The 144,179-nt window shown below is 45.0% G+C and overlaps 4 protein-coding genes across 13 annotated transcripts in view; 2 read left to right on the forward strand and 2 right to left on the reverse strand.

Moving 5' to 3' along the window:
- The first annotated feature begins 11,286 nt into the window (after window positions 1-11,286).
- Window positions 11,287-81,687, forward strand: LOC142661105 (rho guanine nucleotide exchange factor 40-like). 2 transcript variants are annotated; one of them, XM_075838370.1, is made up of 24 exons: window positions 11,287-11,368; window positions 35,253-35,450; window positions 37,398-40,176; window positions 44,813-44,992; window positions 45,080-45,203; window positions 46,223-46,316; window positions 47,687-47,773; window positions 53,442-53,558; window positions 53,746-53,844; window positions 55,915-56,063; window positions 57,156-57,294; window positions 58,351-58,473; window positions 58,559-58,750; window positions 72,035-72,924; window positions 73,447-73,696; window positions 74,677-74,766; window positions 74,880-75,104; window positions 75,192-75,362; window positions 75,504-75,681; window positions 76,329-76,445; window positions 76,813-77,079; window positions 77,162-77,385; window positions 78,043-78,102; window positions 81,322-81,687. In XM_075838370.1, the coding sequence occupies exons 1-23, from the start codon at window positions 11,366-11,368 to the stop codon at window positions 78,082-78,084; spliced, it is 6,738 nt and encodes a 2,245-aa protein (XP_075694485.1). In that variant the 5' UTR covers window positions 11,287-11,365; the 3' UTR covers window positions 78,085-78,102; window positions 81,322-81,687. The 2 variants fall into 2 exon arrangements, with proteins under 2 accessions (XP_075694485.1, XP_075694486.1); XM_075838371.1 differs by lacking the exon at window positions 78,043-78,102.
- Window positions 81,478-107,782, reverse strand: KCTD19 (potassium channel tetramerization domain containing 19). 4 transcript variants are annotated; one of them, XM_075838372.1, is made up of 16 exons: window positions 107,669-107,779; window positions 105,701-105,994; window positions 101,116-101,269; window positions 100,801-100,992; window positions 99,160-99,291; window positions 98,831-99,053; window positions 97,770-97,933; window positions 97,257-97,360; window positions 95,070-95,212; window positions 92,325-92,408; window positions 91,367-91,421; window positions 87,781-88,342; window positions 85,747-85,923; window positions 85,369-85,523; window positions 84,883-84,984; window positions 81,478-83,779 (listed from the first exon to the last, which is right to left on the reverse strand). In XM_075838372.1, exons 1-16 carry the CDS (start codon window positions 107,699-107,701, stop codon window positions 83,672-83,674), a joined length of 2,682 nt encoding a protein of 893 aa, XP_075694487.1. In that variant the 5' UTR covers window positions 107,702-107,779; the 3' UTR covers window positions 81,478-83,671. The 4 variants fall into 4 exon arrangements, 3 of the variants coding, with proteins under 3 accessions (XP_075694487.1, XP_075694488.1, XP_075694489.1); XM_075838373.1 differs by having other exon boundaries at window positions 107,634-107,700; XM_075838374.1 differs by lacking the exon at window positions 105,701-105,994 and having other exon boundaries at window positions 107,669-107,777.
- Window positions 107,764-120,546, forward strand: LRRC36 (leucine rich repeat containing 36). The gene is made up of 14 exons (XM_075838376.1): window positions 107,764-108,087; window positions 109,145-109,272; window positions 110,413-110,605; window positions 111,574-111,673; window positions 113,178-113,251; window positions 114,082-114,158; window positions 114,536-114,584; window positions 115,650-116,036; window positions 116,133-116,431; window positions 117,675-117,828; window positions 117,924-118,021; window positions 118,920-119,043; window positions 119,143-119,257; window positions 120,303-120,546. Exons 1-14 carry the CDS (start codon window positions 108,015-108,017, stop codon window positions 120,508-120,510), a joined length of 2,079 nt encoding a protein of 692 aa, XP_075694491.1. The 5' UTR covers window positions 107,764-108,014; the 3' UTR covers window positions 120,511-120,546.
- A 4,256-nt stretch (window positions 120,547-124,802) lies between these two features.
- The window catches only part of AKTIP (AKT interacting protein), a 23,080-nt gene continuing 3,703 nt past the window's right edge, over window positions 124,803-144,179 (reverse strand). Inside the window, exons 1-11 of one of the 6 annotated variants that reach the window (XM_075838379.1) lie at window positions 143,748-143,951; window positions 142,827-142,915; window positions 134,959-135,052; window positions 133,800-134,008; window positions 132,251-132,315; window positions 130,767-130,867; window positions 129,765-129,853; window positions 129,457-129,555; window positions 129,167-129,274; window positions 128,214-128,274; window positions 125,074-126,595 (exon numbers count right to left, since the gene is read on the reverse strand). In XM_075838379.1, coding sequence (XP_075694494.1) covers window positions 126,488-126,595; window positions 128,214-128,274; window positions 129,167-129,274; window positions 129,457-129,555; window positions 129,765-129,853; window positions 130,767-130,867; window positions 132,251-132,315; window positions 133,800-134,008; window positions 134,959-135,003 — 885 coding nt within the window. In that variant the 5' untranslated portion in view covers window positions 135,004-135,052; window positions 142,827-142,915; window positions 143,748-143,951 and the 3' untranslated portion in view covers window positions 125,074-126,487. Of the gene's footprint in view, window positions 124,980-125,073; window positions 126,596-128,213; window positions 128,275-129,166; window positions 129,275-129,456; window positions 129,556-129,764; window positions 129,854-130,766; window positions 130,868-132,250; window positions 132,316-133,799; window positions 134,009-134,958; window positions 135,053-138,285; window positions 138,309-142,826; window positions 142,916-143,747; window positions 143,952-144,179 lie in introns of those variants that run through there. The other 5 variants (XM_075838383.1, XM_075838382.1, XM_075838378.1 and 2 more) reach the window with 5 other exon arrangements.

The raw sequence follows: 144,179 nt of genomic DNA on the forward strand, positions 1-144,179 counted from the left end.
GTTTCATCCCTGCGGAAAGGCATTTAGGCCTAATTCACACGAGCGTAATTCACGTCCGTGTTACGCGCTTGAAAATAACGCACGTCACACGGACCTATGCAAGTCAATAGGACCATTCAGACATTCAGTGTTTTTCATGCAGCGTGAAACTCACGACATGTCCTATACTTGTGCGTTTTTTGCGCATCACGCACCATTGGGTGCGTGAAAATCACGGACAGCACACGGACGCACATCCGTGCGCTGTGCGTGATTCACGCAAGAGTTGCTAAAGAAATGAGGAGAAAAAGATAAACACCTCCTTCATTTTATTATCCTCCATACACTGATGTCACACGGAACTGCAGCGCAGGAAGAACGCTGCGTTTTTTTACGTACGAAAACGGACACGTTCGTGTGAATAAGGCCTAAGTGTGGAATTGCACTAATGAGCAGATACAATCGTCATACTATATGTAGTGAAATCAGAATATTCTACTTAGAAGATACGTTACTGGTTTATAATATGTAAGTCGGACGACACAATCATCACATTCCGACTTTTACTGTGGGAACTCGCACCCCTACTACAAAACCAAATAAGAAAATATTGACAAACCATAAAGTGTATGGGGGGGGGGGGTTCACATATTTCACACGTCTGTGCCAGAACCTTCTTAATCCGCTCCGTTTAGCTGGAAGCTTCTGTTCTTACATACGACTATTCTGGTGGTTAATCGAGTAGCAGCAGACAGGCAATCCGTCTCTAAAGAACTACTAGTCCCAGCATACCCAGCCAGACACCAACAATAACAGAGATAAGCAATAATTCTCATAAACTCGGCAGACCCTGAGGCCAAGGATCCACCGCATAATGTTGCGTCCGATCAGTGCACATGCGATTTTGCACTGACCTCTAGCATGGGACTTCATTGCAAAATATTGCAAACGATATGTCGCAGAGGAACACCAGCCTGATAGAGATGGAAATATCTGCTAAAGACTATACACCTGTACAGACCATCAATATACATCACCGTTCAAAAGTTTGGGGTCACCCAGACAATTTTGTTTTTTTCCATGAAAACTCGCACTTGTATTTATCAAATGAGTTGCAAAATGACTAGAAAATATAGTCCAGACATTGACAAGGTTAGAAATAATGATTTTCTCCTTCAGACTTTGCTTTCGTCGCTCCATTTGCAGCAATTCCAGCATTGCAGACCTTTGGCATTCGAGCTGTTAATTTGCTGAGGTAATCGGGAGAAATTTCCCCCCATGCTTCCAGAAGCCCCTCCCACAAGTTGGATTGGCTTGATGGGCACTTCTTGCGTACCATACGGTCAAGCTCCTCCCACAACAGCTCTATGGGGTTGAGATCTGGTGACTGCGCTGGCCACTCCATTACAGATAGAATACCGGCTGCCGGCTTCTTCCCTAAATAGTTCTTGCATCATTTGGAGGTGTGCTTTGGGTCATTGTCCTGTTGTAGGATGAAATTGGCTCCAATCAAGCGCTGTCCACAGGGTATGGCATGGCGTTGCGGAGTGATCGCCTTCCTTATTCAAAATCCCTTTTACCTTGTACAAATCTCCCACTTTACCCCAGACCATCACATGACCTCCACCATGCTTGACAGATGGCGTCAGGCACTCTTCCAGCATCTTTTCAGTTGTTCTGCGTCTCACAAATGTTCTTCTGTGTGATCCAAACACCTCAAACTTCCATTCGTCTGTCCATAACACTTTTTTCCAATCTTCCTCTGTCCAATGTCTGAGCTTTTGCCCATATTAATCTTTTCCTTTTATTAGCCAGTATGGCTTTTTCTTTGCCACTCTGCCTGAAGGCCGGCATCCCGGAGTCGCCTCTTCACTGTAGACGTTGACACTGGCGTTTTGCAGGTACTATTTAATGAAGCTGCCAGTTGAGGACCTGTGAGGCGTCTATTTCTCAAACTAGAGACTCTAATGTACTTGTCTTGTTGCTCAGTTGTGCAGCGGGGCCTCCCACTTCTCTTTCTACTCTGGTTAGAGCCTGTGTGTGCTGTCCTCTGAAGGGAGTAGTACACACCGTTGTAGGAAATCTTCAGTTTCTTGGCAATTTCTCGCATGGAATAGCCTTCATTTCTAAGAACAATAATAGACTGTCACGTTTCACATGAAAGCTCTCTTTTTCTAGCCATTTTGAGAGTTTAATCGAACCCACAAATGTAATGCTCCAGATTCTCAACTAGCTCAAAGGAAGGTCAGTTTTATAGCTCCTCTAAACAGCAAAACTGTTTACAGCGGTGCTAACATAATTGCACAAGTGTTTTCTAATCATCCATTAGCCTTCTAACACAGTTAGCGAACACAATGTCCCATTAGAACACTGGAGTGATGGTTGCTGGAAATGGGCCTCTATACACCTATGTAGATATTGCATTAAAAACCAGACGTTTGCAGCTAGAATAGTCATTTACCACATTAACAATGTATAGAGTGTATTTCTGATTCATTTAATGTTATCTTCATTGGAAAAACTGCTTTTCTTGCAAAAATAAGGAAATTTCTAAGTGACCCTAAACTTTTGAATGGTAGTGTATTTACAGACCTTCTTGCAGCTGAGGGTTTGTTACAATTGTATTCAGTCTAGACAACAGTCTGTCATCTAAGGTTCTGTTCACATCTGAGTTGGGGTCTTGTTCTGACGTTCCGTTGGAGCTTTCCGTCAGAACGGGACCCTGAACAGACACTATTGCTTCCGGCAAAATGACGGATCCGGTGCACAACAGAGACAAACGGAAACCTCTGGCTTCCGTTTGTGTCTGTTCAGGGTCCCGTTATGACGGAAAGCTCCGATGGAACGTCAGAACGGGACCCCAACGCAGATGTGAACAGAGCCTAAACATGTCAGCAGCACAAATCTCACTCCGGTCCTGATAGCGTGTTACAATGTATCAGTACTGGTAAAATTAAGCAGCCCGAGTCCAGGCTGCTTAGCTCACTGAGGATTGTCTAGACTGGATACAATACTAACAAACCCCGTCTTTTTAAAATTGCGACCGAAATTGTGGGGCAAACTGTGACAAAAAATATATAAATACATACAATTTTCTGTAAAACTGCGGATCTGCCGCATGTGTATATACCCCGGCTGTGTGTGAGGCTTCATTCACATCTGCGTCGGGACTCCTTTCATGGGTTCTGTCGACCTTTCAGGGGAACCCATGAACGGAAACCATAGCTTTTCGTTTGCATCTCGATTGATTTCAATGGTGACGGATCCGGTGCAAATGGTTTCCGTCTCTCACCGTAGTTTAAGGGTTCCGTTGTTTTGACGGAATGAATAGCGCAGTGGACTCCGTCACAACTATGGAATCCTTACACAATGGAGACAAACGGAAACCATTTTCACCGGATCCGTCACCATTGAAATTAATGGTGATGCAAACGGATTCCAACGCAGATGTGAACGAAGCCTAAGATGCTACTTTTGATACATGTTTACATTATTGTAACATTTCTCGCTTCCATATTAATACCATACCAGGAGTCTGCAGGGGGGGGGTCAGACGGGGGGGGGGGGGGGCTCCTGGATTATAGGATAGAACTTGGCCCCAATGACAGAGAAAAGCAGGGAAAGTGATGAGATCGGAGCACATGGGACATGACTGTTTATTTTATCACAGCTGTGGGCACAGGAAATGTCTGCAAACTTTGCATATTTCCCGCCCACAAGGGGGGCCTGCAGGTTTCTGTGACTTCCAGGAACTTGGTCCTTGAGACGACTGCGAGGCTGCAATCCCCAAACGGTAGAACGAGACGGACTGCTCACTAATAATAAATGAATCTAGCGTAAAATCATCATGTGTTGTTATAAACTATTCTAGAAAAACAACTAAATATAAAATTATAAAAATAAATAGAAATAATATACTGGAATGAATCAAAGCTGCATCACAATGGCTGAAGAATATACAAAATGAGCACAACATTTATAAAGGCATATTATTTAAAGGGGTTCAGAACGCGGTCCTTGAGGCAATCAGATGATCGCTTCAGGCACCCCCGGAAAAAAAACTGATTTTGCCATCGGAAGCCACGGCCAGCCAGGCATTTCCCGTTTCAAACAAAATCTGGTATTACATGGCGGCTATTTATATGAATGACTGTACTTCTATTACAAGGACAGCACGGGTTCGCCAGAACAGGAGCTGCTTGTTCAGAGGGGCCCCCTTCTATTATGTCCATATGCCCTGATAGGGCATATTTATAGGGGGTTGTCTTCATGTGACCGCCCCTTTAATAATAGATATAATCTAAAAGTTGTCACATTACCTATCTTGCACTGATCCTGAGTTACATCCTGTATTATACTCCAGAGCTGCACTCGCTATTGTGCTGGAGGAGTCACTGTGTACATACATGACATTACTTATCCTGTACTGATCCTGAGTTACACCCTGTATTATACTCCAGAGCTGCACTCCCTATTCTGCTGGTGGAGTCACTGTGTACATACATTACATTACTTATCCTGTACTGATCCTGAGTTACATCCTGTATTATACTCCAGAGCTGCACTCGCTATTGTGCTGGAGGAGTCACTGTGTACATACATGACATTACTTATCCTGTACTGATCCTGAGTTACACCCTGTATTATACTCCAGAGCTGCACTCCCTATTCTGCTGGTGGAGTCACTATGTACATACATTACATTACTTATCCTGTACTGATCCTGAGTTATATCCTGTATTATACTCCAGAGCTGCACTCACTATTCTGCTGGTGGAGTCACTGTGTACATACATTACATTACTTATCCTGTACTGATCCTGGGTTACATCCTGTATTATACTCCAGAGCTGCACTCACTATTCTGCTGGTGGAGTCACTGTGTACATACATTACATTACTTATCCTGTACTAATCCTGAGTTACATCCTGTATTATACTCCAGAGCTGCACTCACTATTCTGCTGGTGGAGTCACTGTATACATACATTACATTACTTATCCTGTACTGATCCGGAGTTACATCCTGTATTATACTCCAGAGCTGCACTCACTATTCTGCTTCTTTAGTGTCTGCACAGAGCTTGCTCCGGTGATTTGCAGTATTTTTTTTTTACACCAGGCCCTGTGCATTAATCCAATGTATGTAAAACGAACTATCCTGTATTATAAGGCCGGATTCATACGAGCGTGTGCGGTCCATGATATACAGTCCGCATTTCGGCCGCATTTCCCGGACCGAACACACTGCAGGGAGCCGGGCTCCTAGCATCATGGTTACCTATGACACTGAGTGTCCCTGCCTCTTCAGAACTACTGTCCCGTATTGAAAACATGATTACAGTGTGGGACAGTTTTCTGCAGCGAGGCAGGGACTCCTAGCGTCATACATAACTATAATGCTAGGAGTCCGGCTCCCTGCAGTGTGTTCTGTCTGGGAAATGCGGCCGACATGCGGACCGTATATCACAGACCAAACACGCTCGTATGTGAGGCTCCTAAGAGTTCAGCTAAGATGTTAGGGGGCTGTTTGTCCACAAGCTTGCTGATTGTTTATAATAAGGGTATGTTCACACGCACTGTTTTCAGACGTAATTCGGGCGTTTTCTTGAATTACGCCTGAAAAAACGGCTCCATTACGCCTACAAACATCTGCCCATTGCTTTCAATGGGTTTTACGGCGTTCTGTTCCCACGAGGTGTAATTTTATGCGCCGCTGTCAAAAGACGGCGCGTAAAAAGATGCCCGCGTCAAGTGCATGCCACTTCTTGGGACGTTTTTGGAGCTGTTTTTCATTGACTCCATTGAAAAACAGCTCCAATAACGTCCGTAAAATACGCCGCGAAAAACGCAAGTTGCTACAAAAAAGTCTGAAAATCAGGAGCTGTTTTCGCCTGAAAACAGCTCCGTATTTTCCGACATTTTTGGTCGCTGCGTGTGCCTAACAATCAGCAGAAGTGTGAGTACAGCTCTGGAGTATAATACAGGCTGTAACACAAGATAAGTAATGTATTTACAAAGTGACTCAACTTTTTATTAAAATGTTGAACTCACGATTGCATTCAGATTTGAAGATTTATTTTAGTTGCATGGACTGTCTGACTTTCTGGATTAGAAGGAATTCCGCGTTATCTGTGTGTCTCGAGCAGGTTGCCATCTTACAATCGTGCCAGGCACTGCAGAGGTTAAAAGGAGTTAGACTTAAGATGCCAACTCTGTGGCACAGCAGCCCAGCCTGTGAGATATACTGGGAAACCAAGCCTCTAATCCACCTTTCTACCCGTAGAAGGTAAACAGTCCATTAAGCCGCTGAGATATGAATGGGTTTTTGTTCCTTGTATAAATGTGTTGATTGGGAACTATGGTGAAGATTGTTTATCTGCCCGGGTTAGACCAGGTAACCTCTGCGCCATTATGTAGCTAGAAAATCAAACAAAATATTAAAATAACAATGCCATTAAAGACCAGTGAATAACGACCCAGACTGGGTTATTTCTCGTTATGTGATCAGAAGGTTGGACAGACTATGAGTCACTGTGGCCTCCTGATCTGTTACTTTCATCTATCCCATATTTCAAGGTAGAATCCTACTATGTTCAATTCTTAAAGGGGATTTCTACCTGGCAACGCTTATCTCCTGGGGGAACATGTTCTATTTGTTTTGAAAGTCAGGCTGCCCCCACAGAAATGACTGTCATTCCTCTGTGTATGGCCAGTTTAGAAGTGAAGTCCTGCCACAGGAGCTTACACTCTAAACGATTAAGGAATAAGAACAAGAGGGGGAAGTGAATGCATATAAAGTTGGCCATGTTATGATTTTCTGCGGAGACAAATATAATTCTATAAAGAAACCGATAGCGGAATCAAAGCAATCCAAGGCTTCTCCCCAACATCACATCCTGAGTTATATCCTGTATTATACTCCAGAGCTGCACTCACTATTCTGCTGGTGGAGTCACTGTGTAGATACATTACATTACTTATCCTGTACTGATCCTGAGTTATATCCTGTATTATACTCCAGAGCTGCACTCACTATTCTGCTGGTGGAGTCACTGTGTACATACATTACATTACTTATCCTGTACTGATCCTGAGTTACATCCTGTATTATACTCCAGAGCTGCACTCACTATTCTGCTGGTGGCGTCACTGTGTACATACATTACATATCCTATACTGATCCTGAGTTATATCCTGTATTATACTCCAGAGCTGCACTCACTATTCTGCTGGTGGAGTCACTGTGTACATACATTACATTACTTATCCTGTACTGATCCTGAGTTATATCCTGTATTATACTCCAGAGCTGCACTCACTATTCTGCTGGTGGAGTCACTGTGTACATACATTACATTACTTATCCTGTACTGATCCTGAGTTACATCCTGTATTATACTCCAGAGCTGCACTCACTATTCTGCTGGTGGCGTCACTGTGTACATACATTACATATCCTATACTGATCCTGAGTTATATCCTGTATTATACTCCAGAGCTGCACTCACTATTCTGCTGGTGGAGTCACTGTGTACATACATTACATTACTTATCCTGTACTGATCCTGAGTTATATCCTGTATTATACTCCAGAGCTGCACTCACTATTCTGCTGGTGGAGTCACTGCAGAATTATTTCATGGCATTCTCTGGGCCTCTCATCCATGTGGAAGGCTTTGAAGCAATTAGGTTGTGAATCCATCGTTGCAGATAACGTCCACGTCACATGCTGATTGTCTTCCCTACATGCTGATTGTCTTCCCTGGGGCAGATGGAATCTTCCAGCAAGACAATGCGACATGTCACACGGCTGGAAATGACCATCAATGGTTGGAAGAGCCCGACCAAGACTTCCAAGTACTTCCCTGGCCCCCTAATTCTCCAGACTTGAACCCAATTGAGCATCTGTGGGACCTCAATCGTCTTGTTCGCTCTATCATCCTCCCCACGCACCCTCCAGCAAATGTGAGATGTTCTGCAGTCAGCGCGGCGCCAGATACCGGAGACTACCGACCAGCACCTTATTGATCACTCCCCGCCCGTCTACTGCTGTCTGCGCTGCACACGGCGGTCACTCTGAATATTAGCTGCTGGTCATAATAATGGGACTCCACTGTGTATAACTGGTCTGTCATGAAAGCCATCGGCCTCCTCAGTGATTTATCCGGACAATCTTCTGTGTGTTCTGTTTCCTGCAGACTCCCAGCCTGGGCGCTGTATATTCAGTGATGACATCATCCTTATCACCGCAGGAGCTTTCCTTTCGGGAAATTGTCATTAATACATTGTTGTCTAATTGCCAAGTCACTCGTGGCCGTCCCGTCCATTGTATAGAACTGGCATCTGAGTGTTATACTGTCGGGGGATGATCGGTAACAAATGTCATAATTCCTTAATATTACCAGTTATATCTATTTCTGGCTGATAACTAATTGGACGACCACTACAGCCCCCACATCCAGGACTGTCTCCTTCTTACCAGTCTGTCCACTTATAAAGTAATGCAAACACACAGATGGATCACTATGTAAACAGGAAGATCAGCCACTCCGGAGTCTGGGAAAGTTGGGTGACACCTGTGGGAGATCTCATAGAAGGTATATTGGTTGTCACCCAGATTTCCTGGTATGAGATATAGTTTCAAATGGGTGAATAGATTTTTTAACAACTTGGCAGAAGATTGGGTGTTTTGATCATTCGGAAGCATTGTGTGTAAATCCCAGTTGTTTCTGCTCTTTTCCTGTAGATATTTCCTAGGTTATATTGATTTGCATTACAGCTGAGCAGGAGAAGTTAGCTACTTCCATGTTCCCCGATCCGCAGACATAGATTTAGGCATATCTCTGTACTATGGGAGGGAAGGAGGGTCTGTCACTGTGATCGTCTGCCAGGAGATCCTGTGATAGGGAGGGGGAGGAGCCTATTTTGTGACCAGGTGACAGCGCAGCCGCATGACAGCTAATATGAAAATGGTCGCTGTTATATAGCTACTTCTTGTCTGGAGCACAAACAGCCGAGCTTGTACTAGGAACACCCTGCACACGAGGACTCAGGAGGTTTGTGTTATAATTTCTCAGTATATTACCTGGTGGATTCCCATAATAGAATTTAATTACAGATCTGCAGTTCTAATATAGCAGAGCTAAGGAGCGCCAACACTGAAGAAAATAAAGACAGTTATCAGAGGCGTAACATGAAGCTCCTGGGCCCCAAAGACAAATCTGTAACAGGGCCCCCACCTACCCTGCGCCATTTAGCCATTTATAACACTGGTGTCTTGCTATGTGGCAGAGGGGTCTTTGGGCCCCCTCAGACAACGGGCCCGGGTATGACTGCTACCTCTGCACCATCTATAGCTAAAACCCTGGCGGTAGCGAACCTTTGACTTGATCTCTTCTTGCTGTCAGTGAATGTAAACATTCTTTTTTTTTCCCATCCAGAGGTTGGCCGTCTGATCATGTCCAACCGTCACAGCTACAGGGCTCCTAATAAAAGACAGTTCTGATGCGCTGGATGTGCCGAAACAGGGTTTCAACTTCTGTAAATAAACAGGAATGTTTCCATTCCCAGACAGCAAGCAGTTCCTGTAACTGCATCTGATAACCTGGAAAACTGTGCTGCATGTTATGTTCACATGTGCGTTAGGGGGTCCCGACAACATTTTCTATCATGCTTGACAGCAATAATAGCGCAGCACGCTGCGCTATTCTAACTCTCAAAGTAGCGGAAATCTCGACAGATCCCGTTATAGTCAATGGGGCAAATTTATCGAAACTGCCTACGGCTCTGTTCAAATCTGCGCTGATATTTCCGTAAATCTGTTCCGTCATAGAATTTTTTTTAACGAAAATAACAGAAGAGCCGGCCCCATCAAATAACGGACACCAACGGCACCTGACAGAACCCATTGACTTTAATCCTGTTGCAGGGGGAGGGGGAGGGAGAGGGAGTATGGAGCACGCTCACGCACTGGGCACGCTCCATACGCTGCGGGTGTCGGCTATATTTTACTGCCAACTAACTGCCAGAAACAGTGCTCTTTGCTGTTCCTGGCTCTTTAACCCCTCAAATGCTGCGATCAATCGCTTCCGCAGCACTTGAGGCGTTGAAAAGAGGGGGGTGAACCCCTCCGACAGCTCATCTCCCCCCCGCAACGAGCTCCGGGGGCGCCGATGGTTGTCATGGCAGCCCAGGGGACCAATGAAGGCCTCGAGGACTGCCTTCACTCTGCCTCTGACGCAGCTGAACAGAAGCCTGTAAAAATTACTATACACTGCAATACGTTAGTACCAGCGATCGCTAGTTCAAGTCACTTAGGGGGACTAATAAACTGTAAAAAATTGTTAACGTTTTTAGTTGTGAAAAAAAAAGTTTCAAAAACCCCCCTTTCCCTGTTTGTCCTCAAGTAATGTAAAAAAATAAAAAAAAAGTTAACAAAATGGGTATCGTTGCGTTCGTGAAATTTTGAACTATTACAATATAGCGTTATTTAACACGCATGGTGAAGGCCGTAAAAAAGAAAACATTTAAAACGCCAAAATCGTTGGTTTTTTGGTCAACTTAGTGCTAAAAATTTTTGTAATAAAAAGTGGTATGTACCAAACAATGGTACCGATAAAAACCACAGCTCGCGAAAAATGAGCCCTCACACCGCTCAATGCATGGAAAAAGTAAAAAAAAGTTCTGGCGCTCAGAATGTGACGAAACTATTTTTTTTTTCAGTAGTAAAATATAAAAAAAATCTATACGTTTGGTATCACCATAATCGTATTGGGCCACAGAAAAAAGTTAAATTGTCGTTTTTACCGCACAGTGAAAGCCGTAAAAACTAAACCCAAAAAACAATGGAGGAATCACAGTTTTTTTTCAATTTTGGCCGGAAATAATTTTTTTAGTTTCCTAGTACATTATGTCGTACTTTAAATGCTATCAATAGAAACTACAACTCCTCCCGCAGAAGATCAGCCGTCACACCGCTCTACTGACGGAAAAATAAAAAAAGTTCTGGCTCTTCGAAGGCGGGAAGTGAAAAACGAAAATCAAAAAATGGCTCAGACCTTAAGGGGTTAATACATGGAGGAACCACAGCGGTCTGCGGCTTGTAGTTCTCCAGCTGCTGTATCATGGACACTTTGCATGCTGGGAGTTGTAGTTCCGCACTGACCCCCACATGTTCGCTGTCCCCCTGCAGAGGATATCAGACACTCGCTGGTAATTGTAGTTGTTCCTGTGGTTGTCAGGGGTCATCGCCGTCGGCCCTCGCACTCCCCCTTGTGGTGGGTCTCCTCAGTACACAGGAGGGGGCGGGGCCTGGCTGAGCGCTACTCTGGAGCTCTTACTACTCTGGAACATGGCAGCGAGGTGACCGGAGGAGAGCGGAGACATGGTGAGGAGGACGGCGGGGGATGTGAGGGGGTGACCGAGAGGATGTGAGGAGGACGGCCGAGGGGATGTCAGGGGGCTTCGGAGACTTTGTGAAGAGGACGGCGGGGGGTGTGAGGTGGCGCCGGTGTCTACCTGTCCTGCGGAGGGGAGAGGGGCAGCGATGTGGCGGGATGTGAGGGCAGCCCCGGGTGTTGTGGTGTTCATGCTGCGTCGTGTACAAGTGACTTGTGTGTGACTTTTGTATCACAAGGTTTATTAGTGTCTTGTGTCTGCGTTGTGTGTCCTGTCTGTGACCTGTGTCTGTCCTGCCTTTCGTGTCTGTCACTTACCTATTGTGTTGCACTTGTATGATGACACTTGTGGTGTATTGTGTTGGGCTGGCTGTGACTTGTGTGTACGTTGTGTCACTATTTGTGTGCTGCTTGTGTTATATTGTGTTGGACTGAGTGTGACTGTGTTGTGTGTGTACGTTTTGTCTATGTTGTGTTGTCTATGACGTGTGTGTGTACATTGTGTCTGACGTGCGCGTTGTGTCTGTGTGTTGTGGTGTCCATGACGTGTGTGTACGTTGTGTCTATGACGTGTGTACATTGTTACATTGTTGAGTGTACGTTGTCTGACGTGTGTGTGTGTGTGTGTGTATGTACGTTGTGTCTGTACATTGTGTTGTCTGTGACGTGTGTACGTTGTGTTGTCTTTTTGTTATGTCTGTTTGTTGTGTGTGTTGTCTGTGACGTGTCTTTGTGGTGTTTGTACGTTGTTGTGTTGTGTTGTCTGTACGTTTTATGTCTGTGACGTGTGTGTTGTGTTGTCACTTTGTATACTTCTGCCGGTGTCTCAGTATGTGCAGTGTGTACATGGTAAACATGTGACAACCTCTACAGCTGCTGTAACGGCTCCTCAGGGATGGTCTCCCAGCTTTCCTAGACCCCTGAGCTGCGAATCTGCCAATGTATACAATGATGGAGTGGGGGGTGTATCGTAGAAGTGAAGCTGAGGGACACCCGGGGGAGCAGTGACGTGTTTAAATTAGTTGTCATCGAACTTTGTGACTGGATGTCGTGCGCTGGTGTTGTCGGGCCGGATGTAGTTTGTTGTTTCTGTATTATAATGACCTGTTGCTGCTCGCTGTGTTTGGGGAAGATGATGCTCAGGATGCCACTTATCTCCTCAGCTATAGGAGAACAGGGGCGTCATCCTAGAAAATACCTGAGATGTACCCGAACATTTGCAATTTTCCTGTGTTTTAAAGTTATCCTGGCACACCGCAAGACTGGTCACACGCGGGGCACCTCCAGCATCTGTGCAGACTGGTCACATGCGGGGCACCTCCAGCATCTGTGCAGACTGGTCACACGCGGGGCACCCCCAGCATCTGTGCAGACTGGTCACATGCGGGGCACCTCCAGCATCTGTGCACACTGGTCACATGCGGGGCACCTCCAGCATCTGTGCAGACTGGTCACATGCGGGGCACCTCCAGCATCTGTGCACACTGGTCACATGCGGGGCACCTCCGGCATCTGTGCAGACTGGTCACATGCGGGGCACCTCCAGCATCTGTGCAGACTGGTCACATGCGGGGCACCTCCAGCATCTGTGCAGACTGGTCACATGCGGGGCACCTCCAGCATCTGTGCAGACTGGTCACATGCGGGGCACCTCCAGCATCTGTGCAGACTGGTCACATGCGGGGCACCTCCAGCATCTGTGCAGACTGGTCACATGCGGGGCACCTCCAGCATCTGTGCAGACTGGTCACATGCGGGGCACCTCCAGCATCTGTGCAGACTGGTCACATGCGGGGCACCTCCAGCATCTGTGCAGACTGGTCACATGCGGGGCACCTCCAGCATCTGTGCAGACTGGTCACATGCGGGGCACCTCCAGCATCTGTGCAGACTGGTCACATGCGGGGCACCTCCAGCATCTGTGCAGACTGGTCACATGCGGGGCACCTCCAGCATCTGTGCAGACTGGTCACATGCGGGGCACCTCCAGCATCTGTGCAGACTGGTCACATGCGGGGCACCTCCAGCATCTGTGCAGACTGGTCACATGCGGGGCACCCCCAGCATCTGTGCAGACTGGTCACATGCGGGGCGCCTCCAGCATCTGTGCAGACTGGTCACATGCGGGGCGCCTCCAGCATCTGTGCAGACTGGTCACATGCGGGGCGCCTCCAGCATCTGTGCAGACTGGTCACATGCGGGGCGCCCCCAGCATCTGTGCAGACTGGTCACATGCGGGGCGCCCCCAGCATCTGTGCAGACTGGTCACATGCGGGGCGCCTCCAGCATCTGTGCAGACTGGTCACATGCGGGGCACCTCCAGCATCTGTGCAGACTGGTCACATGCGGGGCGCCTCCAGCATCTGTGCAGACTGGTCACATCCGGGACGCCTCCAGCATCTGTGCAGACTGGTCACATGCGGGGCGCCTCCAGCATCTGTGCACACTGGTCACATGCGGGGCGCCTCCAGCATCTGTGCACACTGGTCACATGCGGGGCGCCCCCAGCATCTGTGCACACTGGTCACATGCGGGGCGCCTCCAGCATCTGTGCACACTGGTCACATGCGGGGCACCTCCAGCATCTGTGCAGACTGGTCAGGTATCACTGGTATTCTGCATATGACTAGATTGCCGGTAGCCCTCGCATCTTGCAAATCCTAACAGCCCAAGGTATCAGCGGTACCTGACTAGCAATATGCAGGGCACCTGTGATAACTTAACAGATTGGAAATTTGCAGGGCACCTGTGACAACCTAACAGACTGGTAATTTGCAGGGCACCTGTGACAACCTAACAGACTGGTAATTTGCAGGGCACCTGTGACAACCTAACAGACTGGTAATTTGCAGGGCACCTGTGACAACCTAACAGACTGGTAATATGCAGGGCACCCCCAGCATCTGTGCACACTGGTCACATGCGGGGCACCTCCAGCATCTGTGCAGACTGGTCACATCCGGGACGCCTCCAGCATCTGTGCAGACTGGTCACATGCGGGGCGCCTCCAGCATCTGTGCAGACTGGTCACATGCGGGGCACCTCCGGCATCTGTGCAGACTGGTCACATGCGGGGCACCTCCGGCATCTGTGCAGACTGGTCACATGCGGGGCACCTCCAGCATCTGTGCAGACTGGTCACATGCGGGGCACCTCCGGCATCTGTACAGACTGGTCACATGCGGGGCACCTCCAGCATCTGTGCAGACTGGTCAGGTATCACTGGTATTCTGCATATGACTAGATTGCCGGTAGCCCTCGCATCTTGCAAATCCTAACAGCCCAAGGTGTCAGCGGTACCTGACTAGCAATATGCAGGGCACCTGTGATAACTTAACAGATTGGAAATTTGCAGGGCACCTGTGACAACCTAACGGACTGGTAATATGCAGGGCACCTCCATCATCTGTGCAGACTTGTGATATACAGGATACCAGCGATACCTGAACACACTGCCCGGTATATCTGGTACCCTGCCAATCGCCAATCTGCACAGTTATCACTATACTAAACTACCGGGGTATTTAGATACTGATTTATGCCCTGTAGACATAGTGGCACCCCACCAGACTGGTAAGATGCAGCCACCTCTAATCAGGACAATCAGGTATTGTGATAAGGGCACCTCTGACATCTCGGCTCTTTGTTTCGGTGTCTCTGGTGCCCTATCACCCAGCCTGTTCAGTTTTTATTGTGCACAGGTATCCTGGCACCTCAGCAGACACATCCATGGTGAGATGGTGCAGAATGCCCCCCAGTGCAGGACGTGACATGAAATCCCTTCAGTGGAGAGGGCACAGGCTTGGAATCCTACCGTGGGATTGTGTTGTGCTGCTAAACCCTGAGAGGAAAGAAACATGTTTAATTTGGGCACATGCCAATTTAGAATAAGCGGAGGCTGGTGACCCGGTGTCTCCAGTGTGCTGTGTGTATTGCTGCACCTTGTGTGACCAGTAAGGGTTACTGGACAGCGGTGCCGCCCAATCTACATACTCAGGTTGGGTTCACATTGTGCGTTATTGTTGCGTTTTTTGCCTGCGGTTTTTGTTTTGGTTGTTGACTCTCATTGAGAGACGTAGGAGTTTGTCTACCAAAAAAAAAAAAGCATGCTAAAAACGCAACGTGTGAACTCAGAGCAACAGAAAAAATAGCAGGTGCCGGTTATTTGCATTCTCAGCCGGATAAGATGACAACTTCCCTGTGCAGATCCATCTGTGCTAAGAATAAAAGAGGAAATTGTTTGCACTTACATCTGGCATTTAGCGGAAATGATAAGATCAATATTTTTGTGATTTAAGTGCACCTGTCCTAAAAACACAGCAGAGGTTGTGTGAGCCCCCCCCTCCCAAAGCTCGCGCCTCATACATATACATATATATATATATATATATATATATATATATATATATACACACACACACATATGTAAGGGTATGTGCACACACACTAATTACGTCCGTAATTGACGGACGTATTTCGGCCGCAAGTAGTGGACCGAACACAGTGCAGGGAGCCGGGCTCCTAGCATCATACTTATGTACGATGCTAGGAGTCCCTGCCTCTCCGTGGAACTACTGTCCCGTACTGAAAACATGATTACAGTACAGGACAGTTGTCCGGCAGAGAGGCAGGGACTCCTAGCATCGTACATAAGTATGATGCTAGGAGCCCGGCTCCCTGCACTGTGTTCGGTCCGGGACTTGCGGCCGAAATACGTCCGTCCATTACGGACGTAATTAGTGTGTGTGCACATACCCTAACAATTAAAGATAATATTCCCTAACTGGGGTGAGGTTGCCTCTATGCTGTGCCATGGCATAGGATGCATGATTCCAATAGAAAGTTAAGTGTCAGTGACTTTCACCATTTATATATAGACTTAGTCTATATACATTGTATTATTTATCCTGTACTGATGCTGAGTTCTATCCTGTATTATACTCCAGAGCTGCACTCACTATTCTGCTGGGGGAGTCACTGTGTACATACATTACATTACTTATCCTGTACTGATCCTGAGTTACATCCTGTATTATACTCCAGAGCTGCACTCACTATTCTGCTGGTGGTGTCACTGTGTACATACATTACATTACTTATCCTGTACTGATCCTGAGTTACATCCTGTATTATACTCCAGAGCTGCACTCACTATTCTGCGGGTGGAGTCACTGTGTACATACATTACATTACTTATCCTGTACTGATCCTGAGTTACATCCTGTATTATACTCCAGAGCTGCACTCACTATTCTGCTGGTGGAGTCACTGTGTACATACATTACATTACTTATCCTGTACTGATCCTGAGTTATATACTGTATTATACTCCAGAGCTGCACTCACTATTCTGCTGGTAGAGTCACTGTGTACATACATTACATTACTTATCCTGTACTGATCCTGAGTTATATACTGTATTATACTCCAGAGCTGCACTCACTATTCTGCTGGTGGAGTCACTGTGTACATACATTATATTACTGATCCTGAGTTACATCCTGTATTATACTCCAGAGCTGCACTCACTATTCTGCTGGTGGAGTCACTGTGTACATACATTACATTACTTATCCTGTACTGATCCTGAGTTATATCTTGTATTATACTCCAGAGCCTGTACTCACTATTCTGCTGGTGGAGTCACTGTGTACATACATTACTGATCCTGAGATACATCCTGTATTATACTCCAGAGCTGCTCTCACTATTCTGCTGGTGGAGTCACTGTGTACATACATTACTGATCCTGAGGTACATCCTGTATTATACTCCAGAGCTGCACTCACTATTCTGCTGATGGAGTCACTGTGTACATACATTACATTACTTATCCTGTACTGATCCTGAGTTATATCCTGTATTATACTCCAGAGCTGTACTCACTATTCTGCTGGTGGAGTCACTGTGTACATACATTACTTATCCTGTACTGATCCTGAGATACATCCTGTATTATACTCCAGAGCTGCACTCACTATTCTGCTGGTGGAGTCACTGTGTACATACATTACTTATCCTGTACTGATCCTGAGATACATCCTGTATTATACTCCAGAGCTGCACTCACTATTATGCTGGTGGAGTCACTGTGTACATACATTACTTATCCTGTACTGATCCTGAGTTATATTCTGTATTATACTCCAGAGCGGCACTCACTATTCTGCTGGTGGAGTCACTGTGTACATACATTACATTACTTATCCTGTACTGATCCTGCGTTATATCCTGTATTGTACTCCAGAGCTGCACTCACTATTCTGCTGGTGGAGTCACTGTGTACATATATTACTGATCCTGAGATACATCCTGTATTATACTCCAGAGCTGCACTCACTATTCTGCTGGTGGGGTCACGGTGTACATACATTACTTATCCTGTACTGATCCTGAGTTACATCCTGTATTATACTCCAGAGCTGCACTCACTATTCTGCTGGTGGAGTCACTGTGTACATACATTACATTACTTATCCTGTACTGATCCTGAGTTACATCCTGTATTATACTCCAGAGCTGCACTCACTATTCTGCTGGTGGAGTCACTGTGTACATACATTACATTACTTATCCTGTACTGATCCTGAGTTATATCCTGTATTATACTCCAGAGCTGCACTCACTATTCTGCTGGTGGAGTCACTGTGTACATACATTACATTACTTATCCTGTACTGATCCTGCGTTATATCCTGTATTGTACTCCAGAGCTGCACTCGCTAGTTTTCTGGTTTCACAGCTGAAATCTCCATGCATATCCTGCTTGTTCAGTGTCTGCACAGAGCTTGTTTACGGCACCTAGTAAACTACCTCATCAACCGTAGACTCATCCAAAATACAGCCGTGTGGGGGTAGAACATTTTTTCATCGCTGTGTTCTCCGTGCAGGTGCAGAGGTGACTAATAGATCAGATATTTACCTTTTGTCTGGAAAGGAATCTCAGACTCTCTCGGCTTAACAAGTTAATTTGGTGGAGGAAATACAAGGGTTAAATGTACTGAGCTCTTCCAGTAAAGTCAAGCGCCCTGGACAAGTCCAAAAACACCAACACATTTGTGTGTGCACAGCGGCGGTGATCCGGGTCACTGGTCATCACATCTATGAGCGGGTATTTTTGGGTGGGCTATATATTCGCTTTTAGCTAGTGTTTCAGGCCTAAATATACATGTGCGGCTATTTTCAAAATAGCTTTCAACCCGAGTGTGAAGATGAAGCTCGTAAACTTGTCCGGGCCTGCAATGCTGGACGACCAGAAGCCATTTACTGCCCAGAACCTCAGCTTCCAGGAAAGTGATGCTGCAGTGAAGTTATACCCCCTCCCCTAAGTAAAGTATGTATAGTAAAAGATCCAGCAAGCTGAGATATGGGAGCTGTTTGCCGGCTGGTGTTTTACATTTCTGTGTAATTAGCCAGGCTTCGTTTTGTCATGGAGAAGTAACCTTGTCAAAAAGCTCTACATAGCTCAGCTTCCTGGACTTCTGTGATTGTGGATTTTGAGGTCACATATTTTGAGGTCACATAAATAGACTTGTATAATTGTTCTACCCTATTTTAGGGGCTAAAATAAATCTGGGGACCCTGTAGCCTGTTGCTATGCCCTTGCCCTTCTGCTCCAGACCTTGCATTGAGTATCTGGATTCTGTCAGAGCCCGGCACTGGTTTTTCTTTTTGTTGTAATTTGCATCCCTGCTCCTACTTTTGCATAGAGAGAAGTCATTGCCATGGATTAACCCCTTCAGGACAGTCATCCCTGACCGAGTATGGAGCAGCAGTATTAAGTAATGGCATTAAGCTATTAAATAGACACAAAAAGTTGAGCGAATCTACAAAAACTTTTATTTATTGTTCTTGTTACGCTGTTTGAGCTATTTGAAATTTTTTCTACATTCAAAGCTGTTTTTAAAATTATGCCGGTTGCCCTTGGAAACAGACAGCAGTTTAGCTCCACCCTGTTGTCAGGGTTTCCTTACATCTCTGCTAATGCATTGTGTATTTTAACTTTGGTTGTCAATGGAGACATCCCCACTGTACAACTCCGAATCAGTACGAGATTAATGAAATGTATTCAACGCTGCGTGGAGAGTACAAAAGTGGAGATTCCCTTGAAGTAATAGAGCATCACTTGTGTCGTCTGCCTCTATTCATTTCTATCCTTGGTGAAATGTCCATTCTGCATGAACTGTGATATTTTTCTTGCTAAGGCCTCATGCACACTGTACGGATGCACATCCTTAGCTGTCCGCAATTGCGGTAGCGCCCATAGACTTCTATGGGGTAGTCCGTGCTGCAATTTCGGACAAGAATAGGACATGTGCTATAATTTGCGATCGTTTCTACGGCCTGGACACACATCCGTAAATATACGGAAGGGTGTCCGTGGCCTATAGAAAATGTGTCCGAAATTTCGTTCGTAATTACGGATAAAAACTACGGTCGTGTGCATGGGGCCTGAATCTTCATGCACACAAACGTGTTTTTGCGGCCGCAATTCACCCGCAAATCTGTGGGTGAATTGCGGTCCCATTCATTTATATGGGCCCGTGCACATGACCGTTTCCACAGTCGCTGCATTGCCCTGGAGCCCGGACCGCAAAAAGATAGAACATGTCTTATTACCGCCGCATTTTGCGGTCCAGGCTCATTGAAATGAATGTGCACGGCCTGTGATTTGTGAATGACACTCCGCGGCCGTCCGAGCCACAAATCACGGGGCGTGCACACCACTACAGGCGTGTGCGCGGGGCCTGAGGCTGCAGGAAGGTGACCAACCAGCCCGGCCGCTGCTGACCGTATGATGGGGGGAGGTGGCATTCTATATATGTTAGTATATAAACCTCTAAACCTCGTATTTCATGGCTTGTACAGATCTGCCCTCCCCGAGCCTTTAATATATTAATAAGCTTTAAATCTCATTATCTTCACAAGAACGTTTGTGCGACTTTACCATCCTTTAAGCTGGGCGCGGTCACCGCGAGTTTCCAGGGTAGCGCTCCAGCTGAGGCCTTCAGTTTTTAATAACGTTTTATTCTAAGAACCTCCCGGGTTATTGGAATGACTGAGAAGGAGCAGAACGTTATTATTATGTTGCTGTAATCCATAGCGTAGAACATTCCTGATTTAGAAACTGGGATATTTCCGACAACACCTTTTGATCTGTGCCAGCTACGGTCTTGATTTTAATTAATTGGGCGATCATGAGGGGGAGGGGTTCATAGTTATTTTTGCAAACACAAGTCCTATACCCTGTATTCGGTCCATAGAGTTTAATGAAAGCCTCGCGTCCATACAGTCTACACAGATTCACATATTTCATAATGCAAAGCTTCAACCCTGCAGCCGTGGTCTTAAGTCTGGGCACGCCTTTATTATAGGAGGAATACCCCTTTATAATGATGAGATTGAGCCCCTGTAGAGAATACACTTATCATTGTCCATTAACATATCATGTAGCACACACCAGTGCTGTCCATTGTTTTCACGCACCCGATGACTTCAATGGGCTGCGTGGTGCGCAATAACGCACAAAAATAAAACCTGCAGTCATTTTTAACGCTGGATATGAAGCTTCCCTTGTATAGAGCGGCTTGTATGGACCTCGTGCAAAATAACAACCCCCCTCCCAAATCCCTTTGCACATAATTTGTAACACAAATATTATTAGGAAGTTACAACATAACATTTGCTCCTTTTTTTTATCAATACTGATCTAATATAAGTAATATCAATAATGTAAATAAAAGCCTTATAATCCAGCACCCATAAGGTCCCATAGATACCGGAATAGAGTTCACACGTTGAGGATTTGACGCAGATCTCAGCCTATTGCAAAGAGTAAAATCTGCAATGAAAATCTGCATCATGTGAACTCATCCTTATCCTAAGAAAACCACTGGATAAAAGCGAAAAAATAAATCTGTTGCCGGATTAAAGGGATTTTATTGGAGTACAGAGTATATTATTTGTAGCAAGTAATTAATATATGATCACTAAGCAACTATAAATCCGTGCAGAACTCTATAATGTGCTGTTTGTCTGCAGGGATGTGTTTTGTTGACATCCTGTATACTGTATAATTAACACCGAGGTAATAATCTCTACAGGGAGGCCCGAAGACAACAGTAACGTCACGAGTCTGTTATAATATGAAGCACTGAGGAATAGTAACCAGTCCCTGCTTATCCTGTACTGGTCCTGAGTTACAGCATGTATTATACTCCAGAGCTGCACTCACTATTCTGCTGGTGGAGTATCTGTGTACATACATTACATTACTTATCCTGTACTGATCCTGAGTTATATCCTGTATTATACTCCAGAGCTGCACTCACTATTCTGCTGGTGGAGTCACTGTGTACATACATACATTACTTATCCTGCACTGATCCTGAGTTACATCCTGTATTATACTCCAGAGCTGCACTCACTATTCTGCTGGTGGAGTCACTGTGTACATACATTACATTACTTATCCTGTACTGATCCTGAGTTATATCCTGTATTATACTCCAGAGCTGCACTCACTATTCTGCTGGTGGAGTCACTGTGTACATACATACATTACTTATCCTGCACTGATCCTGAGTTACATCTTGTATTATACTCCAGAGCTGCACTCACTATTCTGCTGGTGGAGTCACTGTGTACATACATTACATTACTTATCCTGTACTGATCCTGAGTTACATCCTGTATTATACTCCAGAGCTGCACTCACTATTCTGCTGGTAGAGTCACTGTGTACATACATTACATTACTTATCCTGTACTGATCCTGAGTTACATCCTGTATTATACTCCAGAGCTGCACTCACTATTCTGCTGGTGGAGTCACTCACTGTGTACATACATTACATTACTTATCCTGCACTGATCCTGAGTTACATCTTGTATTATACTCCAGAGCTGCACTCACTATTCTGCTGGTGGAGTCACTGTGTACATACATTACATTACTTATCCTGTACTGATCCTGAGTTATACCCTGTATTATACTCCAGAGCTGCACTCACTATTCTGCTGGTGGAGTCACTGTGTACATATATTACATTACTTATCCTGTACTGATCCTGAGTTACCGCCTGTATTCTACTCCAGAGCTGTACTCACTATTCTGCTGGTGGAGTCACTGTGTACATATATTACATTACTTATCCTGAGTTACCGCCTGTATTCTACTCCAGAGCTGCACTCACTATTCTGCTGGCTTTTATTGGAAACAAGCTTTTCAACTGATATGTCCCTAATAGCTTAGATCTTTTATAATGCGGGGGGGGGGGGGGGGGGAGTTACTTTTTCCTATATCAGATGAATGTACAGGGTCTGGGCTACAGATGACCGTTTGACTTTAATGGGCGCTCTGTGATTCTACAAATGTTTACACATGAGCACCTGTACCCCCAGTGATCAGCTCATTGTCAGGTGAGCAGGTTGTCATGGTTGGACTCCTCTATCTGAGGGTTATAGCACCATTATCGGGTATATACGTGGAGATTGAGGACAACAGCCCCAGTAGATCAGAGACCGTAGGAAAATCTGTCTTTCATTATAATATTTTTATGTGTTTTGGAGTTGGTAAATGTGAGCACATCCCGGCCAATAGGAGGTAGGTGCGGCCAGCGTGGGCGACGTGGTTGTGGATGAGAGCGCTGAGTTTGCGTTTCATAGTTCGCCTCTCCGTCTGTTCTAACCCACCCTTCAGATTTTGTAACCGAAAAGAGGAAAAAAAAAAATCCCATGTTCTCTGACATCCCATTGTCTGCGCCCGGCTAGTTCTGATGGCTCTGCAGTTTGTTCTGCTCAGTGCTTCCAGATTAACCCCTCATTCCCTGGAAATATCCGTGCAGGATTTACACACTGCAATGAGTAATAGAAAATGTGTTTCTACTATTTTGTATTTGTCACGCTTTATTATAGAAACCAATCACTAAAATAAGGAAGGTCATATAGGCGTGACGCTGATCTCTAATGCTGCTGTCCTTTATAATGTCCCATATCGGCGGAGCGCGTTAATCTCTGTATAAGTAACTTTTTTATTTTATAATTTCATAGGTAATATTGATGCGCATCACAGGGCTAATATATATATCAAATTTAAAGGGTCCGCTGTTATGTAAATAAAATTAAATTACCGTATAATAAAGTTCTGCAACTTCCGAATATACTTTATTTCATTTACTTACTCTGTCCAATACATTTGCTTGCTTTCAGTGAAAGGAAGCATTCTTATTTAATCCAGACCTAAAACTTCTCAAAGCTGAGCGTTTGCTAAAGTTGAATCCAGTCTAGACAATCCTCTGTGAGATAAACCCATCAGCCACACAAATCTATCTCCTCTCCTGATAGTTTGCTACAATGTATTGTTAAATGTATCGGTCTGGAGCCCAGGCTATTTAGCTCAGGATTGTTTAGACTGGATACAATTGTAGTAAACCCTCTATGAGAAATAAGGATGTTTTTATTCACTGATGGCAAGCGGAAATCTTGAAAACGGTAAAGAATTGAAGCACAAAGTATTTGTTGCAAAACTTTGTTATACAGTGATTACGTTTTATTGATGTAAGACGTGAAGGGCCCTTTAAGGCCGAGTTTCTTGGCGCTGATTTTGACGCGGAAATTGTCTTTTAGCCGCACACGAGGAAAAAAAGGACATGCCGCGGTTCCGCCTCAGACCTCCCATTAAAATCAATGGGAGTCAGAAGAACGTTGATCGCTGCGCTCTTTGTACGCGTTCCTCAATGGCCGCGGGCGAAAACCGCGGAAAAAAATTGCAGGCAGGTCAAAATCTTTCAAAAAAAAAACCTGTGTGAACAGGGCCTAAGATTCCTTTAATGCATCTTTTTTTGCACTGCGATTACCAGGCGTCAAAAGGAAGACGCGTTAATTGCTTATATGGGTATGTTCACACGAGGTCATTACATCAGTAATGGACGGACGTATTTCAGCCGCAAGTCCCGGACCGAACACACTGCCGGGAGCCGGGCTCCTAGCATCATAGTTATGTACGATGCTAGGAGTTCCTGCCTCGCTGCGGGACAACTGTCCCGTACTGTAATCATGTTTTCAGTACGGGACAGTTGTCCTGCAGCGAGGCAGGGACTCCTAGCGTCGTACATAAGTATGATGCTAGGAGCCCGGCTCCCTGCACTGTGTTCGGTCCGGGACTTCCGGCCGAAATACGTCCGTCCATTGCGGATGTAATGACCTCGTGTGAACATACCCTAAATCTCCACCTGCAGCACAAGTCCCGCAGTGTCCCCAGGCTCCGCTTCTGGAGTGTTTGGACTTGTAGAGCATGATGGGATCTGTAGTTCCTCCGCAGTAGTTCTGCTGTCTTACCTGAAGAGCAGTAACCCATATGATATTTTCCAAAAGCTTGTACATAACAGCTCAGCAGATACCCACATTGATGGGTCGTGTATAGTTGGAAGCTTCTGATCCCGGGTACATCCTGCCGAGACACAGGCTTCTTTAATACCCGCTGCATGCGGCCGCAGACCATCCCTCAGTTATAGGAATTTGCAGCGCACAGGCAGAGCATTCATTCAGCCAAATTGTGAGTCCTCATTTTTTGCACATTTGCTTTGACATTTCCTCAGCACAATTTGCAGCTGATGTCTGACAATGTATAGGATCCTAAAGATCATCGTCTGTCTTATGGGAAGAAATCTAAGCGCGGTCCCATCATGTTGCGTTCAGTCTGAGTGGTTGTCACCAGCTTCCCACACCCTAGATCAGCATGTTTCTGCAGTTACATTTATTAACCCTTTTCCCCCTGTGCTGTACAGTGTCACAGTAGTTCTGGTATCCTATTCATGAACCAGGATGCTCAGGATGAACAGAGCTCTAGGTCCCATCCAGATAGAGGGAGTGCGGCACTGCTGTTTGTGTGTCTGCAATGTTTGGTGGGACCGCAGAATGACATCCTAGCATGTCAGCCCGGTCTCTGCAGTCCTCAGAGTAGGACTATGTGACTTGAGGCTATGACTAGCATTTAATATATTTTTGGGCATGGCTGATACTGGCTCAGTGAGGTATTTTAGAGGGAGGAGTGGCACAGATGGGAATTTTTTCGCTCTGACCCACAATCGGAGCTTTGTTTACTGCCGGGACCCAGGCCAGTAAGTGGGTGCTGCGGAGACTGGACTTATACTGGGAAAAAGAGATATTTTGCGACCGGTGCCCCTGGTGGGTTTCCTGTGGCATGAGGAAGGATTGATGGAGTCCAGAGAGGTTGGGGGGGGGGGGGGTGTCTTTACAGCTATGTAGAGGGAAGGCCCAGAATTCTGTGATTTGTTCTATTGTCCATTGAAATTGCCATAGGGACATAGATGGGGCAATCCTATATCTTTGTATCAGATCGGACTAAATGTGCAACATCCTAATAACGAAGTCTTGGTTGGATCGCTGGCAATGTCGGCCATGTTGGGAGCCCATGGGCTGCTGTCAGACGTCACTGTTATTCCCCCGAACTTCAGCCCTCACCTGCTTTCTACTCTTTGACTGGCTGCTGTGGTTTATTTTATCTACATCATGTTGTTACATCTGTGTTTTTGGATACCACATTCTGAGAGAGTTTTCAGGCATTCAAATGAACTGCTAGAGGGATGGCGTAATTTGCTGACCAGGATTCAAGGTCAGATAAGCGGCGCCCCCTCGATATGTCCCATCCAGGCTGAGCTGATAGAAAACATTCCAGTTCTTGATAGCAGAATATTATGCAGCAGAAGGAAAATAAAACTGAGTAACGGAAATATTACCGTCCATCAGATCTACACACAGTACAGGCAGCAGTTCTGTTCATGGAGTCAGAAGAGGAACGTTTGAGCACAAAAATCATTGCCTTCCATCTCTATAAGTGGAAAGACTATTGTCCTGACTGACCGTCTGTGAAACGTACAGGCAAATGATACTCTTTAAACAGAATACTGGATATATGTCTGATCTGGTAGTACTTGTCTCCTGGAATTTCCTCCTTGTTCAGTGTCTGTACAGGGCTTGCTCTGGTGACTTGCATTATGGGAAGTGTCGTCTGTACCCCAAGTTTAAAAAAACCCAGACTCCCTGAAATATAGGAGCTCAGCTAAGTTGTTGTGGGATATCTAAAACACTCTTGCTGACTGTTTCCAATAACCAGCAGGATAGTGAATGCAGCTCTTGAGTATAATACAGGATGTTACTCCGGATCAGTACATGATAAGTAATGTATGTGCACAGTGACTCCAGCAGCAGAATAGTGAGTGCAACTCTGAAGTATATAACTCCGGATCAGTAATGTAATGTATGTTCACAGTGACTCCAACACCTGAATAGTGAGTGCTGCTCTGGAGTATAATACAAGATGTTACTCCGGATCAGTAATGTAATGTATGTACAGAGTGACTCCACCAGCAGAATAGTGAGTACAGCTCTGGAGTATAATACAGGATGTAACTCAGGATCAGTACAGGATAAGTAATGTAATGTATGTACACAGTGACTCCACCAGCAGAATAGGGAGTGCAGCTCTGGAGTATAATACAGGATATAACTCAGGATCAGTACAGGATAAGTAATGTAATGTATGTACACAGTGACTCCACCAGCAGAATAGAGAGTGCAGCTCTGGAGTAGAATACAGGATGTAACTCAGGATCAGTACAGGATAAGTAATGTAATGTATGTACACAGTGACTCCACCAGCAGAATAGTGAGTGCAGCTCTGGAGTATAATACAGGATGTAACTCAGGATCAGTACAGGATAAGTAATGTAATGTATGTACACAGTGACTTCACCAGCAGAATAGTGAGTGCAGCTCTGGAGTATAATACAGGATGTAACTCAGGATCGGTACAGGATAAGTAATGTATTTGTGTTCAAAAGTGGATATACCCTTTAAGGAAGGGACATTTGTTTCAGATAATAATGAGGGCTGTCTGGGAGGTGGAGAATTCAGCGGGTTAATTTGCCTGGGAAATATTTTTGCATTCCATATTTCAGAAATCCTCCTCTGCGGTTTTTCTGCTTGTACAAGGTGGGCCCGGCTCCATGCACACACACATCCTTCTCTGCGGCCTCTTCATGTCCCTCTGTAATGTCTGCAGTGTTAGGATATAGATTGATGTTATGGGACTAGGGAGAATCTCTGCTCCGTTTTGTGTCAGGAGGAAGACTTTGACTTTAGGTTTGCGGTGTATTTGTACCATGCGCAGGACATGGCACTGAATGATTTATTATTTGCATGTCTTGAGGTTTATCTGCAGAGTAGAAATTTCCATTGTGCCCTTTAAAGGGCTTCTAAACTTATGTATAAAGCTTTTTTTTTTTCTTTGTAAATTCTTTATTTAAGGATTTTCAAACAAAGAGAGGAGGGATACAGAAAATAAAGAAGGGAGGGGGTAACAAATCATCCTCAGTGCCAAATGTCAGTTGATATAATAATGCGTCTCAAACAATATAATCAGGTATAATAATGTGTGTCGAAAAATCGATACTATGTTGATCTTATAAGGGGTGGTATTAAATCTCTTGAACCTGTATGCGGAGGATTTTGTGGATAGATGTCTTGTCTGAGGGTTTATATGAGAGATCAAACTGCGGTATTAGGTAAGAATGAGGATAAATCTACAGATTTTTAAAATTGTATCCAATTTTCCCAAATTTGTTGGAATTTGTCTAGGTCTCGGTTAAGTAGCCATTTAGTTTTTTCGTAAGATTGTATCATATCAATTTCTCTTAACCAGTCAATGATTGTAGGGGGTTCATCTACTTTCCAGTGTCTGGCTATGCTGCGCTTATAAGGTGTGGTAAAAGAGAATTGCGGTTGATATATAGAGGAGACATCTAGATTGACTAAGGTTAATTCTGGAGTAAGGGTAATGTTTTTGCCCAGAAATTTTCTTAAGATTGCTTTGATATCTTGCCAAAATGGGTGTATTAATCATGAAACATAACCCTTATTTCCATAGTGAGTGAAGCCAGCAGTGTAAAGAACGGAGGGTTTTATTCTGATTGCCATGGCCATATGCACTGACCTGTCCGTCTCTACCACTGACCTGTCCGTCTCTACCGCTGACCTGTCCGTCTCTACCGCTGACCTGTCCGTCTCTACCGCTGACCTGTCCGTCTCTACCGCTGACCTGTCCGTCTCTACCGCTGACCTGTCCGTCTCTACCGCTGACCTGTCCGTCTCTACCGCTGACCTGTCCGTCTCTACCGCTGACCTGTCCGTCTCTACCGCTGACCTGTCCGTCTCTACCGCTGACCTGTCCGTCTCTACCGCTGACCTGTCCGTCTCTACCGCTGACCTGTCCGTCTCTACCGCTGACCTGTCCGTCTCTACCGCTGACCTGTCCGTCTCTACCGCTGACCTGTCCGTCTCTACCGCTGACCTGTCCGTCTCTACCACTGACCTGTCCGTCTCTACCACTGACCTGTCCGTCTCTACCACTGACCTGTCCGTCTCTACCACTGACCTGTCCGTCTCTACCACTGACCTGTCCGTCTCTACCACTGACCTGTCCGTCTCTACCACTGACCTGTCCGTCTCTACCACTGACCTGTCCGTCTCTACCACTGACCTGTCCGTCTCTACCACTGACCTGTCCGTCTCTACCACTGACCTGTCCGTCTCTACCACTGACCTGTCCGTCTCTACCACTGACCTGTCCGTCTCTACCACTGACCTGTCCGTCTCTACCACTGACCTGTCCGTCTCTACCACTGACCTGTCCGTCTCTACCACTGACCTGTCCGTCTCTACCACTGACCTGTCCGTCTCTACCACTGACCTGTCCGTCTCTACCACTGACCTGTCCGTCTCTACCACTGACCTGTCCGTCTCTACCACTGACCTGTCCGTCTCTACCACTGACCTGTTTTTTTGTTTTGTTTTTGAGACAACCGAAACATCTGCTACTTGTTAATTTATGTAATATAGCCTATATAATGTATATGAGTATATCTAGGATCGACTGGAGAAGAAAGTGGATGTACATGTTCGGCTTCAGAACAAGGAAAATACCGGAAGTGCTGGTACCATTGCATGACGGAAACCAGCGGCGCCGATATAACCTTTGACTTTAATGATTTCCGTTGGGTTTCCCTCGTGGTGTCATCCGTTTTACCTGACAAAATAGAGCAGCATGCTGCGCTACTTGCGATAGAGGCTCCGACGCATGGCGAAGCCTCCAACGCATGGCGAAGCCTCCAACGCATGGCGAAGCCTCCAACGCATGGCGAAGCCTCCAACGCATGGCGAAGCCTCCAACGCATGGCGAAGCCTCCAACGCATATGTGAACAGAGAGACATCTGCTTTGACCCTTCCGTACAGCAACGGATACTTAAACGGGTGCCAAACTGAAAAAACGGACGGTAGCAGTTTTTGTTTTTTTTACGGATCTGGCAAAATAGCGGAAAGTTTAGCTTCCGTTTGTTTTAATTTGGTCTCCATTTTAATAAGTTTTTCCCACATCCGTCTTTTACTTTTATTGATTTATTTATGTTTTTTGCCTTATTTTGGAGTAGGAAGTGATGCGCGTGCGCGGTAGAGAAAAACTGATCGTTAAACGGAATAAATAAGGGCTAGTTCACATCTGCATTGGTTATTCCGTTGTTCCGCTCAGTCAGAGGAATAAAACAAGGAAATAACTGGAAGCGCCGGTTTCGGTGTCACACGGAGACCACCGGCGGACGACGAAACCCATTATTGACTTTAGTTGTTTCCGCCAGCTTTTCTGCACTATTGTTGTTTCTGGTAATCTCTGCTGGATCTGCGATGGAGGCCCCTAACGGAGCCTCATATGCAAATGTGAACAGAGCCTAAGGGCCTGTTCACATCACCGTTCGTTTTCCGTTCAGGGGTTCCGTCTGAGGTTTCTGTCGGGTGAACCCCCGCAACGGAAAGTTAAAGTGAAACCACAGCTTCCGTTTCAGTTACCATTGATATCAATGGTGACGGAAACATCGCTAATGGTTTCCGTTCGTCACCATTCCGGCAGGTTTCTGTTTTAACGACTGAATCAATAGCGCAGTCGACTCCGCTATTCCATCTGAAAAACGGAAACCTGCCGGAATGGTGACGAACGGAAACCATTAGCGATGTTTCCGTCACAATTGATACCAATAGTGACGGAAACGGAAGCTGTGGTTTCAGTTTGACTTTCCGTTGCGGTGTTCACCCGATGGAAACCTCAGACGGAACCCCGGAACAGAAAGCGAACGGTGATGTGAACAGGCCCTTAGACAGAAACTTGACGGAACGGAGCCGAAATCGTCACAACAGAGGCTAAAAAAATCTCATTGAAATCAATAGGTACTTTGACGGAAATGTTTTTTTTCTGTTCCTATGACGGAACAGAATAATGGAAAGCACAACGCAGATGTGAACAGAGCCTAAGGCTCTGTTCACATCTGTATCCTTGTCTCCCGTCATAACAGAAACCAGGATGCTGTGCCAAATCTGCCGCTGACTTACAATGGGGTCTGTCAGAACGGAGGATCCGATGCAGATGTGAACAGAACCATATTGATATAAGCGGTTATCACCACCAGAATGAAAACCTCCATTCTTTACACTTCAGCCTGCATTCAGGGAACTTGAAGTTTAGGCAAAATAGATACAATGTTTATATTACTTTCAATTTCCCACTAATGGATCACATTCTGTTGCTGATGGTTTTGCATACACCAGTTGTCTCTCTATCTTGTAGCTTTCCAGCTGCTGTTAAACTACAATTCCCAGCATGCCCATACAGCCAGCTGTTGTCAAGGCATGCTGGGAGTTGTAGTTACACAACCGTTCAATAGCCACAACTGGGTTAGGAAGCTGGTGCCCTGCTTTTGGTTAGTAAACTGTTTTCTGATTATGGATGTCCATGGGAAGCTGAACTTTCTGATCTGCCCCAAATGTCCGAAATGCAGATTTGGCTGTGAGCGGAGGACAATGAATCATTTCAGGAGAAATCTGCTTAGCACAGAGAATCGCGGCTCCGTTCACACGTCCTCCTCGCGGCCTCCCAGCAGGAATATTACGGTAATGAAGGCGACGGCTCCTTATTTGTCAGGACGAGATGGCGAGCCCTCCAGGACTGAAACGTTTCATTGCCCCTCATTACTTTCCTTCTTGTTTGAACTTGTTTTCGGTGGAATTCAGCTTAATGGCGAGGACTAGTGTGAGGGACATGCCGGGTTTATTGCTCTTTACACCTGGAGATGACTCCAGCTTTTTATTTTAACATTTTCTCCAGGCTCCAAAATTGCTGTTGTGCGGTGATATTGGAGCGCCGGACCTGTTTGTCTTACTCCATTACTGACGATGGAGAATATAACTGTAGAATTAAGCTGACTTGCCATTTAGGAGTGTGGGAAAGCTAGGTGACCACTCCATCTTATTCCATAATGTGACAGAACTGGCGTTCAGGAGTTCTGGGAAGCTGGGTGACCACCTTAAGGGGGGGCATAGGACATACTTCTCCGTAACTACGCAGTTTTTGCATTCAGCTGTTCTTAAAATGTTAAGGCGACCACCCCGGGGGGAGGATTGGAGTACAACTCGATAACTAGGCAGATCTGTCATTCAGGAGTGTTGGAAAGCCAGGTGAACCCTCCAAAGTGAAGAATAGAGAGTATTGCTCCATAACTAGAGAAGACTTGATGTTCAGGAGTCCTGGAAAGCTGAGTGATCACTCAAGATGGAACATTGGATGTACTGCTGGATGACTAGGCAGGTTTGCTAATCAGGACTCTGGGAAAGTTGGATGACAACAGTTAACTGCTGAATGGAGGTCTTACTTTGGCAAAAAGAGACGATTCAACCATTTTATTACCTGTAGTCTCTGTATTTATACTGTTAGTACCTGAGATGAGGTGACATTTAGCTGAGCTTTTCATGTCTGTCACGCTCCACGTCACTGCCCGTCAGTTCTGAGGGTTGCAGACTTGGCATGAAGTGACTGACAGTCTAGTGGCGCTGAGTAAGATGATGATTTGGGTGCAGGGTGGTGTACTGGGTAAATAAGCTGAGTTTCATTTCCTACTCATTAGCGTGAAGAGAGTCCATCTGTACAACGAGGCCGGCACATATGGCAACGGGCGAGCCCAGCGTTACCTGGTGCGAGTTGCTGGCGATAGGTCTGTGGATGATAGAGATGGGTGAATTACAGTAAGTGTAGGGCGGGTGGACATCGCAGTAAAGTTCAGGTGGTCGCTGTAAACAGTTCCGCCACACAGCGCTCATTACGTCTTTTTCCATTCATAAAAATGAATTAAGAGATCAGCACTGAACAAAGAGCATTTAATAGCGTGTGCGGGTGGGAGCAGCGGGCTCTGTCTGCCTTCAGGAAGCCCCTCGTGTCCTATTGGCAGTTTATTGTGCTAATTAAATGGCTCTTTTGTTCGTCGTGACGTAGGAAATGCCAGCGTTCCTGCACCAGTCTGCTCGTATGTTCACCTTTCAGCATCAATTTATCCTTTACAAACCAAAATCAAGATTAAACATTGAATAACGCTGTAAATACATGATATTTCAGACATGTATTTACCTCTGTATCTCAGGATCAGTACAGGAGAAGTAATGTAATGTACACAGTGACTCCACCAGCAGAATAGTGAGTGCAGCTCTGGAGTATAATACAGGATGTAACTCAGGATCAGTACAGGATAAGTAATGTAATGTATGTACACAGTGACTCCACCAGCAGAATAGTGAGTGCAGCTCTGGAGCATAATACAGGATATAACTCAGGATAAGTAATGTAATGTATGTACACAGTGACCCCACCAGCAGAATAGTGAGTGCAGCTCTGGAGTATAATACAGGATGTAACTCAGGATCAGTACAGGATAAGTAATGTAATGTATGTACACAGTGAGTCCACCAGCAGAATAGTGAGTGCAGCTCTGGAGTATAATACAGGATATAACTCAGGATCAGTAAAGGATTAGTAATGTATGTACACAGTGACTCCACCAGCAGAATAGTGAGTGCAGCTCTGGAGTATAATACAGGATGTAACTCAGGATCAGTACAGGATAAGTAATGTAATGTATGTACACAGTGACTCCACCAGCAGAATAGTGAGTGCAGCTCTGGAGTATAATACAGGATGTAACTCAGGATCAGTACAGGATAAGTAATGTAATGTATGTACACAGTGAGTCCACCAGCAGAATAGTGAGTGCAGCTCTGGAGCATAATACAGGATATAACTCAGGATCAGTACAGGATAAGTAATGTAATATATGTACACAGTGACTCCACCAGCAGAATAGTGAGTGCAGCTCTGGAGTGTAATACAGGATGTAACTCAGGATCAGTACAGGATATGTAATGTATGTACAGTGACTCCACCAGCAGAATAGTACAGGATGTAACTCAGGATCAGTACAGGATAAGTAATGTAATATATGTACACAGTGACTTCACCAGCAGAATAGTGAGTGCAGCTCTGGAGTAAAATACAGGATGTAACTCAGGATCAGTACAGGATAAGTAATGTAATGTAATGTATGTACACAGTGACACCACCAGCAGAATAGTGAGTGCAGCTCTGGAGTATAATACAGGATGTATCTCAGGATCAGTACAGGATAAGTAATGTAATGTATGTACACAGTGACACCACCAGCAGAATAGTGAGTGCAGCTCTGGAGCATAATACAGGATGTATCTCAGGATCAGTACAGGATAAGTAATGTAATGTATCTACACAGTGACTCCACCAGTGGAATAGTGAGTGCAGCTCTGGAGTATAAGGACATGTTGGCATGGCTTATTATGTATTTCTGAGCGTAAAACGTGTTTCGCTCGAAATGCGCTTCAATATGCCCGTTGATAGCTTTCTTTTGTTTCAATGGTACAAGGTGTCATTTTTACTGCTGTTTCAAAAACGCTGCCTAAAAACTATCATTTCAAGTTCCAAAAACGCTTAGAAAGTATCTTGGTTTATCTGCTTCAAAAATTCCTAGTTTTTACAGACTGATTTCTTTTGAGATCAGCCTCGTATTTTTCTGCTTCGTGCATGTGCCATGTGAACCTTCCCTTATACAGGCCGTGTACTGATCCGGCGACTCATCTTTTATGTAGATTGTTCTATGTATAAATGTAGAGTGGTACACTAAGGTGGACATACCCAGAGGTGCTGATGCCAACCGATCAGCCGGGCACTGACTGGTAAACCTGTACTTATGTAGGGGATGGACAAGCTACAAGCACATTTATTGTCATACAGAGAAATCTTCTGTGACTCCGGTTTTCTGCTGGGTGCTGCAGCGGCTCATGACTTTGCTCCATGCTGCACTACATCCTGCTCCTTGTCACATTGAATTTCCCTGCGACTGCAAGAAACAATAAACATGAGAGAATTTTTTGTGTTGTTGTCCTCGCACATCTGCGCTCGCTTTCCATTATCGTTTCTTCCAAATCAGTGTAAAATTGAATGGCAGTAATTTAAATGGATTCTCCCCTCCCCCTCTTTATTATCTTAATTGTGACGGAGATGAAGTGTGATGAGATTACATGGTGTGAGTCTTTGTCTGACGTGTGGTTGGAGCCGCCGAGCTGACAACAAATATGCAATCTTGCATAGATAATTTCTCCGAGCATCACTAGACAGGTGGATTTCTAATCACGCACATCACCTATATAATTTACTGCATGTCACATATACAATTGCGCCATTTTTGTCACCCCACAATTCTTCCTGATGGGTACACCTTTGGCGTCAGGCAAGAGATGATGTTTCCCTATTAGAAACTTTCTGTGCATTTGTTCTTAGCAAAGGTCAAGGCTAAGGGTATATTTTTCGGTCCAAGGGGGCAGTGAAGTCTTCTGAGGAGGGTCTTTAAATGGAAACGACTTTAGCAGCTGCTCATTTCTCGTCTCTCCCTTCACAGGATTCTCAGTCTCTGGACAGTTGCCTTCAGAAGACCCTCTCCTCCCTCTACCATCCATTCGAGTCCACCGCTGCCACCGTGTTGTGCCAAGTCCTGGACGTTGTGGAGAAGACCTTCCGCGGAGATGGCCTCAGTTACCTCATTGATTTTCTGATCCCAGCAAAACGAATCTTACAGGGTTTGCAACAGGAGGCTTGTGTGAGTACAATGGGGGGGGGGGGGGGGGGGTATTGATCTTTATGAAGGACCATTAATGCAATAGGACTTGTGACCATTGTAATGCATTTGTAAGGTTACTCTTAATGTACACCCCCTGCTTTAGGTTTTTAAGGGGATCTGAGGTCACTAAAGAATTATGTGATCAGACGCTGGGCTTTACGCTCAATATATAAACGTTTTCATGTACCATCTCCAATTGTTTGTTAACACTCGTACGGTATGTTAATTATTCTGACCGGCCCCTTTCTTGCTGGGCATTGGGGTCTAACATAGGAGTAGGCTCTACTGTAGGGTGTTTCCTTGGTGTATGACAGGGCAGTGATTTCCACCATTGAACCAGTCAGGAACCCATGTAAAATAGTTTTCCTCATACTGCGGAACCCCTTCACTTAGGCCCCATGCACACGACCATGAAAAATCTCTGTAATTGCGGACCTCAATACGGTCCGCAATTACAGACCCGCCCGGTTCTATTGGCCGCGGATTCCTTTCCGTATAGCTACGGTTTGGTGTCCGTGCCGTAGAACTGTGACGGGAATTATGGAGCATGTCCTACTTTTCGTTTTTTACTGGCGGTGCTCCCCTACTTTGTAAGGGAGCACACCACGAAAATGCGGACTGCGGCTGGCCATGCCTGCGATCGCGGGCTGTGATTACGGGCACGGTCGCGTGCATGAGACCTTACTCCTATCTTAAAGAAGCTCTGCATTAGGCTGGGGAAAACCTTCCATAATTCTTAGTCAAGATCTTTACTGCTTTGCCTGACAACATGCCAAGTGTCTTTGAAGATGGGTTACCTCCTTTCTGCTGTCTTTCGACATACCACCTTGCTAGGATCCATGAAGTGACCACAACCCATGTCCAATGGATTTCCAGGGTCCCTTGTTGGGACAACACTGGCTTCGGTTTATATTAACTAATTTATCCCAAGATTAAAAGTTATAAACCTAACCACAGGATAGATGATAACATGCTGATCAGTGGGGGGGTCCAACCGCTGGGACCCCACCGATCACGAGAACGTGGGTCCCATTCCTCCAAATGAATGGAGCGGCAGTTGGCGCATGCACATTGCCACTCCATTCGCAGTTTATGGGACTTCCGGAGATAGCAAAGTACAGCGCTCGGCTATCTCCGGCAGTGCCAAATAGAATAAATGGGGCAGCAGGACGCATGCACGACCTGCCGCTCCATTCATTCGGAGGAACAGGACCCCTGTTTTCGTGATCGGTGGATGTCCCAGCGGTCCAACCCCCCCCCCCCCACCGATCTTCATGTTATCCCCTATCCTGTGGTTAATCTTGAGACAACCCCTTTAAGTTGAGTAGGAAATTATAGCATTGACTAAATAAAATATGGATTTACCATTGTAAATTGACCAGTAGGCGGCCTTTGTTGTCTCAGACTAAGCCCGACTACTCAGCAAGCTGGATCTGTCCAATGTGACCCCCATATACATGCTTACTCTAGACGGAGATTGAATTTGTTGGTTTGTTTTTTGATCAATGTGTGACCAAAGTCAAGGTCCTCTTTCACGGTCCGTGTAAACAAGCGCCGATTAATGAGACAGCTGGTTTTCTCCTGTCACAGGGAGCTATGTATGGGGACGAGCGCTCGTTACTCCGATTGCTCGTCCCCCATACATTATCATCATGTCGGCAGAGCGTCTCCCTGTTTACACACCAAGATGTGCCGCCGACAACCAGAATATTTCACTTTTTTAAAACTATTCTATCCGCAGATAAGTAAGCGTTTGCTCGTTCATCTGCTGATCGCTTCCCTGTTTACACAGTGCAATTATCGGCGGCAACCAGCGTTATATGAACCCTCGTCTGCCCAATAATCGCCCAGTGTAAAAGGATCGTTTAGACTGTATGATTTCCCTTATGTTCTGTGATTCTGATGAGAAATCTCTTCTTCCTGCAGTTACAGTACCGTGGACTACTTTTCCGACATGCTGGGTGGCCTCTCTGTATCCATGACAAGATTGTACTCCAGCTGGCGTCCATTGACTGGAGACTTCTCCAGCCCGGAGACTTCTACCTCCAAGTGGTGCCTTATTTGAGAAAGACTCCAAGGATTGTGTTAAAATGTCTTGCACCGGATCAACACAACATTGAGGAGATTGTGCTCCCTGAGGTGTCCTACTCTTCTATCTTTACCTCGGAATGGTTGGAATTCGTCAACTCTGAGCGGTTCGGGTCCTTGCTGGAGAACTGTCTCCTGACCTGTGATGACCAACTCCACAGGGTGCCTTGGGATATGATCGTTCATCCTGAGTTTGTGGAGAAAAAACAGTCAACTGAGGAGTCGGCAGAAATTTCTAATAGATTTCTTCTTCACGAAAGTAAGGAGGGTTCAACCCGCCATCCCGGGGAAGACTTGATGGTTCAAGATGAGAAAGTTGTTTTGGAACCTCCATCCACCAGCCATGGCCATACAAGGGTTAATACTTTGGATGTCAAAACAGAGATTGAAGGAGAATACGTGGAGCTGCGTGATATAAAAGTGCCACGTTTCGGGCCTGTGAAGGGCTCCTTAACTCAATCTATAGCCTTAAACTTCAAAAGCCAGCGCAAGTCGCACCAAAGATCCAATAATAACCAGACTTTAAGTATTCGGAGCAGCAATTATTGCGCTGAGCGTTTCATTCACAGCCGCCTGCAGCCGTCTGACACAGAGAATATTATGGGAGCCAGTGTGACACATTACGCTACAGATCGTGTACACAAACCAGAGACGATAGGACTGGTGGACATTGAATTCGGGGTTGGGGGGTCCTCCATACCTGACTGCACACGCGTCTCCTTTGACAATGGAAGTAAGGATTTCCAGCAAGCCTTTAGTCTGGAAAATGAGGCTTTGTCGGGGGTATCTGAGGATGCGACGAACAATGTTATCAATGAGACTGATAACGGCAGACGACGCTGCGAGCGGCCAAGTCCAGAGCCAGATAATTATAGCACATCATTATCGTTCCAGGAGGAAAGCAGAAGCCACTTTAGACAGTTCACCGATGATGCCCGGGGGGTGACTGATGCTTCACAGGAACCTGTTACAGAACATTCAAGGACACATTTCAGTCTAGTAATAGAGGACGTGGAATGTTCTAACCAAGACCCTTCTAAGCCTTGTGTACCCCATCGCAACACGGAGGACAGTGACCGAATGGTGCCGCTGTTACCAGACAATGCCAATACTCCACCAGAAAACACGGACAATCTAGAAGATTCAGAAAGCGCTGACGTTGTGGAGGGTTCAGGAAGCGCTGACGTTGTGGAGGGTTCAGGAAGCGCCGACGTTGTGGAGGGTTCAGGAAGCGCCGACGTTGTGGAGGGTTCAGGAAGCGCCGACGTTGTGGAGGGTTCAGGAAGCGCCGACGTTGTGGAGGGTTCAGAAAGCGCCGACGTTGTGGAGCGTTCAGAAAGCGCCGACGTTGTGGAGGGTTCAGAAAGCGCCGACGTTGTGGAGCGTTCAGAAAGCGCTGACGTTGTGGAGGGTTCAGGAAGCGCTGACGTTGTGGAGGGTTCAGAAAGCGCTGACGTTGTGGAGGGTTCAGGAAGCGCTGACGTTGTGGAGGGTTCAGGAAGCGCTGACGTTGTGGAGGGTTCAAGAAGCGCTGACGTTGTGGAGGGTTCAGGAAGCGCCGACGTTGTGGAGGGTTCGGGAAGCGCCGACGTTGTGGAGGGTTCAGGAAGCGCCGACGTTGTGGAGGGTTCAGAAAGCGCCGACGTTGTGGAGCGTTCAGAAAGCGCCGACGTTGTGGAGGGTTCAGGAAGCGCCGACGTTGTGGAGGGTTCAGGAAGCGCCGACGTTGTGGAGGGTTCAGGAAGCGCTGACGTTGTGGAGGGTTCAGGAAGCGCTGACGTTGTGGAGGGTTCAGGAAGCGCTGACGTTGTGGAGGGTTCAGGAAGCGCTGACGTTGTGGAGGGTTCAGGAAGCGCTGACGTTGTGGAGGGTTCAGGAAGCGCTGACGTTGTGGAGGGTTCAGGAAGCGCTGACGTTGTGGAGGGTTCAGGAAGCGCTGACGTTGTGGAGGGTTCAGGAAGCGCTGACGTGGAGAGTTCAGGAAGCGCTGACGTTGTGGAGGGTTCAGGAAGCGCTGACGTTGTGGAGGGTTCAGGAAGCGCCGACGTGGAGGGTTCAGAACGCGCCGACGTTGTGGAGGGTTCAGAACGCGCCGACGTTGTGGAGGGTTCAGAACGCGCCGACGTTGTGGAGGGTTCAGAACGCGCCGACGTTGTGGAGGGTTCAGAACGCGCCGACGTTGTGGAGGGTTCAGAAAAAACAAACGGTATTAGTTTTATCAGTAGAGAAGTCATTGACGATGAGGTGTATGTAGCTCAGGAAGGGGCGCACTCTGGGGAGTTTAGTGACCAAGACATACTGGTTGTGTCTGATATAGGACAGGGTCAGGGCCTCACAGTTAATACCAGTGATGAGCAGATCAATTCTGAGGATGCTGTGACGATGAATGGAAGCGCAGACGACCTGTCTGTACCCACCATGGAACAAACCAAACTAGAATTGCCTTATAGCCAGATGGGGTATGAAAGTCCTCCAATAAGTCCACAATATACCAAGCGTGCCCACTCCCCAGCAACACAACTACCTCTAGAGACCCTGCACGAGGATACAGAGGAGGAACAAGGAGCGACCACGGACGACCCCCCAGATGTCTCTGTACAGAATGTAACCGTAAGAGGTAAGACTGGTGCAAAAGCCCCAAAAATTAGTAGAATTTGTGTTATAAACTTACATCACGGAGGGCATGAGGTGAAGACCCATGTGCATTATCTACCATGCAGATCCGTAATACTGTCGCGTTCATGAGTCCTTGAAGGGACGCTCTACCTCAGGGTTACCGTAGACACTTAGACTTCGTTCACATCTGCGTCGGGGCTCCGCTCATGGGTTACGTCGGAGCTTTCCGTCAGGGGAAATGGAGACCATAGTTTTCTGTTTGCATCTGGTGACTTGATCGGGTGCAAATGGTTTCCGTTTGTCATTGTTGTGCAAGGGTTCCGTTGTTTCTGTCGTTTTGATGGAATCAATAACGACGGAACCTTTGCACAATGGTAACAAACGGAAATCATTTGCACCGGATGCGTCACCATTGAAATCAATGGTGATGCAAACGGAAAACTATGGTTTCCATTTCTTTCAGTCAGGGCCCCGTTCATGGGTTCCCGTGAGACGTAACCCATGAACGGAGCCCCGACGAAGATGTGAACGAAGCTTTAGGCTGGGTTCACACTGAGTTTTTTTACAGGCGGAAAATTTTGCTCTGCCTTCTCTGCCTCCCATTGATGTCAATGGGAGGTCAGAGGCGTAACCGCGCGAAGATAGGGCATGTCCCTTTTTTCTCCTGCGAGGTGATTTTACTGCTTGCGGGAGAAAACCGCCACACGCATTCCATTGAAATCAATAGGAGGCATTTTCGACCGGTTTTTGACGAGTTTTGCGGAGCGATTTCCGGGCAAAAAAACTTGTCAAAATACTCTGTGAGAACTGGCCCTTAGAGGCCATGCAAAAGTGCAGTTGTGCAAATATTTACTATATGGGAAAATGTTTCAGATCGTTGCAAAATACCTCTGTATATGTAGTGGCTCCCGATGAGTAAATATTGGGGTGTTTGGTTTGTGGGGAAGTCTCTGGCCAGGAACGGCTCTTATTGTTTCCAGCAAACAAAACCCTTTATACTGTCAGTCCGGTGTCTGACACTTCATAGACTGCTGTCTGGATCTGATCGTAGACATTGGATCCCTCTTATAGGTCCCTATATATACAGACAAGGGCATATATAGTGGCTATCCTGGCAGTCCCTTGGTACAATGACGTATTTATCCCGTGTGCAGATTCTCCCAAGTATTTCCTGATTTCCGGACATGTGGTCCCTTCCTGTTTTAGGAGAGGTCAGGGTATTGTGTTCATATGGGAGGCTCCGGCCTCGGTCATGAAGGACAGCTGCGGGTATTTCAGATTTTCTGATGTCATCCCATAGAAATAACTCCCATCATCAGCCGTGCTTCTTCGGTTTTTCATTTGATGCACATTACAGTGAATGTGGTCTTCGTTCAGTAGTTTGCACTACAACTCCCATCATGCACTGACCGATACGGGGTGTCAGGACGTGCTGGGAGTTGTGGTTCTACAAGTGGCCTACCAGTGAATTGAGGAAATTAATGACTGAGAAGAACGGTAAATCTGATGGTCTAAACCATTGGTCCTCAAACTGTTCTATCCAGGGGTTGGGAAACTACAACCCCCAGCATACCCAGACAGTTGTAGTTTTGAAACACTGGAGAGGTCGGAGGTTAGGGACCACTGGTCTAATTTTTGAAAATGGTGATGCCTGAGAGGGCAGAGTAATGGTGGTGGTGGTAGTAGGAGACCACCTGTGCTTGTATGGGCCGTCATAGCATGCTGGGGGTTGAATGTTTTTGTTTTTTTCATGAAACACATTTTTGAGGGTTTTTGGGTTCCCAGAATGTTTTTTTTAATACAACGCGTGTATCCCAAATCTGCCGTGGCTGTGAACTGATCTTGCCGGCTGAATGATCTCCCCTCCTCCGCCTGCCGTGATGATTGCAGGACGTGTCCAGGCCTCCGTTCTCCCGCCATTATAATGTCTGGGCCTCCGTGCAGCAATTTATGAGATGAGCAAATCAATCCGTCCGTAATTTGTCTGCTATTAGGAAGCATCGAGCGTCCCGGACGTCACATGTCTGAGCTCCTCCGGTGAACAGGTGATTTTCTCATTGTGTTCTATGGTCGGATTGATTTCCTCATTGGATTACAGGGAAATTGTCATTTCTGCTGGAAATTCCCCAGTAGTTTTATTGTCGGAGCCTCTGTGCCTGCTGCTCCGTCCCGGATGGAAAATGAGTCGGTATCAATTAGCAGACGGGGAGGGGGTTCTGCTTTTATTCACTAAAGATCCCTCCAACTGCGTGTGATCCTGCCCGGCCTGTTATCAATGGAAGAAGTCATTTGATCCTGGGATGTGTGAGCGCTCACAGAATTAACCATCTCCATCCTGAATCCAGACTAAAATATCCCATGTGCACATAAGTGACCCCTGTCCTTCCCGTGCGCTGCAATTCCGGGATGTGTCAGGGATGTGAGTGGGTCGTGGGCTTGTCTACCCTTCTGTTTATTGGATGGGGGGGGCTCCGTATTGTATACATACGGCATTAGTCATCAGTGAAAAGGTCACAGTCCCTTCATGCTGCTTTGTCACCAGGTGGCAGGTTTAATGTGTCACCCAGTGGGTGAGGCCGTGCCCAGATCCTGGATTTTTACATCATGTGTCACCGTTTGCAAATGGAGAGTTTTGCTTATTTTTGCTGTGAAAAGTTAATATAAAACCTTAAGGAATTTTCTGTAATTAAAGCTTCATCCCTGCACAATGAAAAGTTCTGCCAATTTCTAATAGACTTTGTGTTTTATTTCCACACCATTTTCAAGATCTCTGCTTGCTGATAATGCCCAGCTGTCGTTACAGTGTATCAGAGCTCTGTCTTGTAATGAGCTGTGCACCCGTGTCAGTTGGACTTGCTCAGGGCAGGTTTTGAACCTCTGGATGTAAATAATGTTTTCATTCCCTGAAAGCAAGCAAATGTTTTGAAAATTATTAAAGAGTATCCTTTTTTTTTCTGACATATTAGATTTGAAATAAACACCTGTATATTGGCAATTACTATTCTGTCCCCACTTACCAGTGACTCCGTTAGACGTTCTGTCCTAAAATCATCATGTCCTTGCAGTCACGTGACCGCGTTGTCCGTGGCTCGGCTTTTCTGTGCGTGTTACTCTGAGCCTGGGACGATGCAGTGACGCATGGACGTGACTTTGCTGGGGCAGCGATGACAAGCGGGGGCAGAATGGTGATGGGAAGGTGGGCACTTACATAAATAATACATCATCCTCTCCTGGAACGCCCCTTTAAATATTTGCTATAAAGAGTGAAAGGCATTATCATCAGGGAAATGAACCTGCACACAATCCGTCCATTGTCAGGACTGCGGTGGGAAATATTTTTCTATAAACTTATTCACGTTACGTTCAGATGTTCGATTTTTCCTTTTGTAAATCGTTGAAGTTGAAAAGGTTTGTGGTGAGTGATTCATCGTTTTATGTGCACAAATATCCGACATCTAACCTTCTCCCGGCTGGATTGTCTACATAGTTTGGTTGAATGTTATAAAACGTGATGGTTATTGCTGCTGCATGTAGCACTGTGCGTTACTCCTCCCTAATGACGCAATTTAAAGGGGTTCTCCGCTTTGAACAAGCCCTACTTGTTAGAAGTGTCCCATGACAATAAGCGGATCACAAAGCGTCTTCCTGTTTGGACCCCCAGTGATCACCTTAATCTGTGGGTCAATTGTACAATTTCCCTGCAGCGCCACCACAGGTGACATAAAGTATTACACAGCGCCCATTCATATCCATGTGTTTTTTAACGCGGGACAGGACAGGTCCCTCAGAGACGCTCAATGTAACCGCTCTCCATTCTGCCCAAAAGATGAGGATCTTGAATAGAGGACCCCCCTCCATTAACTCACAATTCTGTAATAGGGTTTATGATAATGAACAACCTTTTTTAAAGGGGTTTGTCCATCAGGGACATTTATGGCATATCCACCTCTGGGACCCGCACGTATATCTAGAACGGGGCCCCCTAAACCCCATTCCACGCTTCTTGGTTCCATGGTTGGAAATTATGAAGTGGTTTGAGAGGCAGCGGGAACTGAAAGGTAGAACTGGGTTTAGGGGGCCCATTCCAGAGATAGATGCCCCACCTATCTGACATTTATGACCTATCCTAAGGATGGGTCATAAATGTCCCTGATGGGAAAACCCCTTTAAGATTTTAGTTTTTCATTTTCAAAGTTGGATATTAAAGGGCTCGTTCGGCTTTAATGAATTAGGCTTTACAATTCTATATAAATATCTGCATCTTTTCAATATTAATCACCATTTTCAAGATTGCTGCTTGCTGCCATTGAATGAGAACACAATCCTAACCTAGCTTAGGTCAGCTGAGAGATAATTAGAATTTATCAGAGCGATCAGCCTGAATTACAGGACAGGAGAGGGATTTCTGCTGCTGCGGTTGACAGAGACTTGCCTACATTGATAGAGTTATCTCAACCAGCTTGTTGACGGTTTCCAAGCTGAATTATGACTGCAGCTCTGGATAATGGAGGTGTAACTCAAGATCAGTAGAAGTAATGTGTTTGCAAATATTAAATTTGTATGTAACCTATAAAATGGTGATCATACCCCTCAATGGTCGTTATTCAGTAACAAGCTTGATTTCCCCTTTTCTACAGGACAGACCAATGATCAGCAGAAAAGACCAGAAATCCTCCCAGAGCGGGATCCGTCACCGTTATGGCGGCACGGTCTGAGCTCCCCAGGTGTCTGTAGGAGAAGTGAGAGTCAGACCTGTCCCTGGCGAGTCAGAGATGTTAATATAGAGGTGCTGATGAGCGGCGTGGTTTATCTGCCCGGTGAGCTGACACTATATACGGAGTGTCCACCAGTCCCCATCTGATCACTATGGACAGCTATAAACCTTCGTATTTTTCTCTCTTTAGGAACACGAGACCGCAGCGGACGTTCGCTGGTGATAATCAACACTCGCGACACATGCTGGTTAAATCCGCACTGCAACGCCTCTGAACTGGGGCGCCTCTTCTTGTACTTCTACAGCACTGTGCGGTAAGAGCAGGTCCTCCTCGCCGGATGTCTTATATGGTCTGGTGCAAATATTACGTATCATTTGTACATTAACCAAAAAACGGACCACACGGAAGCCACTAGGATTGGTGTAATGCGGTCTGCAAAACGGAAACGGTCATGTACATGATCCTAAGGGAGGGGGGGGGGGTCTCTGGTTCTATATAGATAAAGGTTCTGCGTTTTATACTGAAACATTTTGCAACTTGTTCAGTCTGGAAAATGACGCCTTAGAGGTGATTTCTTACCATGTAGATGTTATATCCTTATACATGTTAGTATTCTTTCCAAGGACTTTACAAAGGACCAGGGGACGTTCATTGCATGTGAGGGGAAGACAATTCAGATATTAATATAGGAAAGGGTTCTTTACTGTAAGAGCAGTCAAACTATGAAATGCCCGACACCAAGAGGTAGTGATGGCAGATTCTATGTCAGCATTAATAAAAAAAGGCAAGATGATTATTTCCTGATGAATGGCATTGAGAGTTATAACTAATCAAGCAGTGAAAGACGGGTAGTTTTATTGTGAAGGATTGAACTTGATGGACCTTTTTGTTTGTTTTTTCAACCTATGTAACTTTCTAAAATACTTTTTCATTGTAATTTCCCTCCATTTTCAAGATCTCTATTTGCTTTCACTGAATGGGAATAAATCCACACAGACCTAATATTTTTCCCAGCTGAGAATTTGCTACAATTGTATCTAATCTAGACAATCCTCTGTGAATTTACCAAGCTGGACTCCAGACTGATACATTTGAATGTTATTGAGAATATTTTTACATTCTCTGACAGCAAACAGAGATATTCAAAATGGTCAGGATGGAAAAAAAAGTGCATAACTTTTTGCTTCTACAATGATGAAGCTTTATCTCCATAACCGTAGTATCGCTTTAAGATATTCGCCGCCTGTGGTCCAGCACTTGGAGATTTGTGTAAACGTTTCGTGTCCATGATGTTGCTTGCACAGGATCACTAACGATCTTTTCTTCCTCCAGGAGAGATTCCCGAGCTCTGGGCCTGACGTTGTTGGTGGACGCTCGACGCTGCTCTCCAGTACCAGCATTATTTAAAGCCATTCATATAGTCCAGGTAGCCAGACATACAGTTTATTGTATCCGAGGCTTCTCCTTGTAACACATTGGGGGAGATTTTTCAGGTTATCATCAACTGCCCCACTTTTCTATGGAATATCTTGAAGACACGTAAATAATGAGCTCCTTAGAAGGGTTTGCTGCTACCTTGCACCCTTTTGGCATTCGTTGAATTATTTCTAATGCCACAGATGTTTGTCTGCCATACGACGAGCTTTTTGATTGTTAAGGTAAAGGAACGATAGTGGGATCAGGGGAAAAACTTTACATCTGGTCTTCACTTAGTAAAGAGCAATAGATCAGGGCGATGAAGAAGCGTCTGAACCTCACAGGACAATGTACTGGTCAGCAGGAGCCTTGTGTAGGATCGATGTGACGCCTGGAGCTCTACCTGTCACTCATCGCACCGTGCGCTCCATCTGCCGTCCGCACACGTGGAGGCCGAAACAAAGCTGCAACGTGTCACCGGGACAAGGCGACACTTCCAATGGCGGGAAAACCCTCTGATAACTGCTGTCCATTGTGATAAACCCTGCACCTCGGAAACCGGCCGTACACCGATAATTGTGGCATCTGCCCACTGTCTGATGCAGTGATCTGCGACCTGCGGCTCTCCGACTGTTGTGAAACTATAAATATGGGCATGCTGGGAGTTATAGTGGTTGGTGACCACTGATCTAATGTGTTGGTGGCAACCCAACTGTCTTACACCATCTGCTGTCGGGGGAAGCGAGGATCAGGCAGGTTGCGATGTCGACGTACTCAGTCCTGTGAGATAATCCTCCTTTACCTATGGCAATAAACGTGCAGGGGCCGATCTAAGCACGTGTATATATCGGGGTTGGGGGGATTACTATTCAGGGTCCACTTTTTATTGGTAAGCGACACGATATGCTGTCACTGTACTGATAACCATACATAATGCAGAATTTGAATAGACTAAGACTTCGTTCACATCTGCGCTCGGGTCACGTTCCGTCGGACCAAGACCCTGACTGACACAAACGGAAACCAAAGGTGTCGACTACGCTATTGATTCCGTCAAAATGACAGAACCCTTGCACAACTGAGACAAATGGAAACCATTGGCACCGGATCCGTCACCATTGAAATCAATAGTTACGGAAACGGGACCCTAGCGCAGATGTGAACGAAGCCTTATACATGAAATGTTTCTCCCGTTGTATTCTGTGCACTGATTTTCTCATCTCTAGTGATAATATTGCCTGAGATAACACTAGTCCTGGTCTCTCCCAGGTGGGCTAGTTATACAGTAGTCCTCGCCTGTCAGAATAATGGTGGTCATGACCTGCGGTTGGTTGGACGTAGCAAATTTGCAGTAATAAGTGTCACTTTACTCTGTTTCAGGTGGCTATTCCTCATTGTATCCATGGAGTATTACTTTTGACAGAGAAAGACCTCGTTCTGTCCTTGGAGAGACCACATGGAGTGCAGGTAATGAGCGCCCTCACTGCACGGCCCCGTAATATCCAAGTTACGTTGTAGTCGTCTGTAAAAATTGCCGGGACGTGCCGGTCGTCTGGATGAGAGGGCGCCGGCTCTGCTGAAGTCGTGGTAGATCCTCAGTTGCATATAATCATATTTATTAAAGTGGAATAGAATGTTATTGACCAGAAGAACTGCGCACAACCTGTCATTATCCGCCTACTGCAGTTCCTATGAGTAAAATAATTGGGTTCTAGCAAATATTCCCTACATGTATGTAGTAGTCTGTTAATCCGGCAGGTGGCAATGCTAACGCTGACATGTGGGCACTGGGTCAATGGTCGGATGTCCTGATGCTGATGTACATATCCCGGCCTGAAGAAACAGGGGAGAGAAGAGGGTAATCGATGGTCTGTCTATCTAACCATCTAATATTCCAAGCCAATAGTCCAAAATTTCCTTTAATCCGGCACCTTGGAGACCCCGAACATGCTGGATTATTGGACGCTATAGACGGGTCTACATTCAGAGGAGTATTTAGTGCAAAACCGGTGTCCTTTGAAAATACTCTGCTAGTTTATAGAATTCTGCTTGTTTCTGGTCACTGAACGGACACATCGCGCTTTTCATGACTAACAAGTTGTGGCTCGCACCAGGATTGTTTATTTAAGGGTTTCCCTAATTGTTCTGAAATCCAATCTTACCATCGGTAATGTCTGACTTAATTGTGACAAGGCATATGTGAGTCCCCTCAGAAGTGTGCTGCATCCCCCCCCCCCCCCCCCGCGTCCCCAGAGGCCGCACAGGGGTTAAGATTAGCATAGCTTTGAGCCTGACCTCTTCCTTGTGTCCACCTTCCACAAAAGCGGAGTGAGGAGCCCCTGACAGGCGGCCGCTGCCACACCGGCTAATTTACAGGCTTTCATAAACAGATCCTGTTCTTGGCTCATTAGTGCACAATGACCGAGAACAATGCGGGCCGATGACCCCTGACCCCCGGAGAGTTAAGCCTCAAATATGATGATTTGTATAAGCAGCTATTTCCTGAATGCTGAATGCAGACCCTCGCTTAAAGGCACAGTTCACTAGAAAAAAAAGTAATGAGGGCTTAGTGCTGTTCTAAATATTCGTTATGTGATCAACGTGTGGAACTGGTTAAATATTTATTTCTCGTTCGTCTCATTGGGGACCCACGCTGTCGCCCCCTACAGTATATACCCTGCCTTCAGGCACTGCGCTAGTCAGTCTTCGCTTGGTGTCCATACGATGCAGACGTCCCTGCTGGTACCGCGGCTGTCTTTGTTTGTTTTTTTTTATTAATATTTTAGTTTATTTTGTTCTTTTTACTCTATCCGCGTTAGGGGCGACGCTGTTTCACTACTTTCTCCAACCTCTGGTGGGCGCTCAATGTTTTCATTGCATTGTTGTCCCCCCGCCATGCTGAAGACAAGAGCGCAAGCTCCACTGTCGCCCACCCCCCTGAGGGTCGCCACCCTTCCCTACACCAATGTCCCAACCTCATTGAGCTGGCACACAGATGGGACTACCCTGCTGGTTTTCTCATTCTTCAGATGGACAGGTGAGCACTCCTCCCCCACCAGAGCCCCTCTCCCATAATGCTCAGTTTGTGGGCTACGGGCACTTTCCAGAGAGGATACCGTCCTTTGGATCACCACATTGACTGTTTCTCCAGGTCTTATTTTAAGCTGCTGGCTCATCCTTATAGCCAATTTTTGCTTCTGCACGGATCAGTAGAGCCTCTACCGAATGGGCCCGCCAACTCTGTCATGGTTTCCTTTCAGGGGCGCTCACTGAACATCTGGTGAATTTCTCGCACAAAATCATCTAGGATGCAACAGATGGGAAAAACACTCACCTGCTTTAAACTAGGGCTCGTCTTGCTTCTAAACTCAGGAAACTGGTACCTCGTTTTTGTCGTTTTCGTAGGCCACAAGCATCCAGACAGCAGTCCCACCCGGACCACCAACAGACCATCCTTCAATCCACATACCCCTCAGCACTCCAGCCGCTCAGCCTGCAGTAGGTCAGACAAGTTCCGCCTGAAGTTCCGCCCCACTCTTTAGGGACGTCGTGCTCTCTCACATCTCAGATCGCTGGGTGCAGGAAGTTGTCTCCTGTGGGTATAACATCAAGTTTCTAAGCCTTCCGCTCGACAGGTTCTTCAAGCCCAGACCATTCCCATCTTCTGCCAAGGCGGTCGCCTTTTTTCAAGCAATAGACTCTTAAGTCAAGAAGTCATCATCCCTGTTCCTCCAGGCCAGGAAGTTTGTGGGTTTTACTCAAACCTTTTTGTTCTTCCCAAAAGGGACGCCTTTGTTAAGTACCGGCATTTCCGCGTGGAGTCCCTCCGATCAGTAATCGCCTCCATGGTACAGGGGGACTTCCTCTCCTTAGTGGACATCAGAGACTCGTACCTACATGTCCCCATTTGCCCGTCCCACCAGTGCTTTCTGCGATGCTTTCGCAGGCCTCACTCACCACAACCAGTTTATTGCCCTCCTGTTCAGCTTGTCGACTGCCCAGCAGGTTTTCACATGGATTCTTTCCGTGATCATGGCAATTCTTAGTTCCAGAAGGATTTCCATCATCCTCTACCTGGACTATATGCTCATCAAGTCCCCGTCCCAGAATGACAACTTGACCAGCCTACAAATTGCTCTTGATACCCTGACTCGTTTCCAATGGATTGTCAACCAATCCAAATCCTGCCTGACTCTCCTTCAGAGACGTTGTGGGAATGGTGTTCGACACCAACTCTGGTAGAGTATCCCGTCCTCCGAAGAAACTGTCCAACCTGCAGCAGGGAGTCCGGTCTTTACAGTGGAGGCACTCCCATCTCTCTCCGCTTTTGTATGAAGATTCTTTGCCGTTTAACGTGCTTCCGCTTCAGAGGGCAATGCTCTCCAGATTCCCTAGATCACTAAATCCTTCTTCTGTTGACCGTCCTCGGGTCTCATCTCTGATGGTCCTTGTCCTTTCCGATCCCTCTGGGCCGCTCCTTTTTCCCACTCCACTGGCAGGTCCTCTCCACGGGTGCCAGCCTTCGGGTTTGGGGTGGTGCCTTCTGAAATCTCACAGCCCAGGGTTTGTGGGTCCCACGAGCAGCCATTATCCCCATCAACATTCTGGAACTGAGGGCGATCTTCCTCTGTCTCATCCACTGAACGACCCTTCTGGTCGGCAGTCTGGTCCGAGTCCACACTGACAATGTCGCCTGCCTCAATCACCAAGGTGGGACACAGAGTTTGGCGGCGATGGCGGACGCATCCAAGTTTCTTAAATTAGCGGAGCTTTACGTTCCTGCTCTCTTTGCAGCTCACATTCCCAAGATCGATATTTGGGTTGCGGATTATTTGAATCGCGAACTGGTCGACCCAGGGGAATGGATCCTTTTATCACGGGTGTTCAAACAAATCTGTTCCAGGTGGGCACGCTGGATGGGGACACTCTTGCGATTTACCTCAACTGCCAAGTGCCCCTCTTCGTTTCCATGTCTCGGGATCCCAATGCTCTGGTGGCTCCATGGGATCACTTCAGCCTTATTTACAGGTTTCTCCATCTGCCTCTTCTTCTCAGGACGATCAGTGTTGAGGGGATTCCTACCATCCTTGTCGCTCTGTACCGGCTGCGCCGTTGTTGGTACGCCGGCGTGATGCCTCTACTAGCCGGCGTTCCCTAGCACTTAATCTTCAGCAGGATCGTCTATCTCAGGGGCCTCCCTTCTGAGTTTACAGGTGCTTTGTTAAACGGTGTGGCTATTGAAACCCCCGTTCTGAAAGCTCAAGACTTATCGCAGCGGGCGATCCAAACTCTGTTAAAGACCCGGAAGCCGCATTCATCCAACATTTATTACCCAACTTGGAAGACGTAGCTACAGTGGTGTGAGGATCGGCATATCCTTTCCTTGGTTATTTCCTTGCCCGGACTTTTCTCCAGGAGTCGTTGGATCGAGGACTTGCCCTCAGCTCTGTTAAAGGGCATCCGCGCTGTTTTTTTGTGTTTTTTTTTTAACAGAAGCCTGGCATCCAAATCTGATGTACAGACTTTTTTTCAGGTGTGTTTGCCCAGCTGTGCGTCCCTATCGGGCCCCGACACCGGCATGGGATCTGTACCTTGTTCTCTCTGCAATGCAGTCGGCTCCTTTTCAACCTCTTTGTGAGATTTCATGGCGACTGCTGATCTGGAAGGTGCTGTTTCTTGTGGCAGTGACCTCCATCCGTATAGTCTCTGAGCTGACAGCACGATCTTGTCGTCCTCCATATTTGACTATATACCAGGATAAGGTGTTGCTCTGCACAGTTCCCTCTTTTTTGCCCAAGGTGTTTTTCTCCTTCTGTCTCAACGAGGATTTTTGCTGTCCTTCTGTCCGTCTCCAATGTACCCTAAGGAACACTCATTTGGATGTTGTCCGCACGTTCGTGGTTTTGGAGGGTACAAGGAACGGCTTGACGGCCTTTAGGGCTACAATCGCTTGATGACTGCGGTTGACTATTTGCGAGATCTGCCGGATCAAACTGGGGGAACCACTGTTCGTATTTCCTGGGCTGTGCGCCTTTAGGCTTCAACTTTTCAGCTCCGCAAGGTGGCTGCCTGGTTGTCTTTGCATGCGTTCACCAAATGTTACAGGGTGCATACCTTTGGCATCCGCAGACGCTTCGCTTGGTCTCAGGGTGTTGCAGGCGTCTGTGGAGCGGATACTTACATCCTTTTCCTTTCGGTTCCCATCTATGTGGTCTGCTTTGAAAATAGGATTTTTTGAGAACTCACCGAAAAGCCCTATTCTCGTCCAATCCATAGGGGGACACCGCTCCGACCCTTTTATGATTATGAAGTTCATAGGGTTGTCTGTCGGACATGGTTTTCTTATCTGGTTCTGATATTATTGGTCTAATGAACAATGAACCCTGAAGTAGGGCTATATATACTGTAGGAGGATACAACACTTTTTTTTATTTTTATTTTTACGCCTCCTAGTGGCAACAGCATATACCTATGGTCTGTGTCCCCCACGGACTGAACGAGAAAAGGATTTTACAGTGAGTACTCAAAAAATCCTATTTTAATTGCACAGGACAGATAAATTTATACAAACTAGAGCGATGATCGGTATTGGGGCTCTTTATATTGTACACAAGTGAAAGAAAAAGTTGTCCAGTCTTGTATAAATAATAGTAATCATTTTTTAATGAGCAGTTTAACGATTTTCTTATATACTTTGTATTTCAGTTCCTCATTTAATGACTTTTGCTTGTTGTCAGTGAATAGAAGCATTCTTGTTTACATCCAGAAGCTGAATACCTATACAGAATACTTCTCAGAGATGAGTGTTTGCTACAGTTGTATCCAGTCTAGACAATCTGTGTAATCTAGAACCCCAGACTAATGCATGTTACCTGCGCTGATACATTGTAACAAACAGGACAAGAGAGAGAGATTTCTATTGCTGCTGTTCAGCTCACAACTGTAAGAAGTATTAGGTCAGGACAGGTTTTAAGCCTCTGGATGCAAACCATAATGGTTCCATTTATTGTCAGCAAGCAGAGATCTTGACAAGGATGCGGAATTGAAACACAAAGTATATAAGAAAGTTGCTGAGCGTGCATTGTAAAATGCATTTGCCGTGTCACTTTTTATATATTTTATTATCGTTTTACAGTTTGATGTTCTCACGTCAGCAAAGTCTTTTCACAAGCACATAGAGGCCTCGCAACTCCCACCCACGTTTAATGGAACATTCCCGTATTGTCACCAGGACTGGCTGACATTCCGCACGGTGAGTAACAGGTCTGGACTTCGATGTTAAAATATATGTTGCCAGCCACCGTGACCCTCGCATGACTTGTACTGTAGTCACTGGTGTCACTATCAGATCCGTCCTTGAAGTGATGACTGACGATCCGGTTGTAGAAATTCTTCTATAATATTTTCCTTTTATTTATGTTCTTTTCTTCCTGGTGTAGAAATTGGAGAACTTGCAAGACAACTGCCGCGATGCCTGCGTCTTCCTGCACAACGCCATTCAGAACATGCACGTCAACCCCCTGCCCGACACGGCTGAGGTGAGGAATACACAGGACTCTCCCTACAGTCTATCCAGCCATAGACATGCAATAAATGGGAGACCTCGCCCCCTCACCCCCAATTAACCGGCATATTTTGCTGTGCTGAATGTTCATGTTTATCCCTCAAGACACCGGACACCTCAAGAGTTTCTTCTCTTCTAGTGGAAACTTTTAAAAAAAAACAAAAAAATCTCAAACCAATCTAATTATCCTCCCATACTCATAAGAACATTGGCAGGACCCACAGACCGGTATCTGATGGGTATGGGTGTTTTTTGTCATGTTTAGGCCCCAAATTAGTATCGTTTTCAAAAATATTCCAGCCGGTGAATAGGGACATGAAAATTGTATCCAGTCTGGACAATCCTCTATGAGCTGAACAGTCTGGACTCCTGATACATTTTCCTGCACTGATGCATTGTAGCATAATATCCGGACAGGAGACTGATTTGTGCTGCTTTGTAAAGTTCACAGAGGATTGTCCAAATTGGACAGTTATAGCAGGTAAGATATCGAAGGACCCTTTACAAACAACTGTTGCGAGTTTCTTCGAATACAACTGACGGAGCTGTGAATAGACGGTCCCGGGCCCTGCCCTCTATATCTACGGAGGATCATGCGGAAATGCTGGGTGCCTTGAGTGGTCCATTGATATCCGCATGTAGGATGGGGAAGCTCCTTCTACATGCCCGAGGTGCCAGAGGGAGGCAGGTTCCTTCCTTCACATGTTTTGGGAGTGCCCGATTATGAGTCTTATAATTTATGGGATCCAAGGTTGGACTTCCCCGCATATTGGACCCTAAAGTCTGTTTACTTCTCCTGGACCTTGTTCATGCTGTTCCCTCCAGGTCCCTTATAATGTTGTTACTGTTCTATGCCAAAAGCTCATACTCCTGAACTGGAAACCTCCTAAAGTCCCCACATCACCGGCATGGACCGCATTAATTCACTCCAATCTCCCTCTTTTATGAAGCTCGTGGCTGTCCGGATAAATTCCTGAAAATCTGGCAACCCTGGATAGCCAATCCTCATACCTCCTAAATAACAATGCGTATGGGGGGGGGGGGGGGTCTCCTGTGATTCACTTTTTTTCTTCGCTGACCACCTTGTGTGCTCTACTTCACTCTTTATGTAAACTGATGGAAAGCTGTTTGGTTATTTGTTTGCTGTAAATGCTATATCATTTTGTATAGGTGCTTACGTCAATGTTCTTGAGCATTTTCTACACTCTTTTTTTTCTCCTTGTAGCATCTATATCCATATTCTTAGGTTTCAAGTAAATTCATCTTTAAAAAAAAAAAAAAAGAAGATATCTAAGGACCTGTTCACATCACGTTTTTGCCATACGTTTAGCGTGTACATCGAGAAAGCTCCCGACGTACGCGCTAAATGTATCGTTAGGGCTCTATTAGCATGACGGAGGCCAAACGTGGATGCTTTTGGCCTCCGTCGGGTTGGTATGCATCAGTATTCTTTTTTTTGTTTTTTAAAGGATGAAATCGCGTAGTAGACTATGCTTTTCCATCCCGCAGGTATGTTTTTTTTTTTAATGATGGGTGCCAAACACCATATAGTGGCATATAAATAAATATCTATATTAGTCACAGGTGTAGGTCATGGGCTTTCCAATAGCCTTTCATGACTTATTTAAACGCATACCATTATAGTCTATAGGCGATGGATACTTTAAACGGTTGCCGAATAGTGACATCCGTCATCCATAGACTATAATGGTATCCGTTTTACGCATACGCCATGGATTTCATGATGTATCCGTTTAACGGATATCATCAAGGTTTATGGCGGCAGATGACACTGTTAGGCACCCATCACAGCCTACTTTTAACATAGACGTTGGGGTTTTTCCCAGGGTTTGCGTAAAAACCTTGATGTGAACATACTTACATTCTGCAGCCGTCCTATGCTGTATTTTGTTTTAGCATTTTTTCTATTGCAACATCAGATCACTTGTCCATAGTGGCAGGTTTATCGCAGCACGTGACCGGTGTTAGCGGCTGCTGGGCAGGGTGCCGCCTCTCCTGTAATGTGATGTCTTCTCTCCTGCAGGAGGCCAGTCTCCAGCTGACGCGTTTTGGCCAGTTGATGAAGACCGTTCTGGAAGACACAAGACTAGTGACGCTGCAGACAGAAGGAGGCGCTGTGCTAGCCAGACTGAGGAAGGAAGAGTCGTGTGTGACCCTCACAGACGATTACAGGTACCGTGACACAGGACGACATTGTTTTAAAGCAATGTTTGTAACGCAAATTAGGAACTTGAGATCTCATTCCGACTGATACATTTTTCCTGGATTGATACGTTGTTACAGCTATCAGGTCAGGTTTTGCTCACCGATTGTTTAGACTGGAGACAATAGTAACATACAAGTAACTTAAGTATAAGCATAGATATTCAGCCTCTGGATATAAACAATGAATGTTCTCATTCACTGACTGCAAGCACAGAACTTGAAATGGTGAGGAATTGAAGTTCCTTTTTATTTACATAAAACAGGAGAAACCAGATTGCATCAGGCAGTGAAAGTGTTACAATGGGATCGGCAGGCGCTGCTGATAATGGAGGTGTTTGTTGGAGGAAGCTGGGGTTGGGGCCATCTACCAGTAAGACCCCGGCCTGGCCGGACATTTTTCCAGCCACTTTCCCTCTGGTTCGCTGCCGTGTCTGGAATTCGATTAAAGCTTTTGGAATTGTAAAATGTTTTTCCCGATCATCGCTCTGCCATCTGGCACCAAATTCACTTCACAATAACAGGCAGTCGGCAGAGCTACGTTACTGCCTGCAGAGGAACGCGGGGCTCAGGACGATTTTCCCTGCATCTGAGTGACCCCTAAAAAGCAATATCCCTGGTATATGGCTGTGGAACAAGTGTTCGGCTCTGTTCACACCACGCTTGGCTTATGACACATACACACAGTAATGTTCCCATAGTCTCAGAACTCTGAGATGACTCATTTACAGTACGGTTACATTATTCCTATAATAGACACACCTGCTGCTGCAGAACCTCTTTCTAATGAGAGAGGAAGCGCTACATGCCAGTCTGTGGTTGACCCAGGGTAAGAAACCTCCAGCAAAAGTGATCTGTGACAGATCAAGAGATAAGTAGTGTCTATGTAGCGCCGCTCATCTCTGTATAATCGTCCGATTTTGACATCCACATATGTGTAGACAAATATATTATTTACAGTATTTTATAAGATGGAGTTTCTCTAGAGTTTTCGTGCTCCGCGTGGAGCGCAGCGCTGCTCTCTGTTCCAGTTGCTGGATGTGACCGGGATGTTTCTTTCAGGGAAGCGATGGACATTGCGGCAGAGCTGTATAACCGGGTGGATGAAGGCGTGCACAGTCTGGTGAGATTGTCCAACCAACGGATACAGGAGATGGAGCTCGTCATTGACTTTGAGGCATTCGAAGAGAGGTTTCAGGAGGTGAGGAGGAGGCTGGATAAACTGGTAGGAGGGGGGGGGGGGATTATATAGATATGTATGTATGTATGTGTGTATATGTGTATATATATATATATATATATGTATGTATGTGTATATATATGTATGTATGTGTATATATATGTATGTATGTGTATATATATGTATGTATGTGTATATATATGTATGTATGTGTATATATATGTATGTATGTGTATATATATGTATGTATGTGTATATATATGTATGTATGTGTATATATATGTATGTGTATATATATGTATGTATGTGTGTATATATATATATGTATGTGTGTATGTATGTATGTATGTGTATATGTATGTATGTGTATATGTATGTATGTGTATATGTATGTATGTGTATATGTATGTATGTGTATATATATGTATGTATGTATGTGTATATATATATATATGTATGTATGTGTGTATATATATATATGTATGTATGTATGTGTGTATGTATGTATGTGTATATATATGTATGTATGTATGTATGTATGTATGTGTATATGTATGTATGTATGTATGTATGTGTATATGTATGTGTATATGTATGTATGTGTATATATATGTATGTATGTGTATATGTATATATATATATAATATGTATATCTCAAACACAATGCATGGGCCCACCCTAAATTTGATGTATTCAGATCCGTAGACTATTTGCCATTTTGGGTTTATTTGAAGCAATTTTCTCTTTTTAGTTATTGTCATGTCAAAACCCTAAAATTCCTTTTAATTGAGTATCAATTAGGGATTTTATAGGTGCCAGATTATCAGAAAGTCCAGATTATCAGACTACCATAGAAAGGTATGTAAAACATTCCTTGCAAGAGTAGTGAACCTTCTGGAAAACCAAGAGCCCAAAATTAAAATTTCCCATAATCTGCTGCTGTTTCATTGCAGTTCTGTCCTGGATTGTCAGACTTTCTGGTTTATCAAATGCCAGATTAAAGGAATTTCCGTGTATATGGACAGACTCTTGGTTGATTTTGACCTTTGTTGTGTGGCCTCTCCTTCTTTCCCTCAGGTTAGCGGGTGGATAGAGAACGTTGGTGAGCGGCTGCTTGAGGAGTGCGGTGTCCTAGAAGATTCTCTGGAGGTTCTTCTTCAAACGCAGAGACACTTCAGTGAATTTGATGGCGTGGCGTGTGTAAGTGGCGGCTGCGGGGGTCTCGTCTTCTTTGTATGGACTGTAGGCTTGGACCACTCATTGACATTGGTCTCCTGTTTTCTAGAAGTACTGCAGACAGGGCCAGGAGTTGCTCCAGTCGATGGACCGGTGGCAGAATCTCTCCTCTCCCGACGTTCAGAAGTTCATGATTCGGTTACAGAAGTGTAAGGAGAAGGTGGTCGAGTTCTCCTGGGGACTTGAGGAGTGCAGAAGCAGACTGGAGAAGACGGTCAGACTCTATCAGTTCTTCGACAAGGTAAATAAGTCACAGCGGATAAAGCTCATGTCCACATGTGGTGTTATCAATACCATGTAAGTCACTACCTCTGCTTGCTGCTGTTAGTTGTCTGTAATGTTAGCTGCATGGTTGCTCTTTAGCCCTAGGATCACTGACTCCTGCTCGGCTGTATTGTCTATTGGAGTCTGTGGTAGTCTGAAATAGACTTCATGTTTCATCAAAGGCTCAGTCTGCTGTTCTGTCCCCCCCCATGCTTTACACTGCATCTCTGCTTGATCATCTTGACCTCTTTTTAAGCAAAAGCAACCAATAATATTTTAGATCAATTCTCTCATTTTAAAATTAATCTTCAAATTCTATGACCGATGCAAGTCCTTTGAAGTTTTGATGGGGATTATTTACATCTGAGGAATTGATAGAATATCCGCTGGCCTGTCGGGCACTTGTAGCATATTATTGATGGGAGACAGTACAGGTGGAGATGTTGATGAAGGATGCTGGGATTTGTAGTGTAATAGCACAGGAGCTGGAAGGCCACGTTCTACCATTTTCACGGCAGACATTTATGTTTTGTTATCACACCGGCAGCTTCTTTTTTTTCCCTGCACAGAATTACAGATCCTGATGTTGACGTCCGAGGTTGGTTTTTATATTGTGTGAATGACTCCAGATGTTGTGGTCGGGTTCGGTCTTGTGACTTTCTTTTTTCCAGTGCAGTCCTGTCTTTATTGTATTCTCCTGGTGTCACTGTACAGTTCTTCTGTGTGTGTGTATGTATGTATGTATATATATATATATATCTGCTTCTGTCGTGTTCATTTGTTAATCATTTGAGGTGATTATTGCTGATCGGTTCAGTCACAAACAGCATGAAACGTTCTACCTGATCTGACTTCTCATAACAGCTCTCATCATCCCTCTGCTGGTCACAGCTGGAATTGCAGCCCAGGACCCCACTGTCTTGGCTTAGGCTAGTGTGACAGCGGTTGTGTGATGGGGGACGCATTGTGCGAGTTCATGCGTTTTTGATAATCCAATATGTATAAAAAAAATAGTCCCACGGTAGAATCCTAAATCCAGTTTACGGTGGGTCTTGAAGTCTCGTATCTGCAGATGATGGACATTGATGTGGTGTGTGCTGCTGCTGCTGCTCTAGTCCTAGTTCTGTATTTACAAGCTGGACTGTCAGCACGTTCATCAGGGACTGTACAATCGTCTTAAAGACTGTAAACACCTGTATAGGATTTTTTTTTATCAATTTAGATGTGATTTGATATTATGATGATTCTGTGTGTTATATACACACAGGACCTCGTCTCAGCCATGCCGTCAGTTCAGTTGACTGACAGAATCGGCTGATAGCGAACGATGCAGCTTCTATGTATAGAGGATAAATAGAAGCTACACACACACACTCACAATATAGATGTAGAAGAAGTGATGTCCGGGAGGCTGCAGATTGTGGTGTATTGTATCCAAGGCCGGGCTGGAGAGCTGCCATACCGTAGAGGGCTGTAATCTGTATATAGTTTATGATTATAGGAGTTTCTTTTAAGATGTGAACAGCTGTTTCTCCTGGAATTTCCCCACCAGCCTTTGTTTGGTGACTCTGGATAGAAGAATGAATGAGGGATTGGAGGTAAATCTGTGCAGCAGCAGCATTATTATTATCATCACTGCTGTCCTGATGGGAGTCGCATTTGTGGCTGAGCACAAGGAATGTGGCAGCTGATTCCACCCCTCATAGAAAGGACTGATGCCGTGTGTGCAGCCTGCCGTGTAATGCCGCGGGCTGCCGTGTAATGCCGCGGGCTGCCGTGTAATGCCGCGGGCTGCCGTGTAATGCCGCGGGCTGCCGTGTAATGCCGCGGGCTGCCGTGTAATGCCGCGGGCTGCCGTGTAATGCCGCGGGCCGCCGTGTAATGCCGCGGGCCGCCGTGTAATGCCGCGGGCCGCCGTGTAATGCCGCGGGCCGCCGTGTAATGCCGCGGGCCGCCGTGTAATGCCGCGGGCCGCCGTGTAATGCCGCGGGCCTCCGTGTAATGCCGCGGGCCTCCGTGTAATGCCGCGGGCCTCCGTGTAATGCCGCGGGCCTCCGTGTAATGCCGCGGGCCTCCGTGTAATGCCGCGGGCCTCCGTGTAATGCCGCGGGCCGCCGTGTAATGCCGCGGCCCGCCGTGTAATGCCGCGGCCCGCACTGTAATGCTGCAGCCTGTCCTGTGAAGAGACGCTATGTATCAAGCCATCGTTTGTCACCCAGCAGTTAGTGAAGGGGATCTGCTGATACTTCCAGACTGAACTTCATCCAGAAAAACCTCAGGGCTAAGAAGTAGTTTATAGGAACATAGTAAGGCGAAGTTCACATCTGGTTTTTACTGTCCATCTGATGTCCACGTCTCGACATGAAAAAACCGTGTCAGAACGTGCGCCGCAGCGTGTACATGGACTTCTGTGGTCAGGACGGACGGCCTAATGGAGTAGTCTGTGATTACTTTTTAATGCTTACCTTCTATCCTTTTTTTTCCCAAGTTTTAAAACGTATACCAGACGTACAAGATTTTATTTGTATTGAAGTCCATGGCGACGTATACGATCTTAAACCCTACATTTGCATACGTAAAACGTACACGTTTTAGTCACTATATATGAGAAATGACCCAGATTATAAGATAAGACGATGCCTCCCCCTGCCAAGCCCCTCAGTACTGACACCGGAAAACACTGCAGCCCTCCACTCCCTACTTCTTCCTTTTATATTTTGATTACAAAGTTTGATTTTACAAAGTTAATTTAGCTCTGGAAGTAAGAACGGACACGAACGTATAAAAGCGTAACTACAAAAAACGTCAGCGTATTTTACAAATGCATACGTTTCTGTAACTTTAAAAACTTATACGTCGTCGTATAACACAAACGTGGGAACGAAACGGGATGTGAACTGAGCCGGACGCGTCTTCAGCTGTGGACTCCGGGCTGATCCGTTTTACCTGCTCTGATAGATTGTAATAAATTACCTGCACAGGAGAGATTTGTGCTTCTGATGTGTTTAGCTCGAAAAAGGATTCCCTCGTTTGTATGCAATTGTGGCAAACCTTCAGCTGTGAGATGTATTAGTTCAGGACTGTTTTCTGCCTGTGGATGCAAAAAACAAATAAACATTTTTTCCCCCATATACTGACAGCAAGCAGAGATCTTGAAAATGGTGAGAAATAGAAATACAAAGTATATAAGAAAGTTGTAGAACTATTTATTACACAATGATGATGCTTTATTTACATAAAACCGGGAAGCCCCTGTAAATGATCGGATTGGTGCAGTTCTTTGTCCTCAGAGCTGACAGTCTCGGCACTGACTGAACTTGCTGCTGGTTTCATTATGTAAATATCCGGAGTCATCTGTTCTCCTCATTTGCCTAAAAAAATCTAATATTGTATTATAATCCAGCTCTGCGCAGCGTTACAATGTACGATAAATGATTGTGTCGCCATGTGACTTTTAACCCTCTCCGTTCCAGCGTCATAGACTGGCATCTTTCCCTGGTACTTGAATCTGGGGGTCTTCTGTGTTGTTCACAGGTTTAGTCTAAAAGTCTGTTCCCCCTCACCCTCAGTCACACACGTCTGGCCCATCCCCCCCCCCCTTTCACTGGGTCTAGGGGCTGCCCATCTGCCTCACATTTGCTTGTGAATAGCTGGGCTTGGTGGGTGCAGACGCTGCGCGCCACTCACTTCTCCTGCAGATCATGAGTAGAGCTCAGATTTAGAGCAGACACATGGGGTCTCCAGACGTGCAGGTAAGAGGGAGCCCGGGTGTCCTATCACTTGTGTAGACAGGTGGGGTACGGTAGGTGCTGGGTTAACTGGTCGGGTGAAGGGGGCAGGTGACAAAGAAGCTGTGGGACAATGCACTGACGGTTCTTGTAGAAGTCCTGTGTGTCGTGGTACTGGGGGATTATGGGACTCCCACCCGGGACTCTTGTGGTTGTGATGATGGATATCGATGGAGCTCTCCGTCCCCTCTCCAGCTGGAGTTTTGTTGCATCGTGTACAGTATTGCTGGGTCTGTAGATGTATTGTGGGGGTGCCAGGCTCCGAGTACCACGTCTTGCACATTGTGCCATGGGTGTGATGTTTATATTCAGGATTCAGTGTGAATTGTCTTGCGTTCTGTAAATTCACACTATTTCGACTTGCCGGGTTATGGCAGCTGTGAGTGATTCCTGTGTGGGGTCTTCTGGACAGGGGGGGCCAGAGCGAGGCTGGAGTCTGAAAAGACCCTCCTATAGCCGGGTGATTGGGGTGGTCAGAGGCTCCAGTTGTTCCTGTATCCAGCCTTCAGACTCCAGCAAGAAACTGATCAGGTTAGAAATTACAATTTTATTTTTTCCCTGAGGATGTAAAAATGCTGCGTATTACTATGACAACATATGCATTTCATGTGACCAAGCGAGAGGGTGCGATGCTCTGCAGGGCTGATGACTGGACTCGTCTGATACTCGTAGACTTTTATGATCCTAATAGATAAATAAAGCCCCTGGGAGAGATTGAGCCTCATTAGTGCTTTATTTGTTAACCTCTGGTGGATTTTCACAGGCGCATGGCAGAGGATAGTGAGACAGATGATGAGTTATGCGTCTACAAGAACGTGAAATGACGAGGCCTCGTTAAATATTCCCATATTAGTGTTACCGTATATTTCACTATTGGGACGCTGGTTGTTACACTGCATTTCATTCACACACGTTGTTGCAGTTATTCTTACACATTGTTGCAGTTATTGTTTATACACATTGTTGCAGTTATTGTTTATATACATTGTTGCAGTTATTGTTTATACACATTGTTGCAGTTATTGTTTATATACATTGTTGCAGTTATTGTTTATATACATTGTTGCAGTTATTGTTTATACACATTGTTGCAGTTATTGTTTATACACAGTGTTGCAGCTATTGTTTATATACATTGTTGCAGTTATTGTTTATATACATTGTTGCAGTTATTGTTTATACACATTGTTGCAGTTATTGTTTATATACATTGTTGCAGTTATTGTTTATACACAGTGTTGCAGTTATTGTTTATACACATTGTTGCAGTTATTGTTTATACACAGTGTTGCAGTTATTGTTTATACACAGTGTTGCAGTTATTGTTTATACACAGTGTTGCAGTTATTGTTTATATACATTGTTGCAGTTATTGTTTATATTCATTGTTGCGGTTATTGTTTATACACATTGTTGCGGTTATTGTTTATATACATTGTTGCAGTTATTGTTTATATACATTGTTGCAGTTATTGTTTATATACATTGTTGCAGTTATTGTTTATATACATTGTTGCAGTTATTGTTTATACACATTGTTGCAGTTATTGTTTATATACATTGTTGCAGTTATTGTTTATACACATTGTTGCAGTTATTGTTTATATACATTGTTGCAGTTATTGTTTATACACATTGTTGCAGTTATTGTTTATATACATTGTTGCAGTTATTGTTTATACACATTGTTGCAGTTATTGTTTATATACATTGTTGCAGTTATTGTTTATACACATTGTTGCAGTTATTGTTTATACACATTGTTGCAGTTATTGTTTATACACATTGTTGCAGTTATTGTTTATACACATTGTTGCAGTTATTGTTTATACACATTGTTGCAGTTATTGTTTATACACATTGTTGCCGTTATTGTTTATACACATTGTGGCAGTTATTGTTTATATACAGTGTTGCAGTTATTGTTTATACACATTGTTGCAGTTTTTGTTTATATACATTGTTGCAGTTATTGTTTATACACATTGTGGCAGTTATTGTTTCTACACATTGTTGCAGTTATTGTTTATATTCATTGTTGCAGTTATTGTTTATACACATTGTTGCAGTTATTGTTTATACACATTGTTGCAGTTATTGTTTATACACATTGTTGCAGTTATTGTTTATACACATTGTTGCAGGTTTTGTTTATATACATTGTTGCAGTTATTGTTTATACACATTGTTGCAGTTATTGTTTATACACATTGTCGCAGTTATTGTTTATATACATTGTTGCAGTTATTGTTTATATACATTGTTGCAGTTATTGTTTCTACACATTGTTGCAGTTATTGTTTATAGACATTGTTGCAGTTATTGTTTATACACATTGTTGCAGTTATTGTTTATACACATTGTTGCAGGTTTTGTTTATATACATTGTTGCAGTTATTGTTTATACACATTGTTGCAGTTATTGTTTATACACATTGTTGCAGTTATTGTTTATACACATTGTTGCAGTTATTGTTTATATTCATTGTTGCAGTTATTGTTTATACACTGTTGCAGTTATTGTTTATACACATTGTTGCAGTTATTGTTTATATACATTGTTGCAGTTATTGTTTATACACATTGTTGCAGTTATTGTTTATACACATTGTTGCAGTTATTGTTTATACACATTGTTGCCGTTATTGTTTATACACATTGTTGCAGTTATTGTTTATATACATTGTTGCAGTTATTGTTTATACACATTGTTGCAGTTATTGTTTATATACATTGTTGCAGTTATTGTTTATACACATTGTTGCAGTTATTGTTTATATACATTGTTGCAGTTATTGTTTATACACATTGTTGCAGTTATTGTTTATATACATTGTTGCAGTTATTGTTTATACACATTGTTGCAGTTATTGTTTATACACATTGTTGCAGTTATTGTTTATACACATTGTTGCAGTTATTGTTTATACACATTGTTGCAGTTATTGTTTATACACATTGTTGCAGTTATTGTTTATACACATTGTTGCCGTTATTGTTTATACACATTGTTGCAGTTATTGTTTATATACATTGTTGCAGTTGTTGTTTATATACATTGTTGCAGTTATTGTTTATATACATTGTTGCACACGCATTTTCTCATACAATCTTCTAGTTTCTACATTTACAATCGTCATTCTGAATCTTCTATTCTGGTAATATCGTTATACGTTTATGACCTTTGACTCCTGTTCAGGTCTCTCCCAGTTTACGTTGCCTGTTCTACATGTAAAGATAATTAATTGGACTTTGACTGTCAGTTTCTGTCATAGTTCACACGTCTCTCACTAGAACTTCACCTCCTCCCGGCTCTTAATTGGCGGCCGGGTTAATCTGAAACTTCAGTATAAATCTCCTCCATCCAGACCTGACAGTTACTCCCATCATTGGGCTGACAAGGGTCTGATAGGCAATGGCCGCCGAATGGTTTTGGTGACGGATTATTAGAGGCCCCGTGGATCTTGTCAGTCACTGATCGGTAATTCCTGCATAAATCTGAGGTGTCTCTTCTGTAATTGTCTGCTTGTCAGATTCCCATGTACATAATATACCGGACTAGACATCGGGGTCACGGCAGCTGCAGGGGAATCGTCTGTGGTGTTATCAAATCCCTCATATAGGAGACTGGATTGTCTTCTGCGTCTGGTCATACACTAGAGATTTTGGACGACCAAAAAGGACAATTTAGACCATTTGCTGCCAAGTGTCTGTAGACCAGTATCTGTCGAACAGTTAATCTGCCATATTGGATTTTTTCAGTCATTGTCGGATGCAGTCTTGTTCGCAGAAAACCATGAACGATAAATCTTACAGACAACACTAATATATGGCATAAGTGATCGCGTATGATTGTGGGGTGTTTTATTTTGGGCTCCTGGAGGTTTTCTTTGTTTACAAGAGTTTTCTATATTTTGACTGTCCGATAATCCATAATACCTGATGATCCGACACCTGCCCCAGTTGATGCTGAATTAAAGGAATTTTACTCTAATGGCCAAAAGGGATCATTAATACAATTGTTATCCTTCGAGCATGGCAAGCAGGCAGTGCAGCGCTCCATTATTTCTATATGTGATAATTATACCATCACCGGCCTCGTGTAAGTGCAGTTTCACACAGACCCATTCACTTTAGCGGGTGAATTGGGTCTGTCAAAACTGACCCAATTCTCCGATACGTGGAAATATAGGACATGTCCTCTCGTTCCACGGATCACTGACGGGACCCGGCCGGCGCACACCGTCATGTACATGAGACATAAGGGCTGAATTCTGCAGCTAGAATCTGTCCGAGGTCCAAACCCACATTCTCCTCTATGCCCCCCTGATCTTATACGGGTCCTATAGCAGGGTACAGTCTGGATCTGGTCGTCTTAGAGGCTCAGTGTTGGGGCCACGCATGATGGGCTGATCTTTGTTGCTTTCCACGTGAGATCTCCCTGCGGCCCATGTGATTGCACGTTCATGGCGGCCCCTCAATCCTCCTCACATATAAACTGATGTTCTGTTGAGTCCAGATGCTGTTTTCTAATGTTGAAGCCGTGAACACGAACTCCGTGACACATTCATCTCTTCATTCTGCAGCGTCTCTCCTGTAATTTCTACAACTAAGGGAATCGGCGCCTCACGATCAATGCAAATAACATCTCAAGGAACAGTTTATGTCTTCATTTATTTATATTTACCAAGATGTAACATTGCAACAAAGTCTCACAAAGAATAATCAGATAATCCTACATGATGGAGCAGTGAAGTGATGTCACTGTAGATGTAGTGGATGACGTTGTATAGTGAAACCTTCTGCCATTGAATGTACAGAGAGGATTGCCTGTAGCAAACCCTCAACTGTGAGAAGTATTAGACCTGTACAAGTTTTCAGCCTCTGGATGTTAACCTGAATATTTCTATTCACTGACAGCACACAGAGATCATGAAAATGGTAAGAATTTAAAACGCAGTATATACGGTATGTAAGTGGCAGAACTTTTCATTAAACACTGGTTAAGCGTGCTTGTGACGTTCTAATGGAGGGGATTAGTGTCCACTTCTGGATGAGTTCTGCTTTCTTAGGCCCCATGCACACGACCGTAGAATTAGTCCGTAATTACGGACCCATGCACTTCTATTGCCAACGGACACCTTCCCGTACATTTACGGGAAGGTGTCCGAGCCATTGAAAGCCTCTGCTAAAGATAGGACATGTTTTTTTAGTTTACAGACCGTGCTCCCATACATTAGAATGGGATCACGGCCCGCAAATGCGGATGACTCTCCGTGCCCGTGATTATGGGTTGTTCATGGGGGCCGAACACATTTAGTCTATGCTGTAAATTAAAGCCAGTGTGTATCCGGTGCAGATCTGGCTATGATACCGGAGACCTGCAGCTGTCATCACTGGTCAGCAGGGAAATGATCCGGTGTTTCCAGGGCACTTGGCATTATTTGTGAGGCAGAGAACACCTTTATGTTTGAGAACTTGAAATCCCCGTTTTCTCCTTTCATGGTGACGTCCTAACTATCTGCGGAGCTGGAATCTCTGCTGAAAACCCCCAAAATTTGACATCATCGGTCCCCCCCTCCCTCTCTGGTTCATGATGAGAAAGCCGTGTCCCTTTCTGGACCTTTCAGATGAATTAAAATTCCAGCCACGCCACCCCGCGCCTGATTCCTCTCCTCCAACTCCAATCATCGCTCATTGAACAGGAACACAAAGAGCGGCAGTAAATAAAGCCCAGCCTATGTGAGGGCGCACGTTAAAGGGAACCTGTCACTGACTTGATGCTGATTTCAGCGGTCTGCCACTCATGTCTGATAGTTTAGTGATTTACAATAACTTACATTTTGAATGTTGCGGTGCGTGCGCTGGGAGGAAGAAATCCGGCGTATTCATGAGCTGCTGCTCCCTCCGCCCAACCACCTATGATTGACAGCTTTCTCTCTGCATAGTAATAGGGAGAAAGCTGTCAATCATTGGAGGCTGGGGGGGGGGGGCGGCAGCTCATGATTACGTCGGATTTCTTCCTCCCAGCGCTCGCACCGCGCTGCAACATTCAAAATGTAAGTTATTGTAAATCACTACTATCAGACATGAGTGGCAGACCGCTGAAATCAGCATCAAGTCAGTGACAGATTCCCTATGACTCCCTCTCACCTGCATTGGTTGATCTCCAGCGGTTGAAAAACTACAACTCTCAGCATGCCCTGTTATCTGCATTTAGGGTGACAGCTGGATGAAGTGACCCCTCACCTTTTTAGTTTGTGCTATAAGCGTGGCCTTGTCTTCCGTGTTGACCTGTCTCTATACACCTGTCTGGTACAGTGTGGCAGCTGCGCAGGGCTCGGCCTGGTCTCTGTGGATTTGCTCTCGTGACCGACGAGTCATTGTTTTGGGTGACGCCGCGTGTCTATTGAAGAAGGAGCAGCGCATCAATGACTGGGGCTGACCTCCGTGACCAGCAGCTGCTGCAGGCTCCCTTCTTTCAGACAGGTTTAAGACTCGCATATATAAAAGAGGGTCTTTACTCTTCACTAGCTGCTACCAAATGGTGGGGGGCATCATACATCTGAACTGTCCTCCCAGCAGATGTGATTAGTATATGGGGGAGGGGGTCACCCAGACATCAGGGTCACTCTGCTTCCATATATCGGACACTCGCCTTTCACAGTCTCTTAATGTTTCTTCTTCAGTTGACCAATTACTAGAGGCCAACGTGGATGTCTTTAAATTTCGCACCTTTGTGTGAGACTCAGAGCTGCCCTATAAATCCCACTGTAACAAAACTGGGACATTCTCTGCTCTGTGCGGAGGTGAAATATTAAGTGACCTCTGATTTCAGGTGTATTATAGCTCCGCAGTTGTACAGATTTGAGGCATTGAGTGTCTCCGTGGGAGATTATTATCACAGACGATGTGTATTCTGTATGGGGCTGATGTCACACGTGCGCACAGGCGGTGACGGGGCTCTCTGTGCCGCAGTCATGATTCAGTGGAATTTAGATCTCTAGAAGATAAAGGATGCACTGAATTGTTAAGGATATTTCAAGATTTAGCAAAAGGCGTTTTCCCCACGATCTACATTTACAAACTACAAGGTACGTGATAAATGTCTGATGGCTGGGACCCCACCGATCGCTAGAACATTCCATTTCTACGGGGTTGAACAACCTAAACAAACCTCACACCAAACAAATGGCGTATGCTGGGGTCCCTTATTGCAAGTAGACAACCTAAAAGCGAACCAAAAAGGGACATAACCCTTAAAGAAATAGTATACTACATAATATACAAGAGTACAAAAAATCTTTATTAAATATAATCAACAGTAACATAATCTGGAATAAAAAGGATACACCATACACGGAAATATATACAACACGGTCAGATGGAGCAGACCATGGCCAGCCAGAGTCAACCATCCAAAGATAACCAGACCACGCTCAAATAACCCACAGGAAAAAGAGTAAACCGTGGACATAAAGTAATCAAACCCACATACAATGAAGTGCTGCCTACCTAGTATAACAATATACAGGAATAAACTAGGAAAGTCCTAAGGAGACATAAAGGCTCGAATGGCAAAAAGGATCAGACTGAAAATAGCTTGACACAATAAAAAAAATCATACGAGGACTGGAGGCCAACACATACCCTGGGAAATGGTGAGGAGCAATATTGGAGATCAAAAAATGGATGGATGGGTGAACGCCTCGACGCGCGTTTCTCCTCCTGACGAATCCGGTCTACAGGGCGAAACGCGCGTCGAGGCGTTCACCCATCCATCCATTTTTGGTTCGCTTTTAGGTTGTCCATTTCTACGGGGCTGACAGAAGCAGCGGGGCGCCGTATTCTGCTGTCTCAGTCCCATACATATAGACATCACCGCGCCTGCACAACCGCCGCTCCACTCGTATCTCCTCACTGGTCGTGCAGCGGCTCAGGACCCCTGTTCTATCGGTCGGTAAGGGTACCATCGCTCAGGCGTTTATCATCTATCCTCAATGTCAATTGTGTGAAAACTCCTTTAATATGTTTTTGACATCTATTCTTGTCCTGTCACCTCATCACGGGGCGCTTTATTTATGTAAATTAAGCTTAACAGTCGTTAGGTCATGTGATCTGAGGCATGCCGTTCTGATCTGTCCATGGTGACGTCACATCTGCTGGTGACATCTTTACGTCACAACATCACATATGGTTAATAAACAGGGAGGACCGGAGCCAGCGGCACAGAAACCACACACAATAACTAAGGAACGTATATTATCATTTGCATTGTTTTCGGCATATTAAAAATCTCAGAAGCCCCAATTGAGATTGGACTCGTCTTCCTTAGATGGCGGTGACATCACTGGGGTATAAATGAATGCTGGTTATTCTGCAGTGACTGGTTCCGCTTTGTTTATCCAGCATTACAGACAAACATGAAGTTGTGTGGATGAAGAGAACTGCCGGGCGCTGCCCTCATACTGTGTGGACTGTGGGCATTTCAGGACAAGCAGTAAATCTTTTGTCTGCAGAGTATAGTGGCTCCTCTATTGTGCCGGGTACCTCCTTCATCCTGGCACAGCTTCACCCTCCATGAATTTCAGGAGCCCGCAGTCAGGTGACCACATTCCTGAATGGAACGTGACTATTTGTGAGACTCTGCAGGAGTCGGGGGTCCGGTTTCCCACAGGATGAGAACCCCTTTTGTTGTCTTGGAGGCAGCATTATGAATACTTAGTAGGTGGTGCCCCGCATATCAGATGGTTGGCACCACAATGTCTCAAAGAAGAGAAAAGGCACCAACCTGGAGGTTTCAGACACTGGTTAGAATTGTAGATCACAGCGGTGCTCTTGTTTCCCAGAGAAGCTGACACTGTGAACGCTCTCTAAGAGGTGGAAATCCTGCAAGCTTTTTCCTTGTACATATGAGGACTATACAGAAAAATAAATTTTATATATATATATATATATATATATATATATATATATATACACACATACACTGCAGCGAGTTCAGGGGTGGAGCTGTTGTTCTTTAAGCAGATTAAGAATTAGTGAACATCAAAGCTTCATATATTTGCATTTAAATGTCCCGTCCTATAATTGACACAATGGCGACTCGGGTTCTTGTCAGGATCCTGCGGTGCTGGTGGCTACTCTGGGGAATAGCCCCATCTAATACCCTGTGATGATCACAATGATGAAAAGGAGCCGCTCCGTGCCGGCCGAGCTGATGCTAAGTAGCGGTTTGTTTCCTCTACGCTCAGGTCCGGGCTTCTCTGCGGCAGTCGGCTCTATCAGCAATGATCTTTCTGACCATTGGCCCCTCACAGATCTAGGACCCTTGTTTTCCTAACATGACGGTATACGCTCCTCTGTGATCAGTGATGTCATCAGCCGCTCTCCTTCCTTCCAGTCCCGTCTTTTTGTAAACTGATGTTAATAATTCCTACAGTTTTTCTAACTTTCTGTATTTGCTCCTTCAGGCTTATGAGTGGGCCCTGGATGGGATGAGACATCTTGCTGCCATTAGCCTGGATGACTGTAACTCCCCTGAGCTTTGCCTTGGCGCCATCGAGGGTCTTGAGAAGTACCAGGCGCAGCATCCAGTGATCGGAGAGAAGAAGTTTGAGGAGATGAGGGAGCTCGCCTATGAGCTGAAGAGTGACAAGGGGGTAAAGCAGTGGAAGTTTGCTTGGTCAAAGTGTCAGGAGGCGAGGCAGGTTTTCGAGAAGAAACTTGAAGCTGCACTGAGGGCGAAAAGCTCGCCGTCAGGAGAACAAAACTCTTTAAGGTCAAGACTTTCAGAGGTTGGAGACCAAAAAGTACATTCAGATAAGAACATGAATGTGTCTTATATCCAAAATAAGCTGCTTAACTCCCCAGTCTGTGGCAGGGAGAGGAGACTTGGAAGAGTTCTTTGTCATCGACCCGAAATGGATCTGACGCCCTTCAGGGTTAGTCCGCCTGGTTCCAGCACCAGTTCAATTGCGTCATCCTCATACAGAGTGCGTAAACTTTCCCTTCAAAGTTCTTCTGGGGAGGACCTTCGCCTTGATTTGGTTCACCAGGTGCCTTCCGGGTCCTCGACCCCTACCCCATCCCGCCCCATGGGAAGAAGATTGCTAAGAAAGGCTCAGAGTTTTGACCTCCCTGGGACTGATGTAAGCAGCCATGGTTGTCAGCGGAGACTCAGTGAACCTGCTAGGAGAGGGAACACCGGTGTGTTCATTAAAGGACTGGAAGTCAGCAGCACCGAGCTAGCGGAGCGTCCCTGCAGCCCCAGACAACCACTCTCAACAGACTGGTCAGCAGAACGAATGATGAGCGACAGGAGGAGTAGTGTCTCCTCAGCAGACGGAAGATGCCGCAGCAGGTAGGAGGCCGTCATTTGTTTAGTACATCACCAAGAGGTTACATGTAATTGTCAATGCTTGGAGAGAGAAAAAAAAAAACAACTAAATATACACGAGGAATATAGATTTGTTTTATTATCGTTTTTTTGTGATTGATCTAAAAGCCACACTCTCAAACCGTCACCCTCCTTAATCTGGGTGGACTGACGTGGTCTCCAAACTGGATCCCCAGCTGTTGCAAAAGTGCAACTCCCAGCCTCCGGCTGTCAGGGCATCCTGGGAGTTGTATTGCAGCAGCTGGAGAGTTACAGGTTAGAGAGTTGGCATCGGTAAACAACCCTATTATTATAGATCCCATGGGTCCCCGTACTGATGGAATACTCTATTGATATGCCATGAAGTTTTATGCTCGGAATACCCCTTTAACTCTTTTGTACCACCCTGTAACAGACTAAGATATGTCGCATACATCACGGTTCATATAAGGAGTAGACATGAATTTCAGCCATGTCCAGTCTCATCCCGTTTCTCTTCTGCTGTAGTAAACTTCGGCACATCATCGATGAAATGGTCACCACAGAGAGAGAATATGTCCGCTCCTTGTGGTATATCAGTGAGAACTACTTTCCTGAGATGGATCGCACTGACCTCCCCCAGGACCTTCGGGGGAAGAGAGGCATCATCTTTGGAAACCTGGAGAAGCTGAGGGATTTCCACAGCCAGTATTTCCTGAAGGAGCTGGAGAGCTGCTGCAATCATCCCCTGAGAGTCAGCCACTGCTTCCTCCGGCACGTAAGTGAGCGCTGTCCTACCCGCTTCCATAGTCTGCGCCACGCATGAAACCCACCCACTGAACGTTAGGTGCCCATAGTGACAGCCCTTTATTGAGAGTCAACCTCTACAGGGACCAACACTATCCATGTGAGTCTGTGCTCCCATATAAATAGACCGTGAGCCACATCCACTCATCCTCAGACAGGCACAAGTGGAACCATTCATGATTTATTGGGGGGGGGGGGGGGGCTCAGCGCCAACAGGCCGTCTTACTTAATGGGCTCTATAGCAATTTTAAAGCTTTCTAAGACTAGTAATCCACTGATCCTGACACAATATAGTTGTTTATTTTTCCTTCACATGTATTAAGGTTTCCTATTGCAGCCGATCATATCATTGATTTCATTTTCCAACCTGCAATAGAAAGCTGGGATCTGAGTGGTTGCTCTGGAAACTTGCTTCACTTTTTCTGATTTCTTCTAGTTTCTATACGAGGCCCATTCTTGTTGGAAGCTGATAGGAAGGTCCTGTGTACATGTTGCTACAACATAGAGGAATCTGCAAGAAATATTCAGAAATCAATTTGCCCCAAAAATGGAATTCCCCTTTAAATGCCAAAAATGAAAGGGGCTTTCTCATCTTGGAAATTTATGGCATATCCACAGGATTTGCCATAGGTGTCCGATAGATGCGGTTCCCGCCTCTGGGACTTACACCTATCTCTAGAATAGGACCCCATGACACCCCCCCCCCCTCCCCCACATCCTACCTTATCCGGCTCCCGTTTATGAGGTGGTCGGGAGTATGGAAACAGCTGAGGCATGCGTTTCTGTAACTCCCATAGAAGTAAATGGTAGATACGGAGACCGTGTAGCACAGCGGGCTTGGATGGGGTCAGAGGTGGGACCCCCATATCCTGTGTATATGCCATAAATGTTGAAGATGTGAAAACCCCTTTAATGTAATTTTATGACCTTTTGGGGTTTTTTTTCTTCTAGAAAGACCAGTTTGGGATGTACGCCTTGTACAGCAAGAATAAGCCCAGGTCAGACTTGTTACTCGCCAGCCACGGGAACATATTTTTCAAGGTAAGAAAGTCGATGGAAAAATACAGAACGTACAATATTTTGCTGAGAACGGACGGAGACTGAAGCTTTATTTGCGCTGTGAAATGTTAACATGAAGTGTTTGTGGCTGTTAGAACAAGCAGCGTCAGCTGGGAGACAAGATGGACCTGGCCTCGTACCTGCTGAAGCCCATTCAGCGGATGAGTAAGTACGCGCTCCTCCTGAAAGACCTGATTAAAGAGTGTGGGGAGGCGCAGGAGCAGGAGCTGGCGTACCTGCGGGCAGCCGAGGAAATGGTGAAGTTCCAGCTGCGTCACGGCAATGATCTCCTGGCTATGGACGCCATACGGGACTGCGATGTGAGTTATTAAATACATTATTCAATGATGATGGCGGCCTTCTGTATCATGTGAGCGGGATAATGACAGCATATTATGTGGCATCAGGTGAATTTAAAGGAGCAAGGACAACTGGTGAGACAAGGCGAGTTCACGGTGTGGCTGGGCCGAAAGAAGTGTCAGAGACATGTCTTCCTGTTCGAGGATCTCATCTTATTCAGCAAACCCAAGAGGATCGAGGGAGGATTAGACGTCTATATCTACAAGCGGTCATTTAAAGTGAGTGATAACGGATCAGGGCGCTCTATTCAGTATAAAGCAGAGACGTGGGTCTTGTCCGTAGTCTTGCTGTTTATTATGTCACCATCTGATTGGCTGGGATATTTCTCCCTGTATGTAATGCGGCTCTTCCACCCTCAGACCGCAGACATCGGTTTGACAGAAAACTCTGGAGACAGTGGTTTGCGCTTTGAAATTTGGTTCAGAAGGCGGAAATCCAATGACACTCACATTCTCCAAGCAAACACCGCTGAAATCCGGCACGCGTGGACAGCCGACATTGCCAAAATCCTGTGGCAGCAAGCGAACCGGAATAAAGGTACAGTGATAGGAGAGGAGTGCTGTAAGTAGAGGGTGGTCTGCTGTGGACAGCCCCATTGTTACCCCTGTGTCTAGTTGATTGTGGGGGTGCCACCTGGCAATGAGCGGTCATTTCTGTAGGAACATGTGTAATGCACATTACCCATCCCCCGTGTAATGCAGACATCCGTGTCCTCTACAGTAATTGATGCTGGTTTCAGTGGCTTTCTGTGGACCTGCATTACTGCCATATGGGATAGTCCAAGCAGACATTCTCTTTAGCCAGTAACAGTCCTGCCATATGTCAGCGGGTGAAGCTCGCGTCCATGTACTTTATCGTGAAAAGCTTCCCGCAATATCACGTATGTAATTTAGGGTGGGGAGTACAACAATCGCTGCCCGGCATTACGTTTTTTGGGGGTGGGCAATTATACACTGACGCAGCTGCCTAACACGGGCCCCCAGGTCTGTCTAATGTTGACGCGTGGCAGAAGTATGATGTGTATAAATATATATTTTTATTTATTTTTGTGGATTTTAATTAAATATTTTTTTGGTATCCACGCACACGCACACGCACACGCGCACGCAAAAACCTATGCACTAGAGTTCTGATCTCTTGGTATTTAGTTGTTGGTTTTGTTTTGTTTTTTCCCCTTCCTACAGAGATTCGCATCCAGGAAATGGTTTCTATGGGAGTTGGAAACAAACCGTTTTTGGACATCAAGCCGAGTGACGCCGCAATAAACAACCGCGCTATCGATTATATCATGAAAGGGAGAGGTACGTAATTATAACCCTATTACATATGCGCCAGGAAATCTCCTGGCACATCAAAGGTATCTATATAGGCCCCCATTAACCAGATGGAGGCCAAAAACTCATCTGTTTGGCGTCAGTTGTGTTGTTATACAACGATATACCTTTTTCTGAACTGTATGAAATCACCGCGTTCTGCGCTATAAGGAGGCATGCCGCAAATAAAGTATACAGTGCTTTATACGTTTTTGGTTGTTTTTTTATAAATGGGAGCCTGTAAGCAACAGATACCATTGTATGCCTCCAACGTACACTGCAAACACAGTGTGAATAGACCCCAAGACTGAATGTATTCGATTAATTCAGCTAATACTTTGTGTTTTATATGCAGGGGCGAGAACCCGGGCCTCCATTGCGGTGTCCCTATTTGACCACTCGGATCCTTACAAGAGGACTCCGGCTCCCATCACGTGTAACTCTGTGCCTTCAGCCGGCGGACCTTCTTCTGCTTCATTGCTGGGACCCCTTAACTTGCACATGTATGTCAACCAAACGCTTCTGCCCGGAGTGCTGTCCCCTAATCGGACCTTTGAGACCAGCAGTTGCTTAGAGGAGGATGAGTTGGAGAACGAGACGAGCTGCAGCCAGCCTTCCATGAGTGCGTGACAGACTTTTCTGCCTTCTTCTACCGTCCTCTGACTTGTCAGCAAATAAGAACTGTCTTTTTGTTTTACCGGCAGCCACAGAAAGCTCGGAGTCCTCTCACTGCATGTCTGGGGCTGGATCCAGCGGCTCGGACAGCGGTTGTGTCTCCAGTATTCCCCAGGACAACATGTCTGAAGATGCTGGATCTCCATGTGACGCCTCCGCAAAGTACAACTTTCCAGAAAGGAGGAACCGTTCCAGCGTCATCTCCCCAATTGTGGAAAAACCCAGATTCATCAACCGTCAATATATCTCTGCAGTAAGAGCCTCGTTACTTCACACCACAGATACACGGGGGTAATCTATGTAACCCACACACATGGTGCATCTATTATGCCAGTCACTGGTGTGGACGTGTAGCAGAGCTTGAATCGTCATTTCGTTTTAAAATGTGCATAGTGACAATTCATATAACGCATTTGTTTTATGAAAGATTACTGGTAATAGAACAAAGAAACGCTCTCATCTCTGCTACATCGGTAAACAATGTTAAAGGGGTTGTACAGGATTAGAAAAAAATGTCTACTTTCTTCTTAAAACAGCACCACGCCGGTCCGCAGGTTGTGTTTGGTATAGCAGCTCAGCCCATTCACTTCAGTGTAGATGAGCTGCAATACCAAACACAACCTGTGGACAGGGGTAGTGCTGTTTTGGAAGAGAGCGGTCATGGTTTTGTAACCCTGAACAACCGATTCTAGATACAAAGTTCTGAGTTTTATGCTGTATCTCTGGACACGGAGGTTAATAAGTGGCGTGATTCTTGTATCCAGTGACTCGTTCAGCTTTTCATTACTCCTCGCTTTGCATTATAATTCTCACTTCTTGGCTGCTGCTAACACGTCACTCCTGACTGGATGAGTTTTTATTTTCAGATCCTACAGTCTAACCACTCACTCGTTACTGCTTCTCTCCCCAGAATCCAAGTCACATTTCCCTAAGTCCTTCCACCATTGTCTGAATTTCCTCTTAACATCCAGTAAGTGTCTTTTTGACTATTGTACTACATGTAACAGATTGCGTGCGTGCGTGCGTGCGTGCGTGCTCTCTCTGCTAACTGCAGATCTACTGAGTGTGGGGTCACCGTTATAACTTCACATCTCCACGTAACGCTGAGATACTTTACTGTATTCTGCACTGCACTTGAGCTGCGGTCTGTATCATATCATTTACAGCTGCATTCATTCATTCATACATTCTATACTCCGCTGCTCCACATTCTGAGGGATTTATGTCCTGTCCAACTCATTGACCAGGATCTGATGGGCGTTAGCGCATGGCTCACAGTGATGCCAATGTGGCAGTATCTTACCTGTCCATCCCTGCGGGCCCTATATGAATGGAGCGGTACTGCGCATGCTCGGCCGACGCTCCATTGACTTTTTTTTTTTTTTTCATTAGGCTGCCTGAGATCACGTCCGGCAGCCCCATAGAAAATACCGCTCCATTCATATAGGGCCCACAGGGACGGACAGGTAAGCCAGTTCTTGGGATCGGTGGGTCCCAGTGGTTGTGCCAAATTTATAAAGAGACGTGCAGCTTTGAATAAGTTTGGCGCAAGTCACTTCAACTATCTTCTTTACTTAGACTGGTGTCTTAGTAAATATGGGCCAAGATCTGTATAAGATAAGTAAAACCAAGTTACTCAGCATTATAAGTAAATTGCAACATAAAGGTAAGTAAATGTTTTTTTAAAAATAATAAATAGTCTTTATCAGGTGTGTGTGTGTGTGTGTGTGTGTGTGTGTGTGTGTGTGTGTGTGTGTGTGTGACAGTGTGTGTGTGACACACTCCATCATTAGGCTGGGTTCCCACAGTGCAGATTTGCTGCATTTTTTAAGTCAAAACCAGAATTGGATTCAGGAGAGCAGACCTGTAAGGCCAGGTTATTGTGGTGCAGTTTTTCCAACGGAATATCTGCTGCGGAAGAAATCCGTTCATACTTACCCCCTCCCTCCTCAGACGTCCGCTCTGGCCTCCCTGGATGACGTTGCAGGCCATGTGACTGGATGCAACGTAATCCAGGGAGGCCGGACTGCAGGAAGGAGGGCATTCTGGGTAAAAAAAAAACACAAAAGCAACGAAAACGCAGCCTAAATTGACATGCTGCGGAATTAAATCCCACTCCGCAGGTCAATTTATTAATGTTTAAGCTGCGTTTTTTTACTGCAGCGTGGGCATGAGATTTTCAAAATTCCATCCACTTTGCTGCATCTGTAAATGCTGCGGAAACTCTGCAGCGTTTACAGTACGTGGGAACCCGGTGGCCTAAGGCCTTTTTTTTTTTTTTCTCTTTTCCTATATATTTAGTCTGTTTAGGTTCCATTCCTGATTTTGGCTTAAAAAAATCTGCAGCAAATCTGCCCTGTGGGAGTCCAACCTTAGGCCCCATGCACACGAACGTGCTTTTGCAGCCACAATTCCCCCGAAAATCCACGGGAGAATTGCGGCCCCATTCATTTCTATGGGCCTATGCACACGACCATGGTTTCCACGGTCCGTGCATGGCCCAGGAGCTCGGACCGCAGAAAGAACGGACATGTCTTATTACCGCAGTATTCTGTGGTCCAGGCTCATAGAAAATAATGGACGCGGGTGACACTCAGCGACCCGAAAATCACGGCCGTGCACGTGGCTACGGTCATGAGCATGAGGCCTTATATGGGATTCATTACAGTTTTGCTCCTCATGATTCTTCACTGCCCCTATTTATTCTGTTTCCGACTGGTGGTTAATCTACCAACATGAATTTAAGGACTTTTACGCAGGCAGAGAAATGTTATATTATTAACAATGAAGGGGCCGCGGCCATCTTTTTCTGCTAATTGGTGGGGGTGGGGGGGGGGGGGGGGTTCTGAACCACCAATCATGGCCTAAGGATAGGCCAGCAATTATAAACACCTTTAAAGTCGCGGTTGTAGGTTAACCACAGTCCTAAATAAACTATTGGGTGACTACTGAGAGAGTAAAGAATAGGGTGCAGGGAATTGTAAAATGCAAAACTGTAATGAATCCCATACAATGCGGGAATGTTTCATGAAGATGATGACACACGACAGAGAGGGGAGGAATCCCTTCAAATAGCCATATCTGAGGCTGTGGACCACCTAGAACAGCAGTTCTGGTGGCATATGAAAGAGGAGATTCTAATCTTTCATCGCGATCGCAGTTCTAGCAGTGACACAACCGGAGGTATCATCAGTTGAATACAGTCGGGAAAAGAAGCTGTATACTATATGATCACGCTGTGTTGCTGGGCAGGCAAGGGGAGATTGGACAGCATCATACAGAAAACTTTACACCGCCCAGAGTGAGAAGAAAGAGTCACCTCCTATTTGGCTATTAGAGCCACATTATTATATTCAGAGAAATGCTCATAACTTTGCAAATAATAAATGTTTTTAAAAAAAAAATGACACTGTAGTTATCCGCATCATAGCGCCTATTAGATTAGTTAGGAGACAGGGAATTAATAAACTAGTGACTGATCCTCTTTAAGTTTGGGATGATTTTAATTATTTCTCTCCCCCACGTGAGGCATAATGCAATTCTTTCTGTGCCAATTCATTATAGCCAGCAAAGACCTGCAAGTCTCCATGACATAAGAGAATTTCCTGTCCATATGAGAAAGTAGCCTTTAACCCCCTTACATTGAGTGCTATTGCTGCAAGACACTGCACCCTCCTTAGATTACTTCTTTTTTTTTTACCCATATATTATCATACACATTAATGGAAATTCTGTAACTAATATTTGTATAAACATTACATTCTGATTTAAGAATCTATTGTATAGAGATGAGCAGGGGCTACATAGGCACCGCTTATCTGTTCCGAACATAAAAGCACATCTGTTGCAGACCTTCTTAATGGAAGGAACTTTCACATCTATCAATGATGGACAGGAATCTCTGTTTCTGCAGCAGTTTGGTGTATGTTATAATCTATAGTAGGGGGGTGTATATAAGAACATTAGAAGCCACCTCAGAGCTACATCAACTGTATACATGTACTTTGCGCTTTTATAAGGTCAATGAACTCTATATATTGATGAATTCAGCATTAATGACTCAATTCACTTCGGAGCTTTGTCAGTTTATAATTTGGACAGGACTCACTGGGCTAAAAAGGTTAAAAACAACTAACTCCACAACTAGAGGAACCTGCCAAGTAACCGTCTCTGGCCTGTCATTTTCTAGGTGTGAAAAAGTCTCCAGCAGTCGGACACCAGACATGACGGATGGAAAGCCGCTGCCTCCCGGATATCAGACGAGTTAGTGACCTGCTCACGTGTAATATTTGTCACACCCTGTATATAGTTTATTATCAGCCGTCAGTTTGTTGCTTCCTCTCGGTGCAGTTTGTACAATTTATTAAAAAAAACAAAAAAACTTTTGCAAAATAGATTCTGTATTTAAATAACAAAACCCTTTATGGAATTGTTTTCATGTTGAACTGGAATTTGATGTGCGTCGTATTTTGTTATAGTTCTTCCCAAAGTAGAAATAATTTATTTACTGGAGGTAAAAGCTCAAATCTGAATAAAACAGGTTTATTCCACTTCTTATTTAGTCTATTCTGTTGCTTTCAGAGTTGTTGACCGTAACGGTATAATAGTCATCCACAAAAACACAGACTGGATCCTCCTCTACGTATCAGGAGTTGTGTACAGAAGCTAGTACAAATAATGGGAGAAGTGGATACTAAAGGAGTTGTCCAATAAGTATATGATTGGTGTGGTCCGGACCCCGCACCGACCACCACTCCGGCTGCTTTGAACGGTATGCAGTAGTTACTCAGAAGCAGTTGGGCTCTGACCACTGCATAGCGGCTGTTCTGCTTCAGACTCCAACTATTGCATACCGTTCATAACATCCGGCAGCCGGAGTGGTGGTCGGTGCGGGGTCCCGGTGTCGGACTTACACCGACCATATACTGATGACCTATCCTGGGGATAGGTCATCAGTTGTCTGGTCGTGGACAACCCCTTTAAACGGGTTTTCCAGTTTTTTTGTTAGTTTTCAACACTTTCAAGATATTTGTTTGCGGTCGGTGAATAAGAGGTCTAATTTATAATTCACAGGCTGCAACCCAGTAAGTAGCTAGTCCTGCTCTCAGCTGACCTGATACAATTGTCTCCAGACTGGACAATGCTCTGTGAACTTTAGGGCTCGTCCACACGTAACAGAATTGCCGCATTTTTTTTGGCCGGAATAAAACGCAGCAACGTACAGTAGCAGCATAGTGGATGAGATGTAACAAGTCTCATCCACATGCGTAAAATTTCCAAGCTGAAATTGACCTGCGGTGCGTATTTTTCAGACTGCAGCAAGTCAATTCCTGCTACGGAAAGTTTTTCATAGAAGATGTCTCCATCTAATATTGGGAAAAACGTTATGCACCATTTTCTGCCGCAAAAACCGTAGGAAATGGTGCGTTTTTCCTGCAGAGGAAAGCCATTGACTTTCAACTGAATTGCTGCAAAAGGTTTCTGCAGCAATTCCATTGTGTGTGGACAAGCCCTTACAGCCAGGTCTCCAGGCTGATACATTGTAGCAAAATACTAGATTTGTGTAGCTGCTGTGTTAAGGCAATGCTCTGTAAACTAAACTGGATACTATTTTATCCACTTCTCGGGTGAAAGCAGGACCAGCTAGGTATGTACTGGTCTGCAGCCTGTGAATGTAAACAGATTTCTCATTCACTGACAGCAAACAAATACCTTAAAGAAAAGAAAAAGAAATTAAAATACAAAAGGGGGAATTTAGTGAGGCATATGCACCAGTTTTGCTTTGGTGCGCCTCATATTTTAGCAATAACTTGCGACTTTTCAATAGAGGATGGGGTTAACCAGGATGGGGCCGGACTATTAAGTTTCCTATAGATTTAGCATTTTCAAAGACAGAAAACTATACAATTGTAGAATCTATCATCCTACTATGGGGACAGCTATATTACCCCAAACAGCAAAAAATAAATAAATATTGGGTCGTTTGACTCTGAGTGTAATTAAGAATACAGCGGATTCCTAGCTATGAGTCCGCTGTAGTCAAGAGGTTAGCGCTGCCACAACTTTTCCCAAAAGGGACGGAGGCCGCAGTGTATATATGCAAATACTCAGCAGCCCATCAGTCCCTGGTGAGAGTGGGGGAGGGTGGAATGCTCCCCTTATGAATACAGCAGACGCCTTTTTTTTTTTGGTGCTGTTTGGGCTAATAGAGCGGACCTTACCTAGGACACCATAGTATGACAACAGATTGTATTAAGATTTATTAAACTAAAACAAGAAAACCACTTGAAAGCGAACATCTGCCTTGTTGCCATAAGCAACTGTGCTATCCTCCAATTCACATTACACAAGGTTTTATACATGGCAGCCTCATGTCACATTAATATTGTATCCCTAGAATGGAAACATTCAGACCAAATCCTGACTGGACCAACAACGGAGCTGCAAGATTCTGTGTACCATAAATTACTAATAAATATGTGACAATCACTTCAACCGGAGACACCGGGAAATGCATTCACTTAGCTGAAGTGATGATGTTACTGTAGGAGAGTTCTCAAGGTGATGCAGGATGCAGAGCGGTGATGTCCTTGCTGAAGCATCATATTAATGCACTGGCTGTATCTTCGTGCATACGGCAAAGAGAACTAAAAAGAAACAAAGTTAAACTGGTGAATATTTACAGGTGACCGTTCAGCAGCCACAGAATAATCTCGTTTCATACAAAAAAAACCTGCCCACATGATGCAATTTTCTTGAACATTAAGGCTGTGTTCCCACGTAGCGTAAACGCTGCAGAATTCCCGCAACAGAATTCTGCGTAGAAATTCTGCAGCATTTACAGTAGAAGCAAAGTGAATGAGATTTAGAAAATCTCACGCCCACGCTGCGGAAAAAAAACCGCACAAAAGTCCTGCGGAAAGTGTTCTGCGGTGCGTTTTTCTACTCCGCTGCATGTTCTGTGCGGAGATGCTGCATGTTTGGCACAAAGACTTCAATGGGGAGCAGAAATTCTGCAACAGATTTATGTTGTTACGGTTTTTCCAGCGTTTACGCAGCACAAACCGCTGGAAATCCGCAGGTGCACATATGCTTTGCCATAACCAATGTTTAACACTAAATCCAAGGGTAAAACCGCTGAGTTTCCGCATCAATAGGAGCAGGAAAAACGCACTATTTGGTGCAGATTTACCAGCGTTTTTCTAGAGAAAATGTGTCGAAACATATCCTAAAGGGAACCTGTCAGTAGTTTGGAGCCACTAACACGCTATTATGACGCTGGGGTTTAGTGTTCAAAACCTGCCTACCTCAAAAATGGATATTCAGGGAATAGTTAGTAAATTACAACTTACCAAGATGAGACCAGGACTGGCATGTTGCCGGACTCCATTCAGTAAGGGCCGGTTCACATCAGCGTTGGGGTTCCGTCTGAAGTTTCCGTCGTGGAACCCCTCAACGGACAATCAAACGGAAACCTTAGCTTCAGTTTGCATCATCATTGATATCAATGGCGACGGAAACATTACTAATGGTTTCCGTTTTTTCGACGGAATCAATAGCCAGACTTTTGGTATTGACTTTATGCAGCAGAAATTGTTGCGACGTTCACACAAACTGTTGTTTATCTGCTGCCATTTACAGCATTAAGTATAGAACAACGCGATCTTATTCAAATTTGTAATTTACTGTGCCTGGAAGGAATCGTGATCATGCTGATATGAGATACTATGCTATAGTTATAATCCTGTACCTCCAGCCAGCACCGTAGAGTCTTTCTGGTGCTTTTCTTTCCTTTATAAAACTGCAGGAGCATCAAGTCATCCACAAACTGTCTGCCTGGAATCTGGAAAGCCTGAAATCAAATGTAAAATGTTATTATGGGACTACAGGTTTTCTGTACAGTAATGACAGACTTACATGGACACGTTTCATCAATACCGACAGTTGGGGAGTTATCGGCTGGAACACGGGGAGCGGATCATACAATCTGCTGTGCAAAGTGCATGATGTTTCCCCCTTAAAACATATTAATTATTTTCAATTATGCTGGGAGGGGGAAGTGTGCGGCTAGCTCAATAAGAAGAGATGAGTATGAGCAATTTTTTGGCGCACTATATGATTATTTACATCATGCAGATTTCTAGCCCCCAGCTATAACTTACACACCACTCCACGCCTACAGGGCAGCTTCGCTGCCATACTTCACTACGTTTATAAGTTTGTCACAATTACATACCCAAAACATGCTCACAAGTCTCATCACAGTGCAAACGCTGAGCTTGGGGTCACCCTGCTGTATACAATCAAAGGTGATGCCGGTCAAAAAAGAATGGCACTGCCTGGCATACGATATCTCTTTATGTGACATATTGAAAGTAAGAAAAATTACATCTGCAATTAAAAACAAAAGGCAATAATAAGACTAGAACAGCAATGCTCAGATATTAGAAGAATGAATTCACTGTTTAGATCACCATTCCTACACACTGCATAACATTGTGGAGTATTGCACTATATGCCGAAGAAGGTCTGTAGATTGTGCATTTTGGTCGTGTGATTAAGACGGTGAATTTTTAGGCGATTAAACAGTGAAGCTATGTGAGCGGTACCGTACCTTCAGCTGTATCTGTACACTCGGCACACCTTGGGAGATCCATTTCAGTAGTATATATGACGCTGTCTTGAAAAGATGTTGAGCACCCATCATTGGCCAGCAGGTGGTGGTGTTGTACCCAGAGAACAGCCCCAAGATCACCCGATCCTTCTCTCTCCATCCCCAGACGGGGAGCTTCTAAAAAAAAAAAAAAATGGCTGTTCATCAGTAATTTGCACCTGTGTGATCTCCCTCATACAACATTGTGGCTTGTCTGCATCCTGCTGGGAACTGGTGTTTAACCTGCCCTTGTGTCAGTAAGTTATGCCTTTTTCTTTGATTTCACAGCTATAACAACACTCCATTTTACAGCCATAACTCAGTTACTTTAGGCTTTTCACATTTGCTTTGGAGGCTTGACTGACAATGGGGTCCATCAGGGTTCCTTCACAAATTCCATCAGATTTGCTGCATGTATCGCTATTCTTCATCAAACCGGACCCCACGGTAAGGCAAAGTCTGACGGGAGTACGAGTATGATTATAGCCTAAGGGCAAATGCACACGATGCGTATGACGTGCAAATCCGCAGCGTAATACAGTACTAGCAAAATAAATTAGATTAATTAATTTCATCTACGTGTTGTGGAATTTTTCTGCACGCAAATTGACCTGCGGTGCGTTTAAAATCTGCAGCATATCAATTTATCGTACAATTCGCAAGAAGAAATGCATCAGGCAAGTTTATAAAAAAATAACGCACCAAAATCTGCAGCATAAAACCGCACCTATTTCTGCATCAAAATGTAAAAATCGCACCTAAAATGGATTAAAAAATGCACTGCAGATTTTACCTGCGGTTTTAATGCAGCTTTTCTGCAGCAAATTCCGCAATGTGTGAATGTAGCCTTACACATAAAATTTTATAAAAGTCCCTATACTGTAAGGATAACGGATAGTGTAATCCCACTGGTGAGGTCACACTAAACATCTGTAGGGAGAAGGTTATAGCTGCTTTTGTTTTTTTCAATATCATCATTCATGTGAATTAGCATTACTGAATCAAACTGAACTGTTCACACTGCTTAGGATACATGAAAAAATGTTGCATAATTTAGTGCAGAAAATCTGCATCAAAACTACAGATAAACAAGTTATTCCGAAGTTAAAAATCTGCACCTCAGTGCTTTTTCTTAATGTGGTTTTTAAATGTTGATGCAGAAAAAGCTGCAGTTTTATGTTGTAGATTTTGGTGCGTTTTTTTCTGGACTTTTCAGATACAATTCTGAGACGGAAACGCAAGCTAAAATGGCGTGCTGCAGATTTTAAAATATGCACCGCAGGTCAATTTACGTGTGGAAAAATTCTGCAGCTTGTAGATGAGAATCTGTGAAATCTCTTTGCTGATACTATATTACGCTGAGGATTTGCCGCAGGAAAAGCCACACGGCAAATCTGCACATAACATGCATCGTGTACATTTGGCCTTACAGTGATACATGAACCATGACCAGGACAAAGGCCCATCAGTCACACGCTTGTTTATAGTCTTAAAGGGGTTTTCCCACGATGGACATTTATGCCATATCTACAGATGTCGTCATAAATGTCAGATAGATGCGGGTCCCACCTATCTCTAGAACGGGGCCCCTAAACTCTGTTCTACCTCTTTGTGTTCTGGCTGATTTCCGACCATGCGGGAGAGAACAACGTAGCTCGATGAACTGAATGGTACTTACAGAAACAGCATAGCTCGCATGCTACGCTCCTTCTGTAACTGCCATTCACTACTATGGGAGTTACGGAAACAGCGTAGTTCAGCGAGTTTCCGTAACTTACGACTATGTAATCAGGAAGTGGCCGTGAGCACAAAAAGCTAGAACGGGGTTTAGGGGACCCCGTCCTAGAGATAGGTGTGGGTCCCAGAGGTGGGACCAGCATCTATCAGACATTTATGACCTATCCTGTGGATAGGTCATAAATGTCCCTCGTGTGGAAACCCCTTTAACAACTGCAAGAGAAATACCACTGCTATATGTAAGTGAAGATTTCTCACCTTCAGTAGGGGACATGGCCTGTGATAATTTGCTGTAGTCATGATGCATTAGAAGGTTCTGGTGTATAGGAGGGGACTGCTGTCTAATGGCTTCATATGCAGGAATGAGCCTCTGCGTTGATCCCAGAAGTTCAGACCCGTCCTGCTGTATCTCTCCTCTCCTCTGTATCTCTCCTCCTGAGTTCTCGTATGTAATGTTGTGGCACAGAAGGCCCCAGTCACTTATGGCAGTGTGTTGCTTCAGTGTGTTCTCTTCATTGTGAGCGGTGGTTACAGTAGGACACTCATTACAGATCGAGATCCTGGCGCTGCTTTCACTCACTTGCTTGATGAGACATAATATCGCTGTATGTTCGGTGCAGTTATCGACAGTTTCATCCACTTTCCAAATCTTGGTTCTATGTGAAAAATCATTGAGTGTTAAATCTGGACTTGGTAAGTCCCTTTTTAACGTATTGTGGGTCAGCCCTTTGGAGATCGCTGTTATGTTCTCTTGTATGTTTTGCTTAACTTGGGATCTCTCTTCACCTTGTAGATCTGTAGATGAAATCCAACTCATAACCTGCATTACAGACAAACAGCAAACAGGAGTTTTATACCTTTAACCACAAAGCTATTTTAAGTCTTATCAGCATTATTTTTTTTCATCATGCGTTCAGAGAGCCATAACATTTACATTTTTCTGTTGACAGCCATAAGAGGGCTTGTTTCTGCGTAATTAGGATTTTTTTATTAAATGACAGCATTCTGGAATACATAAAATGTATTTAAAAAAAAAAAACTTTTTGGGGGAGTGAAAAAATAAAACCGCAATTCCGACATTTTGGAGTTTTTTGTTTTTATGTGCTTCATCGTGTGGTATAAAAATATTTTTTTTTTTAAAGAGTCTGTATTGTAGACTGGTGGATTTGAGCTGTTCCACCATGGGAGGGATGGAGCAGGTACTAGGGGCAAAAGACACTAAAGGGATTATCTCGGTGCTATATAATACGCTACTCTCTAGTTTTCTGGGAGACCCGTTGGTGGAGATCAGACGTAAATGGGAAGAGGATGTAGGGCCTATAGGGGATGAAGACTGGGAGGAGGTACTGGGATCATCTAAAAAACTCTCTATTAGTGTAACGCACAGGAGGTCACAACTTTTTCTATTACACAGGGTGTATAGGACGCCTAAGGTGCTATGGCAAATGCGCATTAGATCAACTAAGGAATGTCCCAGGTGCAGGTTTGATGGGGCGGACATAAAACATATGTTTTGGAGCTGCCCGCTGCTAGAAGGATATTGGAAGGAAGTTAAAAGTATGGTGTCTAATGTATATGGGAGAGATTTCCCAATAGAACCTAAAATATTCTTACTGGGCTGCATTGGGGAGGAAGGAGGGGATGGAGTGGAGCTACTGTCTATTAAAAAGATTTTGTATCATGCTAGGAAACTAATCGCAAAATATTGGCTGCAGGCGGATCCCCCGGAGGTAGCTGAACTGGTTAGATATGTTAATCACATGGTATCACTGGAACATCGGATATATCTGAAAAGAGGGACAATTCAGAAATACGAGAAACAATGGGGTAAATGGGTGCACGCCTATGGCAATGTGGATCACTAGATGAGATTTGGAGGGGGGCTGACACACATACATGTTTAAGGTCTGGTGGAATACCGGTTTACTATGGAGGAGACACGGAGGAGGAGTGGTGGAAAAATCAGGAAAGAGAGGGGGTACTGCAAGGGAGGGGGGTAGTTCAGTTGGGGGGAGAAATATGTTACGGTGTAACCAAAGATGTTGTATACATGCCATAAAGCACTTGAAGAAATTTTGCACTACTTAAGTGAGGTTATGTTATTTTTATTTGTTTTCTGTAAAGTACTGTAAGAAATGTACAGGCTGTATAACAGATGTTGTATTATCAATAAAAACTTGTTTGATTTAAAAAAAAAGAGTCTGTATTGTGCCAAAGTAGTCAAACATAAAAATACTAGATAAGAAAATCTCTAAAAAATAAATTTGTCACCATAGTTTATTTGTAACTGTTTTATATACTTCCTTAATGTTGGGTCGATTATTATGCCTTTGCGACTATTTTATTGTCAACTGTATGCATGACCATTTGAACCCAATAAAAAACCATATATATTTTTTTTAAATAATAATTTGGTATCGCCGTAATCGTAATGACCCATAAAGCCAACATGCTATGTTTTTGTGTCTACATTCGGAGAGTCATAACTTTTTTTTTTCCCGTCAAAGCAGTACGAGGGCTTGGTTTTTACGGTATGAGTTGTAGTTTTCATTGTTAACATTTTGGGGTATATACGACTAATTGATAAAAAGGGATATTCATCAGACATTTATGGCATATCCACAGGACCCCCAGCTATCTCTAGAATAGGGGTTCATTCCTGTTCAAGTTAATGGGGCAGCATTGTAAGAACAGACACAGTCCGTGGGTTAGCTCACTTGGCTCTGTTTCTGGAAAAATAAAAGTAGGTTCTTTTTTTTCAAATCCTGGGTAACCCTTGTAAAGATTCCGCATTCTCTAGTGACATTATACGGAGATGACATTCTAAATAATGCAAAATTCTGTGGACGAGAAGAAGGTTTTTGGAAACATGGGCATAGAGTAGCTTGCTATACATATACTCCAACGAGGGGGGAACGCTGTATATAATGAGGTGGTTTGTAGGGAAAGAAACAAACCCCCCCTCAATCCAGTTCTCTGTGGACTCGGGAGCAGAAGGAAAGGTGGCAGAAAAAAATTGGAGCTGTGATCATTAAAAAGCTGCTAGAACTGTGGTCTGCAACCTGCGGCTTCCCAGCTGTGGTAAAACTACAACTCCTCTGTGTCGTAGTTATGTCTTTCCTCAACATTTCAGTGTTATTCCTTTTTTGCATCCGGTGGCAAGTGCAACTACTATACGTTCCTGTATGTGCCTCAGAGGGTAACTAGTGGACAGTCCAGACTACAACCCAAAGCTGGCCGCAACCTACATAGTACAAGATGCAAATGTTTTCTCTGGTGCCTTTGCCCATGCGCACATACAATACGAACACTGCACCCATATAGACATAACAACAATCCTTAAAATTCTCTAAGGAAATCCCTATAAAGCAATTCAATCTGCACTTCCTCTCGGAGCCCAATACAGCAATGAAGTGAAGTGTTTATTTCAATCACACTGTCTCTATAGAGTAACAATGTCATTTTAATGGTACTTAGATTGCACTTTGTTCCTTTATGTCAGTTCGTTTTCCATTTTCCTCCCACTGAGTCACCGTTACGTTTTCACTATATGGCGATTACACCGACCACCTGTCTAATTATTTAACCAATGAGCCAGTGCCGCTTAACCCCGCATATTATTGTAATTTACATCCTAATAGAAGCGGCTCCCTGCTGATTGTATCGGCTTTTTGTTCAGATGACACGGACTCTCATTTCTATGAGGTTGATCAATATAAAACCAGGAGAATGTACAACAAAAGAACCAACATCTGGAAGGGTCATTGGAAACAACAGTAATGTTTTACATAGGACTGTATGCAAAGTCTGGCGCTCTACACAAATGTCACAAGAAATAAGTCACCTCTGGTTCAGAGTCCTCTATGGGGCCTTTGCACACATGTTCTTTTACCGATAATCTGCGGGACAGATATTTATTAAATTACTATTTATGAAAGCAATAAAAAAGCTTTATGAATGGGCCATCAGGACCCTGCTTAAAATATACAAAATAACATTTAAAATGCCTCAATTCCTTTCCACATACGGACGCTGACATTTCTCTTATGTTTTTCCTTACGCACAAATTGCGAATTATTTTTTGGGTCAAATTCTGTAAAATCGGTAGATCATTGTGTAAGGAATAAAATCATAACCTAAAATTGCCCCAAACAGCTAAGCGGATTTTCAGACAATAAAATGTGACATTGAATTTGGTAGCAATCGAGCCCTCGCTTCAGACCACCTATCACCTTCTGCCTTATTACATATAGGGGTTAGTAGTAGCCTGTACACACTGGCACCTAATACTTTATCATATAAACCATACTGAAGATTTGATTATATGTACTGTATATGTTTTCTAGGATATTAGGATAGACCATCAATGTATGATCGGTCATTCTCCCCGGGACCTCCACAGACCAGCAGAAGAAAGGCACAGCATTGCTTACTGGAGCGCCATAGACCCTTAACTGCAGTACCTGGCACATCGTCGTCCATACGAGTGTGGCTGTGTCTGGTATTGCAGGTTGGCACATTCAAGTGTAAGAGGATGAGCGTGACTGAACTGCAGTACCTTGCACAGCCACACTCAAGAACATCACTGTCGGGTACTGCAGAGAACGGGCCAGAACCCCTTCGCTTTGCTGATTGGTGATGGTCCTAGGGGTGGGACACCCACCAATCATACATTAAAGGCTCATCCTACGTATCAATATAAAGTCTGGGAAAAAACCTAGAACTCTTAGTGCTTTTTTCTTTTAAGAAACAGTAATGAGCGGTGGTTACATTTTGGATACAAATGCAATGAAAGTAATTACCTGTGAGCCTTACACTCATATAAAGCCTTCACAAGGGATGGGATCTGAAACTCTTTTACTTCCTGACACAGAAGGTCCCATTCTCTGTAAAGAAAGGAAAATCCATAAGCAATACATCCGATTCATGAGAATTTACAGCAAATGTTCAAAGGAAACAACAATTATATCCAAAATGTGTGAAAGGTCAAGACAGTTAGACTGGATTCACACACAGTTTTGTTTATTTTTCGTGGTATCTTCGTTGGTGTTTTTCGAGGTAAAAAAAACACTGCGTTTTGCTTTGTGGCATTTAGGTGGCGGTTTTGGGTTTAGTGGCGTTCAGCGTGAAGGAGACTAACCAGGCCTGACTACCTTTATGTGCTATCATAGGTTTAAAAAAAAAAAAAAAAAGAATCTAAATTTAAGCATGCTATAAAATATGAGTTTTCATAAAGTAATTCCTCAAGTAATCCACGGACAGGACACAGTAACAACTGTTAGGTGATCTCCACATGTAGAAAAACCAAGGACTTAGAGATGTTTATGTGTAAGAAGTAGCAAGGACGACCCACACCTCAACGTGCGTTTTGCTAAATCAGTAGGAGGTACAGAATAACTAAAAGACTGGGGTATATATAGTATAGCAGAACTAAAAATGTTCACAACACACCTGTGTGATGGTCAGATCGGGGTGCAGTCTCCATGATGGTCCACCTGTTGTAACGTGCATACACTTACATCTTCTATTTCATTCCAAGTGCTTGATTTTTGGTCACAGACGCGCTCCATACATGCCACTCTTTGGAGCGGTTCCGTTGTGTACATACGTTGCCCAGGTGAAGAGCACGTGCGCTGCGTAACTGTGGGCGAGTGTGTGCGTGCTACAAGCGGACCATCATGGCAGCTGCACACCGATTTGACCATCACACGTGTGTTGTGAACAATTTTAGTGCTGCTATACTATATATAACCCAATCTTTTCGTTATTCCGTACCTCCTGGCAAAGCTACTGATTTAGCGAAATGCGGTTTGAGGTGTCAGTCCTCCTTGCTTCTTCTTAGGCTGGGTTCACACGACCACATTAACATCCGTAATGGACGGACGTATTTCAGCCGCAAGTCCCGGACCGAACACACTGCAGGGAGCCGGGCTCCTAGCATCATAGTTATGTACGATGCTAGGAGTCCCTGCCTCTCTGCAGGACTACTGTCCCGTACTGTAATCATGTTTTCAGTACGGGACAATAGTTCCACGGAGAGGCAGGGACTCCTAGCATTGTACATAACTATGATGCTAGGAGCCCGGCTCCCTGCACTGAGTTCGGTCCGGGACTTCCGGCCGAAATACGTCCGTCCATTACGGACGTTATTGTGGTCGTGTGAACCCAGCCTTACACATAAACATGTCTAGGGGTAAGTCCTTGAGTTTTTCTGCTTCCTCTGGCTCTTCTTTTGACTGAATCGGCCATTGAAGGTTTTCTCAGTAGACATCATACTTTATATTATTGATACCAGTTACTTCCTTTTGGAGCCATACTATGTTTTCCCATTGGAATATTTATACCATATATGATTATTTTTCCCACAGCCAATCGATAATATTCTATGGTTTTATACCCAGGATATCTTTTAGGCTCTTTTTATATGGCATATTGTTATTTTCATTGTCACATTTTTTGACACATTGCATGGATATTACTATATACTATACCTTGTCTGCATGGGACCATAGTTTGTGTGTGCGGTTTGCATTCTGTGTATTCGGGGCGCCTCTTTTTCTACTCCATTTTAACGGACTGTATTATTGTAATTTATGGTTCACTTAATTTTTGCTGATAAATTGGATACAATAACTTTTTCAAATATTCTTTAGGGCATTTGTATTCCTTATGGTCTATTGTAGGTTCTAATATTTGGAAAGGACCCCCCTTACCCTCTTAAGGTTATTTTTATAGGTTATATATCTCCACATGTAGCAGAGGTCTTCCGGCACAAATCTGAGTGCAAAACCGGCATGTGTAATATTTGTATTTGGTCCGGATTTACCCCATACAAATGTATTGCCCTGTAAATAGCCACAGACTTTCAGCCTGGAATCCGCACTGAAAATCCACTGCAATTTTGGCACGTCTGAATATGGCTTTATGAATTTAAAAAAATATCAATTTACATTTTGCCCCAAAATATTATAATTTTTTCAATCAAACTTCCCCTCCCTTCAGACTACTGTTGGCTTTAAAACATTAAAAAAATGCATCAAAAAGCTAAAACTTTATTCATATCTGCGTTTGGGGTTTCTGTTGCTCTGCTTAGTCATAGGAGCAGAACGAAAATACCAGAAGCACCATTTTGACATTAATGGGTTTCGTCAGGTTTCTGCCATGGTGTCCGTTGTTCTACAAGATAAAATAGCGCAGCATGCTGCGCTATTTTGTCCAGCATTTTTGACCGGATCTGTGACGGAGGCCCCTAACGGAGCCTCCAACTCAGATGTAAACGAAGCCTAAATTGGGCTTTTAGACATGTGGATTCTTTCTTCACAGTATACAGAAAACCAGGTACAATGAAGTGATGGCACTAGAAGTAGAAACACTGCCATCTAGTGACCATTTTGCTGAGTGACAAGTTGGTGAAGCACATTATGATCAAGGAAATAAAGTGATCCTGGGTGAGTTTTACTAGACGTGTTGGTTCATCAGTGTATTGTATTAAATATCTAAACGTAGGAGTGATAGCAAGAGAAAGGCCAGGAGATATTTTTACTTACGTGAACTCAGTAGGAAGGTGGAGACTCCCAAGTCTCAGGAAGTTAAGGATATGTCGAAACATCGTTCCATCTCCATTCACTAACAAGGAGAAGCCGCAGGTGATCCAGCGTACTTTCCTGGAGTTCTCAAGCAGCTCAGGGTACTAGACGGACAGATGAAAAGAAGTGAATTTAATTTTTCTCACGTCTAAACCCTGATCATGAACAAGTTGTATATACAAAACGATAATTAATATTTACATTTGTTAAAATGTAAGCAGCCAAAAAGAAATGTAAATAAAAGCAGCCCAAAAAAACAAAACCTATATGAAATAAATCTGTTATATACCATAAATGTCTAATTTGGGAATAACCCTTTAATCCCATTTTGGTTCAGGAGGTAAGGTACCCCAACACATACTGGAGTAGAGCATGTATAGTCATCTATATCCCCCTGCCATGAAGGCTATCCTGCATGTTTTAATATATAGTTAAATAGTACGGTTGAAAAAAAGACACATGTCCATAAAGTTCAACCAAGGGATGGGAAAAGGATGAAACAAAAATTCTACACATTGACCTAGGAGCTGATATTTTTTCGTTTCAGGAAATTATCTAAGCCATCTACTGTTCCTGCTGTGACCAGCTCCTGCAGTCGGCTATTCCACAGATTCACAGTTCTCACATACCTCTCCTCAAAGCTAAGATCTGATCCCTTGAATTAGCAGGCTCAAAGCCGGAGGCTGCACTACTGAGATCTTCCGATTTCTGTCAAGTGCAATGTTCTCATGGAGACCTTGTGTGAATCCAAAATCACCATCAATGTTCCCATATATGCACACACAACCGCTATTCAAGTCAGGGGAATAAAGATATTGACATATAGCCAACACCACCCAGCTGCAACAGTCAGGATAGGAGATAGCTCCAATTCCAGCCGTGTAACCCATTAAATGCCGCAGTCAATAGGACAGAGATAGAGGGCTCACTCTGAAAGCCCATCAGCGACCCTGCGACGTGATTGCAAGTTGCAAATGGGATGCCATGGCAGCCAGGACATAACCAAGGCGGTCTACCATCTATGTTCGCCTATTAGGCCCTGTATAAGGTAGGGCAGAATAGGCTGCCTAACAGTAAAAAAACAGACAGGTTTAATGCACTGCAATACATAGATAGTGCAGATTATGTAAGCAATCAAACGATGGCATGGTGCCAAAAAAAAAAAAAAATGTAATAAAACGGTCATATGTACCCCAAAATTGTGCCATTCAAAACCAGCAAAAAAAAAGCCCTCATAAAATTGCGTTGACAATTTTTTTTTAAATTAGATATAAAACGCAGCGAAATACGCTTTCTCTGCCTCCCATTGATGTCAATGGGAGGTCAGAGGCATAATCGCCCGAAGATAGTGCATGTCCCGCGAGCGGAGAACCGGCTCACGGGAAAAAAAACCGCCTCCGCTTCCCATTGACATCAATGGGAGGCATTTTCGGTAGTTTTTTTGGTGCGTTTTCCGACGCGGTTTCCGCGTCAAAAAGCTGTGTGAACAGGCCCTTAGTGTAAAGTTTCCCTGTAGCACCACCACAGGGACATAACACAGTGCACATTCATATTAATGTGTTGTCTGTGTAATCCAGAAGAGGACAGGTCAGGTGCTCCGGAGCGAGACACACTCTTTGTAACCGCTCTACACTCTGGCCAAGAGATTTGGATCTTGAACTGAGGACCCCCCCTATATATACATAAAATTCCCTAATAGGTGTATGGAAGTTCTCTAAACTGGACAACCCTTTTAAGGCCTAAACTGAGGGGTTCAAAAGATTTGATACTTGCAATAAGTACTGCTACACGTAGAATTTCTAATATACTAGGTATATCTAATGTCCTATGTTATCCGCTCCTGGAATGAACGTAGCAGTTCCCAATCTCTAATAAAAGGGGCTTCTGCACGGACTGTAGCAGAGAGAGCTAGGACACAAAGTAAGAGGATGTGTTACGCAGCCCCCACATAAGTGCTGTAATCTCTGCCTAGAGCTTCACTATGCCCCAACAGCCTCGGTAGCAGCAGTTCAGATTAGTAAGGGACACCAATAAATGTACTTTACTCATTCCTGAAGAATAAGCACATTCTTGTAATTTATGTTAAGACTACATTAGGAAGGGAATCCCAGCAGCAGACAATTAAGAACTGTCAGTTTATGGCTGTACCTTCAGCAGAGTTTTCAAGTACGTGGCATACCAGTGGCTCCTAACATAGACTCTGACGATCTGATGTTTCGGGAACTCTCTTACGTCGGCTGTCCAGCTGTCACCTGGGTAAATATAGATGAATACGTTGCACAAAACGTCGGTTACTTGTAGACAATGTGCCGCTACATGAAGTAATTTGAGCCAAGCACAAGGATCACTTTCATTTATTGCCAGTTTTTATGCTTGGGGTCCAATTTCAGTAATCATCTTTATAAGTCAGTTATTCTCGCTATATAAAGGTAACATGACATTAAAGGCAATCGTGTCATCAGATATATTGTGACTCCCCAGTTAGGGGTGCAGTATAAAAGAAGTATGTGGTATAATATGATCGGAGATCCATTACTGAACAGGTAGATGGTGTTACATTGCACAGATTCAGCAGTAAAGAAACCCACAACATAACATTTTCCTAATCCCCTCAGAGAGAAGTGATCATGGACAGTAATCAAGGTGTATCATCTTACTTACACAGTATTCCACCCTCCCCGCTAGTCCTAGACTTCAGGTAAGATCGGACAGCTTCTCTCATCGGCTGATATACAGAATCATCTCCTCTGTCCAGAAACGAACACAGACCATAAATCTCTAAAAAGCTTCTGGTCAAAGGAAGTTTGCACGTTCCCATCCAATTCCTGAGATCATAATATTTTGAAACAATATTAATGTTATGCACCTATATATCATATGTAAAGCAATTTTCCTTTCATCTAGCATCGGATAATCGAGAAAGTATGATGTAAAATTCCACAAGAAGCAGAAGACCCTTCATGAGGGCTCTCCATACTTACAAAGTAGTTTTGTATAGTGGTCAATGACTGTCCTATAATCCCAAATATCTGATAATATGGCCCTATATGGTCACATTGATGCCATCTTAAAGGAATTATAATGTACATATAATATAACTAACACATAGTGTGCCATGATGTCACACTAATAATCTATTGAAAGGTAATACAATAGGATAAAATTAAAAAGGTACTAAAAACGAACTTCACTTCGTATGAAATCTGACCAGTGTAACCCCTCCAGTTTACTTATTTATGGCTATATTTACAGCCACATTTCTACAGTATATTCATATGTTCATATTAATTGTTTTAAAGGGGTTATCCAGTCGCTTAAAATTGATGGCCTATCCTTAGGATAAGCCATCAATAGCTGAAGGGTCGGGGTCCGACTCCTGGGACCCCCGCCGATCAGCTTCTTATTGAGTTCTACTTTCTCACTGTGAATGGTCGACACGGATGTAGCAGAGATTCACTGGTATTGCAGCCTTCTTCTTCCATTGAAGTGAATGAGAAAAAGGATGCAATACCTGAATCGCCGCTACATCCGTGTCGACGACTTACAGTGAGCAAGTAGAAATGAAAGGGAAACGGCGCTCGTACGAATGATGAACCCCTTTCATAACAGACGATCGGCGGGGGTCCCGGGAGTCAAACCTCGAGCTATCAGCTATTGATGGCCTATCCTGAGGATAGCCCCTTTACGGAAATATATGCAAATAATAGATTTGTAGGACATACTTTATGTGAAGGAAGAGTGTCCCGGTGCCAATGATATACAGCTTGCTGCCATCCACGCTGCTTTCTATGCTTAGATGGCCTAGAGCAGAGTCTGGGTATTTAGCCAATAACTCCAAGGCCAAAATGTAGAAAGGCTTTGTTGCTTTGTAAAGTTCTCCTTTGCTGCCAGCCGTATTGATACTGGAGAACGAGGCTGTCTCTGGATTACTACCATGTGCATATCCTAGCAGAAAATAATCAATCACGGAGGTTGGTATTGTTTCACTACCCACAGCCGTTTACAGAGAAACCATCAATTATTCAGTGAACAGACACAATTTACCACTCACCTGAAGATTTCTTTTCAGTATGGAGCGCCTGAAGGAGTCCTGGAATTCCCAGAGATTTGATTTCAGCTTCCAAAACTTCAAAACCTGAGAACTTCTCTGGCAAGAAAAACTTTCCAATATGTAGGAAATTTCCTGTAAGATAGAAAAGCAGCAAAATATAACGGTGATATAGATCATAATTCATGTGCACAATTCCCTTTTATATTATATTGCCCAAAGTGCTCGAAATCATCGTCACTACAGATGGTCATGAAGAGATCGCACCAAGTGACATATCATCCCTATTATCAGCTAGTGAACCGTTTGCCTGAGCTCACACACTGCGTATATGTTGCGATATTTTGGTTGTAGAATCCACGCCAAAATTATGCAACAAAGTACAATGTGAGTAGAAATCCCCATTCACATGAAGCACATTCACACAGGCAGTCGTCACTTCAATGGGTATCCCGAATCCTGTGTAGTTTGTAGTGCCCATAAATATGGAATATTTTAACACTACAAAGACTGACACTAGGTTTTTCCTTTACAGTTTCTTATGGGCATGTCACCTATAGATCTTCTGAATACATCAAACAGGTGGTGAGTGTATATATTACCCGCCATGAATTAAAAGCCTGATTGTGACTCAATCCGACTGTCCCTACTAATTTTCCTCTTCTGACTGCTAAGCGGGTGGACACAATCCTCCTATAAGACAATGATAATGTCACAGAAATTATTTGGCTATTTTATGAAAAATCGCTATGACTGCAATGTGTGAATATACCCTTAGCCTCTCTGTAAAATGAAGAGCATGTCCAATCTTCTGAATTAAAAGTTCTGCAACTTTCTACTAGACTTTGTTGATATTTGTAATTTTTGCAAATACTGTTTTATGGTCTCTACTTGCTGTCAGTGAATAAAAACACAGTTTACATTCAGAAGCTAAAGGCCCTGTTCACACTGAGTTTTTTTACTAGTTTTTTTACGCGGAAACCGCGCCAAAAAACTCCTCAAAAACCACCCGAAAATGACTCACATTGATTTCAATGGGAGTTGGACGAGTTTTTTTTAACACGAGTAAAAAAAAAGGTGTCGCGGTAAAAAGAAGCGTCATGACCCATCTTGAGGCGGTTTCCGCCTCCAAAACCCCATTTCAATCAGAGTTAAAAAAAAAACCTCGACGAGTGTTTCGACGAGTTTTTGTCAAACCACTGTGCAAAAACCTACTGGAGCAGTTTTTGCAGGAGGAATTTTCCTCCTGCAAAAAACTCCATGTGAACACAGTCAAAAAGCTATCCTGATCTATTCCTGGTCACACAACCAAGAGTTTGTTACAACGTATCACTGTAGGTAAGTCTACCAAGCTCATTTCAAGCCTAGCAGAGAGATGTGTGTTTCTGCAGTGTTTAGAAACACTGTCTAGAATGATACATTGTAACAAACCCTCAGTCATGTGAGAAGTATCAATATTAACGGTCGAGATTTTGTGAAACACAACATTTCTGATTTTCCTATAACTGCGTTAATGGAAAAACGTGTTGTGGTGCTCCATGTAAAAATCGCTATCAGTGGATCAAAGCATCCAAATAGGTAACATGGAGAAAACATTTCACAATTGGCTTTGCCTCTTCATTTTTACATCCCCGTATTTCTAACCTATGAATTGGAATTCCGGGCATCCACATTCTATCAAAGCAAAATTCTCCGAGAACCACAACAAGTTATCATCTGTGACCAGTCCAGGATATTTCTCCAGCATATCAATGGGAAAGAAGTAGTAATGAACGTCTTCCTGCGCATCAAGAAAAGGATTGTCTAAGAGTCCAAGAGGGGCTTTGTCTGGATTTCCTGAAAGACAATATGGCGACATGTGTATGGTCACCTAATAAAGCACAATATGGAGCAGATTGTGAAATATCATCCTGTGAGGTGCCGACAACAAACCCTACATGTGCGGGAATCAGTCATCACCTGAGAAGAGGGAACTTTTTACAGGCAAATTAGAGAGTCTGCTGCTACATTTACGAGTTTTCCAGTAGTTCATGGACGCTTCCTCTGTGACACACATGTCTGGGTCCGTCTGTTTGCGCAGGTGGGGTTCCTCTTCTTTTAACTTTTCCAGGGCCTGTTAATGACAACCAAATGGCAATTACTGATGAGGGTATGTTCACACGAGGGCGTCCGTAACGGCTGAAATTACAGGGATGTTTCAGCCTGAAAACATCCCCGTAATTTCAGCCGTAACGGCATGTGCAGGCGCTTGAACGCCGCGTCCATTACGGACGTAATTGGCGCTGCTATTCATTGAAGTCAATGAATAACGGCTCCAATTACGGCCAAAGAAGTGACAGGTCACTTCTTTGACGCGGGCGTCTATTTACAATCCGTCATTTGACAGCGGCGCGTAAATATACGCCTCGTGTGAACAGACGTCTGCCCATTGCTTTCAATGGGCATATGTTTGTCAGCGCTATTGAGGCGCTATTTTCGGACGTAATTCGGGGCAAAAACGCCCGAATTACGTCCGTAATTAGTGCGTGTGAACATACCCTGAGAATGTCAGACACATGAAGACCAGAACAAGAAGCTGAAACTGTTCAATATATTTATGTGTTTCCATTAATTATTATTATTATTGTTGTTGCGGATTTGTTACAATTATGAAAATTGCTGCAAAAAAATGTAACAAAAACAAATAATTGAAATATGTCCTACATATAATAAAGACTAGAGAAGAAAGTACACATCTATACATGTCCAAGGATATTGTCACCAATCTATTGAAAACCTCCATTATTTACACTGCGGCTGCATTCAGGAAGAAGTGCAAAAAAGAAATCGTTTATATTACAATAAGACTTGTTTTTTAATTTTATAAACCAAAAGGTTTAGAGACCCTTTTAGGGTATGTTCACACAGAAGATTCTGCTTCAAAATTCCGTTTGGAATTTTGAGGCAGATTTTTATCTGCCTGCACGCCGTTTGCCACATTTTTGGCCCGCGGCCAAAAACACAGCGAAATACGCTTTCTCTGCCTCCCAATGATGTCAATGGGAGGTCAGAGACGTAAACGCCCGAAGATAGGGCATGTCGCTTCTTTTTCCCGCGAGACTGTTTTTCCGCTCGCGGGGAAAAAACACCTCCGCCTCCCATTGAAATCAATGGGAGACATTTTCGGCCGTTTTTTAGCGCGTTTTCAGCGTCAGAAAACTGTGTGAACTGACCCTAAGGCCGGATTCACACGAGCGTGTGCCTTTTGCGCGCACAAAAAACGTTGCGTTTTGCACGCGCAAAAGGTACTTAACAGCTCCGTGTGTCAGCTGCGTATGATGCGTGGCTACGTGATTTTCGCGCAGCCGCCATCATTATGACACTCTGTTTGCATGTTTGTAGCACGTGGTGCTTTTCGGTTTTCATTCATACTTTTTACTGCTGTTGCGCGAATTTCGCGCGTCACACGGAAGTTTTTCCGTGTGCTGCGCGCGATTTTCACGCACCCATTGACTTCTATGGGTGGATGATGCACGAACAACGCACAAATAACGGACATGTCGTGAGTTTTACGCAGTGGACACACGCTGCGTGAAACTCACGGACAGTCTGCACAGCCCCATAGACTAACATAGGTCCGTGCGAGGCGCGTGAAAATTACGCACATTGCACGGACGTATATCACGTTCGTCTAAATAAGCCCTAAGAGTTCCTGTCAGCAGGTCTCTTGCTATATTTGACAGCAAACACAACTGGGTTCTTAAAGAGAACCTTTCACCTGCCCAGACATGTGCAGCTGAGTGCACCATGTAATAGGCAGTGCTGCACAAACCGTCTCACTTTAAGGGCTTATTCAGACGAATGTAAAATACGTCCGTGCAACCACGCACGGCACACGGACGCGTGATGCGCGCTACAGTAGTCAAAACTATGAATGAAAACAGAAAAGCACCACGTGCTTTTCTCTTTACAGTGTCATAATGATGGCGGCTGCGCTAAAATCACGCAGTCACGCATCATATGCTGATGACACACGGAGCTGTTATGGACTTTTTCGCGCGCACAACGCACACGCTCGTGTGAATCCGGCCTAAAAAAAATCCTATCTTCCTCCGTTGTTTAGATATTGGTGCCGTTATATTTGGCGCTCGATACGTAAATAACACCCTGAACTGTCAATGGGGCGTGTAAATGGCAAGGGGGCGTGTTACTATCGCTGTGACACTGTCCAATCAGCTACGGACAGTGTCACAGCTGCTTGTGCTGTGTGATCTTTCTTTCACTGTCTGACCAGACCTGGGGAGGAGAGTGTGCGCGCTCGCTCGCACAGTTCCGCCGCCACCATGGAACAGAAGAAGAATGTGAATTCTTCTTCTTCTGTTCCGTGGCGGTGGGAGTATCGTCAGCAGCAGCTTCAGAGCTGTGTGAGCATGCACGCTCTCACTCTTCAGCTCTCGGCAGACAAGCCTGTGTGATCTCGCGAGAGATCAGAGTCTGGTTGTCCTTGTCTGCCGAGAGCTGAAGAGCTCCGACACCGCTGCCGACGATACTCCCACCACTACGGACCAGAAGAATTCACATTCTTCTTCTGTTCCATTGTGGCGGAACTGTGCATGCGAGCGCCCACTCTGATCTCCCCAGCTCTTGTCAGACGGTGAAGGAAAGACTGTGTGATCTCGAAGCCTGCCAACGTGGGTGGGGAATGGCCACACGATTTAGCCAGTAAAACTGATATTACCAGCATAATCGTGCTGCCATTCGCCACTGCATGTGGACGTGGCTTCGGCGCCATGTGTTCTCACTCTTAGCACTGATTGGACTGTGTAGGGACACACCTTCTCATCAAGGGGAGTGGTAACGCTTAGTGGTCAATTGATTCATACATTTCCAGGAGAATAACAGAGGAACGGCACACAGACTAGAGTATCTGATAACACTGGATATTTCATTGAAGGCTACCATTGTCATCACTAAATCTACACAAGATTCAGGGTCTGCACAAGTCATGACAACCCCTAGGAAACATTTTTTTTTTATTTCATTGAAGGGGTTAAACCACGAAAAACAGCGCTGCTGCTGTTCTATTCCATGTCTATGGGCCCGACAGAGACAGCCAAGTACAGCACTCGGTCCATAGAATGGAGCGTCAAGGTGCAAGTGTGACCACTGCTTAAGGCCTTATTCACACGAACGTTGCATACGTCCTTGTGACGGTCGTTAAAACAACAGCTGTCACACGGACCTATGCAATTCAATGGGGCCATTCAAACATGCAGTGTTTTTTACGCAGTGTGTTTACGTTGTGTGAAATTCACTGCATGTCTTATTCTTGTGCGTTTATTGCACATCAAGCACCCATTAAAGTCAATGGGTGTGTGAAAATCACGGACAGCAGACAGACACACATCCGTAATTCACGCACAAGTTCATAAGAAATAAAGGGAAAAAAAAATAAAAACAAAGAAATGTGCACCAACACTGACAACAACAACGGACGCCACACGGAACTGCAACGCATGACAAAGATGTCCGTTTTTTGCAGAGGTAAAACGGACACGTTTGTCTGAATAAGGCCTAATGCAAACTCCTCCTTACAGAGGTCGTGCAGTGCGGAAAAATGGGGGACTCAGGATCCCCATTCTAGTGACCTTGGGGGTACCTTTGGTGGGGACCCCGAAAAATCATACATTATCTATCCTGTGGATAGGTGATAAATGTTTTTCGTGGAAAAACCCCTATAACATAATGCACCAATTAAGAGTAAAACACCACATCACGGTTTCCCAGACTCCCCTAAGTCATCCTCCATTCTGAGGAGCCCCGTGCTGTATGCAGATTAGCCTGGTAGAGGCCTCTGGGTCAATCAGAAGCACCGAGGGGTGTCGCGTGTTGGTAGCTTCCGCGAGAACAGACTTATTTCAGTTATTTCTGAATAAGTCCATACAGGTAGACATTACCTCTAACCTGTAGTTGCTCATTAGCATAAGGCACAGGAAGTTAAAGGGGTTGTCCCCCTTCTGACAACTGATGACCTATCCACCGGATAGGTCATCAGTATATCATTGGTGCGGGTCCAACACCCACACCCCGCACCGATAAGCCGCTCTGGTGGCCTGCGGGCACCGGATGTCGTGGCACATAGCAGTTGGCTCTGTACATAGCATAGTGGCCGTGCTGCAGAACTGCAGGTCCGCTCCTATTCACTTGAGCAGTACTGCAGCCCAGCCACTATTCCGTGGCCGGAGCCAACTGCTTCCGGCTTGTACGTCCGGTGCACAGAGGCACCAGACCAGCTGATCTGTGCGGGGTCCGGGTGTCGGACCCCCACAGATCATGTACTGATCTAGGTGATCAGTTGTCAGAAGCTGGAAAACCCCTTAAATGAATGCATGGGGGAACTCTTTAGTGTGCAGATGCACCCCAAGACTCGTCTCTTCCCCACATATCATTGGATTATAGGAAAGATTTGGTGTTGTGCACATTGAAGAGCTGTGTGCTGACCCCCGACAGGAGCTGACCCTATATATTCATTATAAAACATGTAACGTATGGGCGCTGGACGCACCGTCCTCATTGGCTGCAGATGGAACACTTCGGTTTGTTCATACAAACCATCCAGATCGGAGAGACAAGTTGACGAGAGCTGCGCCATGAGGAGGAAATGGTGAACGTGTCTGAACACAAAGCCATCCCGGTCCAGGAAAATCCTGGTGTTATGAGGTGGAGGGAAGCTGCAGACCTCTCGCCACAGAAAAGATTCCCCGAAGCGAGAAAGTGTCACGGTGGGGATGGAGAACACCCAGCCGCCAACATTAAAGTGGAACAAGTCAGGGAGATGAAGCGCTGCGTCTGAACCGTCCTGCAAGAAGGAAAAACAATGATAGGTTTCCGGAAGTTCAGGATCCGAAATTCTGGACACCTGTTGTGCTGCCTGGATATTTCCGCAACGCGTGGTCGGGATGAGCTAGGGCCGATTTCGTGAAGTTATGACAGTCGTCAAGGTCGTTTGTGGCCTGGTTGAATGACACGCGGGGGTGGGGTAGTTTGTGGCAGGTAACGTGATGTGGGGGAGGCTAGTTATGTGGCACTCGGGTGGGGGGCTAGTTATGTGGCACTCGGGTGTGGGGGGCTAGTTATGTGGCACTCGGGTGTGGGGGGCTAGTTATGTGGCACTCGGGTGTGGGGGCTAGTTTTGTGGCACTCGGGTGTGGGGGGGCTAGTTTTGTGGCACTCGGGTGTGGGGGGGCTAGTTTTGTGGCACTCGGGTGGGGGGCTAGTTATGCGGCACTCGGGTGGGGGGGGCTAGCTATGCGGCACTCGGGGGGGCAGTTATGCGGCACTCGGGGGGGCAGTTATGCGGCACTCGGGGGGGGCAGTTATGCGGCACTCGGGGGGGGCAGTTATGCGGCACTCGGGGGGGCAGTTATGCGGCACTCGGGGGGGGCAGTTATGCGGCACTCGGGGGGGGCAGTTATGCGGCACTCGGGGGGGGCAGTTATGCGGCACTCGGGGGGGGCAGTTATGCGGCACTCGGGGGGGGCAGTTATGCGGCACTCGGGGGGGGCAGTTATGCGACACTCGGGGGGGGCAGTTATGCGGCACTCGGGGGGGCAGTTATGCGGCACTCGGGGGGGCAGTTATGCGGCACTCGGGGGGGCAGTTATGCGGCACTCGGGGGGCAGTTATGCGGCACTCGGGGGCAGTTATGCGGCACTCGGGGGGCAGTTTTGCGGCACTCGGGGGGCAGTTTTGCGGCACTCGGGGGGGCAGTTATGCGGCACTCGGGGGGCAGTTTTGCGGCACTCGGGGGGCAGTTTTGCGGCACTCGGGGGGCAGTTTTGCGGCACTCGGGGGTGGCGGTTTATAGGACATGTAAACAGTTATGCGGCACTCGGGGGGCAGTTATGCGGCACTCGGGGGGCAGTTTTGCGGCACTCGGGGGGCAGTTTTGCGGCACTCGGGGGGCAGTTTTGCGGCACTCGGGGGGCAGTTTTGCGGCACTCGGGGGGCAGTTTTGCGGCACTCGGGGGTGGCGGTTTATAGGACATGTAAACAGTTATGCGGCACTCGGGGGGCAGTTATGCGGCACTCGGGGGGGCAGTTATGCGGCACTCGGGGGGGCAGTTATGCGGCACTCGGGGGGGCAGTTATGCGGCACTCGGGGGGGCAGTTATGCGGCACTCGGGGGGGCAGTTATGCGGCACTCGGGGGGGCAGTTATGCGGCACTCAGGGGGGGCAGTTATGCGGCACTCGGGGGGGCAGTTATGCGGCACTCGGGGGGGCAGTTATGCGGCACTCGGGGGGGCAGTTTTGCGGCACTCGGGGGGCAGTTTTGCGGCACTCGGGGGGCAGTTTTGCGGCACTCGGGGGGGCAGTTATGCGGCACTCGGGGGGCAGTTATGCGGCACTCGGGGGGCTAGTTATGTGGCACTCGGGTGGGGGCGGTTTATAGGACATGTAAACAGTTATAAACAGACGTCATGTGAACAGTCCTCACATACATAAGTGAAGTCATGACCAGCTTCTCATTACCGGTATCGCGGGCAGCCCGGGCCCCGCCATCATTAGCGCTCACACCTGAAAAGTCACCTCAGAAAACGACCCGCCCTTCCCGCCACGAATCCAAGAGCGTTATCCCCGCCCACTCCCTCCATGGCAACAGCATCAATCACTCCAGATCGCTATGGGAACCACCAATGGCTATTTTCCGTGCCGTACCCCGCCCACATCCTCCTGTTGCATCTTCCTATTGGCCAGTCCCGTCTCCCCTGTGTTGCTAGGCGCCCAGTCCCGCTCTCCTCCGGAACCTTTCCCTCCGTGACCCTTGTTTGCCGCCGTTGCTAGGGGACTGTTGACGAGGTTGCACCCATTGAATGGGATGGCGGTGAAGAGGGTTCATCTGAGGGAGAGTTGGGTGTACGGGAGAGCCGGGCTACCAGAGGGCACGGCAGGTAACGGCGGCTCAGCCTGGAGCTTCATACTGTACATAGAACCTGGAGACACAGAAATCATGGTCATCCCTATAACAATACCTAGTAATCTGTGCATTGCCGAGGACAGCACTTTATAATAACTATTAATAGGACTTGTTCCATTAAGTTATTTAAAAAAAAAATCGCTGTGATGGCCAAAATATTGTCATACGGGGTCAAAACAGCAGTCTGATATTTGTCACTATGACAACACTGCTCGTTAAAGGGACATACACCCCGAGATAGCTGCAAAATCTTCACTTGTAGAAAATCCCATTGCCGTGTTTATCAATAACAGATGAGAAACATTTACGAGTCCCCAAACTATACGACCAATGAAAACGATTTCCACAATCGGGCGCAGCGTTAAATTAGTCGTGCGTAAAACAGGTGTGCGACGACATGCAATTGTTTTTGAGAAATTCCCCCTTTGTGTTTAAATTCCTCACCCAGATCTCTGCTTGCTGCCAGTAAATGGGAACAAGACAGACAAACCTATCCTGACCTAAAACTTTTCACAGCTGAGGATTTGTTACAATGTATCCAGTCTAGACAATCCTGCATGGACTCCAGTCTGATCCATTTACCTACACTGCTACATTGTAACAAACTATCAGGACAGGAGACAGATTTGTGCGGTTAATGTATTTAGCCCAGAGGAGCGTCTAGACTGGATACAATTGTAACAAATCCCTCAGTTGTGAGAAATATTAGGCCTGTGCGGGTTCTCAGCCTATGGCTATAAACAAGAACATTTTCAATCGCTGACAACAAGCAGAGATCTTGTAAATAATGTGGAATTAAAACACAAAGTCCTAGTCTCTCTGTGGATTTATAGTTCATTTTAGCGGATGTGATTGGTTGCCGAGTTTTTTTCTCGCACAGTATAACCGATCCCCACCCCCGTCCCTCCATTATATAGAATATTACATCCTACACTTTCACTGCAGACGTTTGTTGCTCCTCCCATAACTCCCACCCTTGGTCCTGTTTATTGCACATAAAGTACGTTATTTATTTTTATCTCCCCCCCCAGACACAGTCGAGTCACTTGACCTCCAGGGGACGTACAGAGAAAAAATCCTCAGCTTGGGGGATGCGTTTAAGAATTTTAAAAGCCTCCGATCTCTGGATCTGTCTAGAAATCTAATCATCAGCTTACAGGTAAGAGACGGCTCCTATACAATATGGCGGAAAGTTGCAGAACTTTTCACTATACAATGAACATTTACACAAAATACACCAAAAGGCTTGCACTGGAATAGACAATTATCACTTATCCACAGGACAGGGGATAATTGTCTGATCACTGGGGGCCCCACCGATCGCAGGACCCTCCATTGCTCGACCACGGTGACGAGGACATTGAATGGAGCGGAGGATGAGCAGGTGCGGAGCCGCTCCAGTCAAAGTCTATGGTAATGACGGTAACAGCGGACTAAAGATCTTGGCTGATTTCGTCAGTCCTTAACCAAAAACGGCTGAAAATACGGAGCTGTTTTCAACAGCTGATTTTCAGACATTTTTTTTTAGCAAGTCGGGTTTTTCGCGGCCGTTTTTGGAGCTGTTTTCTATAGAGTCAATTAAAAACGGCTCCAAAAACGTCCCAAGAAGTGACATGCACTTTTTTTGCGGGCGTCTTTTTACGTGCCGTTTTTGTAAAACGAGGCGTAAAAAAATGCCCCGTCGGAACAGAACGCCGTATTTCCCATTGAAATCAATGGGCAGAGGTTTGTAGGCGTTCTGCTTCCAATTTTTCAGGACATTTACAGCCTGAAAAACGGCTGAAAATAGCCTGTGTGAACGTACCCTAAAGACCGGTGGGGGCATTCTCGACCACTGCTCCATATAAGCTCCTCACTGTGATGGGTGCAGTGCGGAGGAACTGGAGGTTCATGACCCTTGTTCTGGCGATCAGTGGGGGTCCCAGCAATCAGACGATTATTACCTAATTGTCTTCTGGTACAACCCCTTTAAGATGGCCATAGACAATAGATTTGTTTTGAGGTCTATGGGAACAGCCAGACCGTCTCCCCACTTTCTACAGATTGTGTTATACCTTCTAAGGACATTTGTTCACCCAGAGATCTGATCCTTTATATCCCCGGAGATAAGCGGCATCCGTTGTATCTTGCAGCCACTTATACCTTTGCTCTTTTTAAATGACACGCCAAGTCAGACATAAGGACGATGCCTCCATTTACCTGCATAACGGTCAGAGAGGCCGTCATTGGCCAAGTTTACAGGAAATCAGGGTCGGGTCCCCTCAAGCTGAGAAGGAGTTGTATCATTTTATTTCCACAGGGCATTGAATATCTCCACGCTCTTCACTCCTTGAACCTGTACTATAATGACATTGAATCCTTGGCAGAGATAGAGCGTCTCAGGCCGCTGTCACATCTCAAGACCCTGGATCTGCGTCTCAATCCGGTCACTAGACAGGACGCTGATTACCGCCTCATTGTCATCCATCATTTAGGAACCTTAGAGACATTAGGTGAGTGTTAATCTATACTGTATGGATAAGGAAGAGGGAAATCTAAAGGGGTTTAGGTAAATAGCGCTAAATCATGGTATAACTACAAGTTCTGCAATCTTTCTAACACTTTATTTTATCATCATTTTCATGATCTGCTTTTTGTCAGTGAATGGAAGCTTTTTTTTGTTTATATTCAAAGACTGAAAAAACCTTACAGACCTATTATGCCTCATTCACACTGCCGTATAGGTCAGTATTTGGCAGCAGTGTTTGGATGCCAAAACCAGGACTGGAACCTACAGAGTAAAACTATAATGGAAACATTTGTACCTCTTCCTTGTTTTGGCTTACAAATACTGAAGCAAAATACTGACCAACCTACTGCCATCTGAAGGTGGCTTTACCTCTCACAGCGGAGGGTTTGTTACAATTGTATCAAGTCTAAACAATCCTCCCTGTGCTAAACATAGTAGCAGCACAAATTTATCTCCTGTCCTGAAAGTCTGCTACAATGTGTCTATTGACCACGGACACCTTCCGCAACAGATAGGACATGTCCTATCTTTTGCATTTCCAGGACCGTGCTGCGATACTTTATATCGGAGCATGACCCGCAAATGCTTGTGTTTACAAGCACGGCCGTGTGCATGGGGCCTAATGGGATTTCAGTGTATGGATTTAGTTATAGCCGTAGGTTCTTGTTATGAAGGAGCAGGGCAGTGAATGGGTTAATAATGAATAAACGAGTGGGCGTGAGGGAACTCCAAGCCATTCCCTGCCCAGGTTTCTGTTGTGTCCTGCACAGGGAGTTGCCATGACTTCACCAGGAGACTCTGCAAACCTGATCCAACTGTCAGCCGGGCCATTAATAAGGAGATCTCCCAACCTTGCACCCTCAGCTCTTCCAAAACAGGGGAGGGGGGTAAGGTGAAAAATTGCATGTCAGACAATCAAGACCTTCAGCGCAGACATGTCCTTGTTTTCAGACGAACGTTCGGTGAGGGACAGCGAAAGGAAAAACGCAAAGTATAATTTCCGATTGAAAGACTATAAAACGAAAGAGATGCCAGAGATGGAGAATGGGGGGTAAGTGCACGCTTGGAAGGAAGAGCGTCTAATAGGGGGGTAATCGTTTAAGTTCCACATCTAGTATACATGAAGATATTCCAGGCTTGTGTTTCCTGTATTTGGACTAGTATACAGGGTTAGGACATGTCAGATATTTCATCATGATAACGATACTGGGCCAGATATCACGATAATCAGAGATATAGAGTTCTGTATTGCAATATTTCGCCTTATTTTAGAGGAAATGCATAAAAAATTAAATAGTTCACGGTTATATAAATATGCTGTTTATTAGTATTTTATTTTGTTGCCATTTATTGTATGCACAATAAATGGCAACAAAATAACCCCTGAACCCCTATGGCAACACTCCACGTCTCACCTCCCTGGCTGAACCCCTAAGGCAACACTCCACGTCTCACCTCCCTGGCTGAACCCCTAAGGCAACACTCCACGTCTCACCTCCCTGGCTGAACCCCTAAGGCAACACTCCACGTCTCACCTCCCTGGCTGAACCCCTAAGGCAACACTCCACGTCTCACCTCCCTGGCTGAACCCCTAAGGCAACACTCCACGTCTCACCTCCCTGGCTGAACCCCTAAGGCAACACTCCATTCCTTACCCTCTCTGGTTGAACCCCTATGGCAAAATTCAGTAACTATTCAGTAACTTATCTGTAAGTCTATATAGATTATATACAACCCTGGACAGTTTTAGCCAAACACTATATTTACGAAGCACCTGCGTAATTTTTTGCAACTTTCAGAAAAGTGGAGGAAGACGTCACCAGGTCAAGCCTGGAGTTCCTGCACATGGAATAGAAGTCGGCACACCGCTGACACAACCCGAGTATTTTAATCTCGCCATGTCAGGGCGGAAGGACAAGGGTTCAGTCACACGCGGTAGATTTTGTTGCAGAAATTTCTATGCTTGAAAATCCGTTCCAATCATCTGAATGTGGTTGTTTCTGCAGCAGGTGCCGGGATTTCTGATGAAATTTCTGCAACTTAATCTGCTCCGTTTGACTGCACCATAAGAGTAAGGCCACACTGAGTGTCAGTGACCCTGCCGCGATGCGGCCAACAATTGCGCCGGCAATGTGTTCGGTGTGGCTGTCAAATAGCCTGATAATGGCCGTGCGTTGTTGCAGGTAAAACGGCCCTGTATCTGCAAAATTGTGCGCCCATGATTTAATACACCCCTTACGGGCGGACAATTTTGCAGGTAAAGGGCCATTTTATCCGCAACGATGTGCGGCCCTTAACAGGCAGTTTGACAGCCGCACAGAACATGGTGCCGGCGCAATTGTTGGCCGTATCGCGGCTCGGTAAATACCGCTCCGTGTGCCCTTACCCTAAGTAGGGGAGGAACTGCTCAGTATGTACCTTGTCCTCATGCGTTCTTCTACATTGTTTGATGTCTCGTGGACAGTGACTGGACTTCAGATCTGAGTTTCCATTCATACATGTCTATATCCCTGAAGTGCCGGGTATTTATACCAGAAATGATTTGTGCCTTTCAGCCTAGGAAAAAGTAACGATTTCACCCAGAAGACAACAGCGAAAGCTCACCTGGATTTTAACTTGAGCAACACAGGTAAAATATTAAAGGACGTATCATATTAAACTTGATTTTGGAGAATACTACACAGCTTCTAACCCGGAGGAGGACATTTTCATTTCGTAAGATTTGTATCGTCTCCTAGGCATCCGTATCCAGCAGCAAGTCTCACGGCTACCGTAATAAATAGCTTTGCAGCATAGACTTCCTGCTTGGTACGGATGCCTAGGAGACCGCGTCACGGCTCTGTCTGCTGCTGCAGCTTTTCTACCAGTTACAGGCACATGCTGTACACCAGTTGTTGGCGCTGGATCAGGAGGAGGTATTTACTAATCCACTAAATGGCACACAAAGTTTATAAGTAATGCAGTGTAGATTGTCTCATTTATAACTGGAGGTATATCTGCCATATTCTTTACAGCCACTAGGGGGTAGTGTTTCCTGGGTGTCTATGGCCGATATCTTACATTCATCTTGATCAGGGGTCCTCAACCTTCGCCACTCCAGCAGCTGTGAAACTACAACTCTCAGCATGCACTGACAGTGAAAGGTTTTATTATTTCAGCCATAGGCAGTCAGCTGGGAATTGTCGTTTTACAACAGCTGAAGTGCCGACGGCTGCTGATCCCTGATCCAGATGTACAAAACAGTCAGGCAAAACTTACATATATTTATAATAAGCAGAACATTCAATCGGTTTTCTCCTTTAAAAAGTCTGAACAGAAATCCAAGTACGAACGCTATATACCATGTATTCACCGCTTTACACATTATTAGGAGTGTAGAATAACTTCATAGCTTTCTGGTGAATGGGATATAGATATATTTTTTACACTGCAGAGTTTATAATACATGTTGCATTCTAGATTTCAGCAAGATAAATGATCGGGAGAATGAACGTACAGATTACATGAAGGGAATCTCCCCTAAATCTAAATATCAGGTAGGTGCAGCATCTATATACTCACAAACACAAATTCATCAAGTCATTTAACACATGAACATTTCTGTGATCATCCGCTGGGTGCTGGTGTTTTAGGCCTTGTTCACACAGCATGCAGATGAGATGTTTAGCTGAAAGATTTACGAATCTCCTCATATTTGGTTCTAATCTGCATCAAAATTCATTGGAATGGGGATGAGCTGCAATACCAGACACAGCCCCCATTGACAGGAGTGGTGATTTTTTTTTGGGGGGGGGGGGGGGAGTGGGGGTGTAATAGATCCTTCTAATCTCATGAACCCCTTTAAGGGCAGGAAATGCTTTATAATTCTTTTCTTTATTTTGCTACATTTCATATTACTCTTTTCCATTCACAGACTGAAGATCACCAGTCATACGGGCAGCCCCGGAGCGACTTTGAAGACGGTAATGTTATAATTACAGCTTCACTATCATAAAAGTTTTGCGGTTTCTAACAACATTGTGGTGGTTAAGGGCTCGTTTACACGAGCGTGATATACGTCCGTGCAACGCGCGTGATTTTCACACGTGTCGCACGGACCTATGTTTGTCTATGGGGCAGTGCAGACAGTCCGTGATTTTTGTGCAACGTCAGTCCGTTGCAAAGAACTCACGACATGTCCAATATTTGTGCGTTGTCCACGCATCACGCGCACCCATTGAAGTCAATGGGTGCGTGAAAATCACGCATGCCGCACGGAAGCACTTCCGTGGGACGAGCGTGATTCGCGCAACAGCTGTCAAACGATTAATGAAAACAGAAAAGCACCACGTGCTTTTCTGTTTACAAACATCCAAACGGAGTGTCATAATGATGGCGGCTGCACGAAAACCATGCAGCCGCGCATCATATGGTGATGACACACGGAGCTGTTAAGTGCCTTTTGCGCACGCAAAACGCCGCGTTTTTTGCGTGCGCAGAACGCACACGCTCGTGTAAACCAGGCCTAACAGTTCTAGGCATGCAGAATCGGTTCAGTTGAATGAATCAGATGTCATTTAATACAAAGCATTCACCCTGCGTATAGAAGCCATGCAGATCATTCATCTGAGATCCCTGTAACGATCAGTCACTTATGCCAAGGACTGGCTGTTTCTGCATTTACGTCAAATATATTTATACTCCAAAGGGTCGAGTTGCTTGTAAGAAAACTAAACTGCAGAAGATCTGTTAATGGGGTGGTCACCGTACAAACATTAATGCCACATTGCTGGGAGATGCCATCACCCGCTGCCAGTACCAAGTGGCAGCTGCGCTAGGGAAGCACTATGCCATGTTGTTTCCGGGCAGCTGCGCTCAGCTTTTTCTGGAGGCTGCATGGTCAGCCATGGATTATAAAAGGGCAGATCATGGGGGTTTCTGGGAAAAGCCGAGCGCAGTTTATAGTGAATGAATACAGACAAGATAGAGGTTTGCTAAGTGATGACAGGAACCTTGACAGGGTTTTATGTCTTTTGTGTAATTTACAGAGTACCGTCCCTTACCGTCACCGACGCGTTCGTCCTTACGCTCACCTAGTCCCTCGTCACGTGCCAAAGAAGGACACCGCGTTACTTTTGCAGAGTCAAATGTTGCTGAGCTGTTCCTAAAGAAAGAGGATTTAGCTGGATGTCTAGAAAGTGACGACGATCTCACCAGCCCAAAAAAAAAAACATCTACCAATTCAGATAAATCAGCATTCAGCTTCAAAAATACCTACCTCACCTCCACCCCTGTAAGAAAGGAGTCCGCCAGCAGTGAGCGGGTGAGGGTGGATACCGGCGTTTTTGATGACTTTGGACAGAGCAGAGTTTCCAGAGATCGTCTTAAGTCTACAGAGGAGTCCAGCAGAGACAGACTACTGAGACTCAGCTCCGGTAAATCCTACGTGGCCATTCTGCCCGCAGCAGGGCTAGGGTCTCGTGTCGTGTTTAGGTCTTGTATAATATTCCTCTTGTATTTTCCATTTGTAGATCTTTATGTGACCACACATCTGACCGATCCTCCCACATCTTCAAACTCCCTCTCGACCTTAAGAAAAGGTTTTACCGACGTCTCGAAGACCTACACGCTGCCATCTAAACTCACGCTGGCAAACGCTCACCTGTCCGCAGGAAAAAGTTTGAGCCGCCCTGAATTTAACAGAGACTACAAGAACTCGTGGAGCGCGGCTCGGACATCCAGCATAAATTACGACAACGTGTCAGTGCCACAAAATGGAATAAAAAGAGCCAGCAGCCTAAACTCTCTGCTATCCCCTCCAGAGACCTATGTGAGTGCACATCTACCAGCTGTGCCCTATGCGGGTAATGGCCAGTAATAAGCTAGCTCTAGTCAAAGCTTTATATGCACAAAACTGAGAAACCCCTTTATTATTCAAATGTCATTATAAAAATAAAAAGTTCTGCATCTCTGCCTACTGTCAGTGAATGGAAACTTCTTACAGCTAAGAGTTTGCCACTGTTTTGTTCAGGTTAGACTAATTTCACACTTGCATTGTATAATCCGTTGCTCTGATCCATTTCTAGATCCGTATGAAAACCCCATTGAAATCAAAATAACACTAACCCATCCGTTAGACGTCTGTTTTTTTTGAACGGAGAAAGTCCTGCACTCATCCATTTTTTTTTGTCAGAGATAAAAGTGCAGAGTAACATAACGGATGCAATTAAAAATTCCATTGATTTCAATGGGATATTTAACTGATCCGTTTTTAGCGTTTAGACTAAATTCACACTAGCGTCAGTATACGTTTACTTTTCTTCCGTCAGAGGACGAGAGGATCGAAAGATTAAACGGAAAGCAACGGTTCCGTTAGAATTACCATTGATTTCAATGGTAATTCTTCTTTTGTTTCAGTTGCTTTCCATTGGTCTCTGTTCGCTAGGTTTCCGTATTGCAGATGCCACTTTTGCTTCCGTGAAAAAAACCTGAAACCTAGCAAACCGAGAGAAACTGAAACACTGCGCTATTGGTTCCGTCAAAACAACGGAACCCGTTCACAACGGTGACAAACGGAAACCATTAGCTAGGTTTTCGTCACCATTGAGTTCAATGGTGAGGGCAAAGGAAGCAGAGATTTCAGTTTGCCTTTCCATTGAGGGGTTAACCCGACAGAACCTCTCAACGGAAGGGCAACAGTGATGTGAACAGGCCCTAAGAAGTATTTGTTCTCTACAGTTTTTCTGCCTATGGATGTAAACTAGAACATTTTCATTCACTAACAGCAAGCAGAGATCTTGAAAGGGTGGGGGAATTTAAACAAAGTATATTAAAAAGTTACAGAACTTTATTACACAATGATTAAGCTTTATTTATAATACTGGTGTCCGTGACTACCACTCTAGCCCGCCCTGTACTGCTTCTAGGATGTATCGATGCCCCAGTGACAATATAGAGACACCACTTTTGGCCCTTGGGTTGTATATTGGGCTCTGACGATTTATATAATGAGTGACTAGGAGTACGAGGCCAACCAGCTGCGCTATAACTCACCTTTTAGAATATTTTTGTAGAATGAGGATCTGCTGAGTGTAACGGAGCTGAAGAGCGAGCGCTCCCGCAGTAGCGAGGTTCCTAGCATCAATGACGTCCTGCACCAGCTGATGGACCTAGTAGACAGGTATTGGAATGGTTCTGGATCCCTTCTACAGAACCGGAGATTCCTGGGTCAGTACACTGGAGCACAACGTTTAAATGTTAGTTCAGTATTCAGTTTCAATGTCTGGAAAGTTAAAGTACATATAATGCTTATCTCATACCAGTGCCCGCTCGAGATCTGCTCTCACGTCTGATGTCGGCGAATCCGACGTCACAGGTGGATGCTACAATCCGCCACGTCCAAGAGGGAGAGGAGACCACAGTAGGTTGTTTTTGACATTATATATGTATTGTATATAGACGTTTCGGTTAGCGGCCCCCGCATCTGCAAGCATTGTCTCAATAAGTCACCCTACACTTGATAGGGGAAACAAGGTCTTGACATGTTTTTGCTTCACCAGAAGTGTCTGGCACCTTTTATCTCCCTCCTATATAATTATAGCGTGAAGGCAAAAAACACATAAAATCTGAAACCTTGACAGTTTCTCATCTCCATTCACTCTCCACTTGATGTATTCGCTGCAGAACACAAGTCAGGGACCCCCCTCCTATCAGACATTTATAGAACTTCCTATGGATATTCCAATAATGTCTACGGTGGGAAAACCCTGATAGGATTTTTTCTGTTACCATACGTGTAGATAGGAATTCCTTGGCCATAGTAACAATAACTCCATGGTCAGTCGTCCTGTGCAGGTGACAGAACAAAACCAGGGCTCTCATAGTCTTGTAAGCGCTCCACCTTAAGGGCTTATTCAGACGAACGGGATATACATCCGTGCAACTCGCATGATTTTCACGCGCGTCGCACGGACCTATTTTAGTCTATGGTGCCGTGCAGACAGTTGCGTGATTTTTCCGCAGCGTGAGTCCGCTGCGAAAAAGTCACGACATGTCCGTTCTTTGGGCGTTTTTCGCGCATCACGCACCCATTGAAGTCAAACATCCAAATGGAGTGTCATAATGATGGCGGCTGCGCGAAAAGCACGCAGCCGCGCATCATACGGGGCTGACACACGAAGCTGTTAAGTGCATTTTGCGCGCGCAAAACGCACACGCTCGTGTGAATCCGGCCTTATATACATGTCTGTTTAGGGATAAAAGCAAATATCTCTGCCGAATGCTCAAGAATATATATATTTTTTCCTTCCTTCCCTTAGGACTCTGTAAACCTAAAGTTGATAAAAGTCATGGAGGAAAATCACTTTTTACGGACCAAAGTGTATAAACTGGAGAACCAGGCAGCCCGTAAAGAAGGGTCTGGGGGCTTGTCTCTACCCCCAGGTACTTGCGGTTATGACAGAGCTCTGCTTGGTTGGGAACCGCTCAGATGTCTCCAGCAGGGGGGGTCGCAGTAAATGAATATGAGCTTTTTGTTTCCAGATGATCTGCGGCAGAAGTACGAGCAGCTGAGCCTTCAGGTCAAATCATTACAGCAGCAACTGGAAAAAACGGATAAACTGCAAGAGACCGTTAACCTGTTACACAACAGCCAGAGGTACGTACATAGATTTATGCACTAAAGTATTTTCTGGCAGTGGCTCCCTAACATTTCCATATCAAGAAAATTGCTGTTCGAGATGAAACTGTAAAACGACATCCACACATACTGGATTTGCTGCTAAAAATTTCCAAGGCAAATCAGGAGGAAGACACAGGGAAATATTTTGGTGTAGATTTGCTGCAGCTGATCAGCTAAAATAAAAATCTGTATACTCACCTCTCCAGTATTCCGCTGGTAAAGCTGCCTGGTCCCCCGCTGGTCTCTGTATCCCCCAGCGATGACACGTGAACGCTGCAGCGGTCACACATCTACATGTCACGTGTCTATCGCTGGAGGATAGAGACCGCCCTGGGACCAGGCTAGCGGTAGTAGATTGGGAAAGTGAGTATGGTAGAGGATATATTTTTTTTTTTTTATCAAGTCCGTGTCCAATCTGCATCACATATTGACATGCGGGTCAATTTCCACAGAGAGAATTTTCGCAGCTTGTGGATGAGATTTCTTTTTATCTCATTTTCTCAACGTAAATCCGGACAGAAATTCTGCAGCAATCCCGTCACGTGTGAACTAACCTTTTTTTATTTTCAATGGAGATTATAGAAATGACAGCAGATTTTAATTAGCTTCATATAACCCGTATAAATCTGTATTCACCATGTGCCTAAATGGCACTTTTCTTGGTGAATAAGGCCTCATTCACACAGCAGTATTTTTTTTTCAGTATTTGTAAGCCTAACCAGAAGTGGATCCTACACAGAGGAAATGTATAATGGGAAGGATTTGACATTTTTCAGTTTCATGTACCAACTCCAAGTTTTGGCTTACAAATACTGACCGAAACGCGTAAGTGTGAATGAGGTCTTATTTGCCATGAAAACTTCTAGAGCATGAAGGAGAACTCTTCTGACTGGCATTTTTCCATTGATCAGAATCAATCATTTTTAGTTCCATAGACATGATTAACAATAATTCTTCTTGATGACTTTACGCTGCCATTGTTTTTCTCTGGATCTCAGGCTTTACGTTCTGTGCCCCACAGGTCATTAGTCTGCACAAATGAATACCTCTTACAACAACTGAATAAAATCTCCCCGACCGCAATCTCCAAACCTCCCCGAGGAACTTCCCCAGACAGGACAAGCATGGACAGATACCTCTACTCTGAGCAGAGCGAGTCCAGTGCTCCATCATCTCACAGCACTGGGCATTATCGGACTCCGGAGAGGCTCAGCCTGTGCCCATTATAAAACAAATGTCCTTTATAAGAGTCACCTCCATCACAATCCAGAGTAATTTATTTCACACGTTCTACAATCATGATTATATGTGACACCCCTTTAATCACGAGGAGCAGCCAGTAATGATTTCCGGCTTATCACGACATTAAAATGCCACAAAATAAGTTTGTAGAGTACCGGCCCCATATATTAGCGCCCGAAAGATAAGCACAGACCTTTACAGATACCTATTGGGTATTTCAGGCACTGCACACGCACTTTTCTGCGTTTTAAAGCACAAAAAAAATTATGTATATTTTTAACTTAGCCCTTCCTCCAAAAAAAACACATAAAACCATCTGTAAGGACGGCCTTGGGTTGGTTTTCCTATCAGCGTGAGCTACGTCCTCAGGAACACGGTCTGGTTATTTTATCACGTGGCAAAATGTATGTAAATATCTGTATAATGAACGAAGGAAACATTTCCCGTGTTAAGATTTTTTTCACTTTTTTTTATACACCAATTTGTATTTTTTTTAACAAATTATTTGACGAATTGTTTTTACATAAAATATAAATTGAAAACGTTAAATTATGAGGCATCTGGTGTCCAGTGAAAGTGCACATTTTCCTGCCAATGAGGATGGGGTGAAAATTAGAAAGTCGCGTCTCACTTTTTTTCCCTTTAAAGGGGGTAATCTACAGAATCCACAATCACCTGTCCTCTGGATAGGTGATGATTGACTGATCACTGGGGGTCCCACAAATTGGGGGTCATTGGATGGGGCACTGGTTGAGCATGCCCATTGCAAAGTCTATGGAAATGACCGAAAACAGCCAAGTGCAGTGCGGGAGGGTCGCTGTGCTGAGAAATACTGTGAAGGAGCAGCGGGGTAAAAAGCCGCCAGACCACCACAGACTCTTTGCGATGACACCTTTATATTCATGAACCAGGAGCATTGGGATTGACTGTGTGTAGAACTCTTGTACTGAACCGAACAGCATCGATTTTTACCACTGGCAGCATAAGGGTTAATTCACACGAGCATGGTCGGTCCGTGATATACGGACCGTATTTCCGGGACCAAACACACTGCAGGGTGCCGGACTCCTAGCGTCCTAGTTATCTATAACGCTAGGAGTCCCTGCGGAAAACTGTCCCGGACTGAAAACATGATTACAGTACGGCACGGTTTTCCCACAGCGAGGCAGGGGACTCCTAGTGTCATAGATAACTATCATGCTAGGAGTCCGGCTCCCTGCAGTGTGTTAGATCCGGGAAATACGGTCCATCATGGACTAAACATCCTCGTGTGAGTTCGCACCAACACCAATTGTCACATCTATAAAAGAGGATTTACTCCGACTGCAAAGGGGGAAAAAAAAGATTAAATGACACAAACAGGAGGTGCTGGTGAAAACAGATCACACATTTATTGACAGATGCAATGAGGCAATATTTCCCATTCTTATGCATTGAAGAAAAAAAAAATCTTTGTCACGCCAATTGTAAACAGCAGGTTGTGTTGAGCGCTACATTCCCCGTCGCTCAGTCCGTCACTAGCACCGCTGTGACCTACACCAGCCTGGCATCTCCAAAGCCTAAAAATGTAGGTGGGACTGCAGATAACCTAGTCACCCCCCCCCCCCCCTATAAACCTCATTCAGCGTTTAGGGTAACAGATATGGGGGTCCTCACTCTACTGATCAGCAAGGATTTTCTTTCTTCAACTAAAAAATAAAATAAAAAAAAGCAGTTCTGCAAATGAAGATTTTTTTTGTCTGAGACTATTTTCCCAAGTAACATAAATGACCAGTGCACACCCACCAGACATCACAGGGATGAGGACCCTTCAAACAGCACCTCATATCACAGCTTCCTGGTCTGAAGGAAGGGGATTGTGGGTAAGTACAGTCAACACCAGAATTTGCAGGTATTAATGTAGTTGGGCGTATTGTACCCATATTTACCGGTTCCTAGACTGGAAGTAACGCCTGCGGTCGGCTTTACATTCAGAATAAAGGTGGTTAAACATGGGTATGATGTGCCCGCCTAAATCTTAAGACCTAATTCAAACACTACCCACAGCCCAAAAACAGGCATCCTGGATAAACTCGTGTCTGGTTCTTAGCACTTGTTAAAACATTGCAAATCCATGAAATAATCCCGACCACCTTCATGTGCTTTGATGTTTGCAGTTACAATACCAGAGATTTATTTGCTAAAACAGAGCAACGCAGCCACGTGCTTCTCCAGCAGCCACGCTTGTTCGCAGCAAAGGGGCATTTTTTTCCTTTAGATATGGGAGTGATCCAAAATATTGGAGGGCGCAGCCTAAATTCAGTAGATCCGTCAGCTGGGATACTGACTGCCGTCTGGTCATTCCTGCAGCTAAAAGGGAACGGTTTAGGGCTTGTCCACACGTAACGGAATTTCTGCAGTAATTCCGCAAAAACTAGCAGGAAAAACCGCACCATTTCCCGATTTATTTATTTTTTTACTGCAGAAAATGGTGCGTATATTGCTGCGTTTTTCTCAATGTTGGGGGATGGGGACGTCTCCTCTGAAAAACCAAGCGATTCTGTCCACTTTCTGCAGCAGGAATGGACATGAAAAATACCGCGGGTCAATTTCTGCTCGGAAATTTGACATAGCGTGTGGAGGAGATCAGTTAAATCTCACCCGCTTTGCTGATACTGTATTCTGCATTTTTTTCAATCCACAATTCCGGACAGGAAAACCGCAGCGATTCCGCTCCGTGTGGACAAGCCCTTAGGAGATGTTCACGCGGCAGATTTTTTTTTTTCCTCTCAGACATGGATTTGACCGAACTTAGAGAACAGAAATCTGCTGCTGACCCTCTGTCTGCAGTTTTGCAGCTTAGACTGCTGCGGATCTGCAGGTGACCACCAGATTCTGTAAGAAGTGGTTGTCGTCATTTTTTTTTTCCTCTTTCAGCAACGCAGTTTTCAGTTCCACCGTGTATGAACAGGGCTGTTTTCCATTTAACACCACGGGAGGCGTTTTACAAGTGGCAGGCATGCAAATTCCGACAGATTCTCACAGATCGGATTTCCGCAGCAGACTACAGTACAAGGCAAGTGAATGAGATTCACAAAATCTCATCCACAAGCTGCAGAAATCTTCAGTGCGGATTTTGACCTGCAGCGCAGATTTTTAATGCTGCAGCATATCAATCCTGCTGCAGATTTCTTGCAGATTTTTCTTTTTGACATCAATGGGGATGATCCGCAAGTAATCTGGTGTACTGTAAATTGCTGTGGATTTTCAGTGCGGCATACGCATCCTGCAAATTCACCCAAGTTGTTTCGTAGCTTTTTTTTTTGTTGCCGTTTTCATAATCGTGGCAAAGCCTTACCATTCTTGTAAAAACAATTCACGGAAAGTATAAGTCCTTCCTTAAGACGTCCCTTTCCTTTTAGATCTACTCATGACAATGGCTCAAAAACTGGCATCAAAACATGCAGGTGCGATTCCAGCTAATTGTGCTACTAAAACTGCCGGGGATGATAAATCATCTATTTTGGACCATCTGTAAGACTACTATATAGTATGAAGTATCAATTTTTGGTCTTTAATCAAGAAGTGCTGGTTTCCAAATAAAAACTACTGGAAACCCACATGCATTATTCAGCCAAACCCAGGCGTGGATCATAAAGGAAGGACCTATCGCTACTCCTCCAGTCTATTGTCTCTATTTTTCGTGGGATTGTCCTATAAAAACGAACCTCAAGAGGAGGTGGCGCTAATGCAAATATGCCCGTTCCAGGGCAGGGCTTAATAATGTCCTATGAATGGGGAGTCAAACGATAGGAGACATGACGACTCAAAAAACCTGCACCAGAAACGGCATATGTAAATCCAGCCAACAAAACTGCAGCAGAATATGAGGACACAGCCTAAGGCCTTATTCAGACGGCCATGTTCGGTCCGCGATATACAGACCGTGTGTCGGCCGTATTTCCCAGACCGACCACAGTTCGGGGAGTTGGGTTCCTAGCATCGGTTATCTGTGATGCTAGGAGTGCCTGCCTGCGGGAATACTGTAATCAGTTTTTCAGTGGAGGACGGTATTCCAGCAGGAAGTCAGGACACATAGCATCATAGTTATCTAGGAGCCCAGCTCTCTGAACTGCGGCTAGTCCAGGAAATACAGCCCGTCTGAAGAAGGCTTAAAAGCATCTCCGCAAATTACGTGCAAGTGGCTGTGAGGAACTCCAGTACAAGCTCAGAAGTAGTCACAACTTTTTCCTACACATTACAAACTTCTTGCGCCGAGGTTTCAGTGTGCCAGTAGGACATACGAGCGTGTTAAAGAAATTTATTATGGAGACTTCGCACTAAATCAGTATACAACTGCACTCAAATTTACCGCACACTAAACATTACCTCCATTTTCATTATTAAAGTTGTTACAAAGTTGCAGCACAAGTTTCTAGATAAAGTAATCAGAGTTTACATTCCCTTGTGTCTGCACCTATAAAATAGTCCAAACAGGATACAAAAGCGAGAAAATAAAAGTTATTGTACGTTAATCCTTCCCTACCCATCACAAGCAAAACACACATTAGTCTGTCTCAAGCAGCAATGGCAACAAATGTATCCGTTTATTGAATGAACATAATATACAAATGAAACACAAGTGATTATTGAAGAAAAACTAAATTCGGGGGGGGGGGGGGATTCCCAATTTCTGCAGATTATTCTCACCAGGACTGATGTGTGCTTGTGTGACAACACTACAGGTGCTGTGGAAGGCCAGCGCTGCAATGTACCCCTTTACCTAATAAAACATACCTAAAACAGATGCAGAATGGAAGCAGCCATTTTGTGGGTGGAGCCAGTTCAAGAAAATGCAACCAATCATTCTCTACAATCCGGCGAACCTAAGAAGCATTTGGTTCCACTCACAAAACCGGTCTAAGGTTTGCGCAGGCCTCAGGTACACCGTAAGACGTCATTTTTCAAACCTCAAACTTCAATCTCCCATTCCAAAAAAAAAAAATTAAAAAAAAAAAAAAAAGGTGCTAGAAGTGACATTATCAAACACTGTATTTACAATTTTAATATTCTAACTGTATTTACACAACAAAAGAAAGGCATTATTAAAACCGTTATACTACAGACTTCAGTTATACGTAGTGTAGAATTTTATCAAACGTAGTTACAACCCTTTTTAATCTTCCATACACCGAGACCCTTGTCCAATCCAGTAAGTCAAATTTCCAATAGATACATCCAATAAAGGGGTGAACTGGTTGCGAATTGCCAAAAGCTCTGCAGAAAGAAGCCGAAGCGCGCAAGCAATTCCTGTGGGGGGCTCCGCTACAGCGGACCCTGCAAGTATTCAGCTTCTCCTACAGCCTAAAGGGAACCAGTCAGCAGGTTTGGAGCCACTAAACCACTAGCACGTCGTTACGCAGCTGGGGTTGAGTGATCAAACCTGGCCGTTTAGGCAATAGTTCGTAAAATAACTTTCACGTCACAGAGACCAGGAGCGGCATTAGGCTCATATCAAGCCGAGGACAGTTCACATGCGCAGTAAAGAGGTGTACGGTCCTCAGCTCCATGTGCACAATGCGCATGCACCCGATACTGACGGACTACTCTCAGTAACTACTGCCTAAACTGACGGTTTTGAGCTGGGCAGGTTTGGTACACTAAAGCTCAGCTGCATAACGGAATGCTGGAGGTTAATGGCTCCGAATCTCTTGGCCGGTTCCCTTTAAAATGTAAAAATGCTCCACTGTCCAGGAGCACGAGATTAAAAAAAATAAAATGTGAAATGAAACGCGTAGGTTCCAGATGGAGTTAAAATCAAAATCCTCGTTGGTGATCCACAAGATAAAATTGAAAGCCTGATCTTTATGGAGGAGAGAGAGAGAGCAAGAACGACCCCCTCCCCGTTTTCTTCCGTACAGTCAATGTCATCATTAAGAATTGTAGTCCACTAGTTGCCCCGTCCTGCGCTTGGTGCAGAAAGCACTAGGTCTGCAAAACGTTCTCCTCTTTACTGAATGGCAGGACAGATCCGGGTTTCACCCAGGACAAACCAGCAGCGTGGAGGCTTTTATTCTGCTCTTCGGATTTCTTCTAGGTAGAAAACAAAGAAATGCAACTGAACAACCGTTAATAGCAAAAGGCCTGGAAGTCGTGTTCAGAACAAACATTTGGTACGAGGAACTTTCACACACACGTTTCGCAGTGTGTAAAACCGCCAATATTTTTTCTATAGTGTGAAGATATTTTCCGATTTTTTTTCCGTTTTTTATTGTTATTTCAAAAGTGTGTTTTTTTACATGCCTTTCATATTGAAAAAGCAGGTGATTCAAAGACTCCTCTTTGCAACACGATTTTTTTTTTCCTCCATTACATTGACACATGGTTTTTGGATGAGGAAATTTATTTTTTTATATAAATGAATGGTGGTCTATAGAAGAAAGACGCCACTAAGTGGCCACCCAGAAAAACAATACATTGAAGAGTTTGATTATTCCCTATTAACATCCAGACAGCATTTTTTGCGCATAAAACCCAGTCACACCAATTCCACATCTAAATCTTTTTAAAAAGAGTCTGATAAAATAAATCGTAATTTTATGATGAAATGTTCTGCAACTTTATTTCTATTTCTTATCATTTTCAAGATCTTTGCTTGCTGTCTGCAACTAGAAACATCCTTTTTTACATCCAGAGTTTAAAACCTGCTTATATCCTAATCATGCAGCTGTGTAAGCCTGGATTCTCACCGTGCGTTTTGTAGCATGTTTTTTTTGTTTTGGTTGATGGACCCTCATTGAGAGAGACCAGCATTTATCTACCAAAATAAAAACATGTTAAAAACCACAACAAAACCGCAGTGTGAACCCAGCCTAAGGGTATGTTCACACGGCCTATTTTTGGCCGTTTTTCGGGCCGTAAACGCCCGAAAAACGGCTAAAAAAAAAATCTGAAGCAGAACGCCTCCAAACATCTGCCCATTGATTTCAATGGGAAAACAGCGTTCTGTTCCGACGGAGCGTTTTTCGTGGCATTTTTTTACGCGTAAAAAAAACGGACGCAAAAAAGTGCAGGACACTTTCTGGGACGTTTTTGGAGCAGTTTTCCATAGACTATTGAAAAAAGCTCCAAACGCGGCTGTAAAAAACGCCACGAATATCGCAAGTGGCACAAAAAAACGTCTGAAAATCAGGACCGGTTTTCTCTTGAAAACAGCTCCGTATTTTGAGACTTTTTTGACTCTGCGTGTGAACATACCCTAAGAATGACCAGATCAGATCAGGCTTCTGTGAACGTAATCAGATGCGTGATTCACGGACAGCATGCAAAGATCTAAAAATAGTGAGGAATTGAAAGTTTGACATTTGCAGAACTTTTCATTATGGGATGACTAGGCTTTATTTATGTAAAACCTCTAAGGATATATTCAGACATGAAGGTTTTTTTTTTTGCCACAACTACAAAATTTTTTTTTTTAAAAACCACGCTGCAAAATGATACGGTTCTGCAGCAAATTCGCAAAAGCCACTGCAATTTTGCGGTAGTCTATGCAATAACCTGACCGCTACGTCTGAATATACTCTAGTAGGTAATACAACCGAACTAAAAACACCAAGAGCTAGACGGTGAGGTTTCAATTTATCATATATTCTCAAAAGAAAGAAATAACGTACAGATACTGCCTGAATTAATGGTTATATTATAGTCATACTTTTTGTGCCAACATTTTTTCTCTGGCTTCATCGTGTAGTGCAGGAATCCACGGGGAAAACCTGTGGAAGAAAAAAAAAGAAATTAAGAAAAGAAATGACACCAATCACAAGTGCCCACTCTGCTCAGTGGTGGCTCTAGCGCTCTGCTGATTGGACGCTTGAGCCGCCACTCAGAGGGGAGGAGCTTCAATGAAGGGAACCCAGATGCTACATATGAATGGGCCGCCTCTGTAGCGCCTGCAAACGTGATGCTGGGGGCATTTAGAGAATTCTCGGCCATGTAACCCGCCTGACTGTCACCACAGGTACGATCACGCTGCTCCCCCGGTCAGCCGCTTTGAGGGCTTAAACCTGCTGAAAGTTTCCTTTTTATTTATATTCTGATTTCGTGAATATTTGTTATTAGCTATGGTCGTCCGAGCAACGCTCTGTTTACAGACATGCCTCTTCAGGACATATTCACACGCGGTGGATTCTTTGCAGAGATTTGGGTGTCTGAAAACTTTGTTCCACACATCTGAATGGATTAGTTGTGCATGGATTTCTACAAACCCTATTCAGATGAACGGGACAGTTTCAGAAATTTACTTTCATTAAGGAATTGGATTTGCATCCAAATTAGAAAGAAACAGCATATTGACCCATTGCTCTAGTAACATCACAGGCTGCAAGAATACCGACCAGAGGGCTCTTGCTATATCCTACATAGTGTCGGGTCAGTTTTGACACGACGAGGAATATAAAAACCCCTAACGGACCTTCCCTAGTACCATCCAAATGCACATTAGACAGGGCAACATACAACATGTTGGTGTCTGTGTTAAGCTGCGGGGGGGGACGGGGGACGGGGACAGCCATCTCATGTGTATGGTCAGCTGAAGGCTACTATCGTTTCATTGTACACGGACTCTGAGTAGTGACCGATGCGTCATTTTCCAGTCACGTCACTTACGTAATTGCATAAGGATCTTCTATTTTCGGCTGGTCGAATAAGTGGCTGTTGCATAGTTTAACACTGTCTACCACTTTGCTCTTAAACAGCTGAACATCTTTTTCATATCTAAGAAAAAAAAAATTAAGTTGGTTAAGCCACAGGGAAAAAAAAAAATAAAAATAAAAAAAACTCATCCACGATTAATGGTCTCCACATATCACAGGTTTCTGGACTAACATTTCCTCACATGCAGAATTTCAAGTATTTTAGAAACTAAAAATAAATTTAAATCACACAGACCAACTTACAGCACCGCAGCTTCTGGGTTTAAAGGGCTGTTTGTGTCGATCTTGTAGAAGATCCGCCTCGCATACATGAGCACCTGCCATATGTGGTTGTGGTTTCTCCTAAAAAGAAGAGGATGGGAAGATTTGAGACACATTTACTGAGATAAGAGCAGAGACGTTAAAAAGAAGTTAGATATTGTGGGTGACAAGTTGAAGTCAGGGTGAAGTGCAAATCAGAAAATTGGTGCTGCCCATGGCAGCCATGTGTCATTTTTCACAGTCCCAGGGTGTCTATCGGCTGCAATAGCAAGGAATTCCATTCAACTCACCTCCACTTTGCAAATGCTCTTTTTACATCCAGTTCCCCAGAGACCGGATCCACAAGAGGGTGGAAGACGGGGATATCGAAAACAAGGCGCTAAGATACAGAACAAACAAATCAGCAGAGGGGATATGAAACAATGTGGAATAAGATGGAAAAGAGAATTATAAAATATTATATTATAACATATTTGAGAATGCAACACTTAACTCTTCGGCTATGTTCACACTGAGTATTTTGCAGAGTTTTTTTACGCGGAAACCGCGTCGCAAAACTCGGCAAAAACGGCCCTAAAATGCCTCCCATTGATTTCAATGGGAGGCGTCGGCGTCTTTTTCCCGCGAGCAGTAAAACTGCCTCGCGGGAAAAAGAAGCGACATGCCCTATCTTCGGGCGTTTCCGCCTCTGACCTCCCATTGACTTCAATGGGAGGCAGAGAAAGCATATTTCGCGGTGTTTTATGCCCGCGGCGCTCAATGGCCACGGGCGAAAAACGGCGCGAAAATCACTGCAAAAATCGGCGTGCAGGGAGAGGAAAATCTGCCTCAAACTTCAACACGGAATTTTGAGGCAGATATTCCTCCTGCAAAAAACTCTGTGTGAACATAGCCTTAGTTGGCAGTGTATTAGAAGAAAATTAACATATATTTACCCAATGCCGTAATTGTGCCAAGAGTTGTAGTAAAATGCGCCAGATTTACAAATGGAGTGCGACTTTTTTTTGGCCGAGAGTATTGGTGTAAAGTAAGTCAGTCAAGAGCGGGCATAAAAAAAAAAAAAATTACGTGAAAAGTCTCTAGCAGGTCTAGCAAGATGCGCCAAATTTATCTTACAGCCGGCACCATTGTGATCAATTTGACACATTATCCGCCTGTCTGATAGAGGTTCACCCGGTCTACATTTTGGACAAAACTAATAAATCTTCCCCAATTAGTTTCCAACTTCCAACAATGAACAGCATTTGAACACGATACACACCCACCGTTTCTCTATTCTGTTGAACACTCACCGGACACTCTCCGTCAGGATAATTGTCAGGGATGTAAACAGTGAATTTAAAAACACCGTCTTGGTAGAGGCCGTGCCTTATAAAGATCACTCCAAACCACACTGAAAATAAAAACATTTATGGTGAGGAAAGAGCAGAATGTAATACCTTAAGATGATCAGGAAGAGGAAAAGATCGGTCAGGAACACAGGAGATCAGAAGATTACGGCTGCTACATATAAATTGCATCATGGCAGCTAAATATTCACAGGCCGGGCTTATTCACTTACATGGTCCGTCCTGTGGCGAAAAGGGGCATCCAAAACGCCAAGACGTTCACAGAGGGCATTGCTGAAAGGGTCTATCCCACTGCCTCAGTATTTTATATTAAAGGGGTTGTCCGGGCATTTTTTTTATTTTTATTGATGGCCATCAATATCAGATCAGTGGGGGTCAGACTCTCGATACCCTCACCGATCAGCTGATTGATGGGGCCACGGCGTTAGTCTCCGCAGCCTTCTTCTAGTTTACAGGCACGGCGCTGAACACTTCCGCAGCGGCTGTGCCTGAGATTGTAGCTCAGTCCCGTGTTCTTGCATGGGACCGGAACTGCAATCTCAGGCACAGCCACTCTGGAGGTGTATGGCGCTGTGCCTGGTAAACACTGAGAAGTCAGCCGCGAGGAACGCTGTGGCCCCTTCAGTTATTTGATTGGTGGAGGTGCCAGAAGTCGGACCCCCACCAATCTGATATTGATGACCTATCCCAAGGATAGGCCAGCAATAAGAAAAATGCCAGAGACATCCCCTTTAACTGCTATATTAGCAGGAATATACAATGGAGCACAAAAGCAGCTGAATTTAAAGGGGTTGTCTCATCAGATCCACTCTTATATGGAAGCCGGCTCCCGGGACCTCTGGAAAATAGCGGGACTTCCCAGGGAAAACCGCGGCCAGCTAGGCATTTCCTCTGCAGGGTAAATGTACTATTACATTGCAGCCTTTTAAAAATGAATGGCCGGCTGTGTAATATAGTGGCTTTCTGTTTTGGCTCATAGAGGGGGTTCCTGAGCCAGGGACCCTGCTCTATGACATCCATGGGCCCTGATAGGGCATATGGACAGGGGTGGCCTTCGTGAGACAACCCATTTAACCGGATCAGGTTAGGCTATTCTGGGCCTTCAAAACCAACCACCATTTAGCACGTGTTCATTTGACGGCTACGTTTTTATTTTTTGGGCCATCATGATAAAGGCAGCTTTTTTATTTTTCTGACCGATGCAGGCTTCTATTTTCATGCTTTTTCTACATAATTGGGTGCTGTGTATGTGAGAACAGAGAAGGTGAAAGCCGCTTCTGTCTTCTCTCCGGGGTCCTGTGCCATAAATATACATTGACCCGCGTTTAAGGACCTTTAAATAAATAAAGTGTCTGGTTGCTATGGGTAACAGGACACGTGTATGAACAGCACCATCTACCATATATAATAGATTTTAAACATCTTACTTAGAGCAGAGCGATACGATGGCTGCACGTAGACACCCGGTAGTTTCTGCTTCACCACCAGAGTACTATGAAAATGGAGATGGGGGGGGGGGGGAGGGAGAAAAGTTAATTTTTTCAAATAAGAAGACCTACAAAAGGATTAAACAGCAGAATGATCGGACAAAGGTTAAAAAAAAAAATTAAAAAAAAAAGATCAACAGTGAAACCAATGATCCGCTTCATGCACGAGTGTAGTGTGGGAAGGGTTCCTATAATCAGGCATGACATTTCAACCAGTGATGCCCGTTTCTTAGAAACGCACCTGAAACACTAAAATAGGGCACGGATCTTATAAGGCAGAGGTTCGCAATCTGTGGACAAGAGTCTCAGCAAATCTTTGATATCTGCAATAGCTGGAGCTCCACAGTATGAATACCACTGCTACCATCTTCTTGCATCGAGTTAGGCCGGATTGCGCACGCAAAACGCACTTGACAGCACCGCCTGTCAGCCCAGTATGATGCGCGGCTGTGTGATTTTCGCGCACACGCCATCATTATGACACTCCGTTTGGATGTTTGTAAACAGAAAAGCACGTGGTGCTTTTCTGTTTTCATTCATCCTTTTCAGTGCTGTTGCGCGAATCACGCTGGTCCCACGGAAGTGCGTCCGTGTGGCATGCGTGGTTTTCACGCACCCATTGACTTCAATAGGTGCGTGATGCGTGAAAAACGCTCAAAGAACGGACATGTCGTGACTTTTTCACAACGTACTCACGCTGCATAAAAATCAAGCAACTGTCTGCACGGCCCCATAGAAGAATATAGATCCGTGCGACGCGCGTGAAAATCACGCGCGTTGCACGGACGTATATCCCGTTCGTCTGAATAAGCCCGTAGTCAATTTTAAAGACTTCGGAGATTGGAGAGTTGTGGTGGCCGTGGACAGGAAGGTCTTAGAGAGCTACAAGCAGTAAACACATCTGCCCTGATGTGGTGCGGCTTTGAGCGGAGTCTAAACATCGCATAAAACGATAGTTTTATAAAATCGTGATAACAGCAAAGTCACGTTTTCAAAATGCAATGCAATCATCAATTCCGACTGTCCACTACAATGCAAACAATGCACCGATACAAAGAACTTCTCTCTGCACTATGAGAAGTCTTAAACGGACCATACACAGATTGATTAGTCGGCCCAAGATATGTGTATGGGGGGGGGGGGTCACAAATATTGGGCACGTTGGATTTGGACAGATTGGTTTCCCCGGGATACAAGCCACGGCCAGGTGTCCAGCACCAGCTTACTCCCTTCTCATTGGAATAAGCATGGCAGCTCAGCGGAGTCAAGCGTACACATTTATGAGAAGGTCTGAAGTAATAGCTGTTGACTGAATGTTCGGCTGACAGCGATCTAATGTGAGTGGCCAACATTGCATCTCAACACCTGAAGGGAGTGCCAGACTCCTGCCTGTAGTCAGCGCACCACTCTGCATTGTATCCACTACCTGCCCGGACATTATAAACTATGGGAGTAAATGTCAAGAAACATCAGGTCTCAGGATACGTACAACTCTGCCAGAAGGGAATACTCTAGATAGAAAGGACCGTAGGAGGCGTGGGTTCCATTTGTGGACTGTGCAGTGGGGGCTGGAGAGATGGGTTTAGTAATGGGGACTGCATTCTTCGGTATAGAAGGAAGCTGTTTCTTGGTGGATGAGGATCGAGGGGGGCTGATTTTCTGGTCGCCTGTTACAATCTTCTCCTCGTTGTCTGGTTTCTGCAAATTATAAGTGAGATAATAAAATCATGTAGGAGTAGTCACTCGTAGGAACACTAGAACGGTGTGTAAGGCCTTATTCACACGGACGTGTCCATTTGCGCGCGCAAAAAACGCTGCGTTTTGCGCGCGCAAAAGGTTCGTGTGTCATGATCATATAGTGCGTGGCTGCGTGATTTTCGTGCAGCCGCCATCATTATGACACTCTGTTTTTATGTTTACTAAGAGAAAAGCACGTGGTGCTTTTCGGTTTTCATTCATTCTTTTTACTACTGTTGTGCGAATCATGCGCGGCACCCGGAAGTGCTTCCGTGTGCGATTTGCACGCAACCATTTACTTCAGTGGGTGCGTGCTGCGCGAAACACGGGCAAGTATAGGACATGTCGTGAGTTTTACGGAGCGCACATACGCTGCGTGAAAATCACTGACGGTCTGAACGGCCCCATTCACTTAGATAGGTCCGTGCGACGCGCGTGAAAATCAGGCGCGTAGCACGGACGTATAACACGTTTTTGTGAATACGGTCTAAGGCTGCGACTTGTTACACGTAGTCTTCAATAATCACATGGTAAAAAATCATCCTACAATAATTCCGAAATAACAAACCCTGAGCTTACAATCTAGAGATCTGTTTATATAAATATAAACAGAAAACCAAGATTATAACGTTTATTTACTGTACTCCTTTTCAATCTCTCTGCTTGCAGTCAGTGAATGGGACCATTTGTGCTGAATGGCTGGCAACCCCTCAGCTGGTTACACATGTTCAGGAGATCTTTAAGCAAACGTAAGATTGGACTCTTCTCCCCCGTGCTGCAGTAATTTCCTACTTTTTATATTTATGGATTCTTTTTTGATACATTTTTTTAAATCAACAAAGAACGAATCCCTGAGACCCGTTATGAAGCCAGGCTTGGACACTGCCCCTTTTTTGGTTCTTGATTCTTACCTTCCGTACAGACGCCGATGACATGCTCCAGAACGGGTTCATCATCTCACCTCCGGGAAAAGCACGTTTATGTTCTGAGGCTCAACCTCTGCCACTGCAATATAAAAGCAAAGAAACATTTAACACCGGGGTCTCTGAAATTAGACAGTGGATCCGTCACCTGAATTTGCTGCCCAGTTAAAAGGGCAGATTATGAAAAAACCGCGGGAAATGGTGCTTTTTTGCCGCAGCGGAAAGTCTGAGCTTTTCAACGGAATTGCTGCAGAAATTCTGTTGTGTGGACAAGCCCTTCGGTGCGGGTTTTATCTGCGGATTTTCCGCACCAAATTCCACAACGTGTGCATGCAGCCTTACGGGGACAGCTTTTCTAAACTACTTGTAACAAAACCTAACTTATAATACAGCCATATACACGTTACAGCTGTCGGCAGCCATTTCTCCCAACTCCACTGTAAATGTGCACTCGGCCGAGGGGAGGTGGAATAAGCCGCTATCAGATACCGATCCCGTGGGAACGAAGGATTGGGCATACTGAAACCCAATATGCCCGATGCTTCTTTCCCCACCGTCTGCAGTCAGATGAGCGCGGGGAGGCTCCCCATAAAAATTAGATCAGATGATTTTCCTAAAATCACCATGTTCTGAGTTTTGTCTAATGTGTATGGGCATCTTAACTGGGATACGGCCATCAGTGAGGCTGAACGGACCTACAGCCACAACTACATTGCTCTAAATACAGGGAGATGTTTTGCCTGTAGGACAATGCAGGCAGTGGCGCAGTCATGGCACAAAGGCAGCATTATCCCCAATACTGGAGTGTGAGCTCATTGCGTGCCCGGCCAAGAGAAAAACTTTTGCCTGCAGCTGAACTATCCATAGTGACTGGATTCAGGGAATCAAAGAACATTAACCCCGTGAAATCCAAACAAACACGGTCAAGAGGGACTTTCATGCTGCGCACACACAGAGGGGGCTTCATGTTCTACAGCCATCAATGGTCCTCGCAAAGTGCTAGGGACCTGAAAATCCTGCCTCTTGCACAGTGCCAGCCTGTGCCATGACTTAGACGTTGTATTATTAACAAATGATAGAGGAATGAAAAAGGGATAAAATGAGCACCCAGAAAAAAAACAAAACTTGTAATGTCATTGCATGCTGGGACAAGTAGTCACGAGCAGAGCCAGAGTAACGTCAGGGCATGCTGGGACTAGTAGTCACGAGCAGAGAGCCATATTAATGTCAGGGCATGCTGGGACTAGTAGGTACAAGCAGAGAGCCATATTAATGTCAGGGCATGCTGGGACTAGTAGTCACGAGCAGAGAGCCATATTAATGTCAGGGCATGCTGGGACTAGTAGTCACGAGCAGAGAGCCAGAGTAACGTCAGGGCATGCTGGGACTAGTAGTCACGAGCAGAGAGCCAGAGTAATGTCAGGGCATGCTGGGACTAGTAGTCATGAGCAGAGAGCCAGAGTAACGTCAGGGCATGCTGGGACTAGTAGTCACGAGCAGAGAGCCAGAGTAACGTCAGGGCATGCTGGGACTAGTAGTCACGAGCAGAGAGCCAGAGTAATGGACTAGTAGTCACGAGCAGAGAGCCAGAGTAATGTCAGGGCATGCTGGGACTAGTAGTCACGAGCAGAGAGCCAGAGTAATGGACTAGTAGTCACGAGCAGAGAGCCAGAGTAATGTCAGGGCATGCTGGGACTAGTAGTCACGAGCAGAGAGCCAGAGTAACGTCAGGGCATGCTGGGACTAGTAGTTACAAAGTAAGCGGAGAGCCAGAGTAATATAAATTCTTCAGTAAACAGTCTTATCTATGGAGAAACTCAGTAAACACTATATAAACGCCTAATGTGGTTATTACAGCAGGAAGAAGTGCAGTAAAATGAGGACAAAGGTTACAAAGGATTTGCCCAAATTTTAAAAAAAAACAAAAACACGGAAATACATGTTCTTGAGTCGTCCTTTGCCAAGTTGTTAAAAAAGGTTTTGCAGCAGTTTGATCCAGTTCTTTGGAAGAAAGTCAGCAACCAAATTCTCCACCATTACAGCTCCCACTGGGATCACCCAGCTTTCCTAGTCTCCCGAATGGCAAAGGTCTAATTATGTAGCACTAGGTCAGGATCCTGGGAAAGCTGAGGGTCTACCCTGGTGAGAGCTGTAACGGTGGCCATGCGAATAGTCACTCAGCTTTCCCACAAAATGCATCTTAGGCTTCATTTACACGAGCGTGTCCGATTTGCGTTTGTAAATAGTAGCGTTTTTCCTACATTTCTTGACATCAGTGTGCTTTGCGTGCGGCATGCGTTTTTCACGTCCGTGCAAGCCCTTCATTTATTTTTATTTGAACAATAAAGTGCTCTGCTTTTCAAAACTTCAATGGGCGCGTAGGTGCGTGAAAACGCACCAATCTAGGACATGCAGCAAGTTTCACGCAGTGGACTCTCGCATGTGTGAACGGCCCCATTGAATTGCATGGGTCCGTGTGCGGTGAGTGATTTCGACGCGTGGCACACGGAGGAGTATCACGCTTGTCTGAATGAGCCCTAAGAGACATCTAAAAAGGGCACTTAACAATCGGACACAGATACACAACACTGCAGTACAGACTAGACTATAAACTGCACCGATACCACGTCGATTATATTACACAGCGCACCACAATACAGACACGCACTTGTTCCCATGTTACTGCACAACTAGGAAACTGACTTTCAGGATCCTGGGAAAGTTGGGTGATAACCCTTGTGGGAGATGTTACATCGGCAATATTGGTTGTCACTCAACTGTCCCAGGGAGCAAAAGTTGAGCAACTTGACAGAAGAGGACGATTCGAGGGCTATTAACGGGGAAAACTGATCTCTAAATAGAAAATAAATGATGTGGGTGAGAGGCAGTCACACGTTGCTCTAAGTTGGAGCAGCATTTGGTAAAGCATTTGACTGGGCCATGCTATAGTGATGCCTCATAGGGGTGTGTCAGATGGGTGTCAGGAAAGCAGCAACATTAAAGATCCCTGCGAAATCAGGAAAAGCCTGAAAACCCAAGAACGATGAAACGCAGCAACGTCCAGCCAAGCCTGATGAGTTACCCAGAGGAAAGTCTAAAGAACATCCCGTCCTCCCAAAGCCAGTGAGCCTCCCCCCCCCCCCGGCCAGGACTGCAGAGCGAATGTCCAGGACTCCAGCAGATGTCACTGACAGCACCCCAGCTGTGCATTCATAACCCCCTCCATTCAGATCCACAATGACAGCATCCCACCCATACAGATCAATCCTCCACTGCAGGGTAACACAGGGTTAATCTCCCAGCCCCTTCACATACCTTCATAGGAGGACTGGCAGCCGAACACACACACGCCTATCACATTACAGAACAGGTTGTGTCAGACACTGCAGTAAAGTGAGGTCACTTTGCAGCAGTAATTATTTCTACAGCTTCCACACAGACACACGGCTGCACCAGGCATTACCAGACTGAACATTTTATAAGGCTCTGGGTGACATTGCATCTCCGAGCCTCTGACACCGGCGTTTACATCCGATTAGTCAGACACCATTTTTTGCAGGGCGCTCTGGAATCCAGGACATAATATAAAAAATATAAAACTTATTTGCTCTCTTATTTATATGTATTAGGGTATGTTCACACGGGCTATTTTCAGCCGTTTTTCGGTCCGTAAACGTCCCGAAAACTCAGACGCAGAACGCCTCCAAACATCTGCCCATTGATTTCAATAGGAAATACGGCATTCTGTTCTGACGGGGCGTTATTTTACGCCTCATTTTCAAATAACGGCGCATAAAAAGATGCCCGCAAAAAAAGTGCGTGACCTTCCCTTTTCCCGTCCCTTGGTTGAACTTGGACATGTGTCTTTTCAGCCGTACTATGTAACTTCTTAAGACGTTTTTTGGAGCAGTTTTTCATTGACTATAGAAAATCAGCTCCAAAAACTGCCGCAAAAAATGTGATTTTGATTAAAAAAAGCTGTTTTCGCTTGAGCAGCTCCATATTTTCAGCCGTATTTTGTTAAGTGTGTGAACATAGCCTTAAATTAATAGAAACCACGACCGTGCCAGATCCGTTGTAGGACAATACCGGCAATGCCCGATGGACGTCATTGACTTATAATGGGGTCCATCAGGTTCTAGATGTTTTTGATGGCAAGAATATTGGAGTCTACAGAACTATTCTCGCCGCAGAGAACGCTGGAACCACAACGAAAACCTGATGTCCTAAGTCAGCGAGAGAAGTCATGATTTGTTGCGATCTCATCTGCCGTAGCACCGATCCACCACCTATCTACAATGCAGCAGAGCTGGAGCCGCTGAGGTCAGTCCCACATATGCTGTAAGGGATCAATCAGTGGAGCGGGATTCTCGTCCGTGTGCACGCAACCCCGTTCATTTCAATGGGGCCGTTCACACATGCGTGAGTTATCACGCAGCGAGTGTCCATTGCGGGAAACTCACTGCATGTCCTAGATTGGTGCGCTTTCACGCACCTAGTCGCCCATTGTAGTCGATGGGTGCGTGAAAACCACACACTGCACACGGATGCACATCTGTGTGCGGTGCGTGATTTGCGCATTAATTGCTTTGCGAGTGCGTGAAAAACATGCCACTCACAGCACACTGATGCATAACGCAACACACACGGACCAGATTTACGCACGTTTTTTTTACACGCGTAAATCTGTCACGCTCGTGTGAATGTAGAATAATGCTACGTTCACACAAAACGTGACCAACCTCGGACGTGAAAAACTGCAGTTTTTCACGTCCAAGGCGCACCCGTGCGGGACACGTTATCACGCATTCCCCATAGACTAGAGTCTATGGAGGATGGCGTGAAGCACAAAAAAAAAATAGGACATGTCATTTTTTCAGGGACCCTTCACAGGCTCTGTTGAAACAACGGTCGTGTGAACGGCCCCATTGAAATACACGACTGTGATGGCCGTTGTTTTAACGGCCGTCACACGGACCAGATACACGCTCGTCAAAATGAGCCCTTAATGTCTCTGGAGGGTCTCAGCACTGGAGATGTGTGACAAAGTAGGGATTACGGGGGCAGGGAAGTTTTTGTTCTTCATGTCACTCATGCCATTGCATAAATGACAGATAACAGGGAATAATAGAGATAGTGTTCACCTGCCTGAGGTTCTTTTAACACGGCCCGATCAACAAGCGCCAATCAACGAGACAGCTCGTTGATCGGCGCTCATTCGCTTCTTTCATAAGGAGCAATGATCGGCTACGTATGAGGACGAGCGATCATTACAGAGATCGCTCGTCCCCATACATTACACACGGCAACAATCGGGAATTAGCGGTCGCCGGACTTTAAGGGTTTGTCCAGTCGTAAGAAATTGATGCTCAGGATAGGCCATCAAAATCAGATTGGTGGGAGGGGAAGGCTATAATACCGTGAACTGCCGTTACAAGCGCGTCAGCGATTCACAGAGCAAGCAGATAAGGAATGAAGGTCGTAAGAGAGCCACAGCCCCTTCAAAACAGCTTGTCAGTGGGGGTGCCAGGAGTCGGACCACCCCCGATCAGATCTTGATGGGCTATCCTGAAGAATGGCCATCAATTTCTTATGACTGGACAATCCCTTTAAAAAGGTCTTTGACAGGAAGATTTCCTGCCAGATAACAAGTGCGTATCGACAATAAGATCATGTCAATCGGCGCTCATTTAGTACACTTAAATGGCGCAATCATAGTTGGGGTGAGCACGGGGTAATACGATAGTGCGTCCCCATACAGTTTGCATCTTGTCGGCAGCACATCCTCATGTTTACACAGGGAGATGTGCTGCCGAACAAACGATTATTTTTTTGCCCACAAATATCAGCTGAGAAACGCGCGCTTGCTTACTGATGATCGTATTACGTGCGGTTTTGCCGTGTGTAATTGCATACGCCAAAACCGCAGCGTAATACAGTACCAGCATAGGCAATGAGATTCCAGGGAATCCCATGTCCACGCTGCGCTATTTTTCTGGACGTAAATTGACCCGCAGTGCGTATTTTCAAAACCACGGCATGTCAACCGTAAAAGCTGCACTTCATGTGCGTTTTTTTGCGGTTTTGCTGCGTATTTTCCGCGGCAAAATACGCAATGTGTGCATGTAGTCTAAGGCTGTGTTCACACGCTTAACAAAAACCGGCTGTAAATACGGAGCGATTTTCAGCCGTTTTTTAAGCAACTTGTGTTCTTTACGGCTGTTTGAGTATTTTTTCTATTGCGTTAATGAAAAACGGATACAAAAACAGTTCAAGTAGTGACATGCACCTTTTTTTTTTTTTTACGAGGAGTTTTTTTTCGTGGCCGTTTTTTAAAACTGCCGCATAAAAACGCCCCATGGGAACAGAACGCCATTTTTCCAATTGAAATCTCTGGGCAGATGTTGGGAGGCGTTCAGCCCCCGCATTCTTATCTGTTTTTCATGGCGTTTACGGCCCGAGAAACGGCTGAAAATAGCCCGTGTGAACATACCCGAACACTCCAGAGACAGGAAAGACAAATGTCTACAGAGCCGGACAACACAGCCAAACGCCTCCGCAGCAACAACTGCGCCAGCGCAGCGGGTCCTTCCCTCCTCTCGTAGGATCGCTTACACCATGATGTAAAGCTCTTGAGTAATGAGTACCGGACCGTCAGGAATGGTTATCGAGCCCAACACAGCCCAATCTCGAGTCAGAAATATCGGGCAGTGTGTGGCACGCAACGGTTAAAGGGATTTATGTAAATAAAGCCAAATCATTGTATAATGAAAACTTCTACAACTTTCTAATATATTTTCAGATCTCTGCTTGTAGTCAGTAAATTAAAAATCAATCATTGACGCACAGAGGCTGATAACCAGTTCTGATCATGTCCTATTCGCTTAGGCCTCGTTCACACTGGCGATCTTCAAGTCTATTGTTCTGTTCCGTCGTACAACGGACTCTAATGGCACCCAACAGCCAATATTTGGGCCCTGTCCGGTTTTGTCATGGTGTTCGTTGCTTCGATGGGAATTTTTTTATTTTATTTTTAAAAGTAGTAATTTGTGCTGTGCTATTTTTTTCTGGCAAATATGACACTGCGACAGAGGCTCCGAACTGAGCCACCAACACAGATGTGAACAGAGCCTTACACAGCCTGGTATGTCTTACCTGCACTGATACATTGTAGCAAACTTTCAGGACAGGAAGAGATTTAGGCCCAGTTCACACAGTTTTTTTGGTGCCGATTTTGATGCAAAAAAAAAAAAAAAACCAGCACCAAAAAAGCGGCCGAACCTGCCTCCCATTGATTTCAATGGGAGGCAGAGGCATTTTTTTCCCGCCGCAGCTTTTAGCTGCTTGCGGGAAAAGGGTAGTGGCACGTTCTTTCTTGCCACAGTTCCACCTCAGACCTCCCATTCAGATCAATGGGAGTCAGAGAAAGCATTTTTTCGCTCGGAACAGTCAATGGCCGTGGACAAAAAAAAACAAACGAAAAATGCCATGAAAACCGCAGCAACAAAGCGCAGGCAGGTCAAAATCTGCCTCAATACGCCTGCAAATTCCTCCACGTAAACTGGGCCGAAGGCCTCATGCACACGATCGTAGCCTTGTGCACGGCCGTGATTTTCAGATCGGACGGCCACGGAGTGTCATCCGCAAATCGCGGGCCGTGCACATGGCCGCGTGAATTAATTTCTATGAGCCTGGACCGCAAAACACGGCCGTAATAAGACATGTCCGTTCTTTTTGCGGTCCAGGCTCACGCACGGACCGTGGAAACCACGGTAGTGCACATGGCCCCATTGAAACGAATGAGGCCGCAAAAATAAGCTTGTGTGTATTGGGCCTTCGGCTGCTAATATATTCACCTTACAGAGGATCGTCTAGACTGGATACAACCTGTACGAGCTCCGGATGTAAACAAGAATGTTTCCAGTCACTGACAGCAAATAGAGATCTTGAAAAGGGTGAAAAAATGTAACAGAGTTTATTAGAAAGTTACAGAACTTTTGCTCATAAAATAATTCATTCATTTTTACCTACATAGAGCCAGAAAAACCTTTTGAGAGGGGATGGGCTATCAAGACCGCATTTGTCCAGGTGTCCATTCGGGGGACCCCCACTTGTGATCCCCTTTATGAAGAAAGAGCAGCTGCCACTCTGAGAGACCCAGGTCCAACCACGTATTACATGATCACCCATTCACGTCCTCCTGGGTGACCACAGGGGATATGTGCAGCCACACACAGCTTCCCCTAACATGAGCTGATCTCTGGGGGTTCCAGGGGTCAGACCTCCTGTTATAGACTCTCTTAGGCGGGGTGCTCCTTTATACTATATAGTTGCCAGAAATCCTGCTAACAATCTTATATGTATAGGGAAGGTCCAACTGTAGATCAGCGGCTGACAGACACCACTGCCGCTGATTATCTCCTATCCTCGGGTGAGATCTGCCACCATGCTATGCTTGTGTACATATAACCAGACCCCCATCTATAGTGGATATTACTGCGTGTTTATAATCATCCATAGATCATACAGAGGCTGCGTGTAACGTCACATCACAATTACATCATTTACATGCTCAGTAATGAACCTGCTGCCTGGAACAGTCTATCCATGTCAATCACACTCAGCTTCACCTGTGATTGGACGCGTCGCACCTACAAGGGGCGGGACAAATCCCCTGATTGGTCAGCTAATGACAGCCGTGCCAGAATGGGGAGCGGCAGTGGGCTCGGTAGGTCTCAGGCCTGCTAATGAGCTCCCCGCCACATACACACGCCTACCTCCGCTATCTCATGTCCGCCCGTCACAGGGCCGTCTCCGTACACTGCTACCCCTAGGTTGGCCGGCAGCTTTATCTTCTCTCGCAGAGCGTCATCCCGCCACTGCTGCTGCTTCTCTCTAGTATCAACACCGCCAGCTGCTTCCGCCCCTAGCAACGGATATCCTCCCCGCCCGCAACTAAGGCTACTACTCATTGGCCCGCATAACTGTCAATCTCGTGTTAGAGGCGGTGAAAGCCGTTGAAGGGGGCGTAGCCACACAGTCGCAGTACGGAGTAGAATTAGCGCCCTGATTGGTTCTTCTCCAGGTCAATCACGTTTAAATGGGAGGGACATTTAAGTGCACACTTTTGGAAGGGATGGGGCTTCATTGGTAAATCACTGATATAATGGGAGGGGCAAGAAGATGATTGACAGGCGCAGGGTCAGAGC

This window comes from Rhinoderma darwinii, chromosome 9 (genome assembly GCF_050947455.1).
Source record: "Rhinoderma darwinii isolate aRhiDar2 chromosome 9, aRhiDar2.hap1, whole genome shotgun sequence".
NCBI lineage: Eukaryota > Metazoa > Chordata > Amphibia > Anura > Rhinodermatidae > Rhinoderma > Rhinoderma darwinii.

Bases quoted from the DNA above. Each gene is read 5' to 3' on its own strand.
- LOC142661105 (XM_075838370.1), top strand. The intron at 53,845-55,914 runs GTGAGGAATACA...TCTCTCCTGCAG, and splicing joins CCCTGCCCGACACGGCTGAG to GAGGCCAGTCTCCAGCTGAC. The intron at 58,751-72,034 runs GTAAATAAGTCA...TTGCTCCTTCAG, and splicing joins TCTATCAGTTCTTCGACAAG to GCTTATGAGTGGGCCCTGGA.
- KCTD19 (XM_075838372.1), bottom strand. From the start codon at position 107,701: ATGATGGCGGGGCCCGGGCTGCCCGCGATACCG. The intron at 99,292-100,800 runs GTTAGAAATACG...TCTATCTTACAG, and splicing joins CCCGGAATTCCAATTCATAG to GAAATTTCCTACATATTGGA. The intron at 85,524-85,746 runs GTACGGTACCGC...TTTTAATTGCAG, and splicing joins GTGTACAGATACAGCTGAAG to ATGTAATTTTTCTTACTTTC.
- LRRC36 (XM_075838376.1), top strand. From the start codon at position 108,015: ATGGCGGTGAAGAGGGTTCATCTGAGGGAGAGTTGGGTGTACGGGAGA. The intron at 108,088-109,144 runs GTAACGGCGGCT...CTCCCCCCCCAG, and splicing joins GCTACCAGAGGGCACGGCAG to ACACAGTCGAGTCACTTGAC. The intron at 114,585-115,649 runs GTAATGTTATAA...TGTAATTTACAG, and splicing joins CCGGAGCGACTTTGAAGACG to AGTACCGTCCCTTACCGTCA.